Here is a 144,179-nt window from a genome sequence, read left to right on the forward strand (position 1 = left end):
GAATTAGAACAACCCAAACATTGCATAGAATTAAGATTCAGTGTTTCCACTCTGTATTACAGAACATAATCTCAATACAACTTTCTAGAAATGTTAATATAAATATAAAAAATCACTAGAGAATGGCCTCCAGATGTATTACAATTTCATGTCATACAGCAAGGAATAACCTGCTGTGAATATTTTATAGAAATCGTAGCATGTCATAACATATTTAACATTCGGTGGCAGTTTTATTCAGCGCATTTTCTCGTGAACATGACTTCAACAGTGAGGAATATTCCAGGCATGTTATGAAAGATATTCGACTTGTAACCCCGTTTTAACGCGTCCTAAGTTGATTTCACCAATATCTTCCAGCCAAATTACCCGGCTGTGTTTACTGGAGTACGTTTTAATACTCTGGAGACCCTCCTGCTTCGGCCTAAGTTGTTTACCAGTTCACCTGAGGTACTGCGGGAGGTACTGCTCCTTTGGTGCCATGCTACCCCATCATTAGTAACCGTGTTTTGAACAGAATCCAATTAACAATCTTGTTCATCTGCTACTATATAACCCACATACCCACAAGACACATGAGTTACACCGCCTTCTCCCACGTCCTCTGACTCTACCTGCTCTAAAATGCTTCTGCTGGTTAAAAAAAAAAGACATTTTTCTACCTTTTCTGCCGTACCTCGCAGTCCTCTTTCATGATTTTTCTAGCGATACTGAAATATTTGTTGCTGTATATCTATCTGTCAGAGGCTTTGACCCTTGCTCTCCCTGCTCTTGGCTGGTTGAAGTGCTGGCGATCTAGGAATTTACTGGTTCACTCGTTGTAAGCTGTTGTGGATAAGAGTGGCTGTTAAAAGCCAAAGATGTGAGTGCAAAATTTGAATTGTCATCTACACACACACACACACACACACACACACACAACACACACAGACAGGACAATTTGTAAGCAGAGACTGTAATGCATAATTGAACCTAATTGAAAGAGCATCCACACACTCATCAGTCTCTTATAAAAATTACTTCCAGGAGAGAACCGATAATACCAGCAGTAATGACAGTACTAAGGTTACTGCCTTATCCGTAGAGGCACACGGCAAATTTTCTCCTTTCTTCTCTCTTTGTTTTAAAGGCAAATGTCAGGATTAATAGAAGCCAATGCTACTGATCCCAAACAAAGCACCGTCAAGGATATTCAAAAGTGTTCACACTGGGTTTTTTTGGTAATTGAGAAGTTGGCAATAAACCCCTGTCATGGAAAGTTTGGCGAGTGGATGCTCAAAGGACACATCACTATGTCGGAAGGTGTGAAAACAAAAGATTCCTCCCTGAAAAAGAAAATTCTTCATTTCTGTGCCATGCTGTGTTCGGTTCCAGTGATATTTCTCTCTGCTTTTTACAGGATAGTTTTGAACACCTGACAACCGCACAGAAATCTGGCATTTACTTTGTTATATCAAGGAGAAAGAGGGAATGACGTTACAGTCTTTTGTTGTCACTCTTCCTGCATGGCTGTGCTGTCTCTCATCACCATTGGTGGCCACTCTCCAAACACTCATGACGGGCCTCAATAGCCTCCTTTTAGGAATAATGCTAGTCCACGTCCATAGAGAACGAAACCATTCCTCTCAGCATAAAGTGAAAAACAGTTCTCTTACTTGTCCTTCTCATTACTTCGGTTTCTGCAAGTAAACATGCATAGCTTGCATGCAATGTTGAGAAAAATAGCTGCAATCCCCGCTGACAGGTAACAAAGACAGGAGACTGGCGCTAATTTCTCAAAAACAAAGACAGCCGTATTTTTGGAGGAGGCGGTTAGAGATAAAAAGGATAGACTCCGAAAAATCCTGATAAAAAGCTCTCTGTTTAACAAAAAGAAGGCGGAGGAGAAAGGAGGAGAAAATTTGCAGTCTGGCTTAAAAATCCCAAACCTTTTAAAGGTGCGCTAGGCAACTTCCCACTTTGGCGCCCCCAAGTGGCAGCAGGAGGTCACTTTTGAAATTTTGAAGGACTTCATTACCCGGAAAACGCAAAGTGACGTCAGGAAACTGAATTCCTGTGACCTAATTTTCTTCTTCTTTGTTGCTAGAAAAAATCATTTTACGGCAAGTTTAACCATCGTAGGTGAGTCCAGCTTTCTCTGAACAGAGTGCTGTTTAGCAGAAGGTTTTGTATTTTGCTCTTAAATTTAGACTTCTTGTACATTGACACGATTTCCCGCCCGACATCTGAAATGAATTTGGGCAAATACACTGCAAAAAATCTCCATCTTAACAAGTCATTTAGTCCGTTATTGAGTCCTAAAATCATAATTTTCTTAAAATAAGTGCCAGTGGGGTGAGATAATTTCACTTGTTCCCAATGCAAATCAATTTGTTTCAAGAATTTTGTAGAATCAAGTGTCATTTTCTTGATAGTGGTGCAGTGATCTGCCTTATTCTGACTGATATTGACACTCATTTATAGAAAATTGAAGTGGATTTATCTCACCTCACTAGCAGAATGTTTCTTTTTTTTCAAGGCCGAATATGAGACTAAATGACTTGTTAAGATGGACGTTTTTTGCAGTGTACAGCAAATCTACAGCGTCTCAATTAGTGAGGATGGGACGCTCTTGTCTGTTGCAGCCCCACTTTGCGATTTAAGCTGATTAGACAAGTGTTTTTTTTTGTTTGCGTAGAAATCTCGCCTAGTGCAGCTTTAAGAGGAGCTAGTGAAGAAATGAATGAGTGATGTGGCTCCAGGTATTTCACAGCCTTCGCTGGCTCTAATGAATGGGAGATGATAGAAAGGCCATGGGAAGCGTCCCTGACCTCGCCGATAGAGTAAAATTGAGTGGCGAAGCTAAAGTGGCAACGTGCAGAGGAAGATTATTTGGTATCAGGCCACCGGCACGTGGGTGAAAGTTACACCGGCGGACAGGCAAGTTCAGCTCCTGTGCTACGGATGTATTTACAGTGCAGAGGAAGAGGGGAGATAGGAGAAAGCAGCTCTGCCTGTGTCACTCAGGACTACATCCATGCAGGGAAAGATTGATGGCAGGGGCAAGAGGGAAGGCAGGAATGATGAAGCCTTTCACTGCCACCAATCCATATCAGTGCATCCAGGATAGCTGTGGCATCACACTGTGTGCAGGCGGTGCGTATAGTGTGTATTTCCCCATTCCTCTGCAGTGAAAAAAGTAACCAGGCTGACACCTCAAAGAGAACAACTAGGCAAAGCCTGCTTTTTAAGTCCAGGGTGGCAAATACAGTATATCCCCCAAGGCTTGCGTAAACATTTTTATTTGAAAGGACTAGATGTCAAAGCTGGAATTTGATTAGTTTTAAAAAGTAATATCTGCATCAGTGAAGAGTACCGCCGTGAATCCATAACTCGGCAACTGATTTCCTCCTGTAATACAATGATTTAATTTAATACAATATTCCCCTCTTTATGCGTCCCTGTGGACCGGTACAGTGATGTTCTGAGCAAACTTTCACTTTCACACAGTTTCCAAAATGTTTCTGTTAAGCTCCATAACTGCAGTCAAACAGTCATAGATGGAGTCCTGGAATTTAACCGCACGGCTGATATTTTGGGGCAATTAGTAGCATTTATTTTTTATTTATTTTATTTCATTTTTTTACAATATGTCAGCTTGATAAGCAGTCATCCTCATTTTTGATGGAATTCCCATGTAGCAGAGGTAGAACGGGAGGGGGGAAACACATCTCAATTCTAGTGCACATCCTGTGCCAGAAGCATCATCCTGGTGGAAAAAGGGACAGTTAAAATTTGCATTTAGATTACTGTGGTAATAGAAAAAACCATGGCGATGAATCTTGTTCTGAAAAAGAGACTAATGTGCTTGTATTTTGAATGAAATCGTAAAGTTAAACACTCAGGGAGAATCTGTATGAAAAGATGTGTAATAGAATCGTCGTAATCAATCCATCATACTTAGTCGATAATAGCGAAGGAACGGTGTGTTAGCATCTGGAGAAAATTATATTATGCAGAAAGAAACAGAAACAGGGGTTATGATAATGAATATGTTGTATTGCATAGATTAGTCATAGTGTAGTAATTGCTGGAGGTACATTATGTCTGCAGCCAACAACGTGTCACCTCCAGTTTTTTTCATGGGTGAGCTGTAGTTAGGAAAGCTCTAAGCTTAGCCTTTTAACGTTTGATTCTTCAAACCTGAATAAGTATTGACAATGTCAGATTGCAATCTTGGCCAATATAAATCATTATCTCTGCCTCCAAGCATGTTGACACACGCAAGGTACAAAATCTATTTTTGTGGGTATAGGCCCACACTAGCCTCAGGCTCTACATATAATCTCCTCTTAAGAGAGAACACACCATATTTGCACCAAATAGACACATGGGAGATGCAAAATCTATTTCAGTCGTAAGAGGCATTTGCCACACATTTTCATATTCATGAGAACCACATTGTTTGTCAATAGTGCATACCGAGAGGGCCTAATTTGTTTTCAGTTCTTCTCCCTCTTCCAATCACATAAGTGATGGCTCCTCAGCATCAGAGCCACTTAATTAAGCCTCTACACATATACCCTTTTTTAGAGCTGTCTCAAAATCAAATAATAAGGCATTCATCGAGTGAGAATTCCCCCATCGACTGTAGTCATTACTATGGCAAGAAAAATGTAAACAAAAGGAAAGAAATAGACTTGAACGCAAGTCGGAGGGAATTTATTCAAGTTATTCTGTGCTTGCTTTTCAAGTTGGGGGGAAAACTTCACACTGCAGCATGGCATGGCACCAAGGTAGCTAGCGCTCCGTACTGCCTGCTCTGCCGATTGGTGGGCGAGGCAAAGAGAACTGGGGCGATGGAGTTATTAATTTCTCTACGGGAAGTGGAAGGCAGACCTGTTGCGCAACAGAGAACCCATAAATGGCAATCACTGAACTGTCAGACGCCATCAGCATTCAGTCGACTGCAGAGATGATGTTAGCCCTATTTAAGCTTCAGCGAATAACAATGTTGAGGTGCTTACTATTCATATTTTTAAGTCTGTAACTGCTCAAAATGAACGCTTGGACGATTCTATTCACTGGGTGCTTGTAAGGTAAAAAATCTATTTTTTTCACTGCAACAAGTCAAGGGGAGTCATATCGCTGGGTGGAAATATGTGCGATTTGTCTGTTAATCAACATGATAAGTTCAGCGGGGACATTTTTTATTGGCTGATGCGGGGATTGTGATTGTGATTTGGTGAAAAGGTGTGGACCTCAATGTGAAATATCAGGTGTATTATTACAGGAGCTATGCATGATAGCGACTCTATTAAGCGTGTGACTGGAACCTTGTAAATGAAGAGCAAAATAACCGACAAAAGGAGCGGGATGGGTGCGGATGGATAGAGACGGGGAGGTTCGTAACACCAGCTGCACAATTGTTGATTAGAATAGAGAGTGGCACCTTCAAAAACACCACAAAAGTGAACATGGCAGGGACCTTTGTGGCCACCATTACACGGGAATTGTGTTTAGGCCACTGGCTCCACTTCTATGTCGCTCTCTCTCTTTCTGTCTCTCTCTCTCTCTCTCTCTCTCTCTGTTATATAATTTATCGCCATCTGCTCGGCCCGAGTGTAAATCTGAACGCAGACTGACTTGCTCACCCAAGCTTTATCTGTTAACATTTAGCAATGTCTAATTAAGCGAAAATGGGAACGTGTTGGCTGAAAAATGCAGCGGCCAGATAATGACAGTCATAATAGTTTGGGATATGTGTCTGTCACACCAAGCAAATGAACTTATTAGATCAGGGTAATTAGAGGAAGACAACAGCTGTAATAGGCAGAAGCTGTTCAGCTGTGATTAAAGAGACCAACTTGCAGCAAATCAGCAATTGTTTTCACAGAAAGATTTTGCAGTGCAAATGACTGATGAAGGTCATCGAGGCAAAACGCCAAAAAATGTTCCATTCCCTATATTCAGTTAAGGCTTGATGAAAACTTGCGAATACCGAAAATGCTGCTTTTCACAATCTGATACAGACAGCACCAATTAACTGTGCTAGATCGGCTCCATGATACTGAATCAGCACTAAGTCTGCTCTATATATGGCTGTCAGGTGACGTAACACACCCTCCAGCAGCCATAGTGGAGGTCCTCAGCAACAATACAGCCTTGAGCAACAACAGCTGAACAGATGATTGAATTTCTATATGTGCGACTGCCGGCTCAACATAACTGAATAGACATATGGTTCATTTTTGTGCTGTTTCTGACTGAGAACTGATCATTTCACCACTAATACATCTGATCCGTTTTTTGTGTTTACATATTGTCAGTTTGTTAGTTAGCTAACTATAATATCTGGTCAGCTAACCATCACTGTCTTGTTGTAAATACATCTGATTTGCAGACGAGCTAATGCATCTAGTAGGAGCTAGTGTTAGTGTTAGCTAGTATAGTTGCATTTTACATAAGTTAACTGAGATGATGCTTGTAGTGCTTTGGAGTAAAAGGACAAAGGCTAAAGACAAGACTGTTCACTGTGTCATAGTAACCTAAATTTGGAAACTAATCTATCTTATCAGACTATTCACTTATACCAACTTTTACCATTACACACTCACCACAAACATATTTTTCTAACAGTCTTTCTAGCCTGTTTGTTATATATTTAGGCATTATTAGTGTAAAGCCAATTTTCCATTGAACCTAGTGGTGGAGAGTCGACTCCAGACAACTCTCCCCCTGACTCTCCATCAAGCAACAGAGTCAACTCTTGGCATCTGTCGATTCTGATTCATCTATCAATGTTTTTGTGTCTGTGTAAATAAAATAGCTAATTGGTCAAGAGGCATACTATTTGACCAATCATTCAGCTGCTTTAACATGAGGACGGGACTTCTCCTTTAACTTCAAAAGGGAGAGGGGCATTGCATGTGTACTCTATTGAAGAAGTTTTCTACCGTAAATTTTTCTTATTTAACCATGACCAAAACCTTACCTTAACTATATGACTAAAATTGTTGTAGTTTAACCAAAGTTGTTGTAGTTGCCCAAACCTAAACACTAACTTTAATCTAAGCTGTTTTACTTGCCTAACTTTAACCGTTATTGGCACAAAATTCAATTTGTGGTGGTCGGAATGTAATCTTCAATAATGTGTAATGTAATGTGTGTTGTCTGAGTTCATGTTCATTTCACTAAATTTGCTGAGACTGTGTTGGATTTAAATCGATGAGTCGGCTCCAGAAATTTGGGAGTCGTGCATCACTAAACAGACTTCCACGATGGCGCCAGCTGTGGTTGCTAGGAGATTTGTGATGCAACTGCAAAGCCTCTAAACAAGGTTGTGTTGATCAATGCAACCAGAGAGGCAAACCATGTGGGAATGTACCGCCACTATTAGCAGCTTCTCACCCAAACCATTTATTTTTAGATTGTGGGAGAACCAAATCTATTTTGTAATATGGTGGCAGCAACGTTGACTTTAACATACTGTATATGCCTATTTTCACAAACAGAATGTAAAATGGTAAGAACTGATGTTTTTGTAATGCTAACAAGCATTTTGCAGACTGGTTGTCGCACTATTGTTGCGTGTTTCAAAAGATCGGCAGGTCATGACTAGGCTTTTGATTTCATATTAATACAATTATACCCATAAACTCAATGATACTCTCGTTGTGACAGGAGATAAATGCTGAGGTCATTTTTCTCAGTTTGACTACTTGCACTCAGTTACAGCTTGGCTTTGTAGAGCAGACATGTTCCCGACAAGTCCCTATCAAGCGATTGTTAAACAATATGACTCATCATATTCACAAGATAATTGGGGATGCTGGGCTTTTTCCTGAATGAAAGAAATGATCTCTTTAATGCATGAGCGAAAAACATAACACTTTTCTATAACCTAGGTCAAAACTACCCGTAATTGATTTCTTATGGAAAATTCATGATGTTATGACATTAAATGTACAGTAAAGGACATACTTTGGTGTCGAGCCCTAACGTTTGGTATACTTGATCTATGTACAGCACAGATCTATCTAGAGTTGATGTGGAGACCTGAAAATTGGCTCACTTACATGTTTTCAAATGCTGAACACAAACCTGTACACAGTGATTTCATGGTAAGAGCCTGCAGCGCCACCTATGGGCCATATGTATACATATTTTTCAGCAGATATGAGACTGATAAATTATAGAGTTGCACATTTGCACCAAAGAATATGCAAGTATGCACATTTATAGGTCTGTAATCTACCTTACATCTATCATAATACTCCTTTATGCCACCTATATGTCACTTATATGTCACTTACATGTCACTACGTAGATCTGTTCAGTACAAAAGAACTGTGCAGGTATGGGTTTGATGATCAGTTCCACTTACTATTAATGTGAAAAAATAGAGTAGGGGTAATAAGGTGAAAAGACTCAAGTCTCCAGTCATTGTTCTTGCCAAGTCAGGTGTTATGACCTGGTGGATCATTGTTAAACTAGAAGCTAAACTAGTTCCTGACAAAGTGTATTACCGTACTGCACACTGCTTTCTTGGAGACCGTGGAGAAGCAATTACTGCGCTTGTTTTGCACAGATCTATTGTTTTGATGATGCCTGGTTTTGTGTGGCTCAACACTTTATTCTCCCGCTTCGCGTAGAAAAGAACAGGTACCTGTTCAATGCTATCTGTCTTGTTATAATCCGACTTGTCTGCTATAACCTTCTCTGTCGATGGCTGGCATCCCCGTCAGCTGAATTTAATGACACACTCCATAACACGACAGCGGGGTTCAAAATCTGAGGGTGCAAACCTTAGAGCTCATCTTTTCTTAGCTCGCAGTAAAGCAGTGAGGGCAAAAGTGCTGTCTGTGTTTGCATTGCACACCCAGCGGTGGTAGGATGGGCATGTTTCCTCCTACTGTCAGTTTGGCTTGTGTGTTCACAGTCAAGCTGAGTCCTGACAGCCCTCTCCATTCACGCCTTTTATTTCCACATACTTCCATTCAGTTCACATCAGAGAGCCAAAAGTAGCAGCTCTCACTCAAACGGCAACGTCAGTTTTGAGCCGTTCCAGACATTCATAATCAGATCAAGCGCTATGTTTTGTTTTTTTCTCTCATGCGCCATATGCCGCGGAATATCCATAGTATCTCAGAGGTAGAAAGACAAATACATAATTCAGATCCTGGGAGCATTTTTTGAAGTTGTCATATAGCTTTTCCTTTTTAATCATAACCTTTCATTGGAGCTCGATCTGTTGCATCATAGACCCGGTTGGCAGTGGATCCAGACGTGCTCACGCTGGGGAGAGCTGACTCAGTGTGGTGCTTGCTTTATTGCCTCGGGCCATTTCTGTCTGTACAGCAAAGCCTTCCATATCTTGAGGGGGGGAAAAGTTCAGTCTTACAGAGAGGCAACCTTCGTTCAGTAGGACATGCATCTAATTTATTTTTCATCATCACTTGATAATATTCAAGGTGATGTATCCCATCTCGGGGAGTGCGCATGATCCCTTTATCGACAAAATTGAGCTGGAAGAGATATTTCTCGTCTGTATACTCGAGCCTGTTTTTTTCCTGAATGGTTGTACGAGTGTCAGAGTAATCTAGAGAGAGAGGCAGAGATTCCCCCCCCCCCCCCCCCCTCAGGAAAGATGTTTTGCGGCACGGGAAATAGCCGGCATGACTGACATTTAGACATGTCAGCTACGAGCTTAAGAGACGCCGATGAGTGGCCAAGTGATTTCACAGACTGTACCATAACGTAAAGGTCAGAGGTTAGACTGCCGCAACAGCCAGCGTGTCCATCAACGGCCGCGCGTTTTGGCCGAAGTGTCCCCCGACCGAGACGCCGAACGCCTGCCGGCTCACTCAATATGAATCCCCCCCTGGATAAGACGAGAGTCGGCATGAATTGCGGAGGATGTCAGTAAAAACCACGAGGATTGCGACGCCGAGAAAGCAGCATCTGTTCTCGCAAGGAGCTGGTACTCCCTCATCCACCAGGACGGTGTTTCCAGGCAGGCAGGGTCAGGGTCAAAAATGAGTCGTAGCCCCATGCGCTCGCAGAACTGTCCGCCCGCATGACAACGGTTGCCGACGCACTGATGGCACTTCTTGGCTGCCTTGGGGCAACAGGGCTGACTCATTTCATCTCAGTAGCTGTCTGTCTTTCACCGCCGCGGAATAAGATCAGGCATGTCTCCTGACTCTGAATATTTGTATCTGTCAAAACTTCAGATGTCAAAGACGTGATAAAAGATAGCTGAGCATTGGAATACCGGGACGCAGGAAACTTCAGGGAAAATAGATGCTTGCTGTTTGTTGATTTTCTTCGAGTTTTCTGGGTTGTTTTGCAAGCCAGAATTAAATTTAAAAAAAAGAAAAATGCTTGATTGCCCTTTAATTACTCTGGTGTGATTACCTAAAACACAGTGTTCACAGTTTCATTACATGTAGGTGTACTAGCAGTTTAACTACATTTTGCAGTAATTGTTTTAAATGTTTTTAGCTGTTTTTTTCTTGATTGTCATTTTCAAGGTGTAAACATTAATTATTTTTGTCTATAAAAGGAAAGTTAATAGTATTATTTATCCATTTTTTTATGTTGTAAATTATGTTTTATTTCTCCATTAAGTGTCAAGGCTGTACAAGTCAGACATTATTTTTATGTTTTTATTACATAAAACAGAAAGTTAACATTCCTCCCACTCTATTTCTGAGAAGAACCCAGATTGATTTGTTTAGTTTGGGTTTAGGTCCAGACTCTCTGGCAGAAAGGTGTCAGAATGAAAATGTATGAGTAATGGGCATTACATATAAAAAGAAAGTTGACATCTATTGTACTTCTTGCTGACAAACCCAGATAGGTTTGTTTACTTTGTTTTTATTACAAATGTAGATATTACTTTGAACTACCTATTATTTAGAGTTACTTTAGATAACAAACCTATATTTCTCTTGAGGATAGCTTTGCTGTAGTCCAACATCCTTAAGTGACTGGTAGCTTATAGGACTATAATTTCAAAGTTGTTTCCCCAACACTGCCAAAACCCACAAAGTGTCTTTCCAGTCATGACTTCTTGGTTCTGCAGACATTGCACTTTAGTAAAGTAAGCATCGAGGCACATTTATCACAGAAATAGCCTTGGCAATGGGAGTAGCTGCCATTTGTCACTATTAAAAGAATTTGTTTTGGCTTACTGTCTTACTGTTCTAATGAATTCGGTGAAAGATAAAGGTGTTCCTCTGCAGGACAAATCTCTGGCTGGAAACCCAAGTGCTTACATTCAGTAGTATTATCATCTCTTTCAGATCACATTTCTGTGGGTAAGGTCATGCAGAAGGGGGACAAAATAACAGAAAATAACAGAAACACCTCGCAATATATGAATATCAACTACAGAATATGGACTAGGACCACAGTTTTCCTTCATTACAGCTTCAGTTTTCCTTGCAGTGCTGTCATACAAGTCCTGGACTGTGTGTAGATGTACTGTATATTGGCACTTTCTTCAAGAAGGAAAGCCATCAGACTTTCCCCATAAAGGTTCAGTGATTCCTGGATCTGGTGGAAGGCGTTTGACTTAATCCTGGTGTTTGTGAAACCACTGCTGAATTTGTTTAGCAGGACCATTATCATTATCTTGCAATATGGGGATATCATGAGGGAAAAGTGTTTGCGCCATAGGATGCACCTGGCCAAGCAAAAAGTCATCATATTCTTGGCTGGTATGGCGGCCCATACCATTAGAGATCCTCCATGTTCAACAGCTGCCAACAGATAATCGAAGGCGTCCTTTGGCTTTCTCCAAATGTAAACCCATCTGGACATACGCTACTAGTCAAAAGTGTTGATCTAAAGGCTTACGCTTAAATGCTTGGAATGTATTTCTTAGACAAATATAAACAGTGAAGTTGATCCCATGTATGAATTTCTCTCCAAAGCCTTTGCCTTTCCATCAAGGCAAAGGGCGGCTACTTTAAAGAATCTAAAATATAAGATAGTTTTGATTTAACACTTTTTTTGGTCACTGCATAATTCCATTTGTGTTATTTCATAGTTTTGATGTCCTTACTATTATTCTAAAATGTGGAAAATAGTAAAAATAGTGTCCAAGCTTTTGACTGGTAGTGTAGGAGAAAGGGTGAAAGAGGACTCATCAGACCGTATTACTTGTTCCATTGCTCAGAGGTCCAAGTTTTGTGCTCCTTGCACCAGGTTATCCATCTTTGTACAGCTGGCAACTCAACAACATGCAGTTTTTGTTGAGACTGTGTCACAGAGGTGTTGATTCAATTCTCTGATCATTTTTGAGGCCATCATTTGTGTATACATGTCACGTGTCCGTACGTCCCTGTCGGATGAGCTTCGACTTGTGACCGCTGTTCCTCTTTGCTGATGCAGTTTTTCCACGTTTTGCATGTGCATGATTTTTGAACCTTATTGCCACATTAAATAATTTTGCAGGTTTTTTTTTGCCAATGCACCTGCAGTCAAGGCACCAACTATTTGGCCTTTGAAACAATCAGTCGCCTCTTGTTGCTGTGTTAAAAATATACAAGTGGTGGTTGTCTGACTGCTTTTAAAAGTGGCACATACTGCTAACTGGCATTCAGCTTCATATGACTCACCTGTCTAGCTGTCTGTCTGAGTATAATCTAATGACGTCAAATGGAAAGTCCTTTTCAATGTGGTGTTTCAGTTATTTTGTTCACCCACTGTCGTTCTTATTTAGAGATGGACAATATTCAGCACCCTATTTTGCTGCCAAGACATTAGAATGGTTGAAGCCAGGCTGGGTGGCCAAACTGAGACCTTGCAGTAGTGCAGCCACCATGCAGTACTTTGGCTGTGCTGTAACCTATGCATGATGTGCTCTTTGATAATTTAGCTTGACTGGCCAGCTGTGTTGTTACTCCCTTTTTCATTAGCTTGCTTCCACCTACTACTCCTCTCCTCCCACTCTCCCCCCCTGAAGGGTTTTGGCAATATTAGGGTCTTCTTTAGCCTTCCCAGTCTATGCAGTGAATTCCCCGTCTGAATGAGTCACACGTTTTTTTGTTTTTTTTTCCTTCTGGGAGACACACGTCATCTCGTTTGTTGTCTCTCGACCTTAGTGCACATATTGTTTCATCACCAAGTGCCACAGTTTTCCTTTCTACGCTTTCAGTTCGCTGTCTGAGTCTTGATCATCGCGGTGAGAGTGCCGAACCGCGGAACATCTGTTGTCATGATAAGAGGAGTCCTCGCTGCAGATAAAGGCCTTAAATCAGCTGTTGTGTTCTGTAGCAGTATGCTAATGGCGCTTTGATGTGTGCGTTCTGTCACATAAACAAATCCAGATCGTCTTTTCTGCAGTCTTTTGTTTTGTTTTCTTTTTATTGCACGGCATTGTTGATTATTGGCCTAGAACTTACTTTACCTATACTTATGATAGACAAGCACACACACACACACACACACACACACGCACACACACACACACACACACAGATACAAATCTTAACATACACTGAAGAGTTTTTTAATTTTCATTTTTTTGATTGTCTGTCCAAGGATTTAATTACGCCATAAGCACATGCGGTATACCACTCAATTTGTTGTAAAAAAAATTGGAGGCGATCAATGTATTTATGTATGTAATAAATTTTATTCACTCATTCTGTACAGGGTAAAACTGAAAAAGAAGTCTTTATAATGCCTGAACAAGAGTTTCACAACAGCTCTATGACACATCCATCAATACTGATTCAATACTTATGTTAGCTTTCATTAAATGTTCATTCAACAGTTGTATCCTCTGACACAGAGCGGTGGGTTAGTTTTGTATGAGGCTGTCAGATGTGCTGTTTATTGTATGCACCACCCACTGTATTTGTATTGATCACCTTTCCATGCGCTTCTCATTGTCTTCTCTGGATATGTGTGCAGCTTACAGGAAGGAATCATCTAGTCTGCTGTTTGAAGGCCAAGACAGATATTACACAGGAAATCCATAGTCAAAGTTACAACAAAAAGTTTTTGGGTCGAGCTTTTTTAATGCTTGTGCAATAGTTGCCTAGGTAAGGTAACTGCTCAATCTAGTCTCACTTTATTTGTGTTATTTACTCTGTTGAATTGTGTGTCTAATTGATTATAACTCATGATCATCTTTATAGTAATGAAAGCAATAAGGTAACAGAGCGTAAGTGACTATAGCTGTGTTTCTGGTATTTTAGGCAGATTACAATGTATACTATTAGACTATAACACTAAGGCTTATGAAGCAAAACCTTCATGCAGTGAGTAAAAGCTCAACAGCAGCTTCTCATTAAAGGGGCATTAAATAATATATGACTTTTATCGACCACTTGATCAGCAACCAAGGAATTGACGTAACATCAACATAGATAGAATTTTCTCCATATTGCAATATAAAAAAAAAGATATGCAGTAAATAGCAATGGAAACAAGCCTGGTCTTTTGTGAAATGATCACCCAACCAAAGTTATTATATTAACTTAAAGTGTGAAAATGGTGTGAAAATGGCGAAAATGTCGTGTCCAATTCGGGCTACTGTCACATAATGGAGGAACGTAATCACTTCACATAATTCATGTCCGTAACACGTAATCTCAGACTGTGTTGATGGAAACAAATTTGCCAAATAAATTCTGATGTAGGCTTGGCATGATGGCCCAAAGAAAGGTTCAGTCACATTGAAGAACAGCTCAAAAGTGGCTTTGGACGTTCTGAAATGTTGTTTGTCCACCAGTACTTCCCAGAATTATCATAACCAGTGTCACTCCCATGTATAAGGTGCCTGTTATGGTTGTAAAGCCATGAATTCATGCGTTAGACTTTGTTTTGATCTTTGAAAAGCATGAAATATGGCCTAATGAGCTGACACAATGGAACAATAACGACTTGCCCAATGCTAATCAATACATGAAAGACTATTTTCCACACGGATGTATTTTCTGAGGTAGTTCTCCATTCAAGAAACCAACTCAGCAGATGAAACCGCAGCTAAATCGCACATTATTCCGTGCGACATTTCAAAAAGTTTGCTTGAAATTTGCTTGACATGACAGAAACGTAGCTTCCATTGGGGAAAGTGTGAGAGCGGGAGACAGGAGAAAGTCATTAATTCTAGTGTGAATCACGAGCGGGGCAGGTCCGTAACCTTATTAAAACGACTTTGACTTCTTTATGTCTCTGAGTGGCATGTCAGTCCGCAAGGCAAAACACCTGCGGTTGTAAAAAAAAAAAAAAAAAAAATGAAAACATCACCTCCCACATATCTATCATGAAGGAAAATGAGTATATGCAAAATACGAACGGCATCCAGATGACTCGTTTCCAGAAGTCAATGCCTACTTATTTGTTTGTCATGTTTGCGGCGGCCTTGACAACTAATAACTTTCCGAGGGAGTCTCTTACGGGCGGTAATCTGCTCCGGCAGATCGGCCGGCCATATGTTCTTTGATTATTGAAGGTGATGTGTGAGAACGCTGTCAGCCCGCTGCGTCGTGTTATCTGAAGCAGACACACGGGTCAAGGCTCGCAACCGCGGCCCGACACATGCTAATGAACTTATCTCATAAAATATGCATCAGGCCCTCCCAGGACCGTGCAAGCAGGCAGAGGCGTGATTTTGCAGGAATTATGGGAACAGTCATTTTCCATTATGTCGAAGCTAAATGAGGAGCGACCTGTGGGAGAAGCATGTCTGACCCGTGTCAAGATAGTTCCTGCCAATTTTGCATGGGGGGGGGGGGGGGGGGGGACTTTGCAGATCGGTTTTGACTTTTAAGATACTGCGGTGACAGAGAGAATAAATGGATCCGGGTGCGCGGCGTAACCTTGCTGAAGTAATCTCCCTCTGAAGCCGATGTTCCAAGTCTATATAATTAATCAGAGACAATGATGTCAATGAGGGCTCCGGTTATGAAATTAGAGGCATGCTGTCTTCCATTATTGTATAACTTATAAGTGCATTAGGAGGGAGAGAGGAACAATAAACCAGGTGTGGAAACCATTAGCTCCATTCTTCATTTCAACCATTTGCGCGTTGCGTCCCTTGTTTTCAGTGCAATCGGGTGTTTAGTGACAAGGCTCCAACGTTGTTATGGGTAGTGGGGTTTAGAAACAAGGTGTGAACAGCAACAATGCAATGACTGGCTGCTCAATTATGAATGCGACTGAACAAATTAGGTTTATTCTCTGTTCTTTTTAATGTGTTAGGCTGTGTAATGGATGATCGTTGAATCAGAAAATCATTAGTTAGTCCTCTTAATATTGTCATCGTTCCACCTGTTAACTAACTCACTCTACATCATTTGGCGCAGGTAAATAATCTACTTCTTTAACTTCTGTTCAACCGAAAAATATGTGTTCTTACATGCCTGGGTGATTTAGATGATCCTGATTTGAAACGACGTTCCTTATTTATCACACTCCATGTCTGTCACAGGTCACAAGGTTAAGAGTAACCTAATTTAGCGGAATGGACTTTTTTCATCCTCTATTTCCCTTTTGTAAAGTGTGTTCTGTTCTGTAATTGGAGCGATTGGAGTACATAAGAGTCCCGGCTGCTTTTTTACGGCAAAGCAGTTATATAAAAAAGCGATTCCAATTCTGTTTAGAAAAGAAAAATAACATTCTTTTCAATAAATGCACTCCCACATGCCACTATGAATCATATAGTATCTGTATTTCCTTTGGTTTGAAGCCAAGAGTGTTATTTCACTACTCTAAAGCCTATTTGGTCTATTATAAGACCTTAGAGATCAGCCTTATAGCCACTTGTAGTATTATAAATAGTGGGAAAAAAACTGTATTACAAGAAAAAATGCTTTAGAAAATTATTTTTATCAAAATGATTGAGAGGTAAAATGACCTAGTACACATTTGCCGTTAGATGATATTTTGAATATTCTTGAATAAAACTCGCTCATGCATGCAAAATCAGAGTGAATCTTTGACCAGGTAAGAAATTCCATGACATGCTGCGTCCCGCCATCGCCCGAAGCTCAACGGCACTTAGATTGGACTCCGTGTGGATATAGACAGTGACATATTGAAAGAAAGAAGAAATGAAATATTCAATTGTATGCCTGTGAGCTGGATTATATGTTGGTAATCTTCTGTGAGAGTGTCCTATTTCATGGAATGCATGTCTGTCAAATTACATGCTGTGGCGCGGGGAACAATCTCCCGTGGCCGCCGGTTGTCAGATCTGTTGTGTTCCCCTGCAGAGTGATGCCTGAGAGAGTGCAAAGGATCTGTGTTTAAAGACATGATTGGGATCATAAGGCTCCGCATTGCCAGTTCATGTAGATCTAAGTTGTGTCCATCATGCCATTGCACGTGACATCTGAAGCTCCCTCAGATGAAAGGATGGTGCGCCTGCAGATGATGAGGCAACCTTATGTGTGTTCTTGAAAACTGGAAAAGGAAAAGAGAGAAACAGCTTTGGCTCCACTTTCAGCAGCTTGCTGATAAACTTAATAAAACAACAGCTGAGGCTAAGGCTTATGAAGCAAAACTTGCCATGCGATGAGTAAAAGCTCAGCAGCACCTTCTCATTAAAGAGACATTAAAAAAATCTATGACTTTTATCGAGCACTTGATCAGGGACCGAGGATCTGACACATCGACAGGTCTCCGCACAGCTTCCAGAGGCCTGTAGTTTATGCAAGTCACGTTTAATAGTAATTCAGAAAGATTGAAAGATTTAAATAAGCTGACTAATTACAGCAGAGATCCAACAGAAATGACTAGTGAAGAGGTAATATATCATAATATATTAATACTTTGTTATTGTCTTTTTTGGGGCTTGAGAACAAAATCTCTTGTGGTTGCTCTTATCACCGTCCAATTGAGGGTGTGTGTGTGTGTAGATGTGTGTAGGTGTGTGTGTGTGTGCATGGGCCGGAAAGTAAGTTTTGAAAGCCAGAAATCTCAGCACCTGCAGAGGTATTGATCAACCTCCCACAGATATATAATGGTCGTTTTGTGCTATGGGACAATAAAAATCGTACTTATTACACCTTTAATGTCTCTGTACTCTGTCTTCAGCTTTCTCAGTAATAATAATACTGAAAATCATTATCATCATCATCACCATCATCGTAAAAATCCTCAGGGAAGTGAATTGAATAACAAGCCTCATCGTTTTTTGTTGAATCATAATTCTTTGCATCAGATTGTATATGAGATGAGTGGAGGCGAGGTGATGATTCAGCTTTTCCCCCTCTTCTTTCTTGCAGGTGATGAGCTCCATCAATCGCTGAGTGGGATCCTGACAGACGCAGGCGGCTGCTTTTTGGGCCATCCCCCCCCCACCCCACCCCCACCCCGCCCTCCAATTCCCATAACCACCTCCCCCAAGTTGTTTCAGCGTGGCTCAGCTCTCGTCTTTGGACTTTAACTTGGGGACCTGAACCTCACAGACTGCCAATGCTCACAAGGAACTGCCTGCTGCTGTTCCTTTGGTTTCTCCTCGACGAAGGCTCGGTCTCCTCTCTGCGCCCGCCCTCGCCGCCGCTGAGCAGGAGCCGGGCGGGGAGGGAGCGTCCCAGGAGCCTGGTGGGCCCGATGAGGAATGGGGCGGCTGGGTTTCAGCGGGTCAAGAGGGGCTGGGTGTGGAACCAGTTCTTTGTGCTGGAGGAGTACATGGGGTCAGACCCGCAGTACGTGGGCAAGGTAAAGAGCCTTATTCCTCCAGTTATTTATGGCATGGGGAGAAGTCATAAATCACATAGTAAGGAGCTTTGGAGAAATTGAATTGGTGGTAAATGGAGGGAGCGATAGAACGTGAGACAGATGAAATAGGAGAATGGGAGCGAGCGAGGGGGGGGAGGGAGGGATGGCGGCAGGAGTAGAGACGCATGTTTGAATCTTCTCCGGTGGCCATCGCCGCCACGTGTCTATTTTCACTTTGCCCCCCCGAAGCCGGGCCTTCCCATTTTAATCTCGTAATGCTCTTGTTTTTTGAGACGTCTCCTTCGGTGAGTGTTTTCGGATATTAATGGTCTGAGACACATGGGGGAGGGGGAAATCTATACATGCTTATGGATCCGTGCCAGCATCCCTATGTCGGACTTGCATTTCCATCGCAGACACACATGACATTGCAGTGGTGAGAGAATCGATGACCTGGTAGGAATAAATTTAAATTATGGCTCCTGTAAAGCTGTCAGGACATCGTAGTTATGAGCCAGGGAAGATGCTGACAGCAATAAAACCATAGAAGAGACCCAATAGTCTGAGCTGAATTTCAGGATGAGAGCCACACACACACACCCACACCCACACGCACACACACTCCATTTGTTCCATCCGAGCCTTGGCGGGCTCTGTTTTTAGTATGGGATTTTTATTCTTCTCTGCTGTGGCTTAAGACATTCGTAACTAAACTCTGTGGGGGTTTAAGGCTGAAGTTGTAATTTGGCACTCCTAGCTTACACAGGATAATAGTAAGACTGACTTATCTGCCCCAGTGCCGCTGCAATCAGCCCTGACGAGCCGCGCTGTTTGTGGAAGTCTCCGAGGCTAAAGGCAGGGGGAGGGCGGCTGCTGTCTGCCGCACTCCTAAGTCACTTAATCCTGGGCTGCTGCACCGCTTCAAAATAATTGACTGATTCTCTGCCATATGAAAGGCATTTGGAGATGAGATCCTTGGACCTTTCTCAAGACAGTCTTAAAGAGGGAAAAGCTTTTGCCGCGAAATAATTGCAGCCGTAACGGGATAAGAGTCAGTGAGATAATGCTCGGACGCTGGGAGGGCGGGGTGCTAGTGACGTTTCTCCCAAGGAGTTATCAAGCGGCGCCACACGCGGCCCCGTAATGGTGACAGTTTTGTTTTCAATGCATATAAATTAACTCTAATGGACTGTGCGGCTTTGTGCTATGAATGCCCGTCGTACAATACATCAATGCCTAATTGTGGCATTGCATTCACTCTAGAGTGTAAACATGATTACCATTCATTAGTTCCAGAAAAGACTTCAGCAACACGGCGCAGGGTGATTTCTTTTTTTTTTTTTTTTTTTTTCTTTCAGCTGGCTTGAATACACATACAGTACATCCAGAATTCATTTTACTTCGGTATAAGTGCTCTGCAAAACAGTTTATACAAATTATAGGCCCAACGCCAATTAACTATTATGATAAATTAAAATAAAGCCTATTTTTTGTTATCCTCATTACTGTGCCGGGGGGCTTGGTCACGAACACACTGCTAAGGGACTCAAAGGAAAAAGCACCTTGTTGATTTTTTTAAGCTGCGTTTTTATTTAAAAGTCTTCCATAACGAGAAATGATAGCGGTGGGAGTGGTAGGATTTGCTTTAAGATGGCAGTGAAAATATGAAAAAGTCTGAGTTATCTAAGCCTACGGAGCACCTGAGAGCCGGACCTCATTAGTAACTGTTTTACATTGAGCTTCCTGGATCAATATGGATTATGTGGTTTTCTGTTTTGCCTCACAATGCCATTACACTCTCAAAGGGAAACAGTGTTATTCAGGAACATCTGATTCTTGTAAAGCAGTAGAAGCCCTTTTTATTGTTAGTTGTAATTCATGATCAAAAAGGAGAACATGCACAAATTGGGCTTTGTTTCTGGCTTACTGTGGCACTGATGCTAAAGGGAGAAATCTCTCTGAAGAAGGGAAAAAAAAAAAAAAAAAATCTCTGCTGGCTAAAAACCCCCAGCCAAGATAACCAGTGTCCACGTCCACAAAACCTCTAATGAGATACGGATACAGTAGAGAAAGTCTCCAACACAGTATCAGGTTCCATGTACACACCTTCTCTTCTCACATTGCAATCATATCAAGGGCAGAGGCAGTGTGGGTAAATATTAGCCTTGTGTCACACAAGTGCAGGGAATGGCAGAGGGAAAGGGAGAACTAAAAAAAAAAAAAATCTGTTATCCGTCTTTACAGGCTGTCTGGTCTATTTTGGATTAATGAATGCAAGCAAAGCAGCATTTCTTTTCTTCTGTGACACCAGTGGGAAAATATGCCATGTCTGCATTTCCACTTGTTTTTGTGGTATAGTCGGACTAACACAATAAACAATTTAGACTTCAGCTTTGATACCATTAAAGCATCGACCTCATTTTTTGAGGACAATCAAGCTGTGGAAACTGACAAGCGGAGTAATCTATTCACATTGCTTTTGTACACAACATACTACATCTTAATATTCCTGCCAAAATTTGCATTTCCCTGTCTTAATGGTTGTTTGCCCATGCAAGTTGACTGAGAACATCATTCTCATTAACCATCTGAGGCGGAGCTGGCAGATGCTGCAGGAGAAGCGAAGGTTAACAAGTAAACACCAGTGATGCAGGCCAATCAGTAACAAGATGCATCATCCCTTTGAAATTTTGACCTTTAATTATAGCGTCCCCATCAGGCCAATCAGTGTAATTTTTTAAACGACAGAACGCAGCGCCAAAATGCGCCATCCCTCCAAGTTTCATCAAAATTGGACCAGTGGTGCGTGAGATATTACATTTGAGCTAGAAACGTAGACCTTTAATTATAGTGCCTCCATCAGGACAATCAGTGTAATTTCTAAGTAAAGCTTAATGTGAATATAGGGAGGGAAAGTTGTCATGTGTTTGTGATCAAACCTGGCAATCAATACGAACTGAATGGTTTGCACATTTCATATTACACAACATGCAATTACACCTTTATTTCCGATGAAATTGATCATTATCTCAGTGTTTCAAATGATCTGGTGGCATCAAAATGCAACGCTATAGTTTTCATCAAGATTTTTCCAAAATCTCTGGCTTCTCAAATGCTTTGAATTTGGCCAACAAAGCATAGAGCGTGGTGTAACCCCGCTGAGTATGATTGCTCTCCATCATTCTAGAGATGTGACACAATAAATATAGTGCAGTAGCAAGGCTGTGGCTCTATTGTATACATATCCATACAATGCCTTTGCAAAAAAAAAAAAAAAAATGTTGCTTCATCTCATTCCTAGCTGATGCGCCTCAGTGTCGCAAAATATCAGATATATGAAAGTTCAAGCTCTTACTAATTTATAATCAATTACTAAAAATCCCCCCTATGGGAAAATTAATGGTGATTTATTTTTTCTTTGCATGCAGATGGCGTAGGTTTACACTTTCCCTCCCCATTGCAAGTTTGTGTCAATCGGATTTATGGTGTAGGTGTTAGCGCCTTTCAGTATTTCAAATTTGGTCCATTAATTACAGCGCCCCCATTAGGCCAATCAGTGTATTCTTTTTAAACGCTGGAACACGGTGCGAGGGTGCATCATCCCTACAAGTTTCGTCAAAATCAGACCAGTGGTGGCCTGAGATATCACCCGAGATTTCACGTTTGACGTATGGACGGATGGACAGACGCAGCCCAACACACCCCCATTTTATTTATCCAGGTCAATAACATACTTATACTGTTGCCCGCTGTTGCTGTATATTGTTTCAGCAAGGTACCAAACTGCAATTGCTCCAAGGAACTTCAACAGCAGTTATTCGGGGAAGGGCTTATTTCATTTCTTTTTCCCTCGCAGACTCAAAGTGATCACCCAGGGGATTTGAATTTTCAACCTCCAGGTCACAGGCTCTCCTTTGTGGAAGATGTTTCTGCTATTAAGAGAGAATATATTTCATATTTGCTAGTGAAATACTACAGTAGAAGCAATTGTAGTGTAAATAAAAAGGAGAAGTCTACCAAGGGTACTTGGAAAAAAAGGGGGGTTGTTACCAAGGGTTCTCTTGGAGGTTGGGAAATTAGAAAGCTATTATTCCGAGGCCACTCTACTGGGTGAAAAGCGGTGTAGTGTAAATCCCAAATTCCACTGCCATTAACAGTAAACAGAGAAAAACAACAACAAGCGTTTATAATGTCATAAGAGAGCAGTCCACTGTGTCTCCTCTAACGGTTTTAAAGAGACATAAATAATTATTCTGTCACTTGCGATACAAAGGAACCACAAAAACACATTGATTAGAAATCACTTTGAGCACCAAGAGATCACATTTAATACATGCCTGCATGTGGGGAAAAACAAACCCAAAAAAATACTGACAATCTTCTGTTGACAGCAAGTATATCATTGCAGATCAGCAATTAAAGCCCAGATGGCTTAAGGGCATAATGTAACAACCTTGTGCCGTCACAATTAGAAAATGCTGTAGCTTTTCTTATGCTGAGCAATGGTAATCTGCAAGAAAAAAAACTGCCATTGGTTGTGTGGCTGTATATCAAGCCCAGCTCCTTCCTTTCAGTCTCTATTAAACTCTCCGCTGAGTTCAGCAGCTACTCTCCAGCATTTATTTCTTCCGTCACGGCAGTCTCCATCTGAATATAATGGTTATGAATGGCTGTTAGACACAAAAAAGTCCTATTTTGCCTAGAATTATAGTGGTGTGACCATTCAGAGCCCACTTTAAGGAACTGTGCTTGTCAGTTTGATGCATGATAAACATAATGACCACTTACAATTGCTGGAGGCGTAATCAAAAGCAACACATCTCCCAGGCTTGTGATGCTGCCGCTGACAATGATTCAATTCACTGACTCAATGGTACAATTTTGTATTGTCAACACAGGATACAGTGCGTCTCTGTGATTGAAGTGGATGCGTTTTGTGGCGAGGCAAAAAGGGAATTAATGAAAATGTGTAGAATATATTCCTTGTTTCAACCACTGTCTATTAATTTATTGACTTCAACTTGTGATAGCACATTGCACATAAAGGCTTGAATATATGAGCAGCATCGGCTGAAGAAAACAGCACTTTGTGTGTATGAGAGAAAGGCAGAGAGAGAGAGAGAGAGAGAGAGAGAGAGACCGCAGTGAGAGAGACCATACAGAGCCTTTCAGCAGAATCCTATCCTTTGCAACCTGATTGATAAAGGATTGGTTGGACCTGTATGAGGGTGGCTTGCTCTCTAGATTCACAGTGTATCTAAAAAGGCTGTGCTCAGTGGGACTCCACTGTGCCACCTCCCCTAAAAAGCGACACCACAGAGCCACGTTCTTTTCACATGAGTCGGGGGAACATGAGAGCAAGGCAACGTGTGAGACTCACTCAAAGGGGACCAAACAAATTATACAGCTGGCAAGAAAATGCAGTGAGGGAATCAGTTCCATAGAAACTCACCAAGGCTGCGGCCATTATGTTCAGAAAAGACTTCTCATGCCCATAACAATGACATGCATTGTAGATTAAACAGAAACCAATCAATTTAGAGAATAGTCATGCTGAGGGCCGAGGAAATGGAAGGAAAATCTCGGATACTAGCCTTTATGACAATACTGAACATGCGATGGCGTGCGGCGGCATGCTCCGATGCCCCGTTCCTCACACTTTTCAGGGAAAAGGTCGCTCATTTAAATAAAAGTCAATACGCCACTTTTGCTGGAAAGGGCAGCCTTGTTTCTCCCACAACTTGTTTATTCGCTTGCCAGGGAAAGACCATCCCTCTTTTTATTGATGGCTCTTCCTCCCAGTTACACCCAACATCTGGCTGAGATTTATAACTGGTGTGGAGCCTGCAATTTAATCTATCAATGAGAACCTATGAGCAGGACATAAAAACCTTTTCAACAAGACTTATGCCCTGATTGATCACCATGCCCAACAAAGAGAGACTCCATCATCTGGCCATATGAAATTTACCAGCCTTACCAGCGCTAAACTACGGCGCGTTCCACGTCATTAAAGATGCCTCGGTTTAAATGCTGTGGAATTTAGCTGTAAAATGCTTCCAAACATGCAGGAGCTCATAAAAGGCTGCATCCCCATATAAGTGCTATGATGATGATAGCCGCTGTTGTAAAATACTTCAGTGGGGCTGATTGAACGCCGGCAGTTAATTAACATTTACTCCAAAATCACAGGCTCCATAACTTAAATGCTCTGTACCGGTTCCAATGCAGAGGTTTGTTCAGTGACCTATAAGCTGAGCAAGGTTACTAAGTGCAGAGTCCGAGCAAAGTGCCAGACAATTATCCTGTTGATACATCCATGATGCCCATGAAGCATGTCTAATGCAGTAACTGAGTGTCTGACACGACAATACTGCAATCACTGAGATAGGGAGCATAGCATACTAGTGCGTGTGTGTGTGTGTGTGTGTGTGTTCAGTGATTAGATGCATCAATGTCGCTGAAATTATTTCATGACAGGCGTTGGACGCTGAATTATGGAAATATGTTTGGATGCAGGATGAAATGTGTGGATTACGTTCAAAAGTGAAAAACACTGGCATAATCACACATCCAAGATCGCTTTCATACTATCCCCGAATTGATCTAGAAATCTGGTGCCAAAGTAATTCACGGTGTCAGATGCAAAGTAATTTGAAAGGATTGCTCCGCTGAAAATTATGCATGAGGTTTGCCAGTGATTCAGTTGCTCGTTAGAACATGTTAAGAAGTTGAGGGCATTTACAAGTGTAATGTATGTTGATGATGAATGTCGTGAGAAGTTGTGAAAAGAGCGGCTGAAATGAAAGCTAATGACGTCGTTCATCTGTCCTGCCAAAGTAATACCTTTCCATATATTTTTGTCCTCTTTGGTAATGGACTTTTCCCACGAATTGCCTGGAACATATTTCCAAATGTTTCGCTAATGTCCCAATCAGTATCACTTACTGGCCTGATCAACATTTTCTATTTGTACCTTGACATTGATGGGCGATATTGTTGTGATTCTAGGCAGAAAATTACATTCTGTACGTTGTATCAATATTGCTATATTGTTTAATCAAGTGTGATATGAGAAAAGGGGAATCAAGCCTCAACCTCAGCCTCGAAGATCAATAACTATCATGTAAGTTAATGTGATATGTCAGGCATCACTCTTACACCATGTTGTGTTCTATGCAAAATATAGATCATCTCATAAAAAACAACATAGGCTTTAATAATTAGAATGAATTTGTTGAACCTGCAGTAATTGTGTATGGAATAATGCTGCCGCTTATAGCATCACATTAGTCCCTTCAGATCTGGGTAACGATACTATCAACAGTCTTGGCTGCAAACCTCATCCGTCTACAAGCAGTGGATGTGATGTTTGTTGTCAGAGTTTTGATGAATGCCTGTTTACTGCTGCAGGTGAGATGTGGCGAGCGCTGAACTCAGCTGATACAGCTTCAGAGCCGGATCCAGCCGAACTGCTTCTATCTGTTGTGATGCACACTGTATCTGTCAATCTATCCCATTTTGTCTTCCCTCCCTCTAACACACACACACACACACACACACTTCCAGCAGTTGCATATCTAGCAGTATAGCATCCTGGCGAGCTCCTCAGTCTGTGTATTTTTTTTTGCTCCATCCCTATTACCTGACTGAGGCATGTCACAACCCAGATAGCAAGAACCTAGCTGTCAGCAGCTAAGGAATGGCTCGCAAGCCAATATCGATCAGCTATAATAAGCCAGCAGCATCTGCCACAGTGGCTTCTCCACCGGTGGCTCGCCGCCGCACCGACTACCTGCGAAAACGCACCGTGCCGCCAGCAGTCATGACACTGTATGACATGGCACCGGCCTGACAGTGCATCAAGACACTTTCTGCCACCCTGCAGCCACGGTGCCAAGCTGCTGCCGCTCCTCTGTCGCCCTGCTGCTGGGCAGGTGGGACAGGGGGTGAGGAGTCGTTGGATTGAGGCGTAGATTCAGGCTGAATAATGAATAGGAACCAAAAAATACATTCAAGATGAGTGGTAGGCTACTGAGGCGTATGGATGAGTCACATCGATAAACAACAGCTCATGGTTTGAATTCTGGTGGGGGACATGCGTGCCATGTTATCCTGATCAAAGTCTAACCCATCATTAAATATGGATCAGACTCACTTTATTCACCTCAAGTACACACGGGTCCCACAGGCCTTGAAAATCCTTGTGTTTGTGGATTTGAGGAAAATAAAATAAGGCCTTAAACGTTTTGGAAAATGAATGTTTAGCCTTGAAAGTACTTGATTTTATATTAAATATGCACAAAATCCCTATGATGGATATTTATAGTGATATTGAACTTTGGTACCTTGGGTTGGGTAGCTTCCTGGCCATGATATAACCCCAAAATCGGTGATTCTGTTATCTGTTGCTCCGGTAGAGGAGATTGGGAATTGTGTTTTTTTTCTCTCTCCATTCAATGCCGTTATATGGCAAAACAGGTCTGAAAATCACACTTCGAGCACATTAACGAATGCGAACAAAGCAGATTCTGACAATATAAAAAACTAGTGTTTTTAAGTGTAACACTGAAATCCGGTTGGAGGAAATGTATGCCGATGGAATGAAGAAAATAATACATTTACCAATAATTATAAATTATAAATTGGCAGAATCTGCTTTGTCAAAGTCCTGTCTCCCACCTCTTTGATGTTTAATTTTGACCAGTGACATGTCTTACCCCCAAAACATGCCCATTTTTAGTCCTTGAATTTCACCAAACAAGACATTGAAAGTCATTGCAAAGTCCTTGAATTGAATGTGTGGGAACCCCGAGTACAATATGTCTACAGGAGTTTGTCTTGTACCACTTGTATGGGACATCTTGACATCTTATATAGTAGCACAGGACTGACTCAGAGTTAAAGAGGACCTTTCATGTTGAGGTCACTCTCTGCTGCTCACCTACAGAATATCACAGTGGTGTTTATCTCGCTAAACGACGTAAATCAATGTATTTAATGAAATAAGTTGATTTACCATAATTATTCTCATGTTTATTTCAAGTGGGATGAGGAAGGTGGCAACAGAAGGACAGGAGCACAAGAGCAGTGGAGGAACAGCAGGAGAATAGAACAGGACTAGCAGAGGAACGAGAGGTGCTAACAAAGACCGGGGTTGTTGCAAATCCAACACAAACAAAACACTTGCATTTACTTGAGTTTATATTGGAAGTTTATACCTGGAAATATCTCACCATCTCAAACGGATACATAAACAGGCGACACAGTAAATGGCGCTCCAAGGCGGAAAAGAACAACTACGCTCTTTCAGGATGTTTACTGATTTGTAAATTCACTTCGCTGTTAGAAGGTTGCTGGCCCATTCAGGGGGACAATGTTGGCTCGCTATCTGTGAACAGTTGCGGCTTCCATATGCATTCCTGACATGAGGCCCACGTAATCCTGGTTGCAGAAATCCAATTATAGCGTTTTCTACAGAGGTTGGTTACATTCACCACCGAAATCACTCAAATTAATCAATATGCGAGTCTACTGCATAGCCAATGAGGAACCGAGCGCCGCGAATCCTGCAAATAGCAACGGTGTTCAGTGGAGTTGCACTCTCTCTCTCTGAACGAGCCCACAGCACTGGAGGAGAATTCCCCTGTAAAGCACAATCACTATCCTCTGGGTGTGTGTCTGCGTGTGCCACAGCCGCTGCAAACAAGCTATATTTCCCTGTTTGTACCAGAGGTTGAATAGCTGCAGTCAAGAGAAGTTTTCTGCACTGGTGGTTAATAAGTAATCAATTATGGACCTGTCTATATCTTTCAATTTTTCGTTTCAACTAGCAGACGGATGCACTGGCTGACTATCTTGCTTTGCTTCGGCTGTTCTAGACAACACAGTAAAGGCAGGGTATAGTGGTTAGAGCAGTGGTTCTCAACGTGGGGTCCCGGGGACCACCAGGGGTCCTTGAGGGGGTTCCAGGGGGGTCCCTAGCAAATTTACGAATCGTTAAACTTCACCATTATTTCATCATTTCAAGCTAACACAATTAGAAAATGTAGAAGAAGGACTGTTTTGATCATAGTTTCACTGTTATCTCTCTACCTACAACACAGATTGTCATGGGATTCTGGACAAAATCATATCTGACAATAAAAATATTCTTAGATTTGGGTGCGAGAGACAAAATCTCATCAAATGGGGGTCTGTGGCTCTAATGTGGACTAAATTAGGGGTCCTTGATATGAAAAGGGTTGAGAATCACTGGGTTAGAGACAATATCCTGTAAATTAAAGGTCAGAGGGTTTGAAACACCTAATTTATGTCCATAAACATCCATGCATCCCGGCAAAGTGTGCTTGAGCAAGACGTTGAACCCCTACCTGCTCAATCATTGAAACTTGCTGTGGATAATAACATCAGCTAATTGCCTAAAATACATTATTTATGTTAGTCTTTCTTGGCATGAGAAGTGCTGAGCATGGAGCAATCATTCAAGATAAAATTTCATGAACATAAACATCATTACGCTCACAGTAGGTGAGAGTTTTGATGATAACAAGAGACTTATTTCCGTTCTTTTTATAGCTGCTATGTCAACTGATGCCGTGAGAAGAGCAACTCATCTCACTCGCTAATTACAGCGATCATGAAAAAGCGAAAAAGTGTTATGCATATAGGAAATTCTCACCTCTCTAAAGCCATATTAAACACAGATATCGTGCTGTGTGTATGTTACCGCCCAGCTCTCTCACTTTCCCCTCCTCTCATTCTGCCTTTCTGCACATGCGCCATATGTTAGCCAAATGTATGTTTGCCTTTTTTTGGATTTACATAATGTTATCGCTAATTCCATCATTTGAATTCAGCACGCACAGACTTAGTTTTGTTGATTCATGTGTTATAGCTTGGAAAATAAATGTTACAAGCCAACCATGGCTCTTTTTTTTCTTTTCTTTTTTTTTGTAGTAAAATCACTTATTTTCTTTTGACATACTGTTGAGAAGCTTCTGGCAGCTTGTCTGTTGGGCCCATTGGGTTGTGCTGTATAGTTTAAAAAGGGCCCTTGTCTGCCTCCCTATTAATGAATCTCTTTATATAATTGATTACCATTGTTAGAGTAATGGAATTTTTAATTAATATCAGTCAACTTTTCCTTCTAATTAATGAGGCAATGTGCCTATTCTTTTTTTTTTTTGGCATTTGCATTTCTTTTTCATCTTTAATTGTGCAGTTATGAATCGATTTGCAGGTGCCTCTCCTGAGTACCTGTATTGAATAAACTGCAGCTGTGAAGAATAGATGCCAAGCTGTTGGTTTTTTTTTTCTTCATATTTTTGATGTTTTTTTTTTTTGTCATTCCAAGTGAGGCAATCAAATGTAACCTCTCCATTATTCATAGATAGACAGTGATGGTTTATTTCATAGTACACCAACAAATAATTGCATCCACCTTACAGGATGTACTTGTGTCTGTTGCAGCTTAGGACCAATTTTACTTCCTGAATCGGGATAACATTCATGAGATTGAGGCCTGGATCTACAAAGAAGGGCACAAACCATGACTGAAAAAAAAATAATAATAAAAAAAACCAATTTGCCAGTACCTGCTGTACTTAGACCATGCTTGAAATGTGGCATCAGACTCAAGGGGAAAAAAGGAACAATATTTTTTGGAGGTGAATTAAAAGTAGGCACATTTAACAGCATACCTAATGTGACGGTGCAGTAAAAGCTGTCTCCCTGTTCCTACAGATACTTTCAAATCTTTTTATCAGCATATTCAGAAGTTTTTCTTGAATCTTTTTTCTTTTTGCTTACTTTTTTACTTCCCTGAAAAACTACAGCTAAGCTATTTCATGACTTGTGTTATGATATTTGGTAAAGCAAAGACTGAAGGTAAGTTATACATGTTATAGAATAAATTATACACTGTTAAGACAATTTTCCTACAGTTTCCTATAGGCTTCAACTATTAAAAATAAAGTAAAAATCTAGTGAAAACTGGCACTATGTCTGCTGAGATATGCGTGTGTGGACATGCTGCCTCATCTATCGTTGCATTGAATATGAAACATGAAGAGCCTTTGCTATTTCTGTATTGGTAAAAACAGATTTTTGTTTGTTTATTTATGTTCATTTGTTTGTTTTTAATACTAGTTGAGAAAAAAACAAGTCTGCATTCCCTTTCCCATTGTATGCCTTCCATCCCCGGCCTGGAGGTACATCATCATCCTGTTCATCTTTCTCCTCTTCCTCATCCCTTTGTCCATTCTGCTCAGCTGGAGACTTAACACAATGAGCATGCAGCACACAACACTAGGCTAATTTAGCATGGGTTGAGGACTTAAGACATGGTTCCTCAGCACATGAAATATCATTTTCTGTCTTGGTAAATCACATCGAAGGAGTCATTTGTTTAATCTCCCTCTCCATCATTATGATACACACTAATTCTAAATGAAAACACAAAAAATCTGTGGCCCAGTTCCTCCAGTGTTTTAGATCCGCAAAATGCTTATGTGCCTGGCTACTAGATCAGAGAGTCCATTCATAGAGAATGTACAGAAATACCACTTGCCAGTCTTTTTTTTTTTTTTTTTTTTTGGTGTTATTTTGAGCACTATGCACAGAGAAAGTTCTTCTTCGCACAGCTCTCTGAGACACATTCATGTACAGATTTCACCAGAGGGGTCAGAGTGCAGGGCAGCCAGGACCATGTTCAGCGGAGGTTGGCTTTTTCAAGAACACTTCACCAGGGACCCGTCAGCTATTGTGAGGATTGACCATTTGGCCTTCTATATAGGACGGTATAGGACGGTTTCTCTCACCACAAAGCCACTCTTCTATCTCAAATGGGGCCACCTCCTGTGTAACATGTTCAAAAGAAAATTAGCTATGATGAAAGTCACTGTAATATAATGTAAAAAAATGTATATTGCTGCTGTCTGAAACATAAGCAACAGTATGTCTCCCTATTAATAGAAATTGACAAGGCTTTTCATGTACTGTTGATCATGCCATTATTAATCAAAGACTGCTTGGTGTAGGACTCTCAAATCAAGCAGTGCAGTGGTTTGTAAACTATCTTTATGATAGAGTCCAGTACACTCAATTTTAATTCACTTCAAAAATGTTATCTGTCTGTAAAGGAGTGCCCCAGGGTTCTGAACGTGGTCCTCTGTTATTTGCTATTCATGTTAATAATCTAGGACAAAATGTGTCAAATCATAATCTTCATCTGTATGCGGATGATGCGATCATTGCTGTGCTGTGCTGCAAACCTTGTTAAAGTTGAAGTGATTGGTCATTGAGTGTGTCAGTGGCTTTTAACACTGTACAAGCTACCTTATGTCTGAGACTTGTTCTGAATGCGCATAAAGCAAAACCTATGTTTACAAACTCAAAATATAGGCCAAATATATTCAATTCATTATAACCATGGAAGGCAGTGATTTAGTCTGTTCAATCTTACTTAAGTATGAAGGATTTTTAATTGAAGACTTTTTAAAATTGCACTGATTGGCCCAAAAGGGGCCAACCAAGGGGGGGAACTGCATTATTCATGGGGGACATGTTTACTATTGCCTTGTTAACATGTGAATTACAGCAATGCTGTTTCTCTTTTACACAGATGGCAAAAAAATGGGCCATCATTACGGTATAGATGTTCAGTGTTAACATATGAATCGAGGAGAATTTTATTGTATTGGGAAGAATGAACGATCAGCATCATGCATCCAACAATGGAGGTTAATGATACCCCAACTATAGTTTGATAAGATAAGATAAGATAAGATAAGGCTGCATCTCCAATATTCTTTTGAGTGGGGTATTGTACTTCTAACAAACCAGCAGTAGAAGACCTGAGGGGTCTTGAAGGAACAGAACAGCAGGGAGTCTGTAATGTAGGCCGGTCCTAAGCCATGAAGAGCTTTGTATACAACTAAAGCAGTACATAGTCACACCAAGCTTTGACCATGCAGCAAAGCAGCAAATAGAATTTATTTTTTTTAAACACCTGGTTCTGCAGCCCAAAAGTGTGTGATTCCCATCTTTATATCAGCATTTGTATTATAAATTAAATTAAAATGAATGGTGATATCCATACAATAATAGTGTTTAACATTTATACAAACGAATACAACAGTTTCACCGATGAGAAAACATGGTCATCTAAATAATAAATTCACGCACAGTAAGCGCTCACCTCGTTTAATCAAGGACTTAAAAAAGATAAAACAGCAACAAACGTATAAAAAATTCTCAACTCCTCAACTCACGCCATCTCCCACTTATAGACTACAAGATGTACTGTAGCACCCACATAAATTTCTCTCCGTCTCCTTCCTTCCGTGTCAGCTTTCCCATGTGAGGACAAAACATAGCTGTGAAGCCTGTGATGCCCCTGCAGATAACCACTAATAGTCTGATGCCTTTGTTCAAATAAATTAGCAAAACCTGAGTTATCACTGGGTCAAGATGGAAATCAGAATCATTCGTATAGTATCATAGGCTGTGGAGAGTACATGGTTATTCCATTCAAAATACAGTGATTTTACACTGGTAGGTACTCGTAAAACTGCAATTGTTCTAATATACTGTAATTAGAATTGATCATCTAATTTGGATTGTCAGTACTGCAGCTGACATGTTATACAACATTTTTTCAGCAGATGGCAACTTGATGAGGAGGCAGGTGAGAGATTGTGCTTCCCGGCAGCCGAATAGGAAATGGCAGTTGAGTTCCACAAGTTATTTGAGACTTGGTTGATGTCATTTTAAGGCTGTTCCACACTTCACCCACATCAAACCAGTCACTACTCCGGAATAAACCCAGTGAAAAGTCTGCTAGTTTTACTCTGCAGATTTGTAGGTGTTAACAGTGTACAGTAGGATTATTTAATGTTAGGATAATGTACTGTATGTGCTAACCAGTAATTATTAACAGTGTACAGGGCAAATTAAATGGAAAGAAATGGAAAAGTACCTATACTAAGCAACATTTGTATATGCTCACCCATATTTACACCTTAAGTGCCTAAAACTCAAGAATACTGAATCTGCTTCACCATTATAGCTCAAGTTCAGTGCTTTACAGAGATTGGTTATAAAAGACAAGAATAAAAATGCAAGAAGAATAAAAACGCATATATAAGATTAAACTCTAAAGTAACATCTTGTGTGTTTCTCAAAGAACTGTGAGCGTGGAATGTGCAAATGCCAATAACTCATTGTCCATATGACCTTATACCTTTTGACCAATAGCTTTATTATATTCTATCTATTCTATTCTATCATTCAACCCTATAAAACTCTGTGTAATCATCCAGATTTTGAGTTCCTTGGCTCCCAACCTGCAGATTGAATAAACCTGTCAAACTGCCACTCTCTCCTCCTGAGTTTTCTTCCAAAATAGGACTATATATGTAGAGTTTGGCTGTAGTCTTCAGTGCAGTGGCGGTCCTGACACAGTTGGCGCTATAGGTCAGTGGTTCTCAATCCTGATCCTCGGGACCCAGAGTACTGCTGGTTTTCCATCCTACCAGGCAGTTAATTGCATTCACCTTGCATCCCATCCTCTTGGAACGAGAGCGGTGTACAAGAGTGCTGGTGCAAATTCAATGCCATTGATATCAGGGCAACGTAGGAAAAAAATCCATATGTGGTGATGATCGCATTGCATTATAACCTTTTGAATATTTGAGAGTCGTACATGACTGATCTCCACGAAGAGGAAATCACTGCCATGTCAATAGGTGTAGTGCCGGCGGCCAGGAATGTGTTTGTCTAGTAATTGTACATAGAGAAGTGCTGTGGCCCCTCTGTATATTTAGGTCAAACAAGATATCCTCTGGCTGGAGAAGTCAGAATTTGCAAAGGTGTTAAAAATTATTCTTGCGGAAAACTAGTGTTTGCCTCTAGATTTCACAGTCTGATCTTTGTTACTTCAAGAACAAAAATCTCATATATTAGAAGATTCTTGAGTCATGCTTGAATAGAAATGGCTGCGCGACGTCGAGGAGTTATCACTGCGGCGTAATTGCACTGAGAGAATACATTATTTATGAGAGATTTAGCCTCATTAATCTGTGAAACGTTCTGAAAGTGAGATAATTTTATTTTTCTCATGACTTACTGTTTTGCAGATCTCTGCGGAGACATGAATTTGCTCTTTGATGCTCAGTCAGTTTCCTTGACTCTCTTCATGAACTAGTGTGCTTTGACAGCTCTCCCCCAGTGCTTTCAATGAATCATTAGCTGTGCCATTGTTTGGATTCAACCTGTCTTTTTCCTCTTTTGTCTTGCAGCTGCACACCGACCTCGATAAGGGGGAGAGTGCGGTGAAGTACACTCTCTCTGGGGACGGGGCTGGCTCCATTTTCACCATTGACCAAACAACGGGGGACATCCATGCCTTAAGGAGTCTTGACAGGGAGGAGAAGCCTTACTACACCCTCCGCGCCCAGGCTGTTGACATCGACACCAACAGGCCCCTAGAGCCTGAATCAGAATTTGTAATTAAGGTCCAAGACATCAATGACAATGAGCCAAAGTTCCTGGAGGGCCCATACACGGCCAGCGTCCCTGAGATGTCACCAGTAGGTAAGTGACCATCTTCAGCGACTTCATTTTGTCCACTTAACTTGGAGAAATCAATGTTTGCCTTAATAGATTTGAATTCCTTGCACAGAGAGTTTTTTTTCTTTCTCCTCTCCTCTTGAACTGAGCTGAAATGCACAAAGTTGCTAGAGAAGAAGAGGCGCCTCAGAAGCATCACAGGTATAACCAGAGGGGCAAAGCCGCTCCCCCCCCAACAGATTTTGACATTTCAGAGAACCAGTTATTCTTGGTGTGCCCTGAGTATGTTTCACAGGGTTGTCTTTATACATTCCCCCCAGGGAGAACAGATCAAGGTAATTCACTGGGAGAATGGCTCCCCTTGATCTGAATGGCAACGAAACCCTCGTATAGAGAACTCCAAATCAGCGGTCTCCAGAGTACGGGTAGAAAGCAGGAACAAAACAGCCCAGCCTACGTGAGCACTCTAAATCACACGCTGCTCTGTAACTGTTTACTGCAGAATCAGAGAGCCTTTCAAGTTGATCTAAAACATGGCTGGTTTGACCATGGAAGTGGACTACAGAGATTGGCTCATCGTGTCTTGAATTAAATTGATATGTGCACAGTGTTGCAGCCAAAAATGCCAAATGCAGCCAAAAACTGATTCCTCTCAACGAAGAGGTCAAATCGGAATGTATTTGTGATTATTGTTCTTCTCCTGTTATTTGCTGCTACAGTATGTTGAGTAAATGGTGCTGCGGTACATCAGTGGATGTTTAAACACTTGAAACTGTTAATTAGATTAATGAGATGAAAGGAGCTGAACGGTCTTCCTCAGAGAAATGAGAGCGTGCTGAAATCAGACCAGAAACCCCAAAAACCCCAGAAATTTTCTTCTTTTGGTCCCACAGAGTGAATACTTATGAAACTGCAGTGTTGGAAATGGTGCAAAGCTCTTTTTAGGAAATAACTGATTCAAACAAAGCATTTCAAATAGCAGAAGTGAAAAGGTTTTGATTATATTATCTCATCTGTTGTCTGTTCTCTAGCCTATTAGTGTTGAACATGATGCAGCCGTACTCCGGTATGCCTAATCGGGCATGTGTGGCTTTGTTAAGGAGGATTGAGACACTAATCTCTGTCACCTAATGTTTTAATGCCATTGTTACCATCTGCTCAGACTGCAAAGCCTGTTTAATATCAGCTCTTTACGGGCAACAAGGAGCTTACCACAACACTGCAGTGACCATCGAAACACTGTCCCTCATATCAGTGTCTCCTGTACATAGCAAGCAGGCTACATATCCTGTAGTTTAAAACAGTTAAATGTTTTTAGACAGCATGTTTTTTAGCTACAGAGGCATTTGATTGATACAGCCGTGCATGGAGCTGTCTGCCGCGTGAAGGCATCTATGTCAACCTGTCTACAACTAATCTTTCAGGAGAATCTCTGCCCATCCGCGACTGGGACACCAGGCGTGTCTCTCGCTGTTATACACTCATGATGAGATAGTCTGGCTGGCAAGGCCGATGTTTGTTGGTTACACTGCTAAAACCTCACATTTTCTGCTGAATTTGAGTAGATCTCTATAAAAAGATGGGTTTTGGAAATCTGCAATCAACAGAAAAGTTTCATCAAGATTTGGCAACCTTACTTAGAGATAGAAATAGAAACACTACCACTTTCAGAGGGATTTTAGACAGATAACTCTAATGTCTCCTAGCCTCTTTTACTATATTTTATTTTATTGATTGATTTACTTGTTAATTTCATTCATCCATGTATTTGTACAGTTATTCTATATGTGTATGTATGCATATTGTAAAATCCCTTTTTTTTTTGTCCTTGTGTTCTTGTCCTTATGTTTTTGGGTGGGGGTGGGGAGCAGGACTGTTGTGGGTATTATCCTTTATATGTAAATAAGTAGAAAATATATATATAAAAAGAAAAGAAAAAATGGTAAATAAGGAATGCATTAACGCTATGGAATTTCCAATGCCAGCTAGTTAAAGGGGATGAGCCATACCTCCAACAAGTAATTACTTTGTCCCAGGAATTTGGAAGACTGCCATCTTACTACTATTCCTGCCATGGCCCTTTGTTTTCTTAATGGTGACATTGCTTAATGAATGGCTGCACCAAAGAGACTCTTTACCCCTGATTTATTTCAACTAACAGCCACTTAGTAATGCTACAAATGTGCAAATCAAAAACTTACATCAGAAAGATATAACAATTTCCCAGCACCATTCTTTACATACCTCCTCGATGCACTCTATTAGGATCCAGACCAAATAAGGACTTTCAACTTCCAGCGTTAGCCGTAGCTTCATGAATTGCGATCCATCATTCAATCGTGTCAAATGAGATCAGTCAGTAAATTAATGGATTTCAATGAGTGTGGATATCGGTCTGGGAAGGAAAAAAATTAAATCAAATAAATTCAACTTTTTTTTTTTTCCCTCACAGGGACGTATGTGACTCAAGTGACAGCCACAGATGCAGATGACCCCACCTATGGAAACAGTGCTAGAGTGGTGTACAGCATCCTCCATGGCCAGCCATACTTCTCTGTCGACCCTAAAACAGGTACAAAAGTTAAAGTATTAAACCATGACATTTTCATATAAATACATTTCCATTTGGTACTGTCTATCGGCAATTGATATAGCAGTTGTGATTCAGCGTATACACAGTTCATCAATTCAGCAACAGCAGTTTGTTTGGAATAAACAGAAGAAGAACTGGGTAGTTAGCATGAGCAGTGATAGCCACCATGGCTGAACAGACAAAGAAAAGAGCGCCACCTACAGAAACTCAAACTGCATCAACAGGAAATCCAAGGAAAAAGATGCCACAGTAAATTGCCACGCTGGTTGATTGACAAGCGATCTCTGGGAAATACATTGTGAAAACACCACAGTAATTACCGCTTCGCAGCAAAGATGTTGCCAAAATAAAAATAAGGAAAAAACAGATCTTGGGAGAAAAAGGACCTTGCACGTTACCACGTTACATATGGCAGTTGACAGCTTGCCCGGTTAGATGTCATCAGTTTTTTTCAAAGCATCCAAATGTCAGGTGAAGTCATGAACTGGCAGTCTAAGCACCAGAATGTGCCCAAACTGCTGTGTTTTTTTTGTTTGCCGCGAGGATACTGATTCTGAGTCTATGTGCTATGGCTGCTGCAAAGTCAGACAGCAAACCACTATAGCAGCTGGCATGAATTTAAATTGCCGAAAGACAAACAAAGATATAACATGGTGACATTTTATGCAGCAATATTGACAGTGTTAATTCATTTCCAGCTGCACATTGTTGGAGTGGGAGGAGGGCGTCAGAGGTAGAGAAGGCGAGCGAGATGGTGATAGAGTGGCAGCGGTGGATGGCTTCTGTAAATCTGATGAGCAAAACACCTTTTGTATCTCCAGTGTTTGCCAGTAGTGGGCCGCTGTTGGCTTACTATCTGGGACAGTTCAAAGCATGCGAAAATAGGTTCATACATATCACACAGGGGGATACGGTGGAATCTATTGCTGATTATGCTGCTCATCCCTGAGCTTTGCAGAGCGCATACTGTGACTGTATTTCATACTGATTCAGGAAAATCAAACTGTTAAAATAAATGTTTGCACTGCTGGGCCGGCGTCTATCTCCAAACACACATCAACAATGGGAACAAACATTTAGGGAATAAAAGTGGGCGAGGGGGAGAAAAGGAAGGGGAACAACACACCTAAATCACCATGCACATCCCAGCATGATCCTTCTCAGAGGCGTGCCACAACTCCAAAAAAAAAAAAAGATGACAGGAATGTCAAAAATCAACATGGTGTTTGATTTTGTATTCACACACGTTTGGAGACTGTGGATCAAATGCGGCATCCTCACCATATTAAGTGGAATAAGAGGAGGGAAAACGTGCAGACCCACCTACGCTCAGCGCTTCCTTTTAGCCTGACAACCTCCCACTGACCTAGCTATTAATCTGCAGTACAAACGCTCTCTGATCTCAGGGTTTCTGATCCTCAAGTGAATCATTATATGGCCTCACCAAAGTTCCCTATTGAATGTCAAGTGTCTCCCACTTGTGAAATGACCTCCATTCCAGCCTTGGTCAGTGGCACATGTGCGGCCTCTTACTGCGGAGTCTCTCTAAGTGGGCTTCTCGGAGCGGAGTAAATTGTACATTTGGCGCCAAACATATTTCAGGGAATTTTATTGTTCACATGTTTTTCCCCTTTCTCTTTCTATCTCGCTCTCTCTGTCTCCCTCGCTCTCCCTGTCTTCTCTCTCCCCCTATTTCTTTCTCTCCCTCCCTCCCTTTATGATCTGCTTTGCTCATCAATCTGGCTGTACACCAGGGGTTATAAAGACAGCCTTGCCCAATATGGACCGAGAGGTGAAGGAACAGTACCAAGTACTAATCCAGGCCAAGGACATGGGGGGCCAGCTGGGGGGGCTGGCTGGGACCACCACTGTTAACATCACCCTCAGCGACGTCAACGATAACCCACCCAGGTTCTCCAAAAGTGAGTCTCCTTTCTGCCTTGTTGCCTATTCCCACTAAACACATTTATTTAGCGTTTTGAAAAGCCACCATAACAACGAAAGCCTGTACAAAATCTGAGCATTATGGCTGTTGAACAACACAGAGTTCCATTTTCACATAATAATAATGTGGATGACCTTATGCTGATTCACACATCTTATATTACGAAAGAAAACGCCATGCAATTACAACAGGGCAGCAGAGTGTATTCATCTTCTCTACCCTTTGTAATTGGTTTTTGTTATTTTGTCATTATGCACTGTCATAAGCAGAGGCCTATTTACTTAGCATGATTGCATCTACAGCTACTTCTGGTAAATAAAGCAGGGTTGGTGTTATTTTGCTCATGGGCCGTCCTTCTATATTTAGAGCAGGTTTGCTGCACCAGAGCTTGAGTCAGTGTATTAAAATACGGTATCTTGTCCAGTATGTTATTTAAGCTGCTAAACCAGATTAATTCTATTCTACTGTTCACCAGGTCATGTAACAAGGTAAGCCGAAAAAACTCATTGATCTGTGAAAACATGATATATATATTCAGCATAAATATTAGATTCTATGCAAAATCATTTATATTCCAAAACAGTAAGAGGTACGACAGGAAAGCAAACACACTGCTCTGTATTGATGCAGTGCTCTTCAGGCATTTTGAGGCGCCACTCTGTGGTCTCCTCTGAATGTAAATACAGGCAGTCAGACGGTCAAGCTCCTTTGGCTGTGGGGAAAAGATGATATTTCCATAATGCTGTCACAGCACAGAGGTTCGTGGCCAAGTATGGTGGCTCCTCTGCCCTGCCCCAAATCCTCTCTTTGTCTTTTTCTCTCTCTCCATCAATAGAGGGCTTACAGGTGACAAAACACACGGCGGCCATATTGGAGGTCCTCAGCTCTTGGGCAACAGTGGCTGTGATTATTGCATTTCTAAACATAAAACTTGGCCGTCTCAACAGAATGGAATAGACATGGGTTTCTGTGTTCTTTTTGACCGGGAACTGATAATATCGCCACTGATAGCTATCTGATCAATTTTTCGTAGATAATGTGAGATTGTTGCTAACCACAGGGTCAACTAACTATCACTGTTGTTAACACATCTAAATTTTCACACTAGCTAACATATCTGGTAGAAGCTAGCGTTAATAGTAGTTTGTAGTCACATGTTAACATTAAAATTAGTTCCTTTGCTAAATTAGCTTGCTGGCTAGTTAGCTAGCTAACAAAGCCAAAAACAAACTATTTGTTTAGGTTAACTGAGCTGACGCTTTTGAAGCTCTAAACAGTTTCTTGTATCACAGTAATTTGGAAACAAATCAACCTTATCAGACAATTCACTTATAACATGGTTGCTTTGCTAAATTAGCATGCTGGCTAGTTAGCTAGCTAACAATCCCCAAAAAACAGCAGTTTGTTCAGGTTAACTGAACTGACTCTTCAACTCATAGTGTTTTAAATGGAGATTAGGGCTAAAGACAAGTAACATTGACACAGTAACCTGCATCAACAAATCTACCTCATCAGGCCATCCACTTTTACTTAACAGGATTGCCACAGGCTTTGAAAATCCTTGAAAATTTGTGGATTTGAGAAAATAAAATAAAGGTTTAAAAGATTATGAAAATGAATGGATAGCTGAACGTTTGATTATTTATTAAAAGCACCTAAATTCATTCATTCAACAATTTTTGAGTCCTTGAATTTCATCATAGAAGACTTTGAAAGTAATCAGAAAGTCCTTGAATTTGATGTCCACTGAGTGTGGGAACAGCATAAGTTGAGTAGATCCACTTCACAACAATCTCTTTCAGGTATCTCTCTTTTTCTGGCACAGTTGATACATATTTAGCCATTAATTGCTTACAGACAATTCTCCAATGGACCTCCTTGATGGCACCAGGTGGTTGCTTGGAGATTTGTGACGCAACTGCAAAGTCTCTATTCTCTCTTTCTCTGTCTTTGTCTCTCCTCTGTCTTTCTGTCAGCACTCTTCAACACACACGCATGCACACACACAATCTACACTCTATCCATCTGTACAATGTTGACTTCTCAATGAACAGATGCCATTGTTCCAACAGCTAGCCATCTCCAGAGGGTGACAAGAAACACGGCAAAGAGAAATTTCTAGTCCAGTGTCAGGTGTTTGGTGATAAATGAGACCAATCTGCTGTTTGTTTGTTTGTAGATTTCTTCCCGAGTCCACAGCAGTGGGCTCTGCTGTTGGGAGAATCAAAGCCCCTGGGCTCTTGTGTGCGTTGGTCTTACAGGTTGATCCATCCAATTACAAGGAGCTGAGCACCCTTGATGTCCAAACACGTCAAAATTGAATAATGTCATGCTTATAGCTACAGGCCTGACTTCAGACAGAGAGCATATTATATATATATCAAGGTCCTTCAGCTCCTTGCCTGCGGGCGGATAAGACATACTCAGGTGGGTAAGAGACTGCGTTAAGGCTAGAGGATGTGAAGTGCTCAGTAAGTATTTCCATCCAATGTCGAGGGTTGATAATGAATGAGTCTGAGTCCAGTCTGCTGTTTGTGTGTTGGCAGGTTTCTTTCACCTAAGAGTTCCTGAGTCCTCTGCGGTGGGGTCGGCTGTGGGGAGAATCAAAGCTCATGACTTGGACATCGGGAAAAATGCAGAAGTGGAGTACAACATCGTGCCGGGAGATGGAGGCGCCATGTTTGACATCACCACCAACGAACACAACCAAGAGGGGATCATAATTCTCAAAAGGGTATGGACAAGAGTTGCGTGATTCATGGAGTACTTATGTGATAGTTGAGCCAATAATAAATTCTATTTGTGTAGCACTTTTTTAAAAGTGCTTTATCAATCAGAATGCAAACATTATACTCAAAATGAGTTAAAACAACTAAAAACAAGGAGACAGCACAAGACAAAAAGAGTATAGAGTGAGTATAGACTAAATTACATTCCTTCATATTCACACCTAGGAGCTTCCAAGTCTTGTACTGGTGCAATTGCGGGTTTGGTGCCATGTATGGTGGCCATTTAAGGACATTCTCAGCCACCTTTGTCATTCGTAGACGTTCTTTGTCAGATTTAGGTGGACTTGCGTCAGGTTTAGCTGTCTTTTGTCAGATTTAGATGAACCTGAGTTAGGTTTAGCTGTACTTTGTCAAACTTAGATGGAGTTTGTCAGATTTAGATGGACTTGACTTAGGTTTAGCTGTCTTTTGTCAGATTTAGGTGGACATGTATCAGGTTTAGCTGTAGTTTGTCAAACATAGATAGAGTTTGTCTCATACTCATTCGTCTGTAAGGAAGGGCAGTCCTGGCGTCACAATCAAGCGCTTCCAATCCTTCATCACGTGAAGCAATCTCAGGAGTGAGCTGGTAGGGCTTCAGTACGTTGCTCAAGGCCACTACAATGGGACACGTGGCCGTTGCAGGGATTGAACCTGTGTCCTTTCAGTTGTGAGATGATGGTCCCTCTCACTGTTTTCCACCTTGCTGTCCATGCCCTCAAGTACAGTGGAGTGCAATGGCATAGCTCTCTCTAAGCGCCTGTGCTATATAAAGTATACACTCAGCCATGTCAGGGCTCATTTATTATGCCATATGGTCTCTTTGCTAAATGGATTAATGTGCCCAGGGCAAAGCAACCCACAGCAAAAGGTCTTGGTTTTTGGATGTAGTTCCTTTGATCCACAGAGCAGATCTAGCCCATTTAATATTAATGCCGCTTTTACCAAATACAGTATTTGTAGGCCCATGGTGTCGTTTCACTAATGGCAAGATGTGGCAAAGTGCCAGTGATATTAACTGCCAGGGGTGAAAGAAGGACTTTACAGCCACAGACTAAAATTAGAGGGAGAAATAGAGGGGTCCAGCCACTGCAACGAGTTCTCATCTGCTAAGCAGCTAGTCTAAAATAAGACTTATGCTATCAATTATTAACTTTGGAATATATGTTAAGAGAAATTGAAGAGTTCTGTTCCATAATGCAGTTTATTCATACTGGGGAAAAAATCAAGACCTCAAGTTTATGATTCAGTGTCAGAAAATAGGGGATCCAGTCTAGTGGATGTTATCATTGTGTCAACCAAACATGTATGATACCTACTATTTTGTGCTATCAATCATTTTACATGTACATTTTGTACATTCAAAACATAAGTAAGGGCTTAAGTCAAACCTTTTTTCAGCTTTCCTACCTGCATCAATCAAACCTTTTGTCAGCTTTCATAATGTATTCATGACATTGTTTTAGTTAATTAGGTACAAATGTCCAAATTAAGGTCTTTAAGCAAATTATAAATCCTTCTATTTTTGTAATTCATCATATTTGTTAATTGCACTGCTCCCCATTAAAACTATTGCCTTCCTTTGCAAGCTTTGAGTTGAAGAGTTGAGTGTCCTTTATGTTCAATTGCACCAATGATGTCATGCTTAGAGTTACAGGCCTGACCATAGACAAAGAGCATGATATTATTTCATTTTTGGCGTGGTGAGTGGGTGGGCGAGACGTATCTATGAATGCCTATGAATGCCCCCCTCCCCCATCCCTTACGCAGTTCATTGTATTTTTTAGCAAAGTAGTAATAAGTTAGCTACCCAGGTAGTGTATAATGGTAGCGAGATCTGAGAAACTCATGCCAAACTCAAAAATCAAGCACTTCCATGCTTATTTTCACTTATCAGCAAAATAGCTTCCCTCATAAAGCATGACATTTTATGTATTTCAGTGCCGGCGCGTACCAATCAGGCGCCCTGGGCAAAACTATAAATGCCGCCCATCCACACGTTCTCACGTTTTATTATTTCACGTAGGGTTGCCAACTCAATGTTATTTTGCGGGGGGGGGGGGGGGGGGGGGCTCTCTACATACACTCCACTCCACTATACCCATCAATGATCTAGCATGTTCTGACTGTGATGATCACTCACTGATGAACTTTTTTTTTTTCTGGGCACAATTTTGGCGCCCCCCTCGGGATGGCGCCCTAGGCGGCCGCCTATGTCGCCTATAGGAAGCGCCGCCACTGATGTATTTTAATGACCACTCTTCAATTCGGCATATATATTACCCAACAAACTGCATTTATTTCACTACATTTTCAATTTTTTGCCTGGATGTGCCGGCTCTTTCCACAGTCTTCTTCCACAAAAATACGCCACTGTGCAAGCCAGCGTGAACTGAATACTCTCACATACACACACACACACACACACACACACACAGGCAACTTTCAACCTGCCGCTGCGTTACATACACACTCCACCTCACCTGCACACTCACACAGGCTCTTGCACATTGATTCCTTCACACTCTATGCTGCGTTTCCCTCTGGCAGGATGCAGTAGAACCCCTGTGGTGAGTTTAAATGCCATTTGTTGTCACTGCTGTGAGAAGTTCAACAGAAAACTGCAGAGCAATGCTAACTTTGCACTGTCACTGTCTTGTTCCAAAATGCAGTTTTGGAACAGTTTTGACAAAAAATTGCTACCTGAAAGTTGTCAATATTTCAAAAACATTTTATTTTATTATTTTCTTTTTTTTTTTGTAAGGAAAAAGGTCTTCAGATAGCACAACTTTAATAGCAACTCATAATGCGTTTTACCTTCATGTCAGCAATAATTTTGTAAGAGTAGGCATTATCATTTTCAAATGGTGGATATCTCATTTTGACATGAAACACTTCATACAGGTATGCTGCACAAAAGAGCAAAATTTAGCAGAAAGGTAAAATCCTCATACTGAAACTTTTTGCAATAGTTTTGATTTTTATTAACTGTAGTTAAGCTTCATTTAACCAGGTAGCACCATTGATGTTCTCTATTTTTCAAAAGTTGCACTCACTGAACATGCACCAATATACATGGGCTGAAATATAGTCAAAATTCGATAAAAGGTAAGTTACAGGTAGTTGTATGTTGATAGTTGAAATCTCAGCAATATCTATTTTATTTGCCACTAACCCACAGCCTTTCTTGATAAAACACAATCCCTCTAACTTCCCCTAAAACTTTGGAGCTCTACAATCACATTCTCTACTGGAAGATAGAAAATGTCTTTCTCGCTTAAACCTGCCTCATGCAAATACACCACGACACACTTTAAAGGAGCGGTAATACATCTGTTTTTTGTCTCTTGTTTTGTTTCAGGCATACAGATTTCAACTGATTGCAAAAGTAACTGCTGAATATTTAAAAAAAAAAACATGTGCAGCGAATTCTGTTTTTGTGACTTTTGTGCCTTTCAGGGTATTTCTGATGTAAGTGTCTAAAATGTTCTTTTGGGGAATGCAAATCTTCATTTGTTTTTCTGATGTATCAGACTGAGGTATTCGTTAACTGGTACATTTTTAGTACATGCCCCAGTGCAGAAGCTCACAAAGGTGTGTGATCCTTTGATCCCGAAAAATATGCAGCTGAGTGAATAATTGATTCCCTGCTCAGTGTAGAGGCTCCCACTGTGTGCTGTGTGTGTGTGTGTGTGTGTGTGTAGGTGTGTGTGTGTGTGTGTGTGCGTGTGTGTGTGTGTCTGTGTGAGTACAACAGCCCCTATGTGTATATGCATGTGCACATATGTGTGCGTGGGTGTTTATTTCCGCTGTGGCTATAGATCATTGTATATTGACCTTCTCATTGAGACTAATGGAATTACAGAATGGGACGGGGTGCGATTATGATGTAAATGAGGACATTTATTTGTTTACATCGTGAATACCCTCGATGGATAGGCGAGGATGCATCTTTCCTCCTATTGTTTTACTTCCAGTGTTTGATATGCTGCCATAACAACAATGAGGCAGTGTGATGTATTCCCTACAGTGGGAGGCTACTGCACAAAGCCATTGTTGATAGGGGACATTCTGAGCCCCTTCAGCTGAATCCCCCCCCCCCCCTACAGTGTAATTTACTAAACGACATGTGCTTCCACCCATGTGGAATAGTGAACAGTGGTGGGGAATGGACAGAGAGGGAGAGTTAAAGAGAGAGAGCGGGATGTGTGTTGGGAAGGTGTGGGGAGACAGGTAGCTGGAGATGAAGCCTTTTTGAGTTGTTCACCGTGTTCCCAGAATACTGACCCGCCCACAGACATGTCTCATTTCAGATTGGTGGAATATCCCCAGAGAGAGGTGTGCAAATGTATTTAGACAATGTCTCTCCCTCTCTCTCTCTCTCTCTCTCTCTCTCTCTTTCTCTCTCTCTCTCTTTCTGACTTCTCTCCCTCGCCCCCACATCGACAAAAAACGCAGCAGGACAGAGACGAAAGCCACATTGTACACAGAGCAGAGTTTGGCAGACCCCAAATTAGGGACTCGGGAAGGTTGGTTATGATAAGAGGATCAGGCTGAGTAATGGGTTCAAAGGATGATCATCTGTTTCCCAGTCTGCCAATACAGGGGGAGAGGAAAAGAAGAGGCGCAGAGGCATGGAGGGGGTTTGCACATCCCATCTGCAAAACATAAGATTATGGGAGACAATAGGCAAAGCCACCGCAGGATTCCCAGGGAAACGCGCAGACAAATGTGTGCACACAGAGCGACATACTGTACACCAACAGGCATGTGCAAGGACACAACCACACACACACTGCTATACACAAACAGAGCAAGAACACTCACACACTCAGGATTTTAACATTTACAACCTGAGGTGGCCTTGGTAAAAGGCATCCCGGCAGATTAAAATGTGTTTATGTGTATTTGACCAGTTGCGTGTTTATTTACTCCCTCCTGGGAGAAGAAAAGATAGCAGATATGCGTAATTGAAATTTGGTTTACTAAGCCTGGAGGAATGGCATTGTTTAATGGCAACATGTGTGGCATAATACTTGTTGGCGCAAATTCAGCGCATCCATTTAAATAAAGGACTATCTCTTCCCTGTACAAACTGAATACCCCAAGCCAACCACAGCGCATTGAATAGATGGATTTGCTACAGACCGTAGACACTTTTTTTTTGCATAAGGGTTCAAAGAGCAATGTAGGCAGTGCAGGTGATTTGTGCACTGCAAACTACTGTATGTCCATCTTAACCATTGATTTAATCTAGTATCGAGTCCTAAAATAGTATCCTATAAAAAAAGATAAAAGAAACCTGACCTTGGAATGCAGTTAGGCCTATTATCAGTTATTATCAACTGGAACCACAAATGGTTCTTCGGAGTGATGCCATAAGAGAACCATCTCTGGTTCCACAAAGAACCTTTCAGATCAAGGTTCTTTAAAGAACCATTTCTGCACTCCTGTGCTTAGACTCCTCCCATTGTGTTTTTGTTTATCTGCCCTTGTATAGCCTCATTTGCAATTGCACAATATCTACTATGGAGGGGTTTGGTTGTTTTCCACATTTATGCCATCACCCACCATCCAATAACTAAGAATTAAGAACCTTTTAATAGCCCAAAGAACTATATATGATTCTTTGGGATATTAAAAGGTTCTTAAAAGGTTCTGGAACTGGAAATGGTTCCACAAAGAACCATTTTCGGTTCCAGTTCGCACCTTTATTTTTCGGTGTGCAGGTGACATCCTGAAAAAAAGTGAACAATGATTCATCCAGCTAAGAAAAGGTTATTTTTCCTCATTCAAAGAACAACACATTCAAATGATTAATGATATAGTGTTGCATGACATTTAAGAAAAGAGCCTGTCGCCAACAGAGTGCAGTGCGTACCAACATTTACATATATAACAATGAACATCGATTGCCTGGATTGTCTTAGCTCAAACTTGGCCCTATTTAGACTTTTCAAAGTCAGAGCCACTGGCAGTGTTGAGACAAGTGGCCTTTTTCATCCTTCTTGCCTTCAATTAAGAACTTAATTTCACTAAAGCCAGACAGTGACCGCAGTCTAATTTCTCTATCAGAAATGTCATTACTGGGCTGTTTGAACAGTAAATCATTTCAGAGGATGGAAGCTGTTAGTGCCTTTCAGTCTTGATGAGATACTACCAGGCAGTAAAAAAGCAATGGTCAAATGACACAAGTGATGAACAAACTGCTAACTTGACTGAGGGGCAGAAAGCATGCAGGTTGAATATTAAGAAACACTGTGAACTGGTTTTTAATATACACTGCCAGTCAAAAGTTTGGACACACCTGATTGAATGTACTATGTTTCTCATTATCTTAAAGCCATTTTGATCTAAAGACATATGATTAAATGCTTGAAATAGCCAAATATATATAGTGAAGTTGATGCCTATGTATACTTTGCCTTTCCATCAAGGCAAAGGGCGGCTACTTTAAATAATCTAAAATATAAGATAGTTTTGCTTTGTTTTTGGCAACTGGATAATTCCATTTGTGTTATTTCATAGTTGTGATGTCTTTACTATTATTCTAAAATGTGGAAAATAGTACAAATATAGAAAAATGCATGTGCATCTGAATCATATGTGTGATGCCTATATTACCATGTGGTAATTATGTTACCGCTTAAACTTGGTAGTATTAGCACCTAAGACCTCTTCCAATGACGTAACTACTGAAGCTTGCTAGGAGACGAGAGTTGAAACTAATCTATTGATTATGGAGCAGAATGTTCCTGCAGGTGGTGAAATGAGTTATTTTAGGCCCTGGTGTGGAAGGAGTCGAAAGGAGGAGGAGGAGAGAGGAAACAATACCTAAGAGCAGCAGGAGATATAGGTGCCCAACACCGATGAATAACACCTTGTTAAGCAAGCAACCAAGCAGAAAGCAACGTGTGTGTGTGCATGTCTTTGTGTATTTCTGGGTATTCATGTGCCGTGCGTTGAGTGAGTGCAAAGCGAGAAAAAAAAAGGGAGGAGGGAATGACAAAGAGGCGGCTGAGGTGGTGCTTGGAGTAGATGAAGTGGCTTCTCTCTGGTGGCCCGGGGTGGCGTGGGTGTAATAGATTAAACTAGAGTCTCGGGGCTCGTCCCGTGGCTCACCCTGTCCTATTAGAGTGGCAGTGCGAGTCTCTCTCTCACAGTCACTCCACTCCGCTGCGGTGTGGCCGGGGCTGCTGGCGAGGCTCTCAGATGGCACTTCACTGTTGCGAGCACTAGGGGGATGGAGACGCTTCGAGGCAGCCAAGGACACAAACCAATGTGACTGATGGCGGCACAATAAAGTGAGCATCTCCCCCCTCCGCAGTGCGAGGACCCCCCCCCCCCCCCCGGTATTCAGCGGGACATCAAATGGCTCTCTGGGGCATGTAAGCTTTGCACTGATGATAAGCTCATTGTGCTCCGTGGTCAATTGACCGCTGATGGCGCGGCGGTGCGAAGGTGGATAGAGGTCTTTAGCATTCTTCTGCATGGCAGATTCTTGTTGCGCTGTCAGTCAATGGCTGCGATGACCCTATGAAGAAGTCACTCACTCACAACAGAGATATTAGGCCAGCCTCAAACCACTGAGTCATTTATAATACATGATGGCCCATCTCAGAGTCCTAGTGCAGTTTTGACATTGAACGGGCTTTGTGTCCCGGAACTAATTCCGCTTCCAGTTTTAGGTTATTGGGCATTGTTTTGGGGACTATTTTATCTTACTGCAGCCCAAGTGGCATGTCTCTATCTCTTCGATAATAACTCGCTTTCTCCTCGGATGTGGGACGAGGAGCTTTTGGCGTCCCATCACTAGAATTAAGCATCCAGACATTTCCTGATGTTGATGTTTGGAGAAATGTGTTGACTCACACAGCTGGAATTAGAAATGTGTGGTATTCTAGGCATGTTTGGCTTAGCTTTGATTTCCGCTCAGGGGATAAATCATGTGAGGAGGCGGTAATGATTCATAAGTGGTATTGTAAATATATAATACTGTGATTAATAGGATTTAAGACCGCATCACATATCACAGATTAAACAGCATTGCTGTGTTTTTCACCCTCTTTAATCTTCAGCCTCTTCAGGTAATACCTGTGTTCTGCGCAAACAAATGAAATCTGCCTGCTAATGACTCGCTGTACTATGATAATGATTCTTCAAGGGGAAAGACTAGATTCACCCGTGGGTGTTGGCAGGAGACCATCCCCCGTATTAGAGAGTGAGAGTGGCGGAGGTTTGTGAGAGTATTGAACTCTGCTATTGTAATACTGAACTCAACACACAAACAAACTGAGAGCCTATTAAATATGCATATCATCCTGCTTCCGCCTCCAAAATAACCAGCAAGCTGAAAAACGGCTGCAACTAACAATTTTCAATGCACAGGGAGCAAGCTGCGAGGGAGAAGCCAGGAGCAGACAGAAGTAAGAAACAGATTTAGTGTGCGCTTTTACAGTGTTTGCTATTATTTTATCTTTGTAAAGCCTCAACAAATATCCCCTTTGTGCTGTATTCACACATTTAAATCAGATCATACAAGCTCTTTCCCAAGCTTGTGAAGTACAATACTGTACCTATGAGACCGCGATGCCTTGATTAGTCCCCTGTTCTAAATTGGCAAATTCCCTTGGAACATAACAGGTTCAACTGGGAAAAAAAAAAAAAAAAAATAGTTCCTTCATTCAGCATCACTGCCAGTGCAATGAAGGTGCACATTTACATATCAAAGGGCGCAGCACCATGTCTAGAATTTCAAGTGTGTTCTGTTGTGATGTTGAAGAGCAGCAGCACTGACATGAGAGGAAGTCGGTCTGTCCTCCTTACAAATTTCACTGTTGATACACTTCCTTGTTGTGTCCGCACCGTCCATGAAACACGCATAACAATTCAAGCCATAATGAGGCACTTCAAACGTGTAATTTAGCCCACATCGGTATATGCAACATGTTTAAGGATAATATGTGTGTGGATATGGGTAATATTCAGCCGTACGGCAGCAGTCCTTGGTGTTTAAGTGGGTCATGTTTGAGGAAGGTAAAAAGGTAAAATGATACATCCAGTCAGACACTGACTGGCCATTTTCCTTCCTGGGAAATTTCCCCTATGGCCTCCAGATCTGATTTGATTCTCCCCAAGTCAAGCGTTGACACATTAGCACTTCTTCTCATTAACTCAGAGTTTCTCATTACCCCCTCCTGCCCCCATTTTCTTCCTATTTCCAAGTTTTTGCATGACAGACATTAACAACAGATACCCCAGCCATACTTGGTCCATCACACATGTCAGACACATTAAAAGGGCAGCGAAGCTCTTGACATTCTTTTCTGCACCTAAACCAGAAAACCTTAAGTTAATCTGTGGGATTTGCCTGACATTTAATCATACTGGATGTCCCTGCATTGTTACGTGGGTGTCAGAAAGGCTTCTCCCTCTTCTGTCTGCTGAGGAGCCGAGCGTTTTTTTTCAGGCAACATCATATCTTTTCTTGGCTGCACACTAACAAGATCTTAATTCACACCTTGACACCAAACTTAATGGGGACCTTTACAAGCAAAGAGCTCCTAACACCAACCTGGTAAAAAACTATAATGTGCACCAGACTAGATGGATATGTCAAATGAACTAAGTAAAAGTGTAGTAATGAATGTAGTGATAAATCATTAGTGCTAGCTCACCTGACATGGTTTTGGACCAGAGACCCAAATGTAAAATGTCACATGTGAATTCAAAGCACATGTGCTTTTTGGACACATGTTGGTTTTTATATGTGAACTTTTTTTGTATTGAGTTGTATTCTGACATCACATGCAACAGTTTTTATTTCAGATGTGAACATTGTAATTCATAGTTGGGTTTTTTTCCCACATATTAATTTTTTTTTGCCATTACACGTGACAGTATTTGTTTCACACATGAAAACTGAATTTCACATGCAAAGAGGTGGAAACATCACAGGTGGAAACATAATTTTCACACAGGAAATGGGAAATTTCACGTTCACAAAAAGCACATGTGCTATGAATTCACATGTGACTCTTTTGGGTAACACACCCTCTGGCAGCCATATTGGAGGTCAACAGCTTTTCAGCAACTGTGGCTGTGAACAGCTGGCTGTGTTTCTAAGCTCACAAATTGCCTGTCTCAACAGAATTTACATGGTTCATTAATATGCTGTTTTTGAATGGAAACTGATCATTTTGTCACCGATATATCTGATTGATTTTGTGTTCATTTCAGCTTGTTAGCTAGCCAACTATAGCATCTGGTCAGCTAACCATTACTATAAAGACAGCTGTTGTTAACATATCTCATTTGCACACCAGCTAACGTAAGTGTGGAAATACACTATTTTGACATGTATTATTTTAACACAATATTTATTCACAATAAAGACATTTATAAATAAAAATGATTATATTATCTCTTCATCTATTGCATCAAAATTTCAGTTTTCCGATTGAAACCAACACTGAATGTTGACAGCCTTTTTTCTTCAAGTTGCTTTGTAGCCTAGTTTGTCTTCTCAGTTCTGTGCCTATAAATGAATATATAAGGTAACCTCTTTATTGTGCCAGGCGTTCAGTTTCCTGATTGAAGTCACTGACTCAAACAAACAAAATGTGAGGGGGGGGGGGGGGGGGGGGACAAGTTAAAATATTTAAAATAAACCTACATTCTGGTTGATGCATGTCTCACCCATAACTGAGGTAAATAATGAAAAACACTGAAGAAAAGCACCTCAAACAAACTAAAGTCGGGCTGTTGTTACTCTGCTGCATCCGTGCTGTAAACGCTGCTATTGGACATTGCATAGAGTGTCAATAACCTAAGCTTGGAAACAAATCTATCTTATCAGACCAGTCACTTTCACTCTTGCCCGGTTGTTATATATTTAGACATTATTTGCTCGCGGCCAATTGTCCACCGGATGTCCACGATGGTGCCAATCGCAGTTACTCGCGGATTTGTGACTCGATTGCAAGAGCCTCTACATGAAAAGACCGTTTCCCCATCACGTTCCACAAGTCTCCATCTTTGGCTAGCCAATTACACAAGGATTAGATGGAGTTATGGAGGGTGAGAGTTGGGCTTCTGTCCTAATTGCGGTGATGCAGCATGTTGAGATGGAGAGCGGCGTTTCACCTCGTCCCCGGTGAGACTCTGGCTAATGAGGCCTAGTGTACGCCTCCTGCTGTCCGCCTCCCCAGCTCCCCCCCTCTCCTCCTCCTCCTCCACCTGGACTGTACTGTATGTTTGTTTGTTTGTGTGTTTGTGTACTTATCTATCTATCTATCTATCTATCTATCTATCTATCTATCTATCTATCTATCTACTTGTTCTTTCTTTCTTTGGATATTTATTTGTCTGTCCTTTTAGATACAGAGATTTTGCATCACATAATTAATAAAGATTGTGTACTTTTTTGATGACATTATTGATTACTTTACTCACTCTTTGAGAAACAAAGCACATTCAGTTCTTTTTCTAGCAATTCACTGAAAATATAACAAGAAGGAAACTGAAATAATGAAAGGTTTACATACAGGAGTAGCTGCTGTTTCTGTTCGGCTTCCTTGCTGGTGGAAGTTGGCAGGAAGTCTTTGGGTCTGATTTTAGGGACCAGCGTGTGAACGACACCCACAACGAACCCAGTTTCTGTATGGATCTGTAGCTTCTTCTCTCACTGTTGTCTCTCTCTTCTTGAGAGAGATTGAAAGAGACAGAGTGTATTTCCTGTTGAAGGATCTTATTGCCGTGCCCAGCCAGTTGCATCTGGCGCACTGTAATCAAACCAATCACGGCGGTTGATGGTCAATGATTGCTTTCAGATTGGCTCGGCTTCACATAGCTCTTCTTCTTTTTTTTTTTTCTTTTTTTTTTTTACGGACACCTGCTCTAACGGCAATGCTGTGAAACCATGGAGATGGAGGCGAGACAGGAGGGCTTGAGTAGCATCTGCCATCGCGGTGAAATCACGACTGCACAGCCTCCGACGGTTTCAAGGGGTTGGACTCTAATTAGATGGCTAATTCGTGTGTATTTGATATAGACTTAAGAAGAGTGGTCATATTTGGCAGATTTTTTTTTTTTCTATAGCCTTCACTCCACCTCTCCTCTCACATTCACTGTCTCTTCAAATAAGCACATTTTGCTCCACCATTACCAGCTGTTTTCACTCGGTGCCTTTTGGAGCAACATGCCAGAGAAGCCCAAGGCCTGGGGCAGGAAGATAGCATTGCTGCCATAGTGGTTACGTGTTAGTCAATTTGAAATACACAGAAAGGAATGTCTCTCATGTGACTGCGGGCCAGCGGAGCGTGACCGACTGCGAGCTCGCCAAGTGTGGTTGGTCACACATGAGAGGGCAGGAGACAGGCAGAAGCACGAACACGGGTGTCACTGCTGTCGGATGTTTACACCTCGGCTACAGACATGCGGTGGTTGCCGATTCCTCCCCTCGCCTTTGACTAATTGACCCTGAGCCGATATGTCAGCGGCAGAGGAGGTAGAACATATGAACCTCTAAGCTGTTGTTTTGAGAGCTCTTGTAAGGTGCAAAGTTCTATTGAACCGAAAAAGTGCAGCTTGACTTTGTCACACCGAGGGGGTGAAACGTTAACCTGGCCTGGATCTATTGCATGTCTTTCAGGAATAATGTGTGACTCTTCTATTGACTTGCCCTTTGGACTGTCATTTATACAACAAAATTTGACATCATCAACCCCTACGATATCATATCACCAAGGATGTTCAAACTGTGGAGCGTTTACTCCTTTAGTTTGGTTTGTTTGGGCAAGTGAGGACAAAGCCATTTGAACTCAGATAGCAGCTAATGACTGCTAATAACTGCATCCGTCCTCTTCCAAGCAAACTGTGGTGTGGTTCGTTAGGAAAGAGAATGTAATCAGAGCCAACTACAGGAACTACAGCATCCCAAAACACAGGGATTTATGGTATAAAGAGACGGATGTTGACATCTGATAGCCAGCAGTTACTCAAGCTTGGAAAGCCTGGCACATTCTTGGTAGCCCAGAGTCGAATCAGGATTCGTATGGTAATCTGACTTGTGAAATTAAGTCTAGCATAACAAAATGAACTGAGGGCAAACCGCAGTCTGGACTGATGCTCATATTCAACTATTTCTTCCTGTGTTCTTAACTGTTATGAATGCCAGAGAAGGGAAATTACAGCAAAGAGTGCAAACAAGTCAGTCATGCTTAGCTAAAGTTACAGGGACTGGAATCGGATTTGTTTTGACTCCCTCTCCTGCCAAAATCTCTAACCTGGCAGGATGACAGGTTACCAACCTCTGTGAGTCCATGTGTGTTTGAAGCCCTGGTTCACTAGTAATTCGGCAGTGTGAACATAAAAGAACCAAAAATGCAACAAAGCAAACTTTCCAAACTCCACTTTTTCAAAACTCTAGCTGCGATCTCACCCTTAATTGTATTGTTTTCTCCTTCGTAGCCCCTGGACTATGAAACCAAGAAGGCGTACACCTTTAAGGTAGACGCCTCCAACGCTCACCTGGATCCACGATTCCAAAGCTTCGGGGCCTTTAAAGACACAGCAACGGTGAAGATTAACGTTTTGGATGTGGATGAGCCCCCGGTGTTCAATAAGCCCTCCTACGTGATGGATGTGTACGAGGACACGCCCGCGGGCACCATCATCGGAGCGGTGACAGCACAGGATCTAGACGCCAGCAGCAGTCCAGTCCGGTAAAGTTTCTTTCTGTTTCTCTTCTGTCTAAAACAATATATAGATATAGATCGAGGGTCTCTCTTTAGTAATGGCACATTTTGATCTCGACTGCTCAGATTTATAGATCTGACATGTCTGACTGAACTCATGATTTATAATCAAGGCAAGTCATTCCTTTTCTCTCTCTCTCTCTCTCTCTCTCTCTCTCTCTCTTGCACACACACACCCACCTCCACACACACACACACTAAGACACATATACACACTAACCTGTGTCCTAGCATTTGAATAAAACCTGAGTAGAAGACAACAATAGACTGTCGCTTTCAAAGATGGAAAAAGTGCATTACTTAAAAATGCATGAGAGCTCTTTTGTTTTTAAAGTCTATTAGTTGCTTTTTGCTCAGGCTCAGATTGTTTTAAAGCTTTGCGGCGCTGATTTTTCGAAGATGTACCACTCAAGAGCATGACACAAATGGTAAAAACACCTGTTGCATGGGCAGTATTTGTTTTATTATTAATATTTGATTCCAGGGAAAACAACAGAATGGAAGAGGCAGCGATTTGTAAAACAAAAAGCATGTGCCCTCTATTGTGTGGATCCTCACTTTAAATATTCATCAATACCGCGGCTGACATTGTTCATTTGTGTGCCATCAGAGAGCAGACTTGCATTCTTCACTTCAAAACAATAGGCCCAATGACCCATCATGCATAGGGAATTATGCTTTTAGACTTTGACTCAACAGATTCTTCTATTTAGCCGCATAGTGCTGAGTTATCTCTAACTGGGGAAACAAAAGGGCGTCATGAATACTGCATTGTTGACTGATTTGAAAGAGCCTCCGAAAGTTTGTGTGCGTTTTTTAAGGATTGCACTTTTGCCCTCTGTCTGAAATGGTAAACGTCACAAATCTTAAGACACCGGAGAGGAATTTCATCTACAGCCACGTTGGTCGTGAACTTTGAAAAGGCTCCTCTGCAGTATCTGATAAAACCCCAACATCTAAGAATCAACGGCTCAGTGGAAAATCAGCATGAGCGTGCTTTCTCAATTTTATGTTACTCTGTGTACTGTGGGTAATGTTCACTGGTATGGATTCACATGACTATAATTCAAAGGAGGAGATAACACCGTAATTAATTTTCATATCTACAGCATGCAATACTGAGTTGAGCTTAAGTAGACTCTTTAGATCTGTGATCTATTTCTCACAGCTGGCGATGTGCTCTTTTCTCTTAATAGATAACTTACAGATTGAAGCAATTATGAGTACAAAAAAAAATCTGTCGCACATGACAGCAAAAAAATGTAGCCTATAATTTCAGATACATTTTTGCCAATTAGCTGATGCTGTTATAAAGAGCGATTGAGCGAGCAGGCAGCGGTTTATTGTCGAGCTCAAGGATATTTTGAAAGAAGAACCATTAATAGTCGCACTTTGGCTCTCGCCAGGCTTGAACCTGTGACATTTGGGTTACCGGGTGTCTCTAACCTGCTGGGTCTCACCGACATGAACTCACGATTCAGTAGCAGGTTGAACCGATGATACAAGTCCACCTGAAAAATCTGGGTTTTGCCCTGAGGAAAAATTGCAAGCCATCGACCCTTTGAACCAGTGATGGGAGTTTCGCTGTAATATTCATCAAAGAGACTCCACACTAAACTATTTTGACAAGATCGTGTTCACTTCAAGGCTACACACAAAACAGGGTTAAAGAGAGGACTTGGATAAATCGAAATTGAAACGGAAAATCTCACGGAACCAAGGTCTCTTTAAAATATTTCTTCTGAAGACGCTTTGTTATCATTCTCATTACAATAAAAGACTAGGGGGGGGTCTGAGAATACGCTGGGCTTCTGTCCCTTAATGACTGACTCGAGTCCAGTTTCAGGCGGTGCAGTGTAGAAAACAAGCATGATAAATATTCATGAGAAATCTCCTTTTTAAGATCAAATAGCTTGCCATGAGAAAAAAAATGGGCAGCGTGGTGGCATAGTGAGTAGGGAGGCGGTCCTCTCTGTACTCCAGGCTCAAGCTCATGAGACACGAAGCACCCGTCCTGCTGAAGTGTCCATGAGCAAGACGCTGAATCCCTACCAGCTCCAGGGAGAACTGACCTCTGACCTCCCGATTGTGGAATTCCCCGCCTGATGATGTCAGCCTAGTAAAATCAGCATCATCTTTCAAGTCACTCCTTAAAACTTACTTTTATGTAAAGGCATTTTCTTAATGTGGCTGTTATTCCTATTTTATATCATGATGTCATTATTTTATTTTCTCTTTTATCCTTGTTTTAGTCTCTTACTTTATTTTTTTACAGAGACTAAAACAAGGATAGTCCAAGGATAGTCCAAGGATTTTAGTCCTACTTTTGGTGATTTTATCTTGTTTTGTAAAGCGTTTTGTAACCTTGTTTTGAAAAGTGCTATATAAAAAAAAGTTTATTGTTATTATTAGAGGGAGGGGGGGGTGCAAGAGAAGAGAATTTCTCCTCTGGGAGATCAACACAGTATCACAAAATTATTAATGAGGAATTGCCTTTTAAGATCAAATAGCGTGGCATGAGAATTCACGCAGTAAAAGTGGCGTGCCGGTCGGTTTTAGATCCGGTTTGCGTCGCGTACTTTACATTCAGAGCGAGTGGGTAAGACCAGAGATGCATTTCACAGAGAGGACATCGCACCCTCTGTTCACAGACACCAAACCAACATTTTACGCCTTTGTTGTTCATGGGCTGAGAGATTGATACGGTTTCAATAGTGTCTAAAATTCATTTATGTTCCCTGGCAAAACGTTTAGTCAGCATAGCCCAAGTATATGTGTCCCCATTACCAGATTGGAATGTATAAGCGAACCTCAGCATATTTTCTGGAAATGACCATTCAGAGTGAATAATGAAGGCTACGCCAACATTACATTACACCTAACTCACATACGCGCGCCCACAGGGAGAATCACTGTGGTTTAATTCTCTGGTTCGTGTTGGAAACGGGCGCCATTAAACAAACATTCTCTTTTAGGTATTCCATCGACTGGAAGAGTGACTTGGACAGCTACTTTGACATTGATCCGGTCGAGGGAACGATTTCCACCAACGAACCGCTTGACAGAGAGAGCATCGCCCAGCACAATATCTCCATCGTAGCGACCAAACTTAGTAAGTATGACAAGAAGATCGATTGTGATTCATGCAGGTGTCGTTGTCCTTCCCCCTGCCGTAATCTGTGTGAAGGATTTAACACACTTTTATTCAAGTCAATACTCAATCCCATTTTGTTGGAAAGGTTTATAGGTGACCATAAAGCATGATGACTCTCCCGCAGGGTGTATCTTCAGGACATTGTCTCCTCCAGCATGCTCACCTCAACTCTGTTTTCATTTATAACTGCCTTTTTTTCCCAAACACATTTGATGGCGTTGGCATTGAAACCGAGCTTTTCTTGCCAGAGTCAACTTTTACTTACAGCGCAGTAAAATGTGAACCTTTCAGGAGTTTTACAGCAAGCAGATGCCGCCGCATCGCACCCGCGAAGGAGTGCGAGCCGGGGCCCGAGAAAGAGCGAGCCGATGCAGAACTGTGACTTTAAGACGTGTCATCGAGCTAATTATGTTTTTATGAAGGAAGTGGAGCAAATTTCCAGATAAATAAGCAAATCCATCGTCATCAAGTCATCAAATCTGCTAAGAACCGTCAAAGTCATTATCCCGGAGGCAGGCTGGTGCTCAATCAAAATTACCCACGCTGTATATTCATTAGGGCAGACTGTGAAATATGGGCTGTTAAAACTTGAGTCTTTGTCGCCTTGGAAACTGGTATTACTCACTTCCCCTCAAGGTCATGGTAGTGACATGCTAATTCTGTTTCCTGTGTGTGTGTGTGTGTGTGTGTGTGTGTGTGTGTGTGTTTGTGTGTGTAGGGCTAGGTCAAGGGATTGGAGGATGAGTGTGGGGCAGAATGAAGGGGATAGGAGGCGGAGGGAGGAGGGGAGGAGGAGAGCAGGTGGAAGGTGGAGGTGGCATGAGGATGCTGCGTGCTCAGCCTGTCGTACCTGGCACAAAACTCAAGCGGCGGAGGCTAACGGGATTGTATTTTGTGCACACCTTGCCATATCACGCCCCCCCACCTGCATCTCACCCCTTTCTTATCACCCCCCCCCCCCCCACCCCTTCCCCATGCCAGCCTCCAATCCGGCTCAATACGATGCCCAGTTTGCCCCTGGAGGACCGGTACTCCTAGAGAGACCATTTTCCTTATGAGAGAAAAAAAAAAAGAAAAACATTCACATCCAGGGCCAATATTTGCAAAAAATAATAATAATAAAATAACACAAAACAGTGCAATGTGAATGGAAGCGACATTTTATATCTAAACTCAGCACCCAGGAGCTTTGTGTCCCAACTTCTGAGTTCAGATCCATTTTTGACCTTGGCTGAGATTTGGCAGCGCTTTGTGTTCTGGGTATTGGACGGCTGTTAATGGGTCCTCTGCGATGCACTGTATTTTTATATTTGAGCTGTTGTCTTGTATTCCCACATTGGGAGTTTTTAAACCATGAAGAACAGCAAAAATACTGAGGCGAAAAGATACCCTGTATGCCCATACAAATAATGGATTGCATAAGGAGAGGGCACACACAAAGAGAAATGTTCTGTCCTTACGTAGTCTCCGGCAGCCTTAGTTGTCGCTGCACAGTGGTTTTCAATAAACAGTGAATCATTGCACACCGCTCTATTTGACCTGTCCCTGCATCTTCTGTGTGACCTCCCTGCTAATGTCTTTTCACATCCATCCACCCACTCCTTTTCCCTCACCATTACAATGACGCAGAGGAAAATATCCAACAATATGAGCTGCCGGATGACATTTTCCGTGAATAGAGTGTGGCTTCGCACGGCGTTAATTTGCACAACACCTGAGAGTCTGAGGGAGACTCCGCACCTCACAAAGCCTCGGCGATCTATCCGGTCACTGCTAGACACTGCAGTCATGCAGCAAAATGAGAACACTGTCTGCCGCTCTCCTGAGACACACAGCGCTCAGCCTCACAGCGGAAGGCGTAGTAAGTGAGAGCCTGGGCTAGATTAACGATTTGCTTTTGGGCGTTTTAACCCAGTGGCAGTTTTTAGGGGAAAATGAGAGAGGAACACCTAACAACTGCAAATGAGGAAGCACACCTGCCATCTATTTATAGCTATTGCAATTGAGCTAAGTTTCAAACCTAACATGCAGTTAGTTGTGTGCTGTAAGTTTGCTTACATATTCTCCATTTTTTCTGTGCACAGTTGCAGTATTAACAGATGCTGTCCACACTCTCAAGTAATCTTTCTATCTCCGTTTTTTTCACTATCTTTTATAGATTTCTGGTTGATCGCTTGCAAAGATGGAGGTTTCATTAAAATGGGTTTAATTAACAAGTTATATCTAGTAGAAAAGCTGTATAAGACAGCCAACTTTATGGCTGACCAGTCAAGCATTCTGTAGCAATACAGGATTCTGATTCAATAAAATAAATAGAGCATGTGGTGTTGGCTTGAAATGCTGACACTAGTCTGATTTGAATATAACCACTATACCATTGCTCCATCTAGTGGGCTGAATTAAATATCACTCATGACAGGCTGAGCCAGTCAGCAAATAATTATGGAGATGAGTTTTTTTCTATTTAGCTGCATTACTGACGAAGGAAATATGATAAACCCTTATATCCAGAAGCCCAGGGCTATAACTTTAAACACCGATTTTACAGCTTTCGTTAAGTTGTTCAAACTTTTTGGGGAGGCCAGAGAATTTCAGGACCTTGATGACAAACAAGATCAGTATTTTTTTGCTGGGTGAGCATCAATGTTAGTGGTTCAGTCAGTGCAGAGCAGCAAATCCCATGCCCAGTGTCATTTTTACCTCGGTGGAAAGATTGCTTTTTCCATCAAGGTCAGAGACAGGTTACTAACTGAGCCATGGCTGCGTCTCCAATCCCCTTGGGACGACTCTACAGATCCCCCCCCCCCCCCCGAATTCTTCCCAACCACCCACCTACCTACACACAAACGCACCTATGCACCCACGCACTGGCACACACACAAACAAGTGCACGCTAAGCCCCCCCCAACTACAGAGCAAAGCCTATTCCCACATCAAATCCATAAAGTTTACCTTACCCGGGCTTTCACACAAAAAGAACATTTCCCCCTCGCGCCCCTGCAGTGTAGAAACATGGTAACAAACAAGCCTGGATATTCGAGTTAGTCCCTCTCCAGGGGGCTTTCACTGTGTAATTAATATGGGCTGCACATCTTAAAGCTAAAACCCATAACAGAACCTGAGGAAAAATAGCTTGCACGCTCTCTATGGGGACGTTTTCAATAATACGGGTATGCGGGCGCGCTTTATCTGTAGTCGGCGCATGAGGGATGCATTTAGTGTGTGTTTTATTTAATTTTCCTTTTCATCATCAATCAAAAAACAGCATAAAACGACGGCATTAGGGTGCAGTTTATGCAGGAGCATGTTCCAGACGCATCAGAGGTTTTTTTTAGCTGACGCCTTTATCCACAGTGGCTGAGCAGGTAAGAGGGGGGGTGGTGGGGTGGTGGGGGTGGGGGGGTTAGCGCCTGTTCAAGGACACTTGGACATGACGGCCTCTTTAACCGCTCGGCCACCTCGCAGCCACAACATTAAACCTTTATACTTTGGGCTCATCTTTAACACGGTAGTACTGTGTGTATCCACATGATGTCAGTGCTGTGTAATAAACTCTTACATTGTTTTTTTTCCTCCATCCTTTATTTTAGCACCGTCCAGTGCACATTTGTGATTTATTCTCAATGATTCATCATGATGAGAATGCTAAGTCCGGTGCTGTGCTTGACTGTAATGTCGATTGCCGTGTTTCCGGTGTTTCCTCATGCAGACAGTCCGGTTCTGACCAGCCGAGTGGCCGTCACCGTCCACGTCCTGGACATCAATGAGTTTCCGCCCGAACTGGCCAGCCCCTATGAGACCTTTGTGTGTGAAAACGCCAAAGTGGGACAGGTACGTTCACATCACCTGCTTTCCTTGCGCACACTGTTATTCCCTCGCGGTGTTGAACGCAGCAAATTTCCCAGCGTTAAGAAGTGTTGACAAATGTTGATTGGAGTGTTGTTTGTCCACTCATAGAGCTGATATGAAAGTGTCAAATGGCCTCTGATGGGTGTGAACTGATATAAACACTGGCATAGTGGCACTGGCACTCATTCTTCTGTATTTTTACTATTTTCCACATTTTAGAATAATAGTAAAGACATCAAAACTATGAAATAACACAAATGGAATTATGCTGTGGCCAAAAAAGTGTTAAACAAATCAAAACTATCTTCTATTTTAGATTCATTAAAGTAGCCGCCCTTTGCCTTGATGGAAAGGCAAAGGCTTTGGAAAGAAATTCATACATAGGCATCAACTTCACTATTTATATTTGTCTAAGAAACTAATTTCAAGCATTTAAGCATAAGCCTTTCGATCAAAATGACTTTAAGATAAGGAAAAACATAGTACATTCAATCAGATGTGTCCAAACTTTTGACTGGTAGTGTATTTTTTGCGGTGTATGCTTGACATTGAATAGTCATAAAATGTAGTGGGTTTTTTTGAAGCTCCAGATTGACATAAGATATACATACAGACATTTAGCTGTCAAATGCGAACCTAACAGAGGGATATTCAGCGGTTCAGTGTCTTATTCAAGGACACTTCAGTAGGGTTGTACGCTTTCGCGACGATCGCGTCTGTCACATTCTCGTTACCCGGCAGTCTCTCTAACCAACCGGCCACCTTATCATCCCTTCGCTTCTTCTTCTCCCAAGGGAGTTTGCCAAGAACACTGCAGCACCGAGTATGAATCTAACAGCTGAACTATGATTGTGTCATAGTGCCGGATTCAGCGGGAGAAGCAATCGTAAAGCATGGCGGCGCTTTGCATATCAGCAACCAAGAGTACATTTCAGATGATGTATTTGGGATGCGGTGGAGAATCTGCCTGTGCGCATTGTAAACCACCTGTGCCTGTAAATTAGCCCATTAACTGGCATCTATATGCAGTTAGCGTTTTGAGGGAACAGTTCCTTTGGCAGTCTGTCAAATAGCTGTAGACTCCTCATCACACTGAGGATGCTTTGCTGGTCCTCAGGCCTGAACCTGTTTCGTCTGCGGATATATTCTGTTGCAATCATAACAACTTCTGTGCCCTGCCTTTAAAGGCATCGCCGTCATCCTAACCTGACCTCAGCTATAGATTTGCTTTAGTTTTAGATCAAGTCCAAAGGGGGTTGAGAACAGATCTAATCCAGTCCTATTAAAGACCAAGACTAACGTAAGCAATATACACTCCAAATGTAAAAAGCAATGCTTAAGGAGTTTCTTAAGGATTAACAGATTTGTAGAACTACCTGCAGGAGTTCTGTACTACACCCTTCAAAATCCAACTAAGGACTTTGACCAATCAATGCATAAAAGTTTGAAGACCATTACATAGGGTATATGTGTAATATTTCTGCTTTACTGAAGCATAATATGACTAGTAAATATCAGCAGAGGTTCCTGAATGGAAGCGAGTGAAACAAAGTGAACAGCCGGCACATGCACTGCAGAGATTTGATTGAAGGCCCTCCTACCACACCAATGTGCATTCAAAAATCTGGCAAATTTGTTTCTGCCTTAATTATCGGTAAAAATACACATCGGAAAATACAATTTGAGACTTTATTATGAATCGGTAGGGTGTTCTGGTAAATTCGGCATTTATATAATCCCCCAGTTTGAATTTTAACGCTTCACACACAAAATAGCGACTCCTTACCTTCGATATGTTCCAAAAATCCACAGACAACAGGAATCACGATAATGTCAGGATCCTAATCAAGGCAAGTGTCCATTGAACAAAAAAAATGGTAAAACACGACAGAACGTTCATTGTTGTTGGTTCTGAAGCAGTCCAACCTGCCCACCATGCAGATGATGGTCTCGCTCTACGGAGGGCAGAGTGTTGTTGTCATGACAACGCTGACCGATAGAGGCCAGCCACTGGACCAGGAGTTACACATAGTCCCTTTAAATTGTTTGTAGTGCTAGGCATAAAATAAATGAAGGTGGACCAGAAGGAGAAAAGCTCATATTTGAACATTTTTAGATATGTGGGAAGAAGTTGGCACCTAATAGTCTGAATCTGAGCCAAAATAGGCAAAAATCCAAGACAAGTCCAAGACATCAATGGTCTGGAGACTTGGAAAATGCAGCCCTATGTTCAGCTGCAGTCGTAATGAGTTTGAAGGCGTCACTGTCACTGCCAAACTTGACGTCAGCTGCAGATTCGCTGTAGTTTTTAGCCATGGGATGGAAGTCCGACATTAACCTTGGGGAGTGTTTATCCACCTACTCCTCTCCTCTCCTCCCCTCTCCTCTCTCCTCACCTCACCTCCTCCCTTCCCCTCCGGTGCGGAATATCTGCTTCCCTCCAGTGTTTTCGTAGCAGTCGTTTCCACAGCATGACTCCACCAGGTGTTGTGCACAGCTGGCGGATGATAAAGAATTGCAGGTCTTCTCTTGTAAAAGCCATCATGAGTCTCCCTTGATGATTATCTGCGCTCACACTGCTCAAAAACATACAAACCCCTTGTTTTGAAGTGCCTCACGCTGTGGCTCAACCTCCCATGGAAAGTAATCTGTAACCGGGACGTAGCCGAGCGAGAGAAACAACCCACTATTTCCATGTAAAATTGTGGGAAGAGCAGGAAGGGCAGAGGCATAAGACCTCAAACTGAGACGCTCAGATAAAATAGGTCGGGGTTGTGACAAAGTATGATGTTTCCTTATTTCATAATTTACACAGAGGCATGACTGGTGGCAGGTCAAATATATGAAAAGCAGAAAAAACAACAGTAGTTTTCTACTGTGGAGCTAAATGGATAGAAATACATATTAGATTTTCTGGCCGGCAAGAGCTGTATTGTGATCTCCATCTTCTCCATCTGTTTCCTTTGCCAAGTATAGCTAATGCTACACTGAATCAGAATTAAAATTGAGAGAGAATATGAGCATTTAGCTGACAGTGTCATCTACAACAACTTACAATGCATCAGTAGAATAAGTGCAACATCAGAATACACTTAAATTCATAGATCACCAACATTAGCAACCGATACTAAGGAGCGCAAGAGTCACAGCACTGTCGATCTAAGTAGAAAAGGTTTTTTTTCTTTTTTTTCCAACTTGACAGGGGCATTTTGAGTGCAAGAAGAGGGACATTTATACATAATAGATCTCACAAAATACAGTAGATTCTATTGCTTGTTTAGTAGCAGCCAGATTTCGACAGATATTGGTTTTTGAAGGCTGATGCCGATACTGATATTTCTGCATTGTGGCTGCTGATAGCTGATACTGATATGTGCCGATATTCAGTATCCATTTCCATTTTCTTGCCAAAAAATTCCCCTGGAATTATGTTCTTGTCAGGGTGGAAAAGCCTCTGAAACAGCATTCAGACCATCATGGGCCACTAAAACTCTGGGATATTAAATGAACAACCAGTTAAATTAATAAATAAAATATGCAAAGAAAATATAATTTCAATGCAGGATTTACTGACTGTCTTATGTAGCTGTGGTCAGGTAGGAAGCTCCATCATATCAGCAGTGGAGTAAACTGACTGACTGTTGTCCGAAGTTATTAAGTTTATTATTAAATTTACTGGAGGTAAAATATATTTAATATGAATAACTACTAATCACTAATTAGTCATCTGTGTTGACAACACATACAGTTCAATTATTTAACATAGAATAATAATCCAGTTTCTAAAAGTGCTGTCATATTATCAACCAAGAACGTACTTTACAAAGTACCATAAGCTGTTTTAACTTTTTGCTATCAGTTATTTTGTAAGAGAAGGTTTCAGATATATCAAAATGGTGGCTAACCTTTTTTTATTTATTTAGTTTTTTTCTTTGGAATGAAACTTGAGTCTATCCAGTGGCAGATGTAATATAATACGATATAAAACAGCTGGTATGTGGCCATGACCCGTGAACAACAAGCTCCAGTAGTTTTGAATGAACTTAATCCATCACACTATATGTTGAGGTAATCTAGAAGTTTCAACAAGGTATCAATCTAATGCTCAGCGACTGTATCACAAACTACAAAAAGAAAAATTCACTCCCTGGTTTCAGTGCCGACAGGTCTGATACGCAACCGGTTCAATTCTAGTTGACACTTCTGTTCAGATGTTGAATAATTTCACATTTTCGACCGAGACAAGTAGAAGTGAAGTAAGTTTGTTTTCCGTGAAAGCAAACATAATTTATTTAAAAAGTGCAGAGAGCGTTCAGACAGGTTTCCCACCATGGGTTGTTACAGCGTCCTGCGTTGGTTTTAGTTTTTTATCAGTTGCTTTACTCTTAAGTGAGGTGGAGAAATAATCCTGTTGTCATGAATGGGCCCTGATCATCCATCAATACATTATCAATACACTGATGCCTAGTGTGTACATCCAATGACTGCTACCAACACACTCCATACAGGCATGACCATTATAAAACTAAGTAAAAACTAAACTAAAACTGAACATTTATGAAAATAAAAACTAAACTAAAACTAGCAAATGGCATCTGAGAACTACCTGAAACTAAACGGAAATGAAAATCAAAATTAAAATAGAAAAAAATAAAAAATAAATAAAATTAATTTAAATTGTAAAACTCTAATAACCCTGACACAAAGTCTCACTGTTTATCCCTGAGGAATATTTAAAACTTTTCTCAAAAGTCATACAGGTTCTCTTGTTTTTTTTAGTGTGTGCATCATGAATGGATTGTGCAACAAAATTAGCTGTATTTTAAACCTGTCCAGTTATAAGCATGGGTCATCTTTAATCTCTTAATTTTTTGGTTTTAACAGGTGATTCAAACCTTCAGTGCAAAAGACCAAGATCTCCCGACTGCCGGCCAACAGTTCTCCTTCAAATCGACAAAGGAAGACGTGAAAAACAAGAATTTTACCATCCGGGACTTTGGGAGTGAGTCATCTTATTCTCTGACATGTACTGTGTTTGATGACATAGTACAGTATGAAAACAGCATATTAATGATAATATATCAGCTTGTAGAATTAGTATAGGCAGTTTAGTCTTCTAAGCTACTGAAACCACGTCACACTTCTTCTGTATAACTGACAGCAACGTCAATACAGTAATCTGATTATGATGAAAAACTTGTACCTGTAGTAATCCATTACAGCAACATAAAACGGTAACCAGATAATGAATGTATTACTTTTGAAAGTATTTGTTGATGTCGGTTGAAGATGACGACAATGATGATGATTATAACATTATGCAAATTGTTTGTTACTAACAATAAATGGAATGTTTTACTTAATATTCTATGAATTTTGAGGGTAAATAATATTCCAACAGTATCTGAAATGTAACCAGTAACCTGTAACAGATCACATGTTAAAAGTTACCCTGATATTCCAGCTGACAACTGATATTTTTCCCCAAAAACCAGAACAGGACAGGAAATAGGGCAGCCGCCCTCTGAAGACCAATTATTGGGCGGCTGAAAAGTTTGCAGCTCACAGCTTAGGAGAGTGGCATGCTTCAACGGCAAAAAAATAACTAAAATGCATGAGGTCAGACGTTGTCTTATGATAAGGGCATAATGACTCTTCCCAGTATGCACTGCCCGGGCCCTTTGAAGTCTAACCAGAAAAGAAGAGTAATGAAAAGTGGGACATGGCGGGATGAGGCCCGGGGAAAACGAATGCATTCTCCATCCTCGACGAGTGCCGGTCCGAACCTCTGATCCAGTTTTACCTTTTGGACACACTGTCTCGAAGCTCCTCGACTGCCAGCGGCCTCGACACACTCTCTCCAGATACAGAGCGAGATCTGATGCGCAGGGACAGGGAAACACAAGCACCACAGGCTGCACAGACAGGTTCAGCGAGAGGGAGAGAGAGAGAGAGAGAGAGAGAGAGAGAGAGAGAGAGAGAGAGAGAGAGAGAGAGAGAGAGAGAGAGAGAGAGAGAGAGAGAGAGAGAGAGAGAGAGAGAGAGAGAGAGAGAGAGAGAGAGAGAGAACAACAACATGCTTTTACACAACATGCAAGGTGTGCTAAAATGCCTGACCTCCTGTCAAGAAAAAGTGCCAAGCTTCGTCTGTGGAACAAACCGGGCTTGACAGGGGTCAGACAGTCCAGCTGCAGCAGACAGGTCCGACCTGACACATTCCCTTTACTTCGCATACGTTGTCGACCTCTATTCTACTTGCCATCCTCACACCTCCGGCTGTCTTCCCAAGTTGTCCCCTTTGTGTATTTTTTCTTTTATCTATTATATATCATTGCTTAATCTGCTGTTTCTCAGGAGTTATGCCGCCCGAATGAACAGATAACAAAATCACAACAGATCCCAGTGCAGTTCTCGCGAAAAAAAACACGTTTTGCTGGGCTGTATCAGCTTTCAAAATAAGCAGCGTAAAAATGGAGAGGGCTTTGATAAGAGCGGCCTTTGATACATCGCACTTTCTGATCACATTCAGAGAGGCGCATTCGGAGAGGATTTGATATCAAACGTAAAGAGTTATCAGACATCGAACAGTTTTATCTCGCTGACACTCAGACCTCCAGATTTGTAGCTCAGAGGATTGCCTAATTGATGTTAGGCTATACTAGGTGGATTTTTTTTTTCCTTTTGGTCAGATCAGTTTGCACCCTGTACAAGGAAAGATATATTTTACTGCCAATGATAATAGTAGGGGTTAGTCAAGCACTTGCTGCAGTACTTGGGGCTGCTTCATACAAGTTTCTAGATATTTTTTTAAATCTCACACCAAAGACTTTTTCAAAGCCTTTCGCTGCTGTCTAGAAGATTTGCTTTTTTTCTAGGCTGACCGTGCTGGCCCTAGGGGGAAAGAGGAAAACCCATGTGACTTCAACTTTAAATGTGACTTTTTGACTGTGAGAGTCCTGATTTTAGTAACTTTCATGCCTGCTTGTTTCTTCTTCTTCTTCTCTCCCTTGTTCCAGACAACACAGCCGGGATAGTGACGAAGCGGAGCGGCTTTAGACGGCGCCTACAGGAGATCTACTTTCTCCCTGTGGTGATTGAAGACAACGGCTACCCGCCCAAGACCAGCACAGGCACCCTGACCATCCGTGTGTGCGGTTGCGAATCAGATGGTTCTCTGCTAACTTGCAGTGCGGAGGCCATCTTTCTGCCTGTGGGCCTCAGCACGGGCGCTCTGATCGCCATCCTCCTCTGTATCATCATCTTGTTAGGTGAGCTATATTGTCTCTCAGCTTGTAAATATAAATCTCATTAACCCTTCCCCCTTTCCCCGCTTTCTCCTCCACTCTAATTTTAACACTTCTCTATCACAGATGATCATACAGGAATATTTGTTATATCTAACAGAGGGACGCTCTGGCTCTGATGCTTGCAGCCCCTTAAAGTCCCAATGAAACAGCATTTTGAGAGCATCTTGCTTCCTTAATTTGATGGATTTCCTGTTGAAACAGGATATTGATGTGTGACATGATGCGGGGAGGGATCATTCAAAAGTGTAAACCAATGGGAAAGCAGTTTTATTATTGGGAGGGCTGGAGGGGCCGGATTGTTCTAAAATCTGATATGTTTTATTGGTTGGAATTTTAATTTACACTTACTGGTACAGCATGAGGTAACTATTAAAGATACACTGGTTTCCAGCAAGTAAAAGTAATGGAAATTTGATATAAAAGTAAAAGAAAATCAAAATGTTGTACATCTTGGGGCTTTTATTGTTAAATAGGTGTATATTATGGCATGGGAAATTAACTAAAAAGGTGACAAAGTAATTTTTCATTTCATTGCGACTGCACTAGGCAACTTCGCAGTTTGGCGGCCCCAAGTGGTAGCGAGAGGTAACTGTTTGAAATCATGTAATGTGACGTCATTGAACTTCGCACTCCTCTGACCTAAATTTCTTCTTCTTAGTTGCTGGTATGGGTGGAAATGAGATGAGAAATATCTTGAGATGAGGAAAAATCTTTTTTCAACAGGTTCAACCATCGTTGGTGAGTCCAACTTTCTCCCAACACATTGCTTGCTGCTGTTTAGAAGAAACTTCGCTCTTAAGGGACGCTCTTCGCCATTGCAGCCCAACTTTGCAATTATGACTGATAATTATTTAATATTGGTTGCTTGTAATGTCAGAGTTGAAGCTTATTGTAAGACACTCCAGGGAAGATCATCAGCTAAACACCTAAAATAGAGATGTAAATTTCTGCCAGGTCTACTGCCTCTTTGCTGGTTCCTATTATTTGCCAATAGGAAGACAGCTGACTCCAAAACCTGCTGGGCTGACCATCAGAATTGAACTGGCATCCCTCCAGAAGAGTCTGCAGTTGATTATAGGACACTTATGAATTTAGTCATTCAATGAGGCGTGCTAGATTGGAGGGAGGGTCCCTTATCCCGATTGGCTCTATAAACTAAATCCAATCCTGCCGCTCCACGGCTGCCAGGCTTTAGCTTTAATTTTTCCCACAAGGTCACGGTTATAAAACTCCTCTTTAAGTCTCTGCAGTTAATGTCCGAGCTCATCTGCATAGCAGAGAGGAAGTAAATACAGGTTTATGGCATCATTTCCTGAATTATGTCTGTGGGATGGTCGGTTGTTAAAGAAGTTCCTGTTTTACAGTGGAAGTCAAGGGTTGCCATGACCTTTGAACACAAAATATGCTGAATCAGTGACCATGAAAACCTCCTCTCATGCAGAAAAATAAAGGTGCGGACTGGAACCGAAAATGGTTCTTTGTGCCATAGAGGAACCATTTCTGGCTCCACAAAGAACCTTTCAAGAACCTTTAATATGTCCCAAATATATATAATATCCGAAGGAATGATATATGGTTTTCTTTCTTTATTTTGTTTCTTTCTTTGGGATAGTAAAAGGTTCTTAGTTCTTAGTTATTGGATGGTGGGTGATGGCATAAATGTGGACAATATTCAAACCCGTCCATTATATTGTGCAGTTGAGGCTATACAAGGGCAGATAAACAAAACACAATGCAGGTGTCTAAGCAAAGGAGTGCAGAAATGGTTCTTTAAAGAACCTTGGTCTGAAAGGTTCTTTGTGGAACCAAAGATAGTTCTTCTATGGCATCACTCCGAAGAACCATTTTCGGTTCCAGTTTGCACCTTTATTTTTCTGTGTGGTTATCTATATTTACTTTGCTCAACCTTCCTAGTAATATGGTCCAACAAAGAATCCATTGTTATAATACCATTTCATTCTTCATCATTGATCATTGTGTATTCGATTTATGAATACATTCTTGTTCATTTTCTGTTTGAGTTTCATTGTTTGATGTGTGAGGGAACATAAAAGCGTGCCCTCGATTGTGGTGCTGTAGAACAGTGTCGTGTGCTCAGTTCAGTCGACGTGCTGCGAGGAGCCGTTTCAAATCTCCAAGTCAGCTCGCCCCAAGGCTGAGGCTGGCGCCAAACTGTCATGCCGTCCCCAAGAAGGAAAAGTGGCAGAGAAAATCAGAACTCACACTCAGAACATTTCCTCAGAGCCACTTAGTTCCTGTGCCGGATTTGTCAGAATGACCCAGTTGTCCTGTGAGGAGAAATGATGAGGTAAATTAGCCAGACCAGCATGGGGGGGACTTTCATCTGCATTGCTGTTCCTCCAAACTGATGTGCAGAGGCCACACCCAATGACAGAAGCTGTGTTCAACCAATGTGTCCAATAATAATGGGCTGTTGTTGAAGTCTAGATAGGTACCACTGGGGGGAGCTGGCACACTGTACCCAGGTAGATAAAATCACTTGGGAAGGGAGGAAGGCAGAAAGGAAGGGAGGGACCTACTTAAGGCATTCAGTTGTTTTTTCTTTCGCTTTTTTTCCCATCTGAATTTATTTATTGACTCATTTCAATTGAATGATTTCTGCATTATTCTGGCCATTGCTCTCCCTCCTAGATGCCACTGTATATTAAAGACCCATATGAGAATTGTATATTTTGCTGTATTTGTCACTGGAGGAGAGAGAGAGGGGGAGAGAGAAAGAGAGGCGGAGGCACCAGCAGAGAGAGAGAGAGAGAGAGAGAGAGAGAGAGAGAGAGAGAGAGAGAAGGAGAAGGAGTCAGGAAAATTCACTGTAAGATTATGTGTTGAAAATCATTATACTCTGGTGCTGCGTACAATATGCACAACCTCAGGAAAAGTCTCTGAAGGGCTCAGAGCTAATAGCACAAATTCCACAGCAAAATGAAAACTGTTGCTTTAGGTGTGTTCACAGGAATACAATTTTCACCCTCAAAATTGTTTACAGTTTTGCTAATACCTACCTAATGTCTGAGTATGCAATGCTGCTGGTGCCTTCTACATGCTTCGAGGTACAGAACCGATTCAATTGCAGTGATGTAATCTCTGCCTTCTTCACAGGAAAGGTGGTTAAGGCACAGCATTACGAGTGTGTCCACATCGAGCTAACGTAATTTCCTGTTTTGTGCCTCCCAGTTATCGTGGTCCTGTACGTGGGCTTGAGGCGGCAGAAGAAAAAGGAGACCCTCATGTCGTCCAAGGAGGACATCCGGGACAACGTGATCCACTACGACGACGAGGGCGGCGGCGAGGAGGACACGCACGCCTTCGACATGGGGACCCTCCGCAACCCCAAGGTGATCAAAGAGAACCTGTTCCGCAGGGACGTCAAACCCGAGGCGAAGAGGGGCCCCAGAGCGCCCGTGTCCCAGGACAGCGCCGACATCCGCGACTTCATCAACCAGCGCCTGAAGGAGCACGACGTGGACAACTCGGCCCCGCCCTACGACTCCCTGGCCACGTACGCCTACGAGGGCGACGGCTCCGTGGCCGAGTCGCTCAGCTCCATCGAGTCCCTGGCTGTAGACCTCGAGGAGGACTATGATTACCTCAACGAATGGGGGCCGCGCTTTAAGACACTAGCGGGGATATTCGGGGAACAGTCAGAAACTCAGTCCGACACAACGACCACGGAGAACACACATTGATGTTATTCATAGACTCGAAAAAGCAAATATGTAACTATGTTATTTTGGTTGGCTACGCAAAGGTTTTGGCATTTTTCTCCTTACTTTTTAGCTGTTTCCGTTTTTTTTTTGGTTTCCAGCTTACCATTTTCTATGCTATCTGGTACTTTACCACGCTCCGTCCCGAAATTGTACAAAAGGAGGGTACATACAGTAACACGATTAGACGAGCAAAGCAGCCATTCAATTACCTTTCAATTGAATGTCGTTTGTTGTCTTCTGTTTTGTTTCCTCCTGGGGGGATACGCGTACACACAGGAAATGTTGCCATTTCCTAGAACATCCTTAAAAGTGCCTCAATATAATTGTTCTCTTACTTGCTATTCCACGCCACATATCCAATGTTGTCTCTCTCAGAAGTAAAGCTGATTCTGTCAGCATACTGTGCTCTGACTGGCCGAGGCATCTACTGAGACCAATGTTAACTCTGTGGGGACAATGAAGTGGCCGAAGTTTGGCCAAAGATGTTTTGAATGTTATTTATTGTTCTATTTATTTATTGGTTGATTGATTTGATTTGATTTTTTTGTGTATTTATCTATTTATCTCTCAGTCATCAATCTGTATTTTTTATTTTTGGAGACACTCGAGGATTTTGTAATTATTCAAGACCCACGTGAAAATGGACGTTTCTGTTAGGTGGGTCCTGTGAATAGACTTGTACTAGACTTGTAAAAAGATAAATTAGGGCTAAATACTGCAGTTCAGTCATGTAATAAACACTGTTTTCTTAAATAAACCACACTTGGACAAAAACCCTCTTTCTGTTTCGTTATTTGGCTCGCATGTCAGCCAGCCTGCATGAATGTAGGTCTATAAATACTCAAAATTTCTCATGTTTTCTAGACCTTTGCATATTCACTGGATTTGAACATTTTCATCTTTTCAACACTGTACATGCTGATGCTGTCTGGGATATATAGTATGACTACGCCATATCACTGTAGATCTGAGTTTTGTTCGTGAAGTATGTAAAGTAAAATGATCTTGGGTGAACAGCTACATGAGACTTAGTTATATGAGTATCAGGAATGAACAATATTTTTTCCCATACTTCTGCAGACCTTTTGTGCAATTTCAAAGCTTTTCAAGACCTAGAAATGATCAACAATTATCAGGAAATTGAGGATGTAGTCCCTTCAAATAACAACCTTTACAATTTACACAATGTCCACCCTTCACCATATATGAACAACATAAATCCCTAAAACCCTCTCTACTATCCCCACGTATCATATTTTCTGTCAGCTGACACATGGTTTTATTGCATGTGTGCATCTCTTTCCAAAGTCCAACCAGCGAAACAGTGCAGCCTTCCTTGAACAGGAAATTATTCTAGAGGCGACTGATTTACAGCAGCCAAGTGAAAAAATAGATGCCTTTAAAGAGGGGTGTTTCCGGATTTGCACCATCAGCTAAACGTCCCAATTCTGAGAAAAGGCATTCAAGGTGGAAGAATTACGAGTGACACTAAGGCTCTAGTTCAGTATAAAAATTGCCCTATTCCTCCAGTCAATTGTACAGAGTAGCTCAGACCTTTTGCCATGGTCTGGTGACGACATAATGGAAGGTCTGGATGAAAGCCAAAGCAGTCAGTGAGATAAAATGCAGAGCCTCTACCAATGGATGTAGAGTGATCCCCTCTGTCTCTCACTCTCTCTCTCTCATTCAACAGGTATACCCCAAGGGAAAGTCTGAGCTTGAGTAAATGTGTGCCTATGTGTTTAAAGGGGCATTAAGTAATCTAAGACCTTTATCGGCCTCTATTGGCAACCAGTAGGAATCGCAACATCGATAGACGTTATCTCCTACACAAGTCTCTGACATAGCCTTCACCCCTCCCGTCCCCTTGAGCTACGGTGGCCTGTAACTGACAGAAACAACAAAGTTGCATTTTCACAATCGAGTAAGATCGCTAATTAGAGCAAAGATCCAACAGAAATGTCTAGTGAAGAGGTAATACCGTAAATCCTCTAATAGTGGCCTGTAGTCAATTAAAAGCTGGGTCTCCGATAATGGCCGGGGGCGTGGTCGACATAAAGGCCGGCCTCAAATACAGGCTGGGGAAAAAAACAAAGGAAACAAGACTAGGTCAAAACCTAGTATATGGACTGTGTCCGTCTCCTCTCTCCGCCGCTGCCTCTCCACCGCGCCCACGGCCCGCATTGATCCTCCCGATCCAAGCCCCGGACCCCCGCCGAAATCTCGGCCGGATCACCGGGAACACATCGGCGCCCAGGTTCAGTTAGCTTCAGTTAGCTTCAGCTTACATGCAAACAATGGTGGATACCGGTAAACTCCTGCTGCCTGTTTGTAACTGTAGTTTGTAGTAACGTACAAGTGCCACAAGACGGCTCGGCCGGCGGAAGTCTCTGGAGCATGCCGTCGTCAATTACCGTAATTATCGTAATGCATTGCAGTAACAAAAAAACGTCTACCTAACGTACCCCAACAGAAGCAGATCAGAAAACAAGGAGGCTTCGTACTAAAATATGAGCAAATATACTTATCAAACAGAGGGAATTAGAAATAAAGGACTGTCTCTAATATAAGCCTGCTTCCAATAAAGGCCTGGTACCCTCTGCAGTTGAGGTAAATAAAGGCCCGGGCCAATATTAGAGGATTTACAGTACATCATTAAAGCTAAATACTATAATAATCCTGCAATTGTCATTTGCTTTTTGGCTTTAGAATGACATTTTTTAGCATTTTTAGCAAGTATTGTGACGCAGATCGCTCGCTCGTAGCAACGTCCGCCATCGTTGAGCAGTTGAAAATGCAACTAGGTGGCGAGATTGGGAGTGTGTTGAAGTTCCAATGGATGGGGAGGCACCTGGCCAAGTAATCATTGAATCATCAGTATCAAAAACCCTATCAACCCCCCACAGATATATTATGGTCATTTTGTGCAATGGGGCAGTAAAACTTATTGCCCCTTTGACCAATGCCACTCGCTATTTTTCTCTGTATCAGTTGCGAGTAGTGAGCTTGCCACGGTGAAAGTGTTCCTTGAACTCGTACAGTGGGTTTTTGTGATCATTGGACCACTATATCCCCCCTGCTGTCGCATGGCCTTTCCCAAATCACAACACTTCCACACCGGTGATGACTCACCCTGTCTACTGGCAGTAGGCACAGAGAGACAGACCAAACAGAGACATCAGCACTAACAGGGAGGAGTGGTGGGTTGGAGGAGGAGAGGGGGAGGGGGGTGGGGTTCCCATCCTATGCATAAACATGAGAGAACTGGCACGTCTACTGAATAGCTCCGGGATAAGCAACAGTTGTGACAGGCCAAAGCAAAAAAGAAATGATGGCATTGATACTGTTTGTGTTGGAACAGGTTCAACACCCCACGCTCCAACGAGCAGCACTGTCCAGTCTCATTGTTCAGTCTCTCAAACAGGCTCATAATCCAGCTCTTCACTGCCAGTACTCCACCATGAGTATACCGACTTCATAAATCCTCTGGTCATATCAGAACTTCTCCACTCCTCACAAGAAATCTATCAATTATTTAATCACAGCAACATCCATCAACTGATTAATCACGACAACAACCATAACGCCTCATGGAAAAGAGGCAGCGAACATCTGACTTGGCAACGCGGCGAGAAACATCACAATTCACAGGGCCTTCAAATTAGCATTGTTGTTTGTTTGTGAGTGAAGCAGCGAGAGTACAGCATTCAATTTTTGAGTCACGCAAGTCTGTGCAGGCCTGTCATGATTCAACAAAGACGAGTTGTCACAGCGTCTTTTGAATCGCCTCCTCGATTGTTGTAGGCACAGAACAATTGGCTTGGAGAGAAATGAATGTATGCACAAGAGCCACCAAGTCCACTCTCGGTTATTACCTTTCAATTTGCTATGGAAATGCGTCTCATTGTCTTGTGAACCCCGGCTGTTGTTGGGGATTATAGTGCTGATACGTATGTGTGTTTTAATTAATACCAGCCACTTCCATTCTGCATCTTAGGGTATTTTCTGAGGGTGTTTATGCATATGGAAATGGAGCTGTCAGCACCGCTCCTAACCGCTCTCTAAGCCGACAGGTTTGCTTTACTGGAATCTGCTGATCTTAGTGTGGAAACCTGCATATATTTGTGCCCACTACCCTTTTGCCCTGCTAATTATGCAACAGCACTGTTGACTAACCTTGGGACGGTGGCATTTAAGTAAACACAGCAATCATAATCACACTCTAAGGACGTGTTTACCCACTGTTAAGCAATAATTAAGACATTAATCAATGGTGGCATCTTACACAAGAGCAAAAGCGATCATTGTTGTTTGAATGGGTAGTTTATTCTCTATTTACTCCAATTTCCAGTTTTCACAATATGTCACTGTTATTGATTTTGAATGCTTTTAAATGAGCATCTGTCTAGAAAATCCCGCTGGTAGAAACCGATGGGGCGAAACAGACAAAGAGGAAACAGGATTAATAGATGATAACAGCGCATCCCAAAACTCTTAACATCACTCCGCCGTTTCTTTCTGTACTTCCTGCTTTCCTCAATAGCATACAAACTGATGTTCATGCTGAGTTCATGCTGGCTACAAGTCTTGATAGTGGAGAAGACATAACATATTTCCAATGCTAAACCAAAGGCATGATTTTCACAGACAATTGCAAGGAGACCCTTTGCTTTGAAATGTATGCAAAATACATTCACACATTCACTGTCCCCCTGCTATGCTATAAATGCCATGAGTTTTACATGATCGCCTTGTGAAAGGTGACATGAGGACTGAATCCATAAATGTGCCATGTATCTGTTATGAAGCTCTTGTAGAAGTGTTATAAATCAGAATTCATATCATAAATGGAGTTGGAGGTGACAGTATGTAACACAGCTGAAGGCCATGACCCCTCTAGAGCCAACGCTGCTGATTCTATCTGTGCTTTCCAGCTTGGTGAAGGTGGAGTGAGGAGAAACTCGGGTGTTTAAGAAAGATTAAAGAGTTTTACTGTAGTTATAGAAACATTTCTCAGAGGCAGAGCTGCTCTGGAGGTAGAAGTAATCTTATTGATTGACTTAAACCTCAATGGACGGAACCTCAACGAAACCACTTTTTTTAGTTATCCAACTGGCAAACTTTGTCCTTACCTAAAGTAAGAGCGGAGTATCCAGTGGAATCCAATGGTGACCAGGGGAAATATGTGAGTCTTTGCACAGAACTCATGTTGGACAGTTCTACACATCTCCGATAACTAAAAAGTTATGTAAAAAGTTGTTCTTTACAAGCACATGTGAGTTTGGAGCAAATTGTCGAATTTGAAGTTTCACTTTTCACTACGGCTCTGTCGTATTGGGTGCAATGTATGCTACTAATGTGCATCGTGAAATGACAGTTGCACAACCAGCTCCTATAATGTAATTGTCCTTTGACACATGCTTGTGATAAAGGGCTATATAAATAAACAAACTTAATGTGTAAAATTTTTAAAAATCTTCTTGGGTGGGAACAAATCTTCTACCCAGTAAAGCCTATGTATGGGAAACACTGTTATGCATCACATACTGGCCAGATTGGTAAACATGAGCATGCTATATGCAGTTTACAAATTTCATGATTTCTGGGAATTCAAGTTCAGATTTTTCAAACATATACCTCTCCCTGCCATTTGCAGCCACCAACGTGCAAAGTCGCCTAGTGCAGCTTTAAGACTGAATTTGAAAACCCCTCACACTACCAGATAATCTTTGTAGAACATCAGTCCTAACCAAGCCTCTGATCATCGGAAAGGGCAAATCTGGTCTAAATCAGTCCAATAATCTACTAGTGTGTCCCCAGCCTTAAACCCAGTCTCTATATAAACTGTTCAAATACACATACAGTATGCACAGTAGCAATTGTGCGGAGCGGAGGTGGGGTTGAGCATTGGTTGCGAGACACAGCAAGACAACGAGTGGCACCTGAACCTTGTTAACCCATTCCTATTTATACTCTTTTGTTTTGTCAGTAGGTGGTTAGACACGGGCAAGAGTGATTTACACTCCACTGCAAAGACCAAGCAAGCTATACAGTGTGACTTCTTTGTGTGTTTTTCATTTCTTTAGTGTTTCTTCCTGACAGGGGTAATTAAAACATTGTCTATTTGCTAATCCTTCCCCTTTGTCTGTGTCAACTCTTCAAGTCCTGTGAGAGTGCTACAGTGATATTTTCTGATTTGACAAGCAGCATGGCTAGAATTATGTACCTAAGTTGATTTTTGATTTTCACCTCAATCCTCACAGACTCGAGTTCAAAAGGTCCGGGATATTACCGCTTCAGGGGATGAATGGCAAGAGTGGAAACAGATGCATTAAAAATGAAATGCCACACTAGCTCACTATACAATTTATTCTCTACTCCACTCTCACTCCCTTGCTTTAATATGGCAATGACATATAAGAGAAAAATGATTGCTTATTCTGCTGCAGGATTGAGTTATGAAGGCCGTCTAAAAATGTGGAAATGTTCCAGTTGTGAATGAGTTCATGTCTTACTTCACAAACTACGCTTTAACATTTTAACTGATCCTCAGTTACACAAGAACATTAGCATTAAATGCATGACTCATTTGGTTGTGAGCATTTAGACATAATAACTCAATGATTGAATCAATTCATTGTCTCAAAGAACAGTACTTTACTTAAGCCCTCTTTAAATTTAAAAAGCAATAATGGCATGGCTAATAATTGTTAGACTTCACGGGGGTGCCACTAAATCTGATTACAGTACCATGCAGCGCCACAAAGGATTAATAGAAAAGGTATTTGATGCCAATTTGTATGTTATTCAGACCTCTCCTATTGAAGTGGTGCTCTTGGTGTTTCTAGAAGGGTGAATTAATTTGTAGTTACAGTCATCTCTGCTAACAATTCCCAGTTTAAGAGTGCTAAGAAAACAAAAAAATGCTGTAAGATTAATCAAGAAAAGTAAAGTAAGAAGAAAGATAAGAAGCTAACAATTATTCACACTATTACAGAGAAACTTCACTCAATTTATGAATTCACATGGTATTTTATGGCCTAGAACAGTCTGACCGGTAATTGTAAACACGAAAAACTCTGTCCTAATGTCAGAAACAGAGAACTAAAACTCAAACTGCCAACAGGATCTGCTCCATAGACTGTGACTGACTTGAGTTTTACTTTATGGTATTGCTGTCAGTTCTGAACCAAGGAATGTAGTCTTATCCCCAGAAAATCCCAAATCTTGCTCTTTCATTCACCTCCATCTTTCCCAATTCATTACCTAAGGAGCCATGGCTCCTCTGTTTACCTTTGATGGAGTGAAGGCCCATATGCCTTGCGCTCTGCTCTGTTCATACTTTACGTACATACATGCCATGCAATCAGCTGCTTGTATGCTTTGCTAGCCGCACCTGGAGCAGACCATTCGCTAAGCAATATCTGTCCCTTAGGACTGTGGAGGCTATTTTTAAAGCCAATACAAAAGAGGCTGAGTGCACACTCAACTAGAAATATAACCATGTGATGGGTATTATTAAAGAAATATTGGTGAGGATATTTCTTCTGCGGTCGTCTTGGCTAACATATTTATGGAAATATACTGTCTGGATAAAATAAGCCTCAGCGTATGTAGTCATACTGCTGGGCTTGCAGGGTTGTGAATACCCATAATCCTACATGCGCCCACCGGACCTTGTTTATAGTTTTTGGGTTTATGTAAACAAAACCTAACCCTAACCACACTGCAGAACGTCCATCTTAAGTCATTTAGTCTCATATTCAACCTTCAAATCTTATTTTTCTTAAAACAAGAGAAAAATTCAGCCAGTGGGGTGAGATAGCTGCACTTGTTTCCAATGCATTTTCACTTGTTTCAGGAATTTTCTAGAAATGTGTGTCAAACTAGTCAGAATAAGGCAGATCACTGCGCTTTTGCAGTGCAGAGGGAGGGAGGGAGGGGAGGTACAGCAGTTGTTTGCCCCCTTTGACACCCTGACAGAGCTTGGTGAGGTGTAGTGTTGAGCTAACGTCACGCAGATTTGGAGACGTTAATTTGAACTCTGGAGCGTTTACTTAGTTTAGTTAGTTTGGCCAGGTGAAAACCATTGGCATTCAAACTCTGGTGGCACCAAATAACGGGTCTGAGTCCTCTTAGGAGTGAGAACGTAATCTGAACCAACTACAGGAAACAACCCCAAAATGCAAGATTTTATGGGTATAAGGAGACAGATGCTGACATCAGTTCATCACACTTAGAAAGCCTACCATAACAAAATGAAGTGAGGGCAAACTGCAGTCTGGATTGATGTGCATATTCAGCTATTTCTTTGTGTGTTGTTAACTGGTCTGAACAGTTACAGGGACTGGAATCAGATTTGTTTTGACTCCCTCCACGCTCCCAAAATCTCAAACCTGGTGAGATGACAGGTTACCAAAACTGAACTACTTGTGAGTCCATGTGACTTTTGTTTACAAGCCCAGTTTCCCTTGTAATTGGAACCTAAACTAAACAAAATTGCAAGTAAACTTTTCCACTATGGTTCAGACCAAAGAAACAAACTGTAGGTGTAATCGCAAGGGAATAAACCCACAAGGAAGTTTAACATGCACAGCACATTATGGGCCCTACAGATATGATTTCAAACACAGGGACTCCTGTGAAGACGCTTTCCCATACTCATATTTTCAGCTCCTATCCAAATCAAACAGACTGAGGGAAGTGAAAAAAGATAGAAATGTAACTATGGGGTTTAGTTGCAAATGGACTACCGTACACATGTAGCAGATCAGCCTAGCTGAATCCAGGTATAAGTCCAAATAGCTCCCTTTTCAACAAGGGAATCCCTTTTAGCTGACTGGTAGGTTTTACTATCTGTGTGGGAGTTTTGTGTCTGAATCCACCTTGTTACAGTGGCACCCAACTTGGAACTGGATTCGCTGCAGTGTGGGAGCTCCACGGTGTTGAATGTAGCAGAGTATCCCTGCCTGAAGCCTTGTACATATATTTCTTAGTCCCTCGGTCAAGATAAATTCTCCTCTGGCTGACTGGTAAATGCTTGGTTTGGAGCATGGGGGACCTGGGGTCAAATCTGTGCTCTTACAAAAGGAATTTCTACAGATTACTGATTTATAATTAGAATTCATATGAAAAGCGACACCAACATTAAGAATTAGTGCAGTGCTACTTCCACCAATACCATATGTTCCTTAGCTCTACAAGATCAAAACAAACATTCTGGAATACTAATTAAGCTCCTCTTACACGTCTCTTTATCTTACACACCAACAATATTATAAAATATAAATACCCGCTAACAAGATTTAGTGCCAAACATCCGAAGGTGAAAAAACATTACTGTGTTATTGTCCTAGTTTGAAAACAGCAATCATTTCTTCAGCTTAAATAAATAAAGCGATTAATCTTATTCGGTAGTATCCAGAGTGCTGCACAGGCATCCATTAACAAGACTGAGAACAGCTCATTAATCTTTTAATTTCTTGTTATATGATACTGTACACAATTAGCAGTATTGTGAAATAGTGTATAAACCGATAATGTCTTAACTGCTAGATAATAATAAGTAATAGCCCCAAAATAGTAAGTAATAGCTTGTTAAAAAGTAATGAAATGTCAAAATAGGTCGAAAAGATAAAAAAAAAACATGTATTCTGTTCATTAACCAGCCATTATGACTTCATAAGGGGTGTAACATATTTTTAACTGATGATATAATAATAATAAAGTATGAACTGAACTAATGATACTATAATAATGTAACAACCCATAATACAACTCATAAGAAGAATGTGATAACTTATGTAATTACATCATCAGTATGTAATAATGTGATGTTATTGTGATGTTATCCAGCAATTCATTAGGATTAACAGGAATTATTACATTTTTGACCCATTTAGAGGGACATTTTATTATATTTTGACAAGCTTTTATATTATGTGGCAGTTATTTCATGTTCATTTATTTAATCAATCAATCAATCAATCAATCGTCAGTCACTACAAGCAGATACAAATTTAGTCTTGAGACTCCAAGATAAATTTTAGTGAATTTAGTCAGTGGCAGTTTCAATAGAAAAATATTTATAATCTAAGGTGTAAACGCACCTTCACTTGATTTAATATAGATATGTTTTTTTTATAGTAGCAGTATAAAAAGTACCAGAGAGAGATTGCTTCTAATTTTATAAAAAGTTGATTAAAAGACTGGATTCATCTCCTTCCAGAGATGTAGCAGGATGAAAATAACATTCATCGTAATTATCATAGCGATAACCTTGGAACAGTTCACATTAAGTGCAAGTGTTGTTTATAATTCAGAATTTATTTCAGTATTCATTGTCACTGCTCTACCTCATTGTCCTTCTGTTGTATTGATCTATGATATTTGCTCCGTCTTTTATTTCTCTTGATTGTGAAGCACTTTGTAACTTTCTTTTGAAAAGTTTGACATAATAAAGGTTATTATTATAATAACATACTACAAAACATTTCCTGTTTTCGTGCCACGTCTGCTGGGCCCGCCGAACCATATGCAAAAACACTACATTCTCCTAAAATACAGCCACAATAATATCTCAACCACATAATACCGTGTAATGACTGTGATTATCCCTTTGCTCTCTGTGCAGCAGCACCTTGGTCACCTCTATTCAACTCTGGGGTGAAACACGGCTATTCAGTCTCAAGCTCCGAGCTCGTGTGTTTTTACAGCCCAGACCGGGACTATAAACAACTCGAGGACAGCTGTGGGCGACATTAGCCCTCGGGGAGCCTTACGGGGGACAGTGGGACAAAACATTCTCTAACAAGAGGTAATAAATATTTTACCTTCACTGATTTTGTGGCCCCTCTATCAAGTGCTGTAACTTTATTATAATAATTATTATTACTTTACGTCTGCTGTGTGTTTGGGGCTTAGCATAGACTGCAAGTTTGGCTGGTCAGCATGAGGGATTCTTAGAACCACTGTATTCTTCAAGGAAAGTAACCCATTACATAGGGACTATAGGCATTAGCTTTCAATGCATTGTCCATTTGGGGGTGTTTACGATTTCATTACACAAGATTACAATGAAACATATTGTATTTAGTTACACCAAGTTACACATTCAAATCCAATGCGGTGCAAAACACAGAAACAAAATGTGATTTATATTTTAATTTGCATTTACCAATACCCAGGATTTTATGCTACAATCCTTTGTTGCCATATCCAGAATTGAAATTCATCCTTTTCAATGAGATGCAATGGCAAAACTATGTTTTGTGTGGTGCCATAATCTCTAAATCTCTCCTCAGAGTTGCACTTATAAACAATGTTGGTTTGCATAGTCAGTACTGAGCACATTTTTATATGCGTCCTTTGCGAGGCATATTTAAATACATAATGTAAAGTCTAATCAAAAGAAAGTAAGTGATGGAAATTTACCCTGTTGCGTAAATGTTAATGCTAATGTCTGCCTGTCCTAGTGTTCATACAATGGCTTGACAGGACTGCTTTTATGCACTGGCTGCCTGACTTGTCTGTGGAACAGTGGCACATGATGTCCATGGTGTTCAGACAGTTTGATGATAGTAATTATGTCTTCACCGTTCAATCTGCTACTGTATGTGTGTGGCGAACACATTCTGACATTTTTTCTCCAGACCTCAAGATCACGTTTTACTTGATAATAAATATAATCAATTCATTTGTTTACCATATTGGACAAGAGCAAGCAATGCGAATCTGAGGCTGATATTCAAATTAGCATTCCTCTATAATAATCCATGGCTGACCAATGGGCAGTTGTAGTTATCTGTCTAAATGCATGTATAAATCATTGCTCTTCTTGCATATCTGATGAAGGCCATCATGGCTGAAACATCATGAATTTAATGCGATAAATAGAGTCTATATTTTGCTACAGAGTGAGTGTTGCACCTTATTTTTTTATTCCTCTTTCCACAAAGTCAGAAACCCTGAAGAAAGCTGCGTTGCGCTTTTGTCCAGGAAGTTACGAGAAAGTCGGGATGTGATTGAAATATTTCGGCGTCTTAAATCATGACAATCACATCATTTCATCACCTGTAGATGGTGTCATGGTGTCGTGCAGTATTCATGTGAAATACTAGAATTTGTGTGTGTAGATTTGACAGGAGTATTAAGCATTAATACCTGAAGATTCAGTCTTTTTCATCAGGATGAGCCAGTCTCAAGGAGAGTGAGAGCGCTGGATAGTTTGACGCTTCTGTCCGATTCAGTCTTAATACTGTTCAACTGTAATATCTATTTGACCTTCATAGTCAAAGATGGACATCATAAGGGCTTTAGATTTGTGCTTTAAGATCCCCTTTGCCTCCGACTGTGTCAAATGCTGTACAGCTCTGTAACGACTGAGATTCAAACACACATTTCACTTAATCCAGAGAGTCAAAGGGAAAAAAACCTGCACTGTTCTGTTTCACAAGGCCGGCTACTACAGCCAGGTGTATTTTTGTAACTTATTTTTTTTTTTATCTGTCTTGTCATTTTATGCATCTGTTGTTGTTTTACTGTTTTCTACCATGTTGTGTTCTCGCCATTTAGTTTTTATCCATTTCACTTGTTTCTGTGCTTGTTATCTTGATGTTTTTGTGATGTTTTATGTATTTGCTTGTTTGTTCTGAGGTGAGATATTTATGGGCCGCTTGAGTTATTATATCTCATGCACAAACTAGCAACTTGTTTCTCCATTCTGTTTTTTCTCATCTCATCACAGTCTCTTTGCCTCTATGTTTTATCATTTTGTAAATAATCTAAACTAAACTAAAAAGCGATTCTTCTAGCCTGTGCTTCACTCGTTTCTCTGTATAAGCGCAGTAATGGTTATGTTCCCACTTCTGACACCTGTGCAACACCTGAGATTTGAACCTCTGTCTCCTTCAATGGAAACCTTGATAGCCACCTATTAGTGTGACGGCAGATCGCCACCCTGCCAGGTGCACAGCAGAGGCATCTGTTTTTCTGTGTCACTGGGAAGGCTACTGTGCTAGCATATAATTAGCATCCTGCAGAAACTTTGACTTTTCCAAAAGTCATTTTTTCAGTAAATGAGAAACTGGGGTTGATTAACCCATTTACTTTTTGTGTTATTGACTGGTTTGTTCCAGGGTCACAAAACAGTTTCTACCTGTGGGAGACAATGTCAGCTGCCAATTAGAGGGAAAAAAGTTGCAATTGAAGGAACAATATTTCTGCAGACTGAAGCTATATGTTGCTTAAATGTATAAAGACAGTTTGGTGGATATAAGATCATGTTGAATCATTGCCACTACATCAAATATCAAATCACAGTCACAATCAAACACGGATTGCAACAACAGCTTGCATACTTTTGTTCTAGGTAAGTGCAAAAAAACAAGTTGAACTGTTTTGTTACTGTTTTACTAGTCATTAGTACTATTAATATACCACTTGTTTTTATTTTTTTATTTCAATTTTTCAAATCTAACCTATTTAACCAGGCAGCTCAATTAAAAACAAACTCTTCTTTACAATGACGACCTGACGAGGAAAAGGAGACTAATCAAGACAAACAATAAACAAGACTGTCTGAAACCCTTGTTTTGCTGTAATATTTCCAAGAAAGAAATGCCTGTGATGAATTAAAAATGATGAATTGCCATGAAGAATTGTCATTTTTAACAGTGCCTCATTTTACCTCGAGTCTACTACTAATTATTTATGATGGTAAATTGCAGGTTGGGAGCATAGAAAATTAGTCAGGGTGAATTGCTCAGAGACCTTACTAAAACTGGTGTAGAAAATGCCAGTGCACATAGTGGCACAAGCTCAACTCTAATGACTTTGCCAAAAGCACCTACACTGCTGAAATAGAAACTCGCCAAGAGAAAACGAGGAAACTCATTACCCATGTCACTTTTGTTCACTGATGAGAAGCACACTGCTCTAACTCAACAGTTGCCAGGGGGAAAAGAGAGCGGAAGGAAGAATATAGTAACCCCAAAATTGGCCACTTCATTCGGGTATATATGCCGAAGTCTAGTGTGTAATGCTGTCATTTTATATCATTTCTGTATGATGTAAGTTTTATAATCACTCCGGCCAAAGGATGAAACTACTTCTTGATGGCTAACCAAGATGCTACGCAGAAAAAAAGTCAAGAACCAGTGTCATCCTCACACAGGGAGTCAGGATGGATTAAAGGCACCAGAATAAACAAGTTTTTAGGTTTTACAGTAAGCTCAAAACACCACGCTGGAAAAAAGAATTAGGCCTCTGTTGAATGTACTGAACCAGATCCTAATCATTTAATGCAATGATTTCATGTTTCTGTTACAAACGTGATTGGCATAATTGTGTTACAGTGAACTGTGCCAATGCAGTGGAAGACAGATTGGAGTTTTAGTTATACAAACATTTCTTGGAGGCAGAGCTGCTCTGGAGAAATAATCTTATTGGTTGAGTGAAATGGGTGGAGCCAAAGAAGCACAGTTTTTCGGAGCAAGTTAGCTAGCTAAGTAGCACACTTGAATGCCAAAGAACTGGTCAAAATACAAATAAACAATATAAATGGCAATGACTTCTTATTTTTTTCATTCATTCATGACCGTGGCATTCATGATGTTGGAAGGTCAGCAGCTAGCTAACTAGCTAAGCAGGAGAACTTAGCCTGGCAATATTGCATTTTTTTTCAGTTAGTAGCAAGAGCGCATAGGCTTCATAATATTTTCTTCCTCCTCTCTGTTTACCTCTTGCCTTTTTCACTTCAGGGCTTAGCTAGTAAACCTGCGGTCCTCTGGTTCCACCCATTAAGGTTTAACTCGACAAAAAACAATGAGATTATTTATGCCTCCAGAGCAGCGGCTCTGCCTCCGAGAAATGTTTGTTGAAATGTCTGTTTGGGTTGAAAATTGTCTTATTTCTCAGAGATTACTACAGCGCTCTGCTCTGTATGATTCATTGTCCAAGGCTCTTAAGTGGTGGTGAATAAAATTGTTCTATCTTTTGTCTTTACCACCTGTTGGAACATTTTTGACATTTGATGCACATTAACAGTAATTAGCATTTTCTTCTTTTTCTCTTTTTCAGTGAATGTGGCAATGTAAGGGCTGTACTCTTATGTCAAGTCGGTCCTAACTGTTGAAGTATAGAGTGAAGCGCAGGCATTATGGGCACAATGGTCATCGTCCTTGTGCATATTTGAACCGTCTATGCACATTCAGAACATGCAAGGCCCCTCTAATCCATTGAAGTAGATTTCACACAACACAAACCAGTCAAAAGGAAGATAAGAGGTGTCAATATTTAGTTGCCACCTGTGTCCTTGTGAAGATCTTGTCGCATAAAAGGATTATTTTGTTCATATTAAGACACTTCTATGAAGCTTCTATGGGTTGCAATTTTCAAAGACATTCCTATGAAACATTTAAACCCAACAAGAACAGAAAACATAATGATGATCACTGTAGATGAGGTCCAGATTCAGATATTGCTCTCGATGCCAGAAAGGACCCTCCGAGTGTAATTGAACAGACATGCAGAGGAGTTTTATTGAAGCTCGAGCATCAAGATGGAAAATGCAGTCCTGCTTATAATGTCAAGAAACCAAAGCACGGGGGAAGTGATCTACTGCCCCTCTTATCTCCCTGGAGAAAATGAAGAGACTGTGGAGAAAATAAGCACAGAACTCCTTTGAAGAAAAAGAACAACAGGGACTCTGTGAAGGCTAAAACGGACGGGACCGGTGCCTATAGGAAACACAAGGGGGTTCATTGCTCACCCTTGATCGCAGACTTCAAAATGAGATGGCCGGCACTCTTTGATGGGACCGAGGTAGGTTGGGGAGAAGGGGGTAAGTTTAGACTGTGGGTACGATCAGCCACCCCTTGTTTCTAGGCAACCATACACAACATTAATAATGTGATCATGTATTTAAGAAGAGTAATTCACTTTCCCGAATCTGTGATGGAGGAGAGCAAAAAGTGGTAAGAGAGCCGGTCAAAAAATGTGATTTTCGCTACATCAGGTGATTTCATCGTGGCAACAATGTCCTTATTCTTGTATCTAAATGGAGAAGATACATTTGAGGCTTTATTATATAGTATTTTAAGGCTTTATAAGGTTTAATATGAGGTCATGAACTCAGCATAACTGGGGGTCTCAGAAGCTGTGTGAAGCGATTTTGTCAAAATGGTGGTTGTGGGGTAAAATGTGCCACTAGCCCTGGGGCAAGATGAGCCAGTGACACAGTGTACCCCTATCTAATTATATTTATGTTAAACATATAAGTGTTCAAGTGGTGTTTTCTAATATTACAGATCACATAAAATTCTGCCACAAAACTACAAACACAAAACAAACAGTGGTTTTCGCCCTTGGAGGATCGAAAAAGAGCAGCCAGTCAGAAGGAGAAGTCGATTTGATCAGTGGCAAGGAAACAGAAGATACACAGAATGACACTGAATACTACTACTACTACTACATACTGAGAAAATTGACAAAGGAGATGTACTACACACACACACACACACACACACACACACACACGCACACGCAATCCTCAGAAGAGTGGACAGATTGTTTGCCTCTGCATGCTGGAAAGGCCCTAGAGAAAGCACTGAAGAGGACAAAAATAAAGGTTTTAAGTTGGGTAACATGCTGTACCTAACATACCCCTACCCTGGGGAAATTTGTCCACCGCCTTTTTTAATGGATCATACTTCTAAAACTGTATTAGCTACAGCAAATGTTTTAATTGCCATGAATGCCCAAAAACCTTAACAAATACCAATTACTGTTTGAAATAAATACACATTTACTTTGCGGTAGTAGAACAAACTACAAAAGGTGGCTAATTTTACCCCATTATCCCCTACTGTGTGGTTGGCCAAGTTTGACGGAGTGTGAATTCTCATGTGTGCATGTTAGCAAGGAACATGAATGAGTTTTTAATGAACAGTTTGAAATGTCTCAGGCTTTGTTGTTTCTAACTTGCAGATAAATGCTGAGTTCAAACGGTTGACGACCATTTCCCTCTGCAGATTTCTCTCCCAGCTGGACTTGACTTGAGAGATCTGACAGGAGAGCTGGACAGCAAGGCAGAATGCTCTGAAGTTTTATGGCAGCCATAACTCCAGTAAGGCATCTAGGAATTGTTTTTTGTGGAGTGACATGTTTTTGGCCAAGTATCACCGCAAGTTTTCACTGCAAGATGAGGCAAACCAGGGCTTAGTGGTTGTTTATGCCTCTCAATTTCCCCCAAAACATTGTCTGTGGTTCTATGAACATCTTGTTGCCTATAGGGATACTTTGTCAGCTAGGCTATAGTAGAAAATAAACAATTAATAATCCTCATCTCATGTTGTTTAATTTATTTAGTCTGCCCTGGTAAGCCTGCTGAGCTATTTTCAACAAGCATTTGGATGTCAAAAGTAAGAAAAAAAAAAAGCATCAGGATTAAGTATCTCATATCAAATGACTCTGTTTTTCTGCTCTTTACGGTTTCCTTCAGGATGACACTGACGCAGGGTGAGAAAGCATCATCGAGGGACTGTGCATCTATCTCAGTGACTGTCCTGGGAAAGTTGTGAAGGAGCATCAGGTACGTGAATTCAGTGTTTCCCACAGGCTGCCAGTTTAATTGCAGTGGTGACAGAACAGGGTGTGTGGGTTGTGAGGTCTATGTGCCGATGAAACACAGGCTCTTATTAACGACTTCTGAAGTGCTTGTTACTCCTTTGTGCAAATGATGATGGACTTGACCGACCATCACTTAGATTGCGATAGTTTTAATCACAGTAATCAATTTTCTGTTCATAGAATTCCATAACCACGACACAGGCATCTTCACAGGCAAATATCAGGTAATAGATTCATTGATTATAATCAGATGGCACTGAAGCACTGTACTGGTAGTCATGGTAACATCATGGAAATACAACTGGGTAAGTGTAAGCTACAACATGGCTGTATTTTTGCTGACTTGAAGCTACAATATGCAACTTTTTGCACTGAGTCAGTGAAGTGTATTGTTAGTCCTCCTCCGCCTAAGTTGGTCAACCCCCCAATTATTTATTTTTTTTGCTATTTTAATGTGAAACAGGTACATATTGCAGCATTCATATTTTCAGCTAAGTAATCTTATTTTTGCTCAGGCACTAGCCTCAAGTTTCTCCCTCTGTTATCAGTTAACTGTGACATTAGTTGCTCCTATCTGACTTAATTCCTAGTTTTGTGAAGCAAATGTAACAAACAGCTAATTTCAAACAGGTTACTTCCTCAGCATACTGCCTGCATTGCCAGAGTTGCCAACTCTCACACATCTGGCGTGAGACACACTGTGGCACCACAGCTTAAATGGTCATTTAAAATACAGCAAGATTCAGTCTGAGCAAAGTGAGTATTCTGAACACATCTGCTAGCAGATAGTTTTTTTCCCCTACATGATGAGATGAGATGAGATTGGCTCATAGACAGTAAGGAAAGTGTGGCTTGGCTACATTCTGTCCTGCTGCACTGCTGCGTTACTTTCATGTGGCACTTTCTGAAAATCCAGACCAAGTTCCCAAGACTCCCAAGACGGAGGTTAGAGGTAAGAACCTCCATGCACAGTTATATAGGATATTGTTTTTTTCAATTGTCAGGCAGTGCTAACTAATGCCGACCTTACACTAGACGACATTTGAAGCGATTTCACAGTTTTAGACCAATTTCGGAGTCGGAATATGCTCCCGTCACCACAATCGTTATGCCTACCATACACTAGAAGACTTTGAAAAGACTTTGAAAAGACTTTGAAAAGACTAAAGTCTGACACCCTCTCACATCCAGCTCACATCTAAAGACAATGTGTCATAAGTCACTGAGTTTTTAGTCACAGACTATAAGATTTTTCAAAGACTGCCTACCATACACTAGAAGACTTTGAAATGTTCACGTCATTGAACTTCACTATTTGCATGAGCCAAGACTAAAGACTTCCGATAATATTAAACATGTTTGATTTTATCGGAACGTCAAGACGAGAAAAAGACTGACTTAAGACAGCTCGGACTGAGTTTTCTGACCACCTTACACCAAACGATCGAGATGACGGGAGCGCGGCACAACTCTAGCAAAACTCTCATGATTTTATTCTGACGTTGGAAATTTGTCTGCGACAGTGAACTCGCTTGAAAAGTCGTTTGGTGTAAGGTCGCCATTAGGTGGAAAACTCAGTCGGAGCCGTCTTAATGCAGTCTTTTTCTCGTCTTGACCGTTACGACAAAATCAAACATGTTTAATATTATCTTAAGTCTTTAATCTTGGCTCAAACGGTGTGTGATTGTCAACGAAGCGATTTATAATGTTACACTGTCAGGAGGAGAAACTGGTGGAGCTGTGGAAAGAACGAGAGTTGATCTCTCTCTTTATTTCTCTCTCTGCGTGTTGTGTAGGCCTATGTGTGGTTTCCTGTATGTGTGTGTGTGTGGGGGTGTGTGTGTAGATGGTGGAGGAGGGGGATGTTGTAGCTTCATTCACATTCTAACATCATAGTCCATTATCAGTGTTTGTGAGCCTATATAATCCTTTACATGCACTAAAAACCTGGAGCTACTACCAAATCTGTGAGAAATCCTGCTGGAGTCTTTTAATGTGTGATGCTGCATGATTCTCAGTCTTAACAGAATCTTATAGTGTGAGCACCTCTAGGACTAAAAACTCTGAATGTATCAGAAATGTAACATGAATCACACTGAATGTGAGAGTGTGTCAGACTAAATGTCTTCTAATGTATGGCAGGCATAAGTAATGCTAACTTATCAAAGCTAAGCTTAGCAAAGTTGAGATACACTTGTGATCGCCGCACACACACACACACACACACTGCTGTTTTAAAGTTAGCTAGCTAGCAAAAGCAAGTAGCAAAAAATCATATTCAGCTAAACTGTTTTGACCATAGTTTCTGCGACCATGACTCCAGATGAGTTTGCTGAAATACCTTGAGAGAGGAGATAATGGGAGATGTGAAGAGAAACAAAGAAGTGAATGAAGAAAAGGAAAGAGTGAGCTGGAGGAGGAAGAGAGTACTTACTGATGTTCAAATAAAAACATATACATAATGTAAACTAGTGTGATGGTTTAGGTTTAGGTGATAAATCCCAGCAGCTCAGGCAAGATATTTGAGTTATTATACATTAGCGGTATGTCATACAAAATAGGACTGAGAGGAGAGGAGGAGGAAATGTCCGCACATTCACAGTTTTTTTCGATTGCTAACATGCATTGGTCAAAGTCACAAAGTCTGAAGTCACATTGTCAAAACTCTTCACACAGTCAGTGAAACAGAAGTCTATGTGGACCAAACTGTGAATCATTTTTCATTGCTTTCACACAAAATGCATTCAATGACCACATTTTCCAAAAATCCATGAACTCTTTTCTCATTCATATTCCACCACCTGCAAAACACTCTATATTTGCAGCACATTTTTCAAATGCTAACACACCGTTTTCAAAACTGTTAAAAACACATTCAAAACAATTTTGTGCATTTCTGCAGTAACCATATTGAAATATATAGAAAATCTTAGCAGAATATTTGCAATAAAATGAAAAAATAATCATTCCAAACACAGCTGAAAGCTTTTAGTCTCGTTACCAAACAGACAAAAGGGGACGGCTTCGGAATGATTTTGTTTGGAAACATGGATCAAGGAAGACAGGTTGGTGGGGAAAGAAGAGTGGCAGGGAGAGGGAGAATGTGTGGAAGACAAAGGAGAGGAAGACCAAGAGCGGTGGTCTCTGATGAGAGGAAGACCAAGAGCGGTGGTCTCTGATGAGATAAGGGCCACAATTATTGACCATGTTGTAAACCATGGTCTCTCTTTGAGAGAGGCTGGTTTAAGGGTGCAACCAAATCTGCAGCGTTCAACAGTTGTATCAATAGTACGAATTTTCCGGCAAATAATTATAATCAATAATAATGATAATTGAACTACATATTACAGTACAATACAGTATGTTTACATTTTCACATGTACTGACATTTTGAAATATATTGATTGTTTTGTGTTTTACAGTAGGATCCAAAGGTTGCCTCCCACAGGAAGGAGAGGCAGAATATTTTCAGATGCGCAGGAAATTTCCATTGTTGACATGGTAATTGGCAACAATGCAATAAAACTGCAGGAAATTCGGGACAGAGTGCTGGCACACAATATCACTTTTGGGAATGTGAATACGGTCAGCACAACGACAATTGTCAGAGTCCAAACATAAAATAAGGATGAAGCAGTTGTACACTGTGCCCTTTGAGAGAAACAGTGAACGTGTGAAAGAACTCCGGTATCAATATGTCCAGGTAAGATGTTCAATAACCAAACAGGGGACATACACAGCTATGCATAATGTAAAGTACTGTAAAACTGTGGATTTACTGTATTGTAGAGAGTAATGGAGATGGAAGCCAGGCAAACTGCGCATACATTCATCTTTGTGGATGAAGCTGGATTCAACCTGGCAAAAACACGCCGCAGGGGAAGAAATGTGATTGGACAGAGAGCAACCGTGGATGTCCCAGGCCAGAGAGGAGCTTACATCACAATGTGTGCAGCACTGTCCAGTGATGGTTTGCCCCTACAATACAGAGAGGCTCATTTCTTTTCTGGATGACCTGCATAATCGACTTGTGCCAGCGGAGGAGAGAGGGGCAAGAAACTCCCCTACCTTCGTTGTTGTGTGGGATAATGTGTCAGTACTATTCCTGCCTCCATACTCCCCCTTCCTAAACCCCATAGAGGAGTTTTTCTCTGCGTGGAGGTGGAAGGTTTATGACCACCATCTACATGACCAGATGTCCTTAACTGGATGCCATGAATGCGGGGTGTGGGGACACTTCTCCTGAAGACCGCCAGGGTTGGATTAGACATTCCAGAAGATACTTTCCAAGATGCATCGCCAGAGAAGACATAAGATGTGATGCTGATGAGAACTTGTGGCCAAATGCAGGAGAGAGGGGGAACTAGAACCTTCACAGTACTGTACAGTATGAGTGATTATATTATACATGTTGTTGATGTTTTTTTTTGTAATTATTATTGCAGCCCTGGAATTTCAGGAATTTGTTTTTTTTGTTTCAACTTTATTTTTCACAAGTAAATTACTATATGCAAAGATATAGAAAAAATAAAGGATATTGAAGCAAATTGCTGCATTTCTGATTCATTCTAGTTACATATACTTTAGTACAGTCAATAAAGTGAAAAGGTGTTATTCTTATTCTATAATGAAATACTGATTAATGTGAAAAATCATTCAAACTTCAAAGATAAAAGTTCATAATTTATGTAATGCTCCCTGTTAAGAGTTTTTTAGGTCAGTGTGTTATGAGTGACAATGTATGCTTTCTGAGTGAGAGTTGTTGCCAGTGTTATGGTCGAACAAGCTTATTTTGAGACATGTATGAAGTGTTTTGGAGGTGAGATTAACTGTTTGGCCAAGATGCATGTTGGTAATGCAGACTGTATGAAGAGTTTTGAAAAAGTGGCTTCAGTATTGACCGATGCTTGTTAGCAATTGGAAAAAAAAACTGTAAGACAAATTTCCATGCATCTCTCAGTGACAAGTGACAGCCAGTAATTAGTTGTTTGAGATTTTGTTTAGGTTAAATAAACAATGATTTCTGATGAAGACATGCACACAAAAGTTACAGCCCATGACGTGAAAATCTCATCTTCCCCATGTGTCTCTCATAACACTTAAGACTAAGCACTGCTGATACTAGTGACACATTGCATGCATTGATAGTTTCAAAAAATGGGTAAGTGGGATAATCACCAGTTTGCAATGAAAGAAAATACGACCGTTTTGAGATACAAGATTCAGACGGACAACACGGGGATTATCCTCGAGGGTGCGATGGTGCTTCAGGATCTGTCAAATGTGGCTTTGGCATCCCACCATGTTGTTGGGGCTCATTCATGCCTTGAGTACACATTCGAGCTACTTCAAAAGATCATGGAATTGGATGGGAGCGAACTGCCAAAGAAGGCACAGAACCGAGAAACTAAACTTCATCAGTGAATCAGATGATGTGTTGTGAGACGGACACTGGACTAGTGTTGTAGTCGAGACCACCTAAACCGAGACCGAGTCAAGACCAAGACCGGAGGATAAGTCCGAGTCAAGACCAAGACCGAGGGGAGGGTGAGACCGAGTCAAGACCGAGACCAGACCAATGCGAGTCCATTTTCAAGGCCGTGACTGTAATCATGGTGATTTTTACATTTACACCATTTCTCTGCCAAAATTCCAAAAGAAAGAAAGCATAATTTAGGAATTGTAGTAAAATACAAATGGATACAGTATGGTACAGTATGTACTCAGTGACAGAAGCCAATCCTTTGATCTGAAACATTGCAATTCAATTTCACTGACCTTTGGAAAGGCTCAATACAGCGGGCAGAATGAAACAGAAGTGTTAAAACACCCTGAGCACATAGCTTCACTAAAACATTCAAAATTATTATCAGCTCGTAGCTGACCCTTGCTATGTGTCACAATGTGTAATTATTTAGATTCCTGAAATGAGAAGAAAAACAGTTGGGGTGTGTGTGTGTGTGTGTGTGTGTGGTGGTGGTGGTGGGGGGGGTCAAAATGTGGTCTTTGAAATAGCTTGATCTCAGGACCTTGATTTGGCCTTGGTTCTCAAGTAGAAGTTTCACATGGTGATACCTGAACAAAAAAGTGGCACTTTTACCTTCTTAGCATTGAGCATTGTAAAGCTGAAAAATGAAGAGCCAGGTTAAAATAGCCACCAGTTTGAACCTTGGTCTGTGAAGGAAGACTATACCAGGAGAATTTTATGTGTGAACTGAATTCTGACTATTCAACACATTACACGTTACAGTTGTGAGGCTTAAGCAGTTAACATAATGTAATATTTATCAAGCAAATGAAGAAAACAAGTCTGCTCTCAATTTTTTTTCACAATGAAAAAATTTAGATTGCACTGATGTTTGTGACTGATTTTGCCTTTGAGCGATGCTGTATAAGGCTTTTCCCATTTGAGCAATGCAAAATATTAAGGAATCCTTCAAGTATGTTCTTTATTAATGTTATTATAGTCTCAAATATTGATTAACCAGCATACAGTTAAATTGTGGCGGTGAATTTTAGCTGAATTTGAACGTTTCAGTGGCTTGTCAACTTTAGCCCTCTCTGGACAGCAGTAGTATTACCAGGGGAGGTCAACAATTTGATTTGCCTGTGCACACTGGTAATTTCAGTCAGTCATTTGGATGGTAAAACATTTTACTAGGGGACTGGTAATCCAAGGACATCCCTGTGCAAATATGTCACACAGTGTTTTACCATGTCAAGTAGGAGACACTGTGTTCCTTTTTTGGAATCCTTCTATATCTAAAACTTTACAGCGGTTAGATAGACATCTTCCAAGACCAGGCTCTTCTAAAAGATTTCAGTTTACTTCTCCTTATTGGCTCCCAGGTGGGCCCAGTGCAATGGGCCGTTGAAGTCAGGGGATTCATATCAACAAAACAGGCCAAGCTTTCTTCAAGTGGATCCATATTGTCGTAAAGAATGATGCTACTTTACCCCAGCACTGGTTTATGGCCATCGTCGGTACATCAGCCAGTTGTCAATCCAGACGGGATTAAAATTACCCTAGGGCATCTGTGATCTGTACCAGAGTAGCCAAAGAGAATCACAAACATGTTTGTCCCGGACGGGATGTAATTAGTGGAGTCCTGAGGGAAAAATTACTAATCACCAGACCTCCCCTGGTAATACTAATGCTGTCTGGAGAGGGTCTTTTACTCATTTAGGCAAATACAAATGTTAATTTTTGCCACGTCATTGCAGCTGGTCATTACAAACACTTCACACTCACCAGCAATCAAGTGGAACTGAAAAATAATTAAGAATAACAACATTGCACTATTCAAACAAGATTAAATGCACATTATTGATAGTGCAATGGAACTTATAATACATTCAAAATAAATCTGTATTCAGTGAATCCCCAACCTGTTGAATTCCCCTCTGTATTCACACCCCACGACAGATTTCTGTCGTTTTTATGGACTGTAACATGTTTCTTAGTTTTTTTAACATACCTGTGTTATGGTGCCTGGATAGATGTCTCCATCATATTCCACGAGCACCCATTTCCCAACCTCGCTGGCATGTTTTCCAACCTTTTCACACTCTTCAGCATCTTCTCTGAAAACAAACTCCTTCGGGGAGCAGCAGTCACAAGAGGAGCTACAGAAACATGAGACTTCCCAAACCAATATCTTCCCTGGCTCTGCTGCAACAAGCTGCGGGAAAAATTTATATAAGGAGGCAGTTGCTTTTTTAGCTGCTTTGGAGTGAGTTCTGCAGCAGGCTTCAAAAGGCCTTTCTCTTCTTTCTTTAAATACCTGGAAAACTAGAGGTAAACATGATGTTTTGAAAAGTGAAAACATGCAGGGCCTTCATAATGCCAAAACAGTGCTAACCAGAGTTATACATTTAAAATATGGGATAATATACGGTATAATCTATAGCTCTGGTGCCAGGAATCAAGGAGCTTCATTTAGCATAACAGTTCCCCTACCTACAGTATGTAATTGTCCTGAGACTAACTAACAAATACAGGGGAAAGACCTGCATCACCTCTGCCTCAAAAGAGCTTTATGACTCTGTGTGTGTGTGTGTGTGTGTGTGTGTGTGTGTGTGTGTGTGTGTGTTCTCTGCTGTCCTTTGATTTAAGCCTATACATTTCTCTTCCATAGTCCTCAAGCACGTCTAAATTGCTGCACAGCTTCTGCCCATGCTTCTGCTCTTCCTCTCCTTTTCTATTGATCTTCATAATAAGTCTTCAGTTATTTCCACAAAATATTGATATTAATGAAGATTTTTTTGATTAGAGTTCAGATACTATTGAGGTTGATTTAGGCGGGTAGAAAGAAAAGCGTTAGCCAAGTGACAATGCTTCGGTGTAATTGCTGAAGAAAAAAAAGAGAGTATATTTATTTATTTTCAGAATTCATTCGGCCCTAATTTACTTGCTGTGTAACGTTGATTTATTCCAAATATCAGAATTCAATGAAAAAAAAAAAAAGTTCAAATACTATTTACAGATAAATATGTCATATTACTGTAACTGCATCTTTCATTGTCGTAACTCTCTAGATTACGTGGTAATGAATGCTGTGATTGAATGAATGATGTGGAACTGAGCTAGCATAAAATTCACCATCTGTTTGGCTTGTTAATACCATCTTTACTATAAGTTATCAAATCAATAACTTTTCAAAAACATTGTTACGGTAATGTTCACCAGATCTCAATGAGACTGAGATCAGCTACATTAAAAAATACATTAAAAAAAAACCATACTGTCGCTCACATGTGGTTCAGTGAAGCGCTGTCTTTATGTTTATTAAACCTCTCAGTTTGAATGAGTGTAACACCGAAATTCTTCTGACCGGATTTCATTGTCATATATTGTCAGAATCTGCTTTGTTTGCATTCGTCTATGTGCTAAAAGTGTGATTTTCAGACCTGTTTCGGCAGTGAATTGAGAGAGAAAAAAAAAACACAATTCTCCAATCGTCTCTACCGGAGCAACCGATGATAGAGAATCACAGATTTGGGGGTTTTATCATGTCCAGGAAGCTACACAACCCAAGCTACATGTAAACAAACCGCTGATCTGCATGGCCAAAGAGCTCTAATGTGGTTTCATCAGCTCACAGAACATTTTCCCAGACGGATTCAGGCTTTTCTTAGCGGGGCCTTGGTAAAGTTCATTTGGGCCTTCCTGTGTTTCTCTTTCCCTTTCCCTGGTCCTTCTTGGTTCAGTGCAGCTTATGTTACAGGCTCAAACTATTAACCCCAGACTTCTGCAGGTCAGCCTTGAGGTATTTGGATTTATAGTGTTTTTTTCAAAGCCTTGCACCCACCATTGATGCCATCTGAGATCAATTTTCTTCTTACCACCACATCCTATGAGACTCTTAAGAGTTCCATGAGCAGCAAACTTCTTGATAATATTGCAAACTGTGGAAACAGTCCAAGGTCTCTGGAGATGGAGCTTGTATGAATGCTTATATTTAGGAATGATAGGTTTTTTTTACCGTTTTCTCTTCACCATTGTCACAGAGGAACATGGAAGCAAAGCAGACTATTTTACACTTTAAGATGCATCACATGGGGGGAGATGAGATGGTTAATTTATATCATATTGGCATCTGCAACCTGTCAAAAATGAGTTGAATTACGCTGCAAACAAGACTTTATTTCCTCTAAACAAAATTGATTTAAATGGTTAGGAGAAGAAATGAGAAAACACTGCAATATTTTGTTTACTGTTGCAATAACCTGTTCTTCTGCAAAAAAAAAAAAAAAATACACCGTACTATTGCCACATTCTGACACAGACAGCATTTCTAAATCTTAACTGCACTGATAGACTTAGAATCTAAAATCCACTACCGAAAAACAGCAAGAGTAGTTCTCAGTGAGTAAAAGGCTGTACATTTTCTCCACAGTAAACCTAACGTCATATTTCCTGTAAAAGCAGAACATTTCAGTCAGCATCTTGTATTGTATGATGACAATGTTATGGGGGCATGAATGCAGTCTATAATAAATGCTATAAAGAGCTGGAGAACTATGTGGAAGTATTTCCGATACTATTATCTATAAGTTTTGTATCTGAACAGTCCTGTAAGTTTCAGCTGGAAGAAGATGTCACAGACACTGCCAAGGTTATAGTATTACTCATGGTTTTCTATAAGGTGCTGTGGATGAAAGTGAACACCAAAGTTAAAGCAATATTCCACTTAGTTTTAACATGGGGGGTTATTCGGCACTTGACCGCCATGAAAACCAGAATATAAACTAGTCATCAAGATCGGATGCAGCTGGACGAGTTTGTAGCCTTTGTAGCGTTTGACGAAAATAGCCTGAAAACTTACATTTAACACGTTTGTGAACAGATTCAACAACAGATCCCGCGTTTAAAACAATAAAGCAGCAACTGGTCCGTCGTCCTTTTGCATTTCTATTCTTGGTTTACACTAAAATTAGCATTTAAAAATAAAAGTAGATCCGGTCTACCAAACAGGAACTCTCTCTCCTAGATGGTATCCCTCCGCTATGTTCTCTTCTATCAATAAAAATGCTATTTGGTAAAATTATGTTCTAAAACGTTCGACCAAATGTCAATTGAAAATCACAGTACCGGAATCTGTTGTTGAATCTGTTCACCAACGTGTTAAATGTAAGTTTTCAGGCTATTTTCGTGGCCTCATTCAAATGAATGGGAAGTAAAAATCTGAACGCTACAAACTACAAAAAAGTAGTTTATATTCTGGTTTTCATGGCTGTCAAGTGCCGAATAACCCCCATGTTAAAACTAAGTGGAATATTGCTTTAATGTTTCTTTCAATCAAAAATGATGAATGAACGTTCTGGTTGGTAGAAAGATTTACACTGTGTTAATGTGTACTGTATGTGTCATGACAAACCTGAGGAATGGCATGAGACAGATATGTTTTGTCAGTAAAATGTTCAAGTTTGTTTATTTCTATCGCCCTTTATCACGGGTACGGATATCGATGGTACGGCCTGTATGCTTCTCTTCCCTTACTTTTTCCCTTGTGTAGCTTTTATGTATTATATGTGTTCTACCATGTGAGATTGTTTTTTTTATGTGAAGCTGTTTTTTTTTTTTACGTGAAACTGTTTAAGCTGCCATCTTGACCAGGACTCCCTGGAAGAAGAGATCCTGTATATCAATGGGATCTTCCTGGCTAAATAAAGGATGAATAAAATAAAAAATCACAAGCGTGTCTCAAAGGACTTTACAGAGAATGAGCCTAACTAGATCTAACCGATCAACAGTCAACCACAGAACAGAAAATGTCTGAGTTGAAAGAAAATACATTGTGTATGGCAGCTTCTCTGCCATTTTTATAGTCTACTTAATCATTTTCTCTTGTCGCCAACAATGTTTTAAGCTTCTGCAAAGTGTTTACCTGAACAACAGCGTTCATTCCAGCAGGATTTGTGCCAGTTTATGTTAAAGCACATTGTCAACCAATAAATTAAAATCACGCTCAGTTATGAAACATACTGTTTGATTCTCTCTTCTCAGGGCTTCATGCAAATCGTTTCATTGTAAGACAACAAGCAGTTCCACCTTTATCTTTGAGCATCCCCGATGTGTTCCGCTTGCCACCTGCGTGTTTTAGGTGTGGATCAGCACAGGAACACAACGAGCTTCACTGGTGTAACTGGAGCATTGTGTGTCTTGTGTTTTTTAGAGCATCAGAGTAAATGGCGGATTATGCATGAAGCCCCTTGCAGCAAAACAGTCAGACAAGGTGACCCCAGAGAACAAGGCTGTGTTTGGTAGATATGGAGATCAGTGTGGTCATCCATGACCAGCAGTCTCTTACTTCACAAACCGCCTCTCCCATCCCCAGCTAACTGCCGCCTTCAAGATAGAAAGGCTGCAGCTCCCCAAAGCATTCCAGATTTACTGTTTTATACATGTCTCCTAATATAACTAAGTGCCATTTGCTCCATACATAGATGCTTTTTTCATGATTCTAATTATAATTTCATGATTTTCTTCATGATTATAATTATGGCTCAAATCCCACTGTTTACCATGAAACACAGGTTCAAGCAAGGCTTGTTTAAGAGCTGTCTGTATAAGTAATATTACAAATTTATTATGTATTAGGAGTATTACATTAAGGGTTTGATTATGAGACTAAATAAACAATGTTAGACTGTCAGCACCAGTGTAAAGCCCACAGGTTAGTCAGGCTAATCTTTTTTTAAATGCAAACACATTGATTTCTCCTACAAAACACTTGTATGCAGAATGACCCTGACCACCCTAGACCCCCCGATGCCAGTATATTCAGCTGCATTTGAATGAGAAAGTCAAGCCAGTGCACAGTGGAGTGGTAATATTATTCATGGCACAAGCTGAAACATTCAGACAATTTGGGGATTAGCAAACATCTTGCTCTGAATAATGATTTTAAGTCAATCAACTCTGTGTGAAATGCAGACGTTGCCACTATATCTTAGGTTTAAGGCAGAGAGGAAGGCAGTGTCGCACCCCGTTTTTTATTCAAACGATTTGCATTCAAAAAAAAGCATCACAGTTTGTTGCTATACAAAACCTTGCGTCTGGAAATTTGTGTCGTGATCATCATGAAAGTCGGGGGAAAGCGTCCAAAAGGCATTGACAGTTACACAATGATGTATTCCTATGATCACTATTGAGATATGATCCAGTTTATGTCTGAATGGCTGACATATCAGTTTCCTGTATATCTCAGTAACTACCGACAACAGTCAACTGCTGTGCAGCTGAAAATAGTTACGCAATGGCTCCACAGAGCAATAAACTTTCAACAGTACTCAACTTTTTGCCTTTGTTCAGACACCTTTGAGAGATCATTTCTTATTTTCTGTTCCCTTAAGATGCCTCCTGAAATCGTGTCAGAGTGTTCAAAGCAACTCAGGCTGATGCCGCCCTATTTCAGTGACAAGACAGGCAAGGGAGCACCATTCTTCTCAAAAACAATGATTCGCTGTGGAGATACTCTCAATACTGCCTTTTTGTGGGTTGTGAGTGTTTCAGAGTGGATTCACTCACAGCACTACAAAGTTGAGCTTCTATAAAGTTTAGACGTCAAGAAGGGATCCCCTCACTCGCCCGACAATCTTTGAAAGTATGGTTCTCATCCCTCTCCACTGGTGGCTACTTTAGCTGCGTTATCACTCAGACGCAATCTGCCAAACGCCCACACATGGCGAGGGATACAAAAACGTTTTTTCGAAAGCAAACAGACTGACTTAATGTAAAGGCATTTTCTGATGTATAATCATCGTCTTCTCCTAAACCTTCACCCTGGTTGACCCCATATTAGTCTCGTTCGAAAATGACCTTATTGCAGTGAAATTCACCGCTAACCACCCGCTGACACTGAGGGAAAATGATCAACGGTCCAGCCTCTTTGCATTCCAAGTTGTAAAGCTAAATAATTATTGATGGAGGTGTGAGCCAAGGGCAGTTTCCCTCTGTGAAGTCCGCTTAGACTGCAAAGCACATTGACCTGAGTTCAGGTCCCTCTTACGCAACATATATTTTTGTAAAAAAATGGGAGGCAGTGTGCTATAGTGGTTAGAGTGACTGTTTCATAATGCAAACAGTCATGCATCTTAAGCGTGGAATTATAAGTTTCTATCAGAGTTTTTAATCAAAATTGAGTTATCTACATATTCTCAATCTTTGAACATTATTGTATGCTTCTTTGGTGTTATCAGGTGCCTTGTTTGTTCATTCGTGTGTAAAGCTTTCAATTCATCCTCCATCATGAGCAGATGTCCAGTTTTCTTCATCAAACTTTATAGCTGTCTTTAGAATCTGCATTTTAATTAAGCATAAATGATTGAAACCTTACCATTACATAATATACTTTTAGTCAACTTTGCTCGAGTCTCACGTCAGCCTCAAGTCTTGAGGCACAAGTCTCAAGTGAAGTCTAAATGTAGATTACCAAGTCAAGTCCAAGTCATGTCAAGTCAGAACAAATCAAGAGTCCAGTATCAATTTAATATCTTAAAGGAAGAAAAATATCTAGGACTTTTCAAAGCAATATGGTTTTAATAGGATAAAAACGTGATAAGAGCATCAGACGACTGAATTTAAATTCCAAGTCATTTACACAAACACAAGAGCTTTTGTCAAGACTTTAGAAATCTTTTCAAGTCATCAAAGTCAAGTCCCAAGTCACCAGAACCCAAGTCAAGTCAAGTCTCAAGTCTTCTCTTCATGCATCACGTCAAGTCTCAAGCAATTAAAATTGTGACTCGAGTCCAAGTCATGTGACTCGAGTCTCCACCTCTGCTTTTAACTAACCATAAATTATTAGTTAATTAACATATTATTTGACCATAACTGATGCATATTTAATAACTAATAAACATGTTAACTCATTGTTAGTTGATGCTTAATCCCTGGTTAATTAAGCATTAATTAGTAAACCATACTGTAAAGTGTTTCCTGCTAACTAGCTAAGTCTAGCTACATAGCCTAACATAATGTAAAACTTGCATAATGGCCGACATCCCAGAATAAAGATGAAATTATTATGCAATGACAACACTAGCTCTCTACACCAACAGATTCTACAAACCTTTTTAATTGCCTTGCAAAGAAATACTTCCATCTCAGTTCATATTCTATGAAGATATTGAGAATAACTGCGTACAGAATGGTCGAGGGTTAGTCATGTATAATAGTATGATGTCAGTTATCGAGTGATGAATTGGTTTCTATTCTCAGAAAATAAACCAATTACACTCTTTTTCACACCCTTATTTCAGGAACTTACGACTTCATGAAACAAATATATAACCCGGACAAGAGTTGCTGTCTCAGCTCAATTACATGAAGTCACTTGCACTATAATAGATTTTCACTACAGCTGGATGTGTGCACAGACCTTTATAAGACTCTGCAAAATGAGGTAATTATTCAAAAGAAAGCAGCGTGAGTCTGATGATAGTTACTGCTCACCCGTTTTAGTTTAGTTTAATCAAGTTTACTTTAGCTACTTGCTGCAGCACTTACATTTCAAGGGAGGAGTGGGTAGTAACAGTAACATTAAGAGTAATTGGTAGAGAAGAATTAGAAATCAGAGACTCCAGTCAGAAACTCGTTGCTGACTCTAAGTGTGTGAGTAACTGTCAGGCTGTGTCAGACATGATGAGACAGAGTATCGAGAGGAGAACGGCCATGACACCGACACTGTGACACCAAGATGTGACTGTGGCAGGCCAACTGCAATACTGCTGGGCATACTGGGCAATGGGCAATGAAACAAGGTCTGAATGAATGAATGAATGAGCAAAACACACAAAATAAGTAAGTGAACAAACAAATGAATTCAAGGATGACATTAAAAGGTGCAATAAGTAAGATATTTACTGCCCTACAGCACAAATTGACCATTAAATATCTGTGGGGGTTGGTAGGGTTGTTGATCAATACCAATGACTCAACGATTACTTTACCCCAATGTAAACTCAACCGTTTTAAAAACTAATTTGTGCCTACCTCAATAAAAAATTTAAATAATGTTGCCTGAGGCTGCAGGGGTTGTGCGATAGCTTCATGGTGTTCTCATCACTGGTTGTGTAATATATGCAATATGTGTAATATGTACAATATGCGTAATGTGCAATATGTGTAATTTGTGGTTGTGATTTGCTACAGTATATGTTGCTTTGTTATATGTTGCTGTTTTTTTACTATTACTACCATGGATGCAGTTATATGTGTGCAGCATTTGAGTCCAAGACTAATTTCCCCACGGGGACAATAAAGTATATTGTATTGTATTGTATTGTATTGTATTGTATTGTATTGTACTTTGCCAGATACTGAGATTTCTAGCTTTTAAAACTCACTTTCCACTTGGGCGAGTGTGACTTTATTATTTATATCAGTTACAGGCCACCGTAAGCTGTGCCAGAGAGCTGTCAATGTTGCTGCAACTCCTTTGTCACAGATGGATATCGATAAAAAAAACTCTTAGATTGGTTTTCAGCATACAGTAGCACTTACTGTATAAGGCATTTGTTACAAAATGCTTTTAATGAAATCATAGATTGCATCTTACATAGACAGATTACATATTTTTCTTCTATTTATGTGTAATTGTCTTGTGTCGGTTTTATCTGCTATGGGCCTCTTTTTTAAGATGAAGTTTTGAATTGAATTGAATTACATTACCATGCAGCTAGCATGTTACTATACTCAGACCCTCGATGCTATTTCATCAAAACTGCAATGTAAAAAGTCAAACTGACATAAAAGATGTCATGCGGGTGGGATCCGGAGACCTACAGAATCTGTTCTTGGGAAGTGATTCCCCTATTGTGTGTGTGTGTGTGTGTGTGTGTGTGTGTGTGTGTGTGTGTGTGTGTAGGTGTGTGTGTGTGTGTGTGCGCATATGCCTGCGTGGATGTCAATAGGTTGTTGGTCAATTTGTAGTGGAGATGATAGGTTTTTCTCTGTGTTTTATTGTTTCTATTCCCCTGCCCAGGGACTACAGATGGAAATCAGCTAGCAGCTAAATCTGGTACAAAGCATCTTCTCTCTTTGTTTGAGATGAATGTATTTTGTACATGGTCCCTGATATAAATAAACTCAATAAACTAAGCTATTATCACCTAAAAAAGATTTAATTATCAGTGTCTATAAGTGTGCAGAATTATCTCAACAAATAGAAGCTGAATTTGCTTCCTCTTCTACAGCAGTGTCACATCATGTCATCCCAAAAGAAACGGTGGTGGGGATCCATGTGCAAAAAAAAATAAAAAAGAAGAAAGCCTGCTAACTTGTTATATCACTTTATTTTCACTGAATGTTTTTTCGCTGCATAATGTGGAGAATGTGAAAGGCTGTTACATCTTAGATTGTACGGGCATCCATTACTTTGAGATTTTTTCTAGGCATTTAGCTGACTCTGACTTATCTTACTCTGACTTACAATGAGTGAGCAGATAGGGGTTCAAAGAGAGGACACATGGACATACTGGCAGTGAGTTAGGATTAGACTGATATATAAATTTGCTGATATACAGTACTGTGCAAAAGTCTTAGTCACCCTAGATTTTTTATATAAATTTTGTCTTAGATGTTTGTTTATTTGATTTCTGCATTAGTGTGTCAGTAGACTGTTCTTTATAGTATTTTTCAAATTTAGAAACTTTTCATTTCATTATTTTTGAAAGCATCTTCACTTTATGGATTTTCTTTACATGTGCCTGTGACTTTTGCATAATACTGTATATTGGGCCGCTATTGGCCTTTTATTAAATATCAAACATCAGCCAGTCATGTTGTCCACTGCCAATATGATTCAGTTTCCTCCCTGACTGCAGCTACATAAAAACAGTCTGCAAAAACATGCAATGAAATCTTATTTTCAAGATTCAGATTCAATACTTCATTGCCATACCAACTTAGTCGTTAGGAATTTGTCTCAGTGTGCTCCTAACAGAACAACATTAACAAGAGGGACCTCAAGGATAATATAACATAAAAGACACATCATATAATACATGACAAAAACACATGACCCCCTCCCACCCCATAACATAAATAAAAAAGTGCATAGGTCCATGGATGTAAGACTTAAAAACCCCAAAAGTACAGGAATAAAGTCCAAGTACCAGATCACGTTAGAGGTATAATAAGAGATCTGGTACAATGGTAGGGTAAAGTGACGGCTGCATAAAAAAGACTATTGTCTAACTGCATTGTCAGTTGCCATAAGGTGCTGATGTATGATTGGGGAGCCATTCAGTAGCAGGGCAGTCTTACAGTAAGTGCTGTTGAGGGAGCGAGTGGTTTTCGTTTTCTCTGCACATTCTACATTTTTCATTTAACTGTCCATTCATGTTTTTTGGAAGCAAATTCTTCATGTAACGGCGGTAATATATCCTAGATTCTCCTCCACCATTAAACAGGTGAGGTGGATCACCCTTTCCTTAAGGAGCTGTCAACCCTAAAGGAGTTTTATTTGTATGGGGTTTTAGTCGTTTTTAGTTTCGCAATGATGGTCTAAATGTTTCAGAGGCTTTTCCACCATGCCAAGAATAAAGTTCAGGGGGAAAAACTGAATCCCAGTAAGTTTTTTGGCATGAAAATGGTCAAATGTAAAGATATTGGCAGCTTTAATACAAAAATAGTGATATATCGGTATTGGCCTTTAAAAACCCATATTGGTCGAACTCTACTGTGAACCTGTGAAATTCGGGTTACAGGACAGTCTGTCTAACCGCCGGGGAACGTCGCTGCCCTTAGCTTTTTACATTAAAAAAAAGCACCTTACTTACTTTCACACCCCAGTCTGCGATATCCAAGAGAAAGCTCATTAAAGCTCTATTGTCTTCCTCACTGGACACACTGGAGAACTTTATTGTAAACAATGAATAATTAAAATCAAAGTTTGCGAGCAAGCGTCATTTCATTGTATTGCCAGCATGCCGTGATGTAGCTAATGAGATTGTGGTAATGGGGCGTCTTCTCCCACAGGTGCTGTAATAGATGGGTCCTCAACAGTTTTGGCGCAGCCAGGAAATTGCTTTGCCTTGGGCTCTAAACCCCAATGAGCTTTGATTTCTTCAAAGAAAAACGCAACACCTTTATGATCTCTGCTCCTCTGAAGACGCCGCGGAGCGATTGTTGCATGTTGGTAAGATGCAGCGTTTGTCACTCTTATTGTGCGCTGTACAGACACATCACACATTGCTATTTTGGTGTCTGATTGTCAACAATAGCGATCCGTTTCGAGGTTTATTTAAGCTCAAAGTGATGTGTCATATATCCTTTTATACTGGGAAGGGTGTCAGATGTTACTCCCGCGTCACAAAAGATGCAAACGCATAAATGTTATGTGTGCGTATAAATTACTTTTGACATCGTTTATTTATTTAATCCTAATTGAGATTATTTTTAGGAGTATTTTTTTATTAAATGAAAAAAATAATCCTTGCATTTGATATCACATGTGAAGTTACTTTCTGTAATACTCCTGAAATAGGCCATTTGTTGTACTTTCATCTTGTTCTCTTTTTCCCGTGGCTTGATCTCTCATCAGTCACATAAGGTAGACCCATTTGTCATTCAAATACGAGCGTTCTGTTATATAAACTATATGATGTTAGATTTATTTTTACTTAAGTAATGATTTCCCTAGGCTGTGCGGGAGCAATTCACAAGCTTGAAACACCTCATTGGAAAAAGCCACACTGGAAACATGACAGATGTGACAATAACTGTCAAATCTGTCATCATTATACAATTATTGTGGTAATCGATGTAGAATAAGGCCAGCAAGAGGACGAGGACTTGACAATCACAGTGTTCACCAGCCCTGCAATCTATAAAATCTGTCTTTCTTTCATTCTCTCGCTTTCTTTCTTTCTTTTATTAAATATTTTATCAGCAGGAAACTTGCTCCTGTGTATATATATCAATCCATAAAGTAAACTGCCTACATTTACAGTCCAAAGATACAATAAAACATCTATGAAAATATCTATTTTTTCATAATTTAATTCCCTTGTTTCCTAAGTCTTCATTTTCTTCTTTCAGATGTGTGAAATATTTAATTGAACAGCGAAACTCTCTATAGAGCTGTTTTGCAAAGCGAACAAAATTAAAATTCGCCTCACTAAGGACAATAATTATTCACTGAGGGGTTTCCACAGAATGCCAGCCGCTGCACAAGCAGCTTGAATTCAAGTTGATTCAAACAGAATGTCCAACTGAAACCAATATGCTGTGCTTATACGAATGTGCCAAAGAGCTCTTATTAGTTGTAAGCAGAGAGAAAACGGCTTAAGCTGGCAAACAGGCTCAACGTTCAGTGTGATCAATCCAAAACTTCGGTTCCATTTCTCTGAGTGCATTAAAAAAAAGATAATATGTACACAGCTTCAGGAAGTCAAATAAACAAACAGGCCACTGCACTGCTTCACGGCCTGCATGGTAGCATGACATTAAATTTACATATAGACCCTTGTATGAAAAGTCAATCAATTTGACAGTGAAAAAAATTAATTCTATGAAAAAACATAAACAACAAAAAGAAAAAATAAGCCAGTAGTTTGAGGACTGTGGTGAATTGATTTGGCTGTGATTGTTATTCTCTGTAATATCTGATTGAGTCGTGTTGTGTGTAGACATTAGTTTAGCGCTCAAATAGTTTACCCATCCATTACTTGATGGAACAAAAATGTCAAATTCATTAAATTGATATTGATATTTACTTTTATTCAAGTGTGAGCTCAGCTTACATAAGACTTACATCCACACAGCACACTGCTATTTTTCACTTGCTTGTACAGCAACTAATCTCATAACTTGTTAGGCAGCCTTTACATGATATTCACTGAGTGTAAACAACTCTTCCTGCGGTTCTTTTTGACTGACGTCTCAAATGACTAAAAGATGTTGTGTTCGGGGTGCAAACAGGTTTTCAAGGGGAAACAGACTGAGATTCTTTTGGTTTCCATCAGGAAAGTCGGAGCAGGCAAAAAAAAAACAAATTAAAAGAAAAGACAAATCCAAAGAAAAATGTAAGTGAGAAGAGGACCCGGAGCAATTAAGTGCTGCTGCTGGCCTGGTAAGTTTGTCGAACGTTGGAATTGGGGAAGACTGGCAGCCATCAAGATACTTTGTCACAAGTAAGTAGATAATTTATTTCTTTTTCTCACAGAATGTAGAGGAAATTAGCTACGTTAGCTTTGTCTGCGTTAGCCATTCTATCAGTGTTAGCTAGCTACGGCCCATGTTAGCTACCATGTTAACCAGTGCTGGAAATGGGCAGATTCTAATGGGAGGGCCCTACTCAGAAATCCTGGGTGTCATCATCCAGAAAACCAATACATATGACTAATGTAATACATGCACCTGCGATATATAACCTGCTAGATTAGTCAGCTGCTTTCTGTCAAGGTGATACTTAAAATACATCATATGATTTCTGCAAGTAGACTATTATGTTTAAAACACTGGGTCTGTTTTCACTAGGGATGCACCGATCCGACTTTTTCAGTCCAGATACCGATACCGATAACTGGGCTTTGGGTATCGGCCGATACCGAGTACCGATCCGATACCAGTGTTTAATTAATAAACTGTAGGCTATGCCTCACTGTGTGGAAGATACTGGGATCATTCTTTTATGTGTAAGGCAACATCAGGCTTGACTTTAACATTGCTTTCCTAACTTTGTAAAACAAAATGTAACAAATAAATACATAGATATAAATGTACTCAATTGTTATTTATTATTAAAATAATAAATAACCGTGCTCCAGCAACTTGGTAAAACATCTTCAAAATTAACAGGAATTACAATTCAAGTGTAAACCTTTTAAATGCAGCAACAAATTGGTCAGGAATTAAAATTCCAGTATAAAACAATACAACTGCATCAAATGAGAACAAAATGTAAACATTAAATCACAGTTAAGTCACAAACTAGTGCAAACAAACTTGATAAATTAAATCACAATTCACACAAGTAGTATAAACAAGTAACTTGGTAAAAACAAAACATTCAAAATATGCAGAATAAGCCTAAATTACTGAAATAACTCTGGCTTAACTGGTAATCTTGCTTTATGAAACAGCCCTCAGAAAAAAAATCAAGGTATGTTAGTCTGACTATGTGTCGGCCGAATGGAGCAGCAGTACCTGACGAACACGGAAAACACTTTAAATCGTGTTGTGGCAGGAAACAACGTTGACCTACAGCCGAGTCCCCGTAAACCTTGGATTTATGAATGGAGTCTGGCTGGACGCGCCGATTGTATAATTGGTGGAAAACTACTTTACCTCGCAGGTTAAATGGCAGCCTGCTCGGCCGCGCGGTGACCCGGGAGAGTTTAAACATATAACCGAGACAAAGTATTCATGCAGGTGTGTTTTTAACTACCGAGCATCAGCACCGACCCCCGGTCAGCTCACCCCGACCCCCGGTCAGCTCACCCCGACCCCCGGTCAGCTCACCCCGACCCCGGCTCTGTTATGAGGGTTGGGCGCCAGGTTAGCTTGTTAGCCTGGATGCTAGCTGCGGGAGGCTCGCGCCCCACGAGCGAGAAGTCAGTGCGGGAGACGCTGCGCGCGGCAGGCGGGATCCTCCGGAGCTGCTGGACCGGAGGAGCCACCGGACGGACCGAAGGCAAATGGCCGGGTCTACCGGTGCGCTGCTGACGCATGACGTAGTATGCGCACGTAGACATAAACATAGAATTGAATTGAATAGATCGGCCCCATTGTCACCGATACCCGATCCAGCTATTTGAGTCAGTATCGGACCGATATCCGATATCAGTATCGGATCGGTGCATCCCTAGTTTTCACAGAGAATCTCAAAGTAAGATATCTGATTCCTGATTCCTACACTCCTTGGTGATATTCCTCATTATGTATTAAATAGAAAACTGTCCACAGACTTACCATATACTTCTTTAAGAGGATTTATGAATATTGCCCTATTTTATATTTTTTCTCCCACATCACAGGTAGACAGATAAGTTTAAGCTCACCCTGCTGACCTCTTGTTTCTGAAAATTCACTATTTCTCTGAGCTTACTTTTTGTGCAGCGAGTCTGACAGTTCAGTGATTTTTTTTCCCCATGAAATCACTTGCACCTTTTGGGCTATGCATTGATGTGCATGGGTACACACACCCACCCACACACATACACACACTTGTTACTTTCTATCTGCTCACTTCAGAATGGAAATACAAGGCTATCCAGTTATTGACTTATGCCAGTATATGTGAGAGAGAGAGAGAGAGAAAGAGGGAGTGGAAGGTATGTGATATTGCACTGCAGAGGGAAATCTATTTGCATGGACTGTAGCTAGCTGACATTTAGTTCTCTACTTTCTTGATGGTGCATGGCGAGGCTTTGTGCCGTCAGAGTGTCATTTTCATCAGGAGCACACGGGTTTTTTGGTATTTCGGTGACTCACAGTGAACCTGACTGCACCAAAGTGAGAGGAGAGGCACAGTTGGGGGCGTGTCAGCAACAATCAAGCATCACAGTGCAATTTTGGTGTCAATTTTGCTCAGACCAGGCCAAAAAAAGCGCAATTAAGGCACAGTCGAGTTCTGTGATATTTTCGTGGCTTTGCCAAGCACTGCGTGTATGAACAGATCCTGTTCAAAAGCTTACCAGCCCTTTCTGTGGATGATATGTTGGCCAGTTTGACTGACACAAATCCCTCAAGCAGGGAAAAATAAGATTTTTCATTCATTCTAACTATATACACACATGTGGCTGTGGTGTGAGTGATTGTCATCCAACATCGAGCTGTCAGTATGCGCCATGAGGCACAGAGTGGGGATTGTGGAGGCGGCCGCACCCAGATGTCAGGGACTGGCGGGTGGATGCCCCCCCCACCCCCCACCCCCAAACACACACACACACACACACACACACACACCTCCTGTAGCCTCCTGTCTAACTTCTGTTTCTTTCTTTTTTTTTGTGTTTGTTTTCCCATTTTGGCAATCCTTTATCAAAAGGTCTATGTTGTTGTTTTTTTTGTTCAATATGCACTGAAATAGATGGAAAGTTTGCTTTTAAAAAACATTTTGACATGTTTTTAAGGAAACAGATGTAGATCAATGAATTATTGCAAAAAAGGTAACGCTGACATTTTTCTATAGCTGTTCTGTATAACTAATAATTGATAAGTTAGTGACGCTTTTAAAATATGTTAAGAAGTGACAAATATATTTCAAACATGAAATCATTCTTGTGAGGACTGAAATATAATTAAAGTTATTTATTTTTTTTGCAAAATGATAAAGATAGTATTTCACCTTCACTGTTAAGTCATTTTTGACTCCTGTCATGGAAGAGAGTATGTTCCAATAACCTCTGTATCTAAGTATAAAGAAAATAAAGTGTGAGTCGGGCATAACATCATGTACCACAGCTACAGTATATGGGTCAGACAGTACAGTGTGCAGAAGGTGCAACATGGACACATGGCAATTTCATGAGAACAACGAAAAGTAAATCTCAGAGGCTCTTGTGAAATGCGAGTGGCACCACAAGTGACAGCTCCATTTTAACTTACCAACAAAAAAGCCCAACTCATATAACACAAAGATCCTGAAGAGTGTGTGTGCATCTGCTTGGCCAAAGAAACCTCATCAAGCTTCATACATCATGACACACAAGGGACAATGAACTGAACATGTGGCGATTCAGAAATATTCATGAATTGTGTGGAGTTGTTCCAAAGTCATTCTTCATATATTTAACTAAGCATCATATTTTATTTGGCTGCACGAGGGTCTTTTAAATGTGATTTTGGACGTTTGGTGTTTTGAATACAGGTGGACTAGTGGGTTAAAGAGACTGGACTGCAACCAAAAAGAGGTTTAGGGGTTCAGGTTCCCAGCAGCAGCTCCCCACCCCATTGTAAGTCTATATAAGAGCGAGAGGGAAATTATCTCGCTACCTAATTGTGAAAAATTAACTAATATTTCATCTTAACTTTTTATGAATCCGCAGCAACTTTTTTTACGAATCTCAGGGGATTGGATCAGCGATATTATTCCCTCATTGATTTCAATATAAACGCATAAAGGAAAAGTGCTATTAGGAAACTTTAATTTCATGGGAAAGCAAAATACGAAAAGGAGAGGAGATTAGAAAACTCCTCTGAAAATATGAAAAAAAATAGGTTGTATCCAAGTCAATATTAGCATACTGGGCATAAGTGGGCAATATTGGTTGCTGTGTGTGTCAAGATGCACCGGACATCTTTATGCATGAACTGGTGTCTGGGGGAGTGTGCACACGGCTAATGAGCTCTCTGTGTAGCTTACTAAGGCCTTACCTGCATTACCTCAGGGCCTGCTGCTCTATGAGATTCTCTGCGAGTCCCTGAATTATGCGCGTACACACACACTATTACACCACACGTGAATATGCACACTATTGAACCCATATATTGGTCATCATAATTAGGATTTTTTAATTGGAGTTGCAGCATCTTGCGGGGAAGGATCCATGAGGCAGTTGATTCAAATTAACTCCATCAATCTTTTTTCTCTGGAAACGCATCTCGAAATGCCCATTACTTAGTACGGTGAATAGACAAAGCAATTCAAATGGAAAAAAAAAAAAAATATCACTGCAAACGAAAGAGCATTGCAAAAACTGCTTCAGGAGCAATCAATTTTAGGTTTGGCCAAAAAATAGCTCAAAAGAGCCGGCAATTAAGGATAAAAAATAATAAAATAAAATAAAAAGCAGCATGATAAAAGTATCACCCACTTGCACAATAAAGTCTGTATGCTTTTAGGCTTTATGCATAATGTTTTTTGAAATCTTCAGACAGCAATATCCTCTCCAAAATCAGATTTGTCTGAGGACATCAAAGCCATGTTAACTCTCATTAACTATTAACTTGTTAAATTGGTAATTTTATTCACAACTTTTCTGTTTTTTCCTATAGTTGTATCCCTTAAATATTATAAACATATCATGAATATCATAAATACTACTCAGAACATTAAGCTTGATGATTAGCAACTGTCCAAACATGTTATTGTATTGTATTTTCAGCTCCAGCTGAGAGTTAATGAGCACAACTGATAGTGTGAGGATCATATGAATGGGTGTGACTCAGTAAATCCATCTCACTCTCAAAACACTGCAGACTTGCTTGAATGATTAAATAGAATAAAAGGCAAAACAGCTTGGCAGAAATACTGACATTTTGCCTCCTTACAGGAAATCTTGTGGGAAGGGTGAGAGGACGCCGTCTCTGATTAGATTTGGAGAGGTTATTTCAGGACAAACGGGCCTGGTATTTGAAATGCATCAAGTTTGTGTATGTTTGTACATTATCCGTGTCTTGTTCTTGTTTGTTTTCAAATGTTACAGCCAAATGTCCGACTCAAAAATTAGGTTTCTGTTAGGCCAGCTCGGACATGACTTCATCTGCCCCGCACTTAGACTCAATGATTCTTAATTTCAAAAGACCAAACCCCAGAGATCTTTAATAATAGAAAACCCTCTCGCCATTTCAAAGAAAACTTTCGCAATCAATTTTGCTGAGATATGTCTGTCAAAGGCGGTGCTGCGTGAAAGACTTCCATTTTTTATGAACTTTCATTAACTTGATTGAATAATTCAGCGATCCCCTTTTGAAGAAAGCGGCATCATTCTCGTCGCTCTCATCGTTGTCAGTTTTTTACACTTTGTCTAAACAAGATTACCCAAGTGCATTACGCAACCCATATTCCCTGCATGTGACAAACCGGAAGGGTTTTCATCAAGTCCTGTTTGTCCTATTTTTTCATCATTTTATTCTCCATAAAAACAATTAATTGCTTAACAATACCTTGGTAATTTTTGAAGGCCACAAGATCAGTAGTTGACATTATAATTTGTACATCAGTTAAATTGCTTTCTAAAAAGTACTTTTAGCAGTGATTGCTTTTGAATTGTCATTAAATTACTTACACCCCAGAGGCATGCACTGAAGTGTGTGTTAGTTGATGTTCATGTACAGATAAAAGGATTTACCTGAGCAAAGACAGTGCAGTGATGATGTATGCAGAATATATATTGATAGAGTTTACACGCAGGTGGTGTTTGCTACCATTTTACTACAGAAACAAACAAATAATGTTTGTCTTGATTTTGCATGCGGAGCTGGCTGGTGGCTGCAGAAGCCTTGAGATTAGCAGGTGAGTAAAGAAAGAGCGCAGGTGGACTCCCAGGACCAGCAGCTCAGTGTGCAGAGAAACGAGCTGACACAATTTATGATACAGGTGTCATCTAAGGAAGGAATACGGTTTCCTTTCAGGCTGAGTCCCCTTCCCAGGCTTCACACCTCCAGTCCCTGGCCCTGCCACTGTAAGCGTATTGTATTCATTCAGTGATGAGATCTTTTTCTCAAAAATATGGAGGATTTTAATCTTTTCTTTTAATCTTTTCTCATTGTTTTCCCTTAACTCACAAAGAGTAATCTGCAAAATGGAAACCAATTCCAGCCTCATGATCTTCTCCTCATAATAATGAGAAAAGATTTCACAGTAACGAGAAAATATTTTGATATTATGAGATCCTTTTCTCATAACACGCAACGAGAATGAGAAAAGATCTCAAAAGTCTGAAAAAAGATTGTATATTTGCGAGAAAACCTGGCTGTTTTTTTCTTATCTTTTTTTTCTACACTGTCACTCACTTGTTTAATGTTGTGGAACAACCATGACAGAAAAATAATATAATTTCTTTGTGGCCAACCCCCCCGCCCCTCCCTCGCTCAGGGAAATTTAGAGCATATGGGAGAAAAGCAGTTAGCAAGCTAAGTTAGTCTTCTTGGACCCACATTCTTCTGGATGAGATGATTAGGAGTGTACTTATCTATGATGTAATATAACAATATTTAACTCAAGAATGTTGTTACACATGATCTGAGGTAAGAATAGACAAAGGCTTTGCTTGGCATTGATGTGGCAGCTCATGACGGAGAAAAAAATATGCTGTTTCCATTATTTTGGGAGGTGCTTAAGGCTGCCAGGTTATCAGTGGGTTTCATAGACAGAAACAAACTGAACCGCAGAGTGGATCTCATCAACGGCCATACTAATGAGTCACTGTTGGAAACAACTGTGTTTGAAACAGACACCCCCTCCATTTCCCCAAACCAGCAAAGGTCTCTGGAGTCCCAAACACATCAAAACCCTCTCCATTGGCTAATTGGAGATTTGAAATGAGATTTGGCATCTTCCTCTGCACTTCGTCCCATGCATAGAGCGGCGCTTCCATTGACATCCATTACGGCTGCCTGTTCCATCATTACTGACATCAGAGGACAGACTACTAATTCTGTAGTTTTCTCTCTCCTGTGTAATATGTCACCGCCATTCTTGGTCAATCAAACATTGATTTACCAAGCTGAGAGACTATAAAAAGGTGAGAAACTATAAAGGTGACATCAACAGTATCTGGTATAATGGCAGAATTGAACAGAAAAATGTACAGAATTTAGTCTTGATTCAAAGTTTTCAAAGGTTTTTATCCAGGTTGGTGTAGTTTAGCAGACTAACCTGTTCTAGCTCAGAAAAACAAACCTGATGTGTCTCTTCCATGGGAGCGTGCAAGAAGCTTTCCTCAAACTCACAGCCAGTCCAGCTGCAACCTTGTGCTCCACACGGTCCAGTTATTTTAACATGATTTTCCCCAGACCTCTTTTGTGTTGTGTCTACGTGAGATTACTGCCGGTGTGATAGATGGCAGAGCTGCTGATTGAGCCAATTCAAAAGTCCACCCTTCAAGTGAACAAATGCATTGTGTTTTGACCAGAGGAGTGAGTTAAAATATATTTTTTCAACCCTTTCACACATATTTTGACAAAGTTGCATGCGTCATATTCGTTCCTTTATTTGTTCACAAACCGCCTTATTTCTCACTTTTCTCCTAAAATGGTTGAGTCTCTCTCTGTCTCCAGCAGTTACATATAGTCACCTTATACTATAAATAAATAAATACTATAAAAAATAAATACTATAGTCATCTTCTTATACTATAAATGCAGAAACTTCAAAATCAATCAAAATGTCTGAGTGCTTAGTATTGTGTGCCAATGCTAAATCGACATAGACAGCATGTAATTGAAATCTGTAACAACAAATAACTGAAAGTGAGAAAGTGAGTGTAATAAATGAATTACTTTGCCGGTATTAAAAATGATTATTTTCAAAACAAAACATACGCGTTGTTATCAAGTGACAGGTCCTTCTACCTCTTGCTTAACTGCCTATATTTCACTCTGGCTGTTAATGAAACACAAAGGGTAGGCTGAGAAATGAAATGCACTTTTAATTATTTAGCAATCTGCTGAATGGGGCTAAAGCACTGTTCTCATCATCAAACAGAGTGACGCATGGCACAGAGAGCCTGGATCTACCGCAGTCAGTCATCAGCAGACACTCTCCGCTCCCCAAGCTGTCTGCTTAACGAACTGCCTGCACGCTCCCTGGAAAGTTGCTGGGGAAATGCTTCTTATTTTAATAGATCTTTAACTCACAGCCGCAGCCCTGACAACACCACCAGCCCGCCCCTCCCCACCCCACCCCTCCATCCCCAAAGCTCAAAGCCTTTCATCTTCACTGCTTGGCCAGAGTATCTCAACATTTTTTCGGGATAGCGTTGTCAGATGTGCGTGTCAAGGAAACACAGCTATGCCAGAGTTGGAGGACCCCTTTTGTTTGACTGGAGGAATTGTTAAACAGCGGCAGCCAATTAATGATTTTTAATGATTTGCTTAGGGCCATGGGGAGCGTTAATGTGCTGAACCAGAAAATGGTTAGACATCAGAGTTTTATGCAGGGTTGTTGCACCAAAGCTGTAGAGGACATAAAGCACCTTCTGGCGGCCATATTGGAGTCCTCAGGTGTGAACACTGTTTCTAAATGTACAGCACCAGTCAAAAGTTTGGACATACGCATTTTCCTTTATTTTTACTATTTTTCACATTTTAGAATAATAGTAAAGACATCAAAACTATGAAATAACACAAATGGAATTATGCAGTGACCAAAAAAAGTGTTAAACAAATCAAAACTATCTTATATTTTAGATTATTTAAAGTAGCCGCCCTTTGCCTTGATGGAAAGGCAAAGTCTTTGGAAAGAAATTCATACATAGGCATCAACTTCACTATTTATATTTGTCTAAAACAACTAATTTCAAGCATTTAAGCATAAGCCTTTAGATCAAAATGGTTTTAAGAGAATGAAAAACATAGTACATTCAATCAGGTGTGTCCAGACTTTTGACTGTATACACTGTGGCCGTCTCAACAGAACAGAATACACATGGTGAATTTCTATAAACTTCTGATGGGGAACTGATCATTTTGCCACTGACAAGCCTGCATCTGATCGATTTTGTGTTTAGGTAATGCTTCATAGTATCTAGTCAGCTAACCTTCACTAATTTCTAAACACATCTGATTTGTGCACTAGCTAACATCTCTTTGAGAGGATAATGTTAGCGTTAGTAGTGTGTATAGTAGTTAACAGTAACATTGGTTGGGTTAGGACCCTACTCTGACCATAAATGCTGGTTTAGCTGGTGATCAGCTCAGGATATATTTTGGGCACTTTTCTTCAGTATTCTCTAGTACCACTATAAACCGATCAGACCATCTCTGCCAAGCTAAGACCAGCAAAAGTCCAGCAGATCCTATCAAAAAGCAGCTCACACCATCAACCAGCTTTAGCTGGTCTATGTTGAAATGTTGATCAGATGAGGAACGCTGCACAGGCTTCAAACATGTTCACTGGAGCTGCTCATTGGAAATATGTAGAGGCCATATGTAGAGGAAAAAAATCCAAGGCACTCTCCTCTGTTTAAAGTTAAAAGGCCTTTATTATTCTTGGCTGTTTTCATGTTGAAATGCTAGAAAACGCACCAACGCGGCGGCCCCACCTGGTCTTCTTCAGGGTGCAGAGAACAATGAAACATGCAGGAAGCTACAAACACAGGTGTATGTAATTAGACAGAGACTGGCTGCTTCTCCAATCAGCCTCCAATTACCTTGTCTACCTGTTTAAACTATAGGCTCTCACTGAATGCCCGCCTAACAAAAGAAAGAAAGACAAGAAAAAAACAATATAGTAGGCCTATAGAACTTCAAACCCCACCCAAAAAATAAAAATATACTATGCAAACCCAATTAACATGCAAATCCAAATAACATGAACACATTAATATACAACAAAGGGCTAAAGTCTACATGGATTACAAGAAGGGACTATAATCTAACTGTTCATTGAGCTTAAATTTGGAAACAAGTGTACCTTATTGGACCAATTATTTTTACTTATTACCTACTGAATTGACCTTTGCCCAAACCCAATCTTTTTGAGCTATCTCTCTTTCTCTAGCCCGGTTGGTTGTTATATATTTAGACATTATTTCTGCACAGCTAATTCTCCACTGGACCTCCATGATAGTGCCAGAGGGGTTGCTAAGAGATTTGTAAATGCAGCTGCAAAGCCTCCGTGTGGATATTAATATTAACAGGTCAGTGTGTCAAAGTATGTATAAGAAATTAACAAGGGATCCCTGTAAGAAATCAGGAGGCCATTTGAATGCAACGCATGAACCGAAAAACACAACCATGCACAGTGTATGTCGCATGCAGCGATACATGCAACAATACATGCATATTCATGTAGCCTAGCATGTATCAAGACTTTATTTTTGTGTTTTTAAATGCTGAACATTTTGACCAAATGGAAGGAAAACAAAATAATTGTATCCTGACAAAGACGATAAACTTCACCTCTCTCAATTTTACAACCAGGTTCAATAATTGATGAGTGAATCACTGAAGTGAATCAGATGCCTCTTTTTACTTAAGTCCAGTCTTTTTTAAAAAAAAAAGGAGTTTGAAAGATTCATATCAATAATGGTTGATGCCCAGCAGCGGTAGAAATGTAGCAGAAACATTCAGTCATAAGACAGTTATAATCAAGGCTCAGTCATCCCTCATTAAAATTGCATATATAGAATAAAGAATGGAAAGGGGATAGACAACGGCCTCAGGCTGAACTTTTACCTCAGAGTGACATCATCTATGAGCAACCCCATTTGCCTGGAGATGTTTAATTTTACATCCCTGAGAGTCTCAAATAGATGCTGCTGATGCCTATTGGTATGTGTGGGGGTGTTTTCTTCTCTTCTGAGTCCTATGGCAGCATGCAAAATCTTGGGGTTCATGATTCAATACAACCAATGTAATAAATAAAAGTTCAGCGACAACAAATTATGACTGTGCAGAATTTTTGCAGAGTTTATATTTCTGAGCCACAAATCTTGCTAGCAATGGCATTGGCTTGCTTGAATGTAAACAACAATTTAAAAATGTCATTACAAAACTCACAAAACTTATGAAATTGTGATGGTCAAGCCGTCTCATTTGTGATTACTACAGCAGAATAAAATGTAGCTAATATCGCGTTTCATTTTTCTGCCCCACGATATGTATTGTCACATTTTTGTATCACGATATATTGAACTTTCTATAAATCGTCCCACCCCTAATTGCCAGTAATCTGTTAATGCTAAAATTTCAGATGTAGTACATCTTTTGAACGGAGGTTTATATACAATATTACCGCGATATGGTTTTGTATTACTTTGCAATCGTCACCTTCTGTGACAAATCCCAAAGCACTGTGCAAAGGCTTTTAAATATTATAAACAATATTTCCCTTATCAACAAGCCGGCTCTATTCCCGTGATAAGAACGAGGATTGTTCAGTCGTCCTGTACTTGGTTCTGTGCAAGGAGAAGTCGCCAGTCTCTATAGAGGACAGATGTTGGGTTGTGGTGGCTCTCCAGGGCCGACTGCACTGTATAGGTGCTGTCCTTGAACACTGAGACAAGGAGGGAGGTCACGTGCAAATCCCTAGTGAGACCATCAGTGGCAGGATGCATTTGTGCAATAGAGTGATGAAGCGAGAGGTAAGGAGAAGTCGGAGGGAATTGAAGAGCCACCAGAAAGGTGGAGGGATGAGGGATGAGGCATGAGGGAAGGGGGGGTGCGGGTGGGGGTGGGGGTTGGGTGACCTCTCCCATCACTGTAAACCTGCAGTTTACTTCTGTAATCCCCAGTAGAACAGCTAAGGGGGATATCCACGCTGTGTTTCCCCCCGAGAAAATGAAGGTGACAGTGAAAATGATCAATTCTGTGCTTGGCGGGTTAAAATGTGCGACGGCAGCTCCACCAGCTACTTAATTAGTCTCAATTCCTTTAACTAGGAGGGGAAATGTTCCCTCTGAGTAAACTTCAGCATCAAATTTACTTTTCCAGAGATCATCTATGTCCTATATGTTGCATGAAGCTATTAGAAGTGCTGCATGTAAATACAATTAAATCTCACACCAAGTGAAAGCGGCAAATAGAGAAGTACAGCATGCTTGCTTTGCATTTATACTGAGGCATACTTGGTAATTGTGTTTCGATCTGTTCCGTGTGTCTGTTATTATTCTTGTTTAGTAGCACCTTAATGCCGGAGCGCAGGCTAATGAAAATCTCCTCAAGCTTGCCTGTAGCTAAAGATGCCCAGCCAAGTCCCACTTTAAGTGCACAACACTGGAAGCAGCACGCATGTGGGCCTGTATTTATTCAGCCAGTTTATAAATGTAAGAGATTCTCATCCACATTGCTTTGCAGTCAGATGTAGGAGTGCCTTGTCTCTGTGTCTGTTGTTATTCCTAAATCGTCTAGTGTCCCGTCTCAAATGGTCACATGAAAATGGAATTCGTTGGAGTTCAGTTCTTACATGCTTTAATCACTGTATCATCTTTAAAATGCACCATAACAGGGTGCGTTCGTAATTTCTTCTAGACTTGTAGGTAGTCATCTATTTAGTGCCCCATTCTTGTTGACCTGGCAAGGGATGCAGTAAACAATTTTGCAGACAACTGCAGGGAAGGCAGCAGAGTTCAGCCACATCAAGGTGCTGCAATGAGATATCAGAAAACTCAGCTAGGCTGATATGCTGTATGGGGCCAAATAAGAGAAATCTCTGAGAGCAGATCAGATCAGTCTCAAGCTGCATAACCCCAAAAATCAGCTTAAAGAAAGAAAGAATGTCAGCGCTGGCAACTTGACATCAAAGAAGAATCTCCCCCTTCAGATGTTTTTTTCTCCTTTACCTGCAAGGCCACAAGTTGTTCCTTCTATTGGAATCAAAAGGTAGTTCACTGAAGTCTGCTGAACTGATGCAAAAGAAACAAAATGCACATAGTGAAATTAAACACAATCACTCTCCATGAGATTAGATATTGATTTGTCTCCCAAATGACTATAAAGAGATATCTCTCGAGATGATTAGGTATTTATGCTCTCATAGGTTTATTTCCTTTTCACAATGCCCATGAGATTCTGAAATGATAGCAGAGCTTATGGCGTGGAAATCTGCATTAATAATAATCAATACAGAGGTTCATTTTTATCTACGCTGAGATTCCTTCATGCACCAAAAGCTTTCAGCGACTGTACTAAGTTTCACTGAATTTTGCTGAAAACTGATTTCTTTCTCCCCCCCCCTCCTTCTTTTTAGGTACTGTAGTTATTACTTTCCCTTTGACAGAGTCTGATGGAGGGGTTTAGCACGACACCGCGACCCTGGAGCTCTCTGCTGTTTAAATCTCATTTCTCCAGCATGTTGGAGAAGGGCTTACTGTGGAGAAACTAGTAATAACCAGGGAATACGGTGAGTCATGTGGCATGAGCACTTCTTGGATAGTTCTCATATGAAGATGCACAGGCACATGCACTCATGCCGAAGATCCAAACGGCCAAACAGGATGACACTACGGCATGAGCGCCGGAGCATGCTGGTGAATCACAGATGGGAGATAATCAGAAATGGACGATAAGTCAAGTGACTGCAAGAGAAAACCACCTCACCACCTATGCATTCACTCAGTTGGTCGATTGATTGATTGATTGATTGATACCCTATACCATATTTGCTATGTTTGTATTAATTAAGCTACTTTATGCAAAGTAGCACCGCTGTGCAGAAATCATGGCATTATGCTTGGATGCAATAGCAAATATTCCCTCCCCTCAGCTGTTGGCATATTACGAGTCATGAAACATTTTGGCAGGTAATTCTAACAGACCTACAGTCCATACATTTTTCATATAGCTCATTTTTCCTGCAGCAGCGCAGTGTCCTAACAAAACAAATTACTCTCCTTCAAAAGGGAACTTTTGTATGCATTTCAGTTTTTAAAATCAAGGCACACTCCAGACTAGGTTTTCTCTGCCCACTGAATCCAAGGTGAGTATTACAAACACAGCTCCATTGTCGTACATTTCTGGGAAAGGTTTAAATTGGCAAATGTTGTGGTACGGTATCAATCACGCCATCTAAGGTCGGGGTGGGACTATAGCTGGTAGCACTGAGCCTCATATTCCTGAGACATCAATTACATGAACACTGGTATTATACTTAAAACTGTGAACAGGTGTTTCCCCATACTCTTGCATTTGCCTAAGACCATTCACCCAAACGCAATGAATATTCTCATAGGTATGCGCAGCACACTTGATACCTTGGGATAAGTTTGTGCATTCATTATTCATTAGTTTTTTGTTCCAGAAGCAAAAGTTGCACCTTTTGCAAAGATGAGGTTAAATCACAAATCCCGCTCAAGGTAAATTCCATCTGTTGCTTTGTTTTAGTAAACGGAAAGTACAAGCCTGATCACATTTTACAACGAGTGTCAAGCTGATGCTTTTTCTGTCTTTCCTTTTGCGGCTAGTATATTTGTGATTAATAGTCACTGCATGGCCTGGCATTGTCAGGAATGTCTGTAGTCTAGACTTTTCAATAAAAAAAAACCCAAAACAAAACACAACATTAAAACAGACATCCTTTCAGTTTAATCCATCCACAATGTGGGAGGTTACTGTAGAGAGGGTCTATTTCTCTGAGATAACTTTGGATAACTTTAGTTGCTCCAGTGAAGAGAAAGAGGATTTGTAAATAAACACTTGGTGATAAGTGACTGCCTGTCAATTAACTTGTAACATTAATGGAGGAAACTAATCCGTGCTTGTTTCAGTTGTTGCAGTTGGTTGATAAAACTAAGAACTACTACAAATGACACTTGTCAGTGCCGCTGGAGGTTGAGCCTTTTGTTTGTCATTGCTGTCGTCAGTTATTCCAAGAAATATTTTTTTTTCCATCGCTCGCTGGCAGAGTTTCAGCATACACCCACCTCGATGAATATCCTGAAGCTGTTTCAGTAATTGTGTTTACCTGTTTACTTAAAGGCAGATGCAGAGATACAGTATGTGGCTTTGAATGACAGATGATAAGGAAGAGCGTTTCCAGAAAAAGCAAGCACACTTTTTTTTTTTTGGAGAGAAGCCAGGTCATCTTGTCAACTATCAATTATGGGAAATATTAACATTTTTTATTTTTGTTTAATCTGTTGAGTATACCATATAAGTGTAGGGGAATGTAATAGGGCCCATTTATCCAGGTGGCTTTTAACAAATCTGTGCTCTTGAAAAAGAGTAAAGTAAAGGAAAATAGCGTCCAAAATATAATTGCTGTTGCTACTTGATAGAATTCTCTCAAGTTCAGAGAAAGATATCTTCATGTTGGCAAAGCTTGAAATCAGATATAAGTGTATGATTTTTTTTTACTTATTTATGAAAAATTTGATTTATATCAGTGCCAAAGTAAAAATGAAAATTACTGGATGAATTTCAACATCATGAAAGAATACTATTTAGAAACTGACTTAAATAAATAAATGTGGCTGCATGATGTGCAACTGCTTCTCCGCCGCTGTTCAGTCTCGGTAAAAATAATGAAATGATGCTTTTCTGGCTTCTGCAGGGTCAGTTGCTAAATGAGAGGGCAAGGACATTGTGGAGAAAGAGGAAAAGAAGGCGGGGTTTGAACGCCCCACGCCAGCCACAACCTATATGGACCCAGTTTCACATCTAACCTTTAACCCCTGCTGGGAGCGGCTTAGATGCACTTTCCCCTCTAGTTATCATGATGCAGTTGTATACCGCATGGCCCTATAGATAGCTTGTATATTGAGATGAAAATAGATTCAGTAAGTCTATATTGCTCAGCTGTACCGAACAGGAAAACTCAGCCTCATATATCATATGGAACCGTGAACAGAACTACATCAGATAGTGCTGATGAATAAATATGGACCAGGCGTTCCTCAACAGAGGTACATTATTCACTGCGGGGCGTTATCTCATACAATGGACAGGCAGTGCAGGCCGTGGATTTGCAGTGTGACTGTGGGTTGCTTCAGAGGACATCCCAGTCACACAGCCATCTGAAGAGGTTTCCCAGGGATTATCATTCAAGCAAAATATGGAGTTGCGAGGGAAGCAGCTGGGAGATGCAGTTGTGACTTTCCAGCTGTATCAGATCCTCCTGATGAATAAATATAGACAGGGGCGTTGCTCAGTAGAAGAAGCATTTTTCACTGAGGGGTTTATTGCATACAGACCATGACAGGGACAGTAACTTGTTCAAATCTTAAAGGGGCAATAAGAGAAATGATTACTGCCCCATAGCACAAAATGACCATAATATATCTGAGGAAGATCAATACCAATGACTCAATGATTACTTCACCAGGTGCTGAGATGTTTAGCTTTCAAAACTCACTTTCCAGTGAACTCCAGGAATTTCAAGGTATTTCCAAGGTAAGGTAATTCCAAGTCGGCTGCTAAACAGCGTTGCATTCATGTTGAACATCTATGTCTTTTCTTACTGTTGACTGACACAAAACATTATTTATCACCTTGTTGAGAAGGTTAAAGGTCACCATCGCGTCATAACTTGGAAATTCGAGTAGCAAAATTTTCTCCAAGTTTCTGAGTAAATCATCTGACTTTGGAGGGCGTTAATGTGAAGAAAGAAAGTAAGAAATTCCTTTTTCTGATATAAATGATGGCACATGAACGCACAAAGTGTTGTTACAATTCCTACTTGTCGCAAATAGAGGTAGATAATGGTCATAGATTACTTAAAATATAAAATGGATGCAAAAATATCTAGTTATTTAAGTATTTTTTTTTTTTTATTTATAACAGATGTCATATTTTTTCAAATGAGGGAACTCTAACCTCTTGATTACATTTTAATAATACCAGGAATCCAACCATCCACTCTCAGTGGCCCTGTGGTTATAACATCTGCCCTCAAATTAAGGGTTTATAGGTCTAATCAGTAGCATGCAGTGTGGATACTTTAGAAAAGAAAACGCTCCTCCAGGTGAAGTTTTGTTCGAAAATGAGATATCCACCATTTGAAAAAAGGAGCATGTACAGCGCTTACAAAATGATTGATAGTGTAAAATTAAAACAAATTTTTAAAGGATCGTAGGTAAGTGGGCAAAATTGTAGCACTTTTACAAACTGGATTGTCTATTTTTTTAGACATGCTGAATGATGAACGTAAGGTAATAACATTTTTCCATAATGGATATATAGCACTTTGGGAATTAACTCATTTTTTGGATCACAGCTTAAAAATCTGTCAGATATTTCAAAGCACTCATTTTGGTGTTTCAAAGTATCCTGTGGTGTTCTGAAACACCACAACATATGGCAACGTTGATGCTGAAACTTCTTCCCATCGAGTGCCGCCATGCCTCATTTGAGTGTTAAGCTTCTAAACAGCAGGGTTTTTCTCTGTGTCATAACCTTTTCCTTTTAACATTACAAAAAAAAAGCAGTTGTTCCTTTTTACTGTGTGAAAATGCAGTAATGCTATAATGTGCAGGTAAAAGGTTAGAACTACTTAAAAACTGAGCTCCGTTATCAGGGGCCAAAAGCTTTGTCAACACCTTAAAACCAGTTTCAATACAATAAAGATCCCCCTCCCCCCCACACTACCCCTCATGTCAGGCTGTAGATGCCTTTCAATTAGACAGACAGACAGACAGACAGACAGACAGACAGACAGACAGATTTTGATCCTCACAAAGCACACATTCTCTCTCCATTTCTCTCTTTGAACACACACTCTTTGTACACTTTCACACCCTCACCGCCATCCTCACTTTCCCAGAATAAGGGCTATTTTTGTTGTTTTCATTACTTGTTATTTATCCTTTCTTTTGCCTTTGTACCATTCTCCCCCTGTAGCAATGTTCAGTCTATCACTAAAAAGGACACTGGAGAAAGTGCTATGGCTCTGTATTTTATTCGGCATCAAAAATAATCCACACTCAAAAATAAAATTCAAATATGCACCACCGGTGCTAGTACAATATTCCCTCTTTTGGGTATGGGCCTAACAGTCTGTAAAAGAATAAACATAATTTTCAGTCTTGTATGTCTTTTGCTTCAGCCCCAGGCTCTCGTCTGCAGAAACTCAGGTATATAGGGAGAGATTAATTAGGCATACAGTAGGTGGACCTTGTTGACCGACTGGACCGCTCATGGTTCTCTACCTCCCGACCAATACTTGTTGCCCCCCTGCCACATACCCCCATCCCTTGACTTAGGCCAGCGTGCACTCCGGCCAACAACCGACTCCCCCCTCCCCTGAGAAGGAGAGGAAGTCAGCAGCTGCCGTCTCTGCCCCCAGCCTATGGATCACTTTGAAATTGATCTCCTGGGACAAAACGGACCCCAGCCCTCTGTTCGATGCATTGGTCTGAAGAACAAAAGGCAGAAACAAGAGGTACCCTTTCAAGTGAGGTAGGTCAAAGAACTGGTCAGCTTTTAGAGAGTTGGTATAAAGTGCCTGTAGTAGCTGGACATCCCCAGGAATGGACTTCACCCATCCAGCAGTTCCCAACGCCCAATAATAATAAAAAATTCCCAATAATAATACAGTTCCTGAAGTGTTTGTGACGTGCCTTGCTCAATCTCATTTGGGATTCTGTCCTAGAAGATAATATGAAACAGTGCTTTAGCAACATTCTTGGCAGACGTATTACACAGAAGCAGTGCTTCAGGATATGAAGGATAATCAGCCATGACCAGCACAACGGGATATCCCCATGTGCTACAGTCTGATGGCATGATGAGTTCCATGCCAATTCTTTCAAAAGGACATCAATTGAAGGGTGTGGATGCAAAGGCGATTTTGGGGTGGCCAGGGGGTCAATTAGTTGACATTTGCATCAGGTAAAGCACCACACACCTTTGCACATGTGTGTAAATGCCTGGCCAGTACAAGTGGGCCACAAGCTGATTCAGTGTCTTATCCTGTCCTAAATGACCAACCATCAGGTTATGATGAGCCACCTGGAAAAGCATTTCTCGATGCATCATTTTAGGGATCAACAACTGGGTAACTTCCTCAGTGGTTCGAGTGTCATGACTCGTGTAGGTTTGCACTGCGTTAGGGCCCATCAGTTGGCCATCAACTTTTATCACTTGATCAAGGGCAAATCACAAAGTGTCATCGTGTGACTGCTCAGGCAGAAAGTCCCCCATGGGAAGGCTATCAGGTGAAGCCAAAGGTGGAAGCTAACCACAGCCTTAACTTAGATTTTTCACTTGGAATATAATTTCCACTGGTATGACAGAACATTTGTGGTTATCACCATGCACACATGGCATCAACATCCAAAATGTCTCCACCAATGCCTGAAGTTGAACCAGGCAGTGACTGTGAGCAACCTCGACCACAGACCACGATCCAACAGATCGTGGTCTGTACCCCCTTATATACAAATTGGTGTGTCCCTACTGGATCGAGAGAGGGAGCCGACCCGATGTCAGCTTGCACAACCTGACCCACTTTCATTAATAGAGAGTTGTCCCAAAAATGCCCAGGTCACCCCCAGCACTCCTGTCCTTTTGAGAGACCACTGGTCTGGAGCAACAGGAGGAGAAGTGGCAGGAACCTGGGGAGACTGAAAGAAGACTGAAAAAAAAGGGTTGGTCCAGTGAGGCATGGGAATGGGACGAGGAGAAGCAGGGAATAGGACCAGAAATCCGCTGCTGGGCAGGGAGCCAGTGTGTGGTGTGTTGAGGTGCGTTCAGCCTTGGGGCTCTGGGCGTCGATGGCTGGAGGGACAGTTGGTTCTCTGCTAGGCCATAGCTGCAGTCAGGGTGGAGGGCCGGCGGACCAGTCAGCCTCTGCTTTCAGGAGGCAGACTGCTCTAGCACCACCTGCTTGATGATTTCCTCGGGGTTGGAAATACCCGGCTGCAGCCACCATCTGCCCGCGTCGAGGAACTGCATAGTAGATTAGGTGGCCGGCATCTGATGCTGAAATCCCTCCAGCATCAGGGCTAGCAGGTTCAGGATCTCTTTCTTCAGCAGGTGGTAGTCAGTCTGGGAAGATGCTGGCAAACTGTGAGCCGCAAGCTGTGCCTCGCCGGCGAGTAGAGGGTGGGGGCAAAGGGCCCATGCTCGCTCTGGCAACACACGCGCTGCAGCCGACCCCTCAAAGACATGTAGGAGTGCCTCGGGATCATACTCCAACTCCAAGCTGACGTGGAGTGGACGGGAGGTCGGCAGAGATGTCTTGTTGGGTGGAGAGGTGGTGGATGGCAGCAGCACTCTCCTCATGAGAGCCCAGGTTGCCAATCTGCGCTTGTGCCAGTACACACACTGTCTATGTTTACATGGACAGAGAATTCTGTTCGTAACCCAGTTACTCAAGTAGCCTGGTTTTAGGTCGACATGTAAATGTCATAACTCCATTGGAATAATCTGACTAAACTCATACTCAGATTGTGGGGAACCTGGTTAAGATGCTTGGCTTACTCCTCTTGGGATCAACATTTGTTTTCCATGTACTAGAAGTAACCTAGCTGCCAGCTGTACCTTTGCAAACTTTTTTTGCTGGCAGTACGTTCTATCTGTGAACCACAGGTGGTCAGGAATATTCTGTTAATTAATTTATTCATGCTAACAGGGAGAGTAAAAACGCAGGGTATCAAAGTTGCATGTAAACAGCTTAAACCAAAAAAGATCTTAACCGGAGCATGGCTAATGGTTACTCAAGTAAACTGAGCCACTGTCTGTTAGTGCTGCTGCTGTAGGCTGAGCTGGCTCTCGTCCAAATGAGCGAGGTGTTGAAAGATTTACTCCAGTGGAGGTTCCATCGTTCCAGGTAAGTTTTTCTGTAATTATGATCTGTATGTGCAAATAAACTAAACCTAAATCTAAAGCCTACACCACTGTGAGTGGTAAGCAAGAGCCAGGGTCTGAAATACAGTAGTGACCAGTGAAGGGCGGTAATAACCCAGTTTTTTCAGCGATGCTATATGTCAAATCTGCCCAATAGTAAATGAAAGGTACTGTGTAATTACCTTGTGTACTGGTCTCTTTAGTAACCAGATTCCTAAGGACAGCTTAATCATCTTTTATGTGCATGTCAGGGTGGGAAATGAAGACAAATGATCGAGGTTTGGCCATCTAAAATGAAGCAAAATTGAGAGGAAGACAGGATGGCAATCACTGAATTAAGATAACTGATACAAGCAGGTGCCTATTGTACATCTTGCCACATATAGCTCAAAGCCTTTGTAATATCACTTTTATCAAATACATGTTAATAATTAATTAAACATGTATTATTTTTGTTTCGGGCTTCAAACAATACACGTTATGAATATATAGAATGAGTTTTGTTACATTCATAATTATATATGAAATATATCCCAAATGATTGGTAGAATTAATTCTGGTGTGGAGATGTAAACATAAGAGAGAGTTACAAGTTACTTACGTACCATGGTTTGCTTTAATGTTTTTTGCTATCAATAATTTTGGATGAATAGGTGTGACATTTTGTAAATGGTGGATATTTCATTTTGGAATGAACTTGAATGACAACATTTACAGACTGGTTCCTGTATCTTTCAGAAATGTTGGATGACTAACTTCAAGTAATGATTTTCTTTTAAAATGTAGAGTTTTGAATAGAACACTAGAACAAGAATGCTAATATCTCACAGCCATAATAAATAAATGGCCCTGGGGAAAGGCTGCTCATTGATAAAGTTCTGTAATGACCTTAGAGGGTAAGACAGGAATGTATGTGGTAGAAACTGGAAAAAATAGTCAGCAATGAATAACCTCTGTCTTTATTCAGCAACACTGGTGTGAATGCTGAATGAAGGAATGGCTCATTCTTTTTCAAGAGTGCTGGCTCTTCTTCCAGGACTTTCAAGTTCCAAGCCCTTGCTCGCTTTACCACTCATTGATTTTTCAGATGAATGACAGCAGTTATTTCTGTTGGTTAATCCAAGTCTGACATAAATGGAGGTTATCAAACCAGTAAATTATATCTATCTATCTATCTATCTATCTATCTATCTATCTATCTATCTATCTATCTATCTGTACTGTGCAAAAGTCTTACGCACTCTAGATTTTATATGAATTTTGTCTGTTTATTTGTTTTTCTGCATTATTGTGTCAGTAGACTGCTCTTTATAGTATTTTTTTTATATTTATAAACTTTTCATTTCATTATTTTTGAAAGCATCTTCGTTTTACAGAATTGTTTTTAAATGTGCCTAAGATTTTTGCACAGTGTTTTATCTATCTATCTATCTATCTATCTATCTATCTATCTATCTATCTGTCTAAAGCAAAATGCCTGGTGTTCAGGTAAAAAAAAAAAGGCTGTGCTCTATTGCTAATGTGCAGACAGTGGAAATATGAAGGTGTCAGGACCTTTCCATAAACACAACAAGAATCACTTATTATTTTTGTTGATCTTCAGATTGACCTGAGTCAATCAAACCGTTGCCCATATCCCTCTGGCGAGCTGCACATAGCTACAGGCTGTCAGTCAAGCCATAGATCTCCAGGCGATGATATGTTGTTTGTGGCAGCAGGATGTGTTGTGTATGACAGCAGACATTGTTGAATTTTATTTTGCTCTGCTACAGACATGCTTCACTGCAAAAAATCTATCTTGACAAGTCATTTACTCTTGTATCCATTCTTAAAATGTTGTTTTCCTTAAGGCAAGTGAAAAAATATACCCACGGCATGAGATATTCTTGAAATAAGTGTCAGTGTCTTGAAATAAGGCATACTCCGCTTGTTTCAAGATAATGTGACTTAGTTTAATAATTCAAATTATCTGATCCCACTGGCAGATTTTTCACTTGTTTTAATAAATGTAAAATTGCAAGACTGAATACAGGGACAAGGTTAACCGACTTGTTAAGGCTGTGGTAGGCAAGGTTTTCATGTAGAAATACAACCACCACCATCAGCTTAAATCACAAAGTGGAGCTGCAATAGAGAAGAGTACAACTGTCACTTTTTGGGGATTTACTTTGTGTTCAATGTCCTAAAAAAGACTATTTAGCCCCAAAAAAAACAGTATTGATATATGCTTGAATTCGACTTGAATGTGATTTTAATAGAATATAATAGCAAGAGAAATGCTAGTCACTAACTGAGCTGAGAATGGAGTAGCATTCTAACAGCTGTCAGCTTTCAAAAGCAAAACTAAAACACTCTGACAGCCTTTGTTAATCAGGCTGCATGTGCTGGTGCACACTTCCAATATTTCCATAGACAGCATCCACAGACTAGAGCACAAGTCTGAAATCCAATAAACGAACAGGAATTTGTCATGCTGACATTGTTGTAGGACCATACAACTCACATAATAGAGGCACAACCGCACTTCACAATCAGAATCAGCACAAGGGGACGGTGCAGGACGCGCAACAGCGAGCAGACAGTGCGCATCGCTCTACATATACACATCCAGCTTTCAATCATTATGTGCATTTAGACAACGTGGCAACCGGTACGGTTTCAGCTGTCGAGAGCGACGGCGAGAGCCCACATCTGTCACATGCCAACCCCGCATGTGAATGTGAAGTGAGTTCATCATCGAGTCCTCCATCATTTCCGCGCGGCAGTTTATCATCATGAGAGTAGCCCGTGCAATTTAACTGTCAAATGCTGTATGATATTTCCAGCGTACTGTGGGGGCAGAATGGATGCACACGTATGGAGATCTAGCATCAGCGGCTGGCAGTGGAAGCTCAGCCCCGTGGCCTGTTCTGCAGAGATAAAGGAGATGAAGATACGGGCCGGCTTTACAGCGACTTACAGTTCTGGCTTGAGCACAAAGATTAACATGCAGCCACACCATTCTTTACAAACGCGGCCCAAAATCCTGATTCCCTTAAACATCAACTGTCTTTTCTGCGTTGGTATGGAGCAATGCAGAAAATGGATTTTCAGGTGTAACTGCTACAGGCCTATCTATAACTTATACATTATTTAGTTATTTATTTGTATCACAGTGATGCGGTTGAGGTTTCTCATAGCGATTGTATGCATTTCATCTCTTATCTCAAATCATATGAAACGCTTGAACGGTTCTGCTTTTCTTAAAACCCCTCGGAGTTCCTAACACTATTTTGAGACGGGTGATTTTAAATGTTAGTAACATTTAAATTCAGTTTTGATGGCAGAATAATATGGAGTGGACCAAAAGAAGCTGGAGGTTCTTTGTTCTCCAGAGATACCTTGACAGGTTTATGTTTATTTGATGAACTGAAGCAGGGGGAAAGGGTGTCTGAAGTTGGGTATCCTGAGTATCCTATGTCTGTGTGAACATATATGACAAAATGTGGGGGGGGCTTGGAGTATTGTATTCACGCCAGTCTTTGAAATACATCCCTCTGATTCAGAAAGTGATGAATAGGCTTTCTGTGACCTATAAGTTCATGAGGATAGTTGACTGATTGCTGTGTTTAGGTACTGTAGGTATGTATATATGTGTATATGCTGTACGTATGCATGTGTTTGCTTTGTTGTCTGGGAAAAAAGTTGCCATATATATATTCAAATGTCTGGACAACTTTTAATTCGGAGGACATTATACAAGAGATCATGGAGCTCTTAAAGACATTTTGAAGACTTTTATGATCATTTATGTCCATTTTTCCTGCCCAAAAATGCGGTCAACTGCACTGGGGATGCTGTTAGCCTAAATCTTGGCAAAACAACTTCAAATGTGAGCGAGCCCAAGGCTTATAAACCTCTTCTGCAGCACCCTAAAGGGAATAAATCTTTAAAAGCCACAAAGGTGACTCTATTACAACCATAATCACTCAGGACTGGGTCACAGCCTGAGTGATTAGGCCTAGTTCATCACTAGGTTTTGGCCTGAAGTCCCATCTTTAGTACGTAATACTAAGTTTGCATCAAGCAAGTCACTATGTTTGGTGGGACTGTAAGTATTTGGGGCATTAATTTGGACTTTAAGTTATCACAAAGATCAGAAATCAATCAATGATTGAAGAAAAAAGTTTGATCATTCTTACAACACTTTTATAATGTACAAATTTATCGTTCTTTATTATGTTTTTTAATTTCAATCCTCATGTATTAGTATTGCCACTCCAGTTTCATGTTTTGCCATGGATTTAGTGTGAGAAAATCAGCTGCAACGCCTGAAGAAGTTTTCCTGTTGAGTTTCAGGGAAATATATTTGAAGTCATGCTTATGAAACAATTTTGTTATTCTCTTTATGAATGCACTCAAAGTTACTTTGTTGTCCCACAAGGACATAAAAGATGTGCGCTGCTTTCAAAGAAGGCACTTTTCCTATTTGCTGTGTCTCAACAGCCTCTATCCAGCCCTTTAGCTTAGAAGTTTCTTCGCTCGTTCATAATGAGCCTCTCCAAAGCAAACACTGTGTTTTTATTGTTAATGACAGAGAGAGAGGTACTATTTTTTGAAAATAACTCACTGATGAAGATACTAAGATAAAAAAAACCTGAAATGAGGGAGTTATAGACCGTCCTTCAACCTGAAGGACCGGATTCAAACCCCGGTGACAGGAGCGAATCCTCCCTGCTGAAGTGTCCTTGAGCAAGACACTAAATCCCCAGCAGGACTGTTCAAGGAGCGCTGTCTGGGGAGGTTTCATCTCCCTGTGGAGGATGGCAATTGAAAAGACAAATTTTGCCTTCAGGCATCAACAGAGTATCACACCCACACACACACACAAAAAAATGTTCTCTTTCTATGTGAAAAGATTGATAGACAGATAGATAGATATATAGCATGGATATATAGCACAACCTCACGTTTGTTATTGCTTTTATACAACATTTACACTAGTATCAAATGTGAAACGAATGATACAAGCTTTGGGTTTTATTTTAATAATTCAATTTTGCACCTTTGCCAACTAAAAATAGTTCCCTGTGGACCCAGAAAATAAAGTGTTACCTCTTACAACAAGGGAACGATGCCGTTTGAAGAGGTAAGGTATATTGTGGTTATAAGCACTCTCGTCCAATCACAACGCGTGGTCGGAAAACAAAGGTTGTATAATATTCAAAACGTAAGGTTTGATGCCACCAATCATTTTGTCACAGCAGGTGTCACCACGTCTTTTCAAATGTCTGCTATCTCATTTGGGATTGAAACTCTTTCATGTGTTGTATTGACGTGGGAAAACACCGCCTGGCTATCCCATTTGGCTGCAGATTGTCATTCTGTCACTCACTTGGAAAAACATGCCACTACAGAAAGGATGACCTGCTGTGGTTTCTGTCACTCACAGTTAGTGTGTGCGCCCACCAGGAACCTATTTTTACTTCTTTTTATTGTTATTTTCATTGGAAAGGATGCACTGTTGCATGATATCGCTAATGCTGAGAGATTTGCATGTTTTAAGCTCTCACAGTGTCAATATTTACTATATTCTCATGGCAACGACAGGAGCCAAAACCAGCACCTCTTACATACATTGGTTTAGTGCTACTAGCTAAAGAAAGAGGTTCCCAGTGGACACGTGGGGCTTGTGCTGCGTTTCCATTCACAGTCACAAGCTAGCAGAAGAGTTACTACAACCTGTAGATTTAGTTTTAGTGTAGTTTATTCGACAATAGAAAGCAAGATAGACACAATAAAAAAAATGCATCTCGGCTTAAAATTGACAAGGATACCACAATAAAGTCAACAGACGTTATTGGCCCAGATTGAAAAGTCTAGGCAGGCCATTACAAACTAAAAACACACATGGCAAAACAGGTTCAAGCAGCAATAACCCAATTAATACAACTAAACAACACAATACAATTCAGTCTGAATTATTCCTAGACTAAGACTCCTATATTTCCAAATTATCCACGAGCCAGGTTTTGTCCTGGGACCTGAGATGTAGGTTAACTTTACCTTTAATGTGATGGTTATGATTCAGCTTGGAAAAATCAAGGGAGAAACATGGACACCCTTGAGTTTTTCTTCACCCAACGTAAAATATTGTTTCCATTGCAACAGGTAATGTTATATCAATTATATTTGGAAATGTTAGCTAGCTAGTTAGCACATAATATTAGCAACTGTAAGTGCAACTTTATATCTCAAATTTAATCATTTACCACACAGGTGTTCTGATACATTTAAGTTCATACAATGCTGAAAATCAAACATAAATGTTAAAAGTAAAGCTGTGTTATGTTTACTAATGTCAAATTTCTATTGTTTTTTCGGTGCCATGTATGTATTTTGTATAGTTTTTTATACCATCGAGGACCATGTTGGAAACAAGTGTTTAAATATGCTTTTATCCTCTGGTTTGTATTGTTGTTTGTACTTTTTTTATACCCAATAAATCAATCAATAAATCAATCACACAGTGTATGCTGCCCTGTTGGCGTGATGTCAGAAAATCGTATCTCAGTTTTCTACTTGGAATTTTGACTCAATTTTCACTAGACTTTCACATGTTTACAAGGCTGACCATCCTATCAAAATTAACTATCATATTAATGTAGTATGTTTTGAGTATTTCAATTCAAAGCACTTACACTGGACTGTAAACCTGTAAGTATGCTCAAGTATTCTCTGTGAGTATCAAGGAGGAATCACCACTGTATCGCCCATAACTGAGCACAGTAGATTATATTTGCACACAGGCATTTTATTATGAATCCACAACAAAATTTCCCAAGGTCATTTTGTTTTCAAATTATGAATGAAAAATGCATGTACAGCGTTAAGAGGGTTTGTTGCCTGTGTACAGTTGCATTTTTCAACAAAACCCAGTCGGTAGCAGGGAGAGAGGCACAACAGTTCAGTATTCAGTGGCGGTCCTGATAATGTGTTGGCTTCTTCCCCCTACAGGAATGATTGATTTACATGGCAAGCACTGTATTCAGAGCATGTCCCTCCCCATAGTCAGATTTATGGACGTGCAAATATGCGTAGAGGTCAAAAAACAACACTGAATTTGAAAAGCTGAGATACTGAGATGCAGACATTCATTTGGAGCTGCATAACAACTCTACAAACATTATAGCATCAGCGAGAAGTATTCTGCATCTGTAAAACTTCCAATTATTTCTCCCTGTCTATGTACTCTGTGCTAAGGTACATTTTCTATTGTGCAGGTGGAAAGAAAGAGCTTTCTCACTGCGTTTATATTTCAGGCATTTGGCTTTTCTACAATGATGTATAATTAGTGAGCAGCAGGGGCAGAGCTTGCCTTTCATGGGTGGAAGCTATAGTTGTGATCTCTGTCTACCCAACCATGTTACATGTCTAAAAGGGCAAAAAATTATAACTTATACTGAAATTACAGTTAGAATTCACTATTATGCCAAAGAAAATGCAGCGCTAATTCCCACTGACCTGTCAAAACAGCAGAAAGGTTTTTTTTTAAGTTAAGAGTAGCTTTTCTTTAGGAGTAGGTTTTGAAGTCAGTAATTTTACTTTTACTAAAGTGTGTTTTTACTGAAGTGTTATACTTCACTGCACTTTAAATTGCATCCATTACAGAGTTAAAAACTCATTGGCTGTCCATAAGCAATTTTATCAGAAACTGGCGTAACAGCACCATTTTTGAACAATCCTGCTCCTCCCATCATATTAAACTGCCTTTCTCTCCCTAACCGATACTACTATTGCATTGGTTTACACTGTCAACCGCTTTTGAATGATCCCTCCTCATGTTTTGTCCCGCCTCAGCATCATGTTACAACCAGAAATACGTCAAATTATGGAAGCAACATTCTCACATTGCCATTTCATTGCGACTTTAAAGCTGCACTAGGCAATTTCACATGTTGGTGTGGCTCCAAATGGCAGAGAGGTAACTGTTTGAAAATGTTTAACTGCAATATCCAGAAATCATGTAACCTGATGTCTACCAACCGCTTACCTCTGCTCATTGCCGTTTAGGAGACAGCTTGTTTTTCACTCTGAAGTCACTGCCGTCACTCCCTGTGGGCGGAAAAGTGACACCAGAATTACATTTGGGCAAATAGGGCGAATCGACAGGGTCTCAATTAGTGAAGGCGGGACGCTCTTCTCTATCCAGGCCCCACTTTGTGATTTAGCCTGACAGGACGGGTGTATTTTCACATAAAAATCTTGCGTAGTGCAGCTTTAATTCACATGTTTTTCTCTCTGATTTATTCCAATGTGGGGTAAATCTCAAAATATGCTGATCAACCAGCTTTAGAAAAAGCGCAGAATGATTTATGTACAGTATCAGCTAGCCAACTTTACACCGTGTTAAATTAATTATCCTCTCTTGATTGTACAATAAAGAGAAAATTGAAAAAAGCACCAAAAAGTCCAGGATGATTCATCCTCCAGGTGTCCATGGAGATGCATCAGCTGTAGCCATTACTGAAGGATACGATCCCTTTCAAATTTATTGAAACACCAGGTTAGTAAGATTGTATGGCTAAGTGGGATATTTATAGTGTGATAAAATTGACATGACATTTAATGTAGCTTATATATTAATTGCTTGCTCTGTGATTATGTCTTGAATGTGCAATAATGGATAGCTTATGTCCAGTCTGAGTAAGAATACATATGAAAGAATACAGACCATATTGAACAGTGTGTAATTACCCTGATGTTGTCTGGTACTATCATATTCATACACACACACACACACACACACACATGCAAAATCTCTGGCCCCATTTCCTTGTAAGTTTGTGATGCACTTATTCTGTTTCTTGTTCTTTTCATCCCTTATTTTTATTATCTCTTATTTTTATCTTGTTTTTAGTATTTGTCTTTTGTGTCATTTGAAGCACTTCTTTGACGGATCTGTTTGTTAAAAGTGCTTTAGGAGTGGATTTGACCTAATTTGACTTGACTGCTGGATGTGTAACTCCACAGGCAGTATTTAGTTCTCCAAATTAGAGTGAGACGGCTTGTTGAAGGATAATAAAAAAAGGGGGAAAATTTGGTTGTGAAATTACACTCTGTGATTCACCGCTATGTCTTGTTCTCTGCTCAGCAAAAGAAACACGATTTGCAAAACAAGAGAGAGGTTCAACTTTGGTACCAAATAATTCTCATGCCAAATCATGAGTCAAAGTTGAATATTCTCATCTCTGGACACTTTTCAAATACTCCCACCAGGAAGGAGTTGTGAGGGTATTCAGCACAAGGGCCATTTTCTCGATGTTGTGCATGAGTGACCTACGGCGTGTAAAACATATAAGCAGCTCGAAACGACCGATATTGAGAAGAGGAAGTGGAAAATGGAGAGGAGAGATCAAGTCCAGCGCTGATAGATTCGTCACACTCAAAGCATGACTCTTTGCCTCCTGAAAACTACTGTTGTAGAGACTTTCCGTGACAAATCCCTCTCCAATATTATCATAAAACATGCAGGGCTGCCCAAACAAGTTGGAGAAGGTGCATGCATCACAAACCACACCATAAATCCAAGCCTTGATACAAAGAAGTCGGTGGGATTTGTTAGGAGAGATATAAAGTTCAATTGTGATTTATGAACTGAGTAAAAACCCTGGAGTCACAGTTATTATGTGCTATAACCAACAACCTGTTGTCATATTGTTCTTTTTTTCACTTGTACAACGTAGAAATAGACTGCAAAATTGCTTTCTTTCTTATGTTTTTATTCTGGGCGTATTCCTGGGTGTAGTTTCTGTGAATTTCTAAATCCTTTTGTCTTGTGTTTTGTCTTTAGGGCTTCTTAGCAGCTAGATAGTCTATTGAGGTGAAATAATAAGGCAGCTGTGTTTATACGCATTAAAGGAACAATTGGTAATATGGACTCTTTAGTAAAATCTAGGCAATGGCAGCCATGCATAGGAACTACAACAACATCGGTGTCATGTGTCCTCCTCCACAAGTCTCAGCCAAAGCCCCCAGCTCCACCCAAACCTCTATCACCTTTCCCGTCCCCGTGAGCTACGGTGGCCTGAAATTGACAGAAAGTATGAAGTGGCGTTTTCACAACAGACACCAACTAGCCATGTAGCATTACAGTTCAGAAATGTCAAGTGAAGAGGTAACATAACCCATTGCAAACTGTTAGAAGTGTTTAGAACAGCCCACAGAGTTACAGAACTAACGTTATTATACAGCAAGTCAAGGAAAACATGGAATCGATAGCTAGCAATGCTATGCTATCAGCTAACCCAGAGGTGTAGCGGCTCAAGCTGTAGCTAACGTTCACCAACTTTACCCAATATCCTTTAGCCGCTTACTAGCAACAGGTTTGTTTGTTAGCATGTTGCTTGACATTTATGTGGACATTTATGTGGAACGAAGCTGTGTGTGTTGCTATATCAACACGAAACATTAGCTAGCTAGCTTCTGTGGCTAACGTTAGGTGCATCATAGGTTGCTCACCTGTCCAACAAACGTAAGGCCATCTCCGCATCGGTCTTGAAGCTTTTCAGAGTCCTACACCACTTCCACCTTTGAAATGCTGCAGCAATGTC

General features: G+C 40.6%; 1 protein-coding gene across 1 annotated transcript; it reads left to right on the top strand.

The window, feature by feature from the left end:
* The first annotated feature begins 18,420 nt into the window (after nucleotides 1–18,420).
* On the top strand, nucleotides 18,421–74,315 carry LOC139914995 (cadherin-12-like). Its single transcript, XM_071903469.2, has 11 exons — nucleotides 18,421–18,666; nucleotides 34,968–35,262; nucleotides 37,691–37,810; nucleotides 39,586–39,753; nucleotides 42,323–42,510; nucleotides 56,015–56,268; nucleotides 59,277–59,413; nucleotides 63,165–63,286; nucleotides 68,189–68,306; nucleotides 70,321–70,572; nucleotides 73,804–74,315. The coding sequence occupies exons 1-11, from the start codon at nucleotides 18,421–18,423 to the stop codon at nucleotides 74,313–74,315; spliced, it is 2,412 nt and encodes an 803-aa protein (XP_071759570.1).
* The last annotated feature ends 69,864 nt before the right edge of the window (nucleotides 74,316–144,179 follow it).

Source organism: Centroberyx gerrardi, chromosome 22, assembly GCF_048128805.1.
Source record: "Centroberyx gerrardi isolate f3 chromosome 22, fCenGer3.hap1.cur.20231027, whole genome shotgun sequence".
Lineage (NCBI taxonomy): Eukaryota > Metazoa > Chordata > Actinopteri > Beryciformes > Berycidae > Centroberyx > Centroberyx gerrardi.

Bases quoted from the DNA above. Each gene is read 5' to 3' on its own strand.
- LOC139914995 (XM_071903469.2), top strand. From the start codon at position 18,421: ATGCTCACAAGGAACTGCCTGCTGCTGTTCCTTTGGTTTCTCCTCGAC. The intron at 35,263-37,690 runs GTAAGTGACCAT...TTTCCCTCACAG, and splicing joins CCCTGAGATGTCACCAGTAG to GGACGTATGTGACTCAAGTG. The intron at 68,307-70,320 runs GTGAGTCATCTT...CCCTTGTTCCAG, and splicing joins TACCATCCGGGACTTTGGGA to ACAACACAGCCGGGATAGTG.